Below are 144,179 nucleotides of genomic sequence, written 5' to 3' on the forward strand. Positions count from 1 at the left end.
GCACGAACAGTTATCAAACATAACCTCGAACAGCCGAATTTTTCTCAAATCGTTCGTGTTCGCCGAACGGCTCGAACACCGCCCAAAACAGCTCGAATTTGAGATTGGCGAACAGTTCGAGTCGAACAACGCTCATCTCTACCATTGAGGTATAGTGGGAGAATTCGCCTTTTATACCCACAGGTTCCCTGTCGTAACAGGTAGACCCTTTCTCTTGGTGCCGTTATGGTCTCCATCAAACGAAATTACCTTTTAGGCTTCCTTTAACCTCTTCACAACGTGGTCATTTTCCTTTTTTTCTTGTCTTCATTTTTTCCTCCCATTCTTCCCAGAGTTATAATTTTTTTATTTTTTTGCCCACATAGACAGATGAAGGCTTGTTTTTTGCTGAATGACTTGCACTTGTACTGTTGAATGATTCCATTCCCTTTACCACAATGTGTACTGAAAAAGAGGAAAAAATGCAATTCTGACATTGTTTTTTGAGAAGTTTTTTATTTCTGATGTACATTTATGGTACAAATGAATTCCCAGCATGATTCCGCTCATTGGTGCGATTACATCATGAGTTCACCTACGGTGAACACATATTTAATAGGGATCCACTTAGGATCCAAAAGAGCCGGCTCTTTTTCGTGAGCAGAGCCAGATCATCAAAAAGAGCTGAACTGCCCATCACTAATGCCGCGACCAGAAGTGGGGGCGTCATGTGACATTGCCGCGTCATGGTATCACATGACGTTTGTTGGGGGGGTGTCCATGGCGAGGGTTATGGGGCCGGAGCGGCTGATGTCTGCCTCCCTGTGTTATAGTGTAGGCGTTATTTGTGTGACGCCTGACGGAGGCGTGACTATGATGTCACTAAGTGGGAGGGGTAAACGCTGTATTGGGACAATGTGTGAAGTGGTGGGAGGCACAAAAACAAAAAGATATGAGATGGGTTGCTATAGTGATGGATGTGACGCATGTGGAGAGGGAGGTATCAAAACCTCCCATCTTCTGCTTATGTATGTATGTATATCATTACTAGGGAGAATGCCTGGGTGGGGATATGGGTTATCTTTATGGGTTTAAGGGGCTGGACTCACAACTGGGAAAACAAAGTATATATCAAGTGATAAACCATTGTGTACAATTGGGATGACACTACATCAGTGTTTGGGTATGGCCAGGGGGAGTGGGGAGGAGGAAGGAAGGTGGCACCCCTGGAGTAAGGGAATAGGATTGCATATTATATTCCTGTAGTAAAGGCTTATAGGGAAGGGAAATAGGAAAACCAGTAGAGCCCATACTTTACCATAAGAGCTAGTTTGAGGGTGCTGGAATGGTGAATTTTTAACGGTTCTATGGGAGAGAGAAACGTGTTAGTTATCTGAACAGTATCTTTGGAACAAGCAAACCCCCGTGGACCTCCTGAAGACAAAACATGGCACAGTAATAAAAATGACAAATGACAGAAACGAACATTACGGTTATAAGACCATTGGAATGTTTACGACATTAAAGGAAACTTGCCGTGTCATAGTCTCTGCTCATACCTTTTGGTTCAAGCTTCTGAAGTGAGAAGATCCAGAATGGCTCGACCTTCTTCAGCAGTTTGATCCTATTTTTCCCCTTCTAAGTGGTGGAATTTCCTCTTGTACCTGGGATCTCAATTGTGAGACATTGTGGCCCATTTGTTGATAATGGTAAGGGAGTGGCAAGTGGATCTTTTTACACCTAATGTTAGACTTGTGTTGTGATATCGCGTATTGGTTGTGTGGTCTCCCCCACATACACCAGGCCGCAGGGACACTTTATAGCATAAACCATGTGAAAAAGCCTTTGATGGGAATGCCCGTGCCTGTATGTGGATAGAAAATGAAGTGACCCTTCTGTACATTGTTGCATTGAATGTAGCCTAGACAGGGGAAGGTCCCTTGTTTCTGTGTACGCAGGAACATTTGGGTAGGAACCTTGGTTTTGGAACCTATATCCGCTCTGACGAGTTTATCCTTCAGATTGGGTTGGCGTCTGTAACAAGTTAGAAACGATTCTTGGAATTAAGCAATGTCAGGGTAACTATTGCGCAAGATGGACCAATGCTTGCAGATTGTTTTATTGATACGATAGGTGGAAGGGTGGTATGTATGGACAAAAGCAATCCTATTGCCTTTAGGAGTAGGTGGTACGGACTACTTGTGTTTAGCAGACGTTAGGATTTTCGTGGGGTAACCCCTGGCCAGAAATTTTTCCTCAATTTCATTTAGTCTAACCTTCTCAACCTGCTGCTGTCAGTCTATTTTCTCAACTCTATGGAATTGAGATGCTCGAATAGATTTTTTTGTTGCCAAAGGGTGGAAGCTGGAGAAATGTAATAGGCTGTTGCGGGCAGTGTCCTTAGTCTACAGGTCATTTGTCAGGTTGCCTGTGTCATCTTTGTGTACTAGCATGTCCAAGAAGTTTATCTTATTATTGTTGTGTAGTATGGTGAACCGTAGTTCAGGCCAGATACTATTGATAAAGATGTCAAAGTTGAGAAGTGTGTCGAGAGGTCCATCCCAAATACAAAATATGTCGTCGATGTATCGACATCATATGTGTGAATGCTGGCAAAAGAGTGAGTGAGTATAAATGTATTCTTTATCAAAAGAGGCCATATATGCTATGAGGTAGGGGGCTCTACGTTCGTGCCCATTGCGGTGCCCTGTGTTTGAACGTAAAAAGTGTCCAGGAACAGGAAGAATTTCTTTTAGGACCAATTGTAGACGGTCTAGACAGAAGTGTCTCGTGGCCCTGTCAATGTTCGCGTGACAGTGAAATGTACCCTGTCAGACAGATTTTTCCAAGGAACGGGTGATATTGTCTGCAACATGCTAGTGTAGTGCAGGCACATCTTTCTCGGAGAAGTAATGGCGACTGGGCAACTGGTACTGGGGGACTGCGACGGCCATCAGGTTTCGGAAAACGTCTGTATCCACCAGGTGGAAAGGCAGCGTTTCCGTGGCCTAAGGGCTCGGCCATATTCAAGCAACACACATGAAGAAGACCCAACTTGGAGACCAAACATTTCCAAGAATTATGGGTAGATGTCACTAAAGTGGCATAAATTTTATTTATTTATTTTACTCACTTATATAGCGCCATTAATTCCACAGCGCTTTACAGACATTATCAATTTCCCCAAAGTAGAAATAGTATAATTGGGCTCTGAAACTCCTTCCACTACAGGCAACCCATCAGATGGAGACCCAACTTGGAATCTCCACATTTCGAAAATTTTTTAGTAACATTAGCAGCACTAGCAACAACAGGCACAGAAGCCACGACAAGTCACAGACTGCAATAACGCAACATCAATGCAGCACACTAAAAACTACACCATCGTCTAGTCTGCCCAGTTTGCGACTGGGGTGCAAAAGTCATTGGAGATCCATGACTTGTTCATCTTCATGAAAGTTAGGCGGTCTACGCTACACTCTGCTGGTGCACGGGCTGGTATAAAAAATGTATGAAACGACTCACAGAAATTGCTTCTGCCATTTACACTGTTGCTGCTGATAATGTTTATGTGTTGACGAATCAACGTTCCCGGGGTTGGAAGTCTATAACTGTGATGCATACTGTGTGCCTCACTGTTGTCTTGGGGAAAACCACTCTCAAGATTGTTGTGAAGACCCAAGGTTTTTTGTGGGTGTAATACTACTCACACAACATAGAGTGAGGGTAAAACAGTGTGACAGTACTTTATTGAACCCCCAAACGGACAATAAACACATAGAACAGTCCCAGCAAATACCCAAAATGGTGAAAAAGTCTCACCCTTCTGCAGGTCTGCCTGGGAATAGAACAGCTGCGACTTTTGGACTTCCAAGGCCAACTGCCTCAACCAATGGCCCCACAGAGAAGAGGTAGCGCAAGCTTAGGAAGCTGACAGTCCATCGAGGTATGTGGAACCCCAGGGGTCTGGTTACCACAGTAATAGCAATATTACGTCTGTGAGCAGGTGGGAGGTCTCCTGGTCAGGAACCCTATGCATGCCACACCTCCTGCCCAGTCCTGGGAGGGGAAGAACTTCCCCTATATAAACTGGGGCTGAGGTAGGGTTAGTGAGTAGAAAAAGAAGGAGAAGAAGAGGAGTCCCAGACAGAGACACAGTCTGGTCTGGAGTGGAGCAGTTGCAGGGAGAGCAAGATCAGGAGCTCTGTGGGAGCAGTGATAAAAGAGGTCAGAGACTGGAAGCTGTAGAGCTCGTCCTGACTGAAGAGATCTCACCGGACACGGAGTCCGAAGCTGTGGGGACTGTTCCATACCCAGCAGCAGAAACCGACCGGCAGGGGATTTCAGGTCCTCTGGCCAAGAAACCCGAAGGCACGGTCACACGCAAGGGACCAGCACCGCCGTTGTGGAGCGGAGGCTACCAGAAGGCCCCGAGTCACCGGCCATACGGGTGAGCACCACACGGTACACTCAGGGACGTGGGCTACTTTTACCCGCTTCTAGCAAGGTAGCCAGGAAGAGTACAATTAGTTGGGGAGGCCTACAACTCCGCCTGGCCAGGGGAGATCCTATCTGCTCACGGACTGACCAGACCCCGACCGCTAGCCAGTACTCCCGGGAGGGTCTACCTTTGCCACCAGTAAAGACCCTGAACTACACCGCACCGTCTCTGAGTGGTTCCTGGTGCCTCCGTGCAATTCTACTATCCCCATCATCCACGTCCGCTGCCCTGAGGCCATACCCCTCCCGTTGGGGGTTATACTACCCACGCTGCACAACTGTACCACCGGCCTCAGCGGTCTGCCCTGCAGCGGCGGTTTCATAACCGCATTCAACGGGTGGCGTAGTCGAACACTATAACAACTTCTACTAATTCCGCCACTTAGTTTGGCACCCTGGGCACGGACCGGGTCACCGCCACGAGGACTACTACTCCCCAACAGATCCGGCTCCGGGTATTCCCCGCGTGCGCAACGCTACACAACACAGGCCCAGGGGGCGCGTCAACTTTTGGCGTAGTCGGCAGGATCCCGTGCCCGCAACCACCGGGTACTGCGTGCCTGAAAAAGACTGTTAAACTTACCTGTGGTGGAGTTTTCCCGCCATCTGACGCCATCTTTTGCCTTCTTCCCGCCATCCGTGGAGTTTTCCCGCCATTGGACGCCAACTCGAGGACGCCGCGCGGGAAGAAGAGGGGCGTGGACTCCGAAAGCGCACGAGAACTGAAGCCCCGCCTCACGTCTGGACGTTGCGTAAGGTCCTGGAAGGAGCCCAGCAGACGCCGACGTCACAGGAGCGCGACGGAAGGTCCTCAACCCTGACGATCCACTGCGGAGCCGCGGCCTACGGAAGAGGATCATCCCAAGGTAGGCCACGGTCCACTAGGGGGGAGGAGGATGTCGGATACGGAAGAGAGCTTCACTGCCACAGCCACCGCCACCGCTGCTGCGGTCATGCCTTTCACCATGCCCTACATCCCGGGGGCAGCCTGGCTACCCCAGTACTCAGGGGAGTCACATACCCTAAATGACTTCAGAGAAAGGCTGGATAGCCTCTTCCAGGTGTACCCCCTCACAGAAGAGCAAAAAGTGAGCATCCTGGTGGCTCAATTAACAGGGGCAGCCCAAAGGGAGGTAAAGTCCTGGCCACTTGGGAGGAGGAGGACTGTCGCAGAGATACTAGCCCGGCTGAAGGACACCTTTGATACCCGTACCTCAGCCGAGATCAAGCTTAGATTCTACGGGTGCAAGCAGCGAGCACATGAGAATATAAGGGACTATGCACTAAATCTACAAGAGGCCCTGAGAGCTATTAAGCAGGCTGACCCTGACGGTGTGGGAAACGAAGGCAAGCTGTTGACTGAACAATTTATAGAGGGTCTACATTGTAATGCCCACCGAACCCAGTTGCGAGCAATGGCCTTACAGGACCCTCATCTGGACTTTGCACAGTTCAAGGACAGAGCCATCCGGGTGCTCCGAGAACCGGCACCAGGTGGCGCTGTGACCCACAAACGCCCTGCTACCATTTACCACCAGGAGACGGCGCCCTTGTCGGCAGGGCCTGTGGGAGCTGATGCGCAGGCTTTAAACAATGACCCGGCTACAGACCTGCACTATCAGGTCCAAGAGCTAACTAAAAGCGTTGCCGCGCTAACCCGAACTGTGCAGTCTTTACAGGTTTCTACTCCAGGGAAGATCCAGCTGGCATCCGGACCGGAGGATATCCCGTGGCGCCGACCAAGGAGGACCCCACCGGCCAGAGGAAGACCCAGCGACCGATACAACGAGGACGGACAACCCATCTGCCGCCACTGCAATCAACCCGGACATATGGCAAGGTACTGTCCTTTAAACCGGCACAACCTGGGGTAGAGGGCCAACCCCTAGGAATAAGATCACCAGGCCCATCGAACTGGCGTGACAAATACGTGGGAGGACGTCCAGTCTTGCCTGTAGTACTGGATGGCATTCCTATGAGTGCCCTACTTGACACCGGGTCACAGGTCACCACCATCCCGTACGTGCTCTTCAAGCAGTACTGGAATGACTCGGATATAACCCGCTACCCGGACGACGACTTGAGTATCATCGCCAGCAATGGTCAGCCCGTGCCACAGATCGGATTTAAAGAGATGACCATTAAAATCGGTAAAGTCGAACTGGCGGCACAGGGACTGATCATTGTGGACATTGACAAGCGCGAGAGTCACCCAAAGATAACTCTAGGAACTAATGTGATTGAAAATTGTCTTGCAGAGGTGATTCTCATTTTACAGCAGGTTGCCAAGAACGCCAGCTCCGGCCAGCAGCGAGTGCTCCAAAAAGAGATCCGGGCACTGATGCGACGGCAACAGGTGGAACTCTCCGGTGGTGAGATTGGTAGCGTGAGAATGTGTGACCCTTTCCCTATTGCCATGCCCCTGAAAAGTGAAATGATGATTTGGTGCCGGGCAGCTATTGGTCTGAGAGGTAGAGATTACCAGGCAATGGTAGAACCAGTCTACTCAGATAGTAGGCCCACCATTTTGACGGCACGGGGGGTGGTTGATGTACGCCATGGGAGGGTGCCCGTTCGCATAATAAATATCGGGAAGAGGGAAGTGTACCTGCCCCGGTATGCTACGCTAGCCAAATTGTATACCATCAACCAAAATTCTGTACAGTCCGTGGAACCCTTGCCTCCATCTCATCCAGAGGAAGGTAACGGCTCTAAGCAACAAATGGAGGACTGGTGTCAGCAACTGCATTTGGGTACTGACTCCACACCCGCTCACCAAAAGCAGGGAGTCTACCGGGTGATCCAGGAATACGAGAGAGTGTTCAGTAAACACCCGCTAGACTTCGGACGAGTGAAGGGAGTGGAACATCACATCCCCACGGGAGATCATCCTCCTATAAAGGAAAGGTATCGTCCCGTACCCCCTGCACACTACCAACACGCCAAGGGGATGCTTAGAGACATGAAGGAGGCTGGGGTAATCAGGGATAGCTGTAGCCCCTGGGCAGCTTCACTAGTCTTGGTTAAAAAGAAAGACAACACCATGAGAATGTGTGTAGATTACCGGAAAATCAACCGTATCACACACAAAGATGCGTACCCCTTACCAAGGATAGAGGAGTCTTTGGCTGCTTTAAAATCTGCTAACTTCTTCTCCACTTTGGATCTCACTAGCGGGTACTGGCAGGTTCCTGTAGCAGAGGCGGACCGGGAGAAGACCGCATTCACCACCCCGATGGGACTTAGCGAGTTTACCTGCATGCCGTTCGGACTCTGCAACGCACCAGGAACCTTCCAACGATTGATGGAATGCTGTCTGGGACACCGGAACTTGGAGACGGTCCTGCTGTACCTGGACGATGTTATAGTTTATTCCAAAACCTACGAGGACCACCTGAAACACCTGGCGGAAGTGTTTGAAGCCCTGGCAAACTACGGTCTGAAGGTGAAACCGTCGAAGTGTCACCTGCTAAAACCAAAAGTGCAGTACCTGGGACACGTGGTGAGTGCTGACGGAGTGGCTCCCGACCCTGATAAGATCACCGCGATTAAGGAATGGCCAAGACCCTCCAGCGTAAAGGAAGTGCGGCAGTTCCTCGGGTTGGTAGGCTACTACCGAAGATTCATTCCCGGTTTCACCAAAAAGGCAGCTCCTATGCAGGACCTCCTGATAGGCCAGTCCAGGAAGGCCAAGAACCAGAAGCCGCCCTTCAGATGGGAGAAGCTGGAAGAAGAGTCCTTCCGCCAGCTGAAGATGGCCCTCACGGGGGATGAAATCCTGGCGTACCTGGATTACAGCCAGCCCTTTATCCTCTACACCGACGCAAGTAACATCGGGCTAGGAGCCGTACTGTCCCAGATCCAGCAGGGGAGAGAACGGGTAATTGCTTACGCCAGCCGAAAACTGCGACCCACCGAAAGAAACCCTGAGAATTACAGCTCATTCAAGCTAGAGTTCCTGGCAGTGGTGTGGGCAGTCACCGAACGCTTTAAGCACTACCTCGCCTCTTCCCGGTTCACCGTGTACACGGATAACAACCCGTTGACACACCTGGACACTGCAAGACTCGGTGCCCTGGAGCAGAGATGGATGGCCCGCCTGTCCAACTATGAGTTCACGATCAAATACCGGGCAGGACGCTCCAATACCAACGCGGATGCCTTATCCAGAATGCCAAACCTACCGGACGTAGGGGAAGATCCAGAGGAACTGGAAGAAGTTGAACTCCCCGCGTTTCACCGTCATGGGACTACCCAGTATTCCCACCGTGTAAGGGGTAAGCAATCCACTACGTTCAACCCCTTACCTCATTACAACTGGGCGGAAATGAAAGACAGTGACCCCGCCGTCCGACTAGTGAAGGAGATGCTGACTCAGCCAGATGCCCGCCTTGACCCAGACGCTCCGGAGGAGACCAAGCAACTGTGGGCTGAGAAGAGTCGACTGTTCCTTTACAAGGGGAAGTTGTGCCGCAGAATGGTTAACTCCCGGACGCATGAACTGATCTGGCAAGTAGTGGTGCCAAGAAGAGACGCGGCTATGGTACTGGAGGCATACCACGACGGAGCTGGGCACTTCGGATGGAAGAAGCTGGAGTTCCTGCTGCGCGGGTGGTTCCACTGGGTAGGCATGAGAGGAACCATCGAGAGGTGGTGCAGAGACTGTGGTCCATGCAATCTAAGAAGGAAAGACCGTGCCAGCCAGAAGACCCCCCTTCAGTCCATCGTCACCAGGCAGCCGTTGGAACTGGTAGCCTTGGACCATGTAAAACTGACCCCCAGCAGAAGTGGCTACGTCTATGCGTTAACCATCGTGGATCACTACTCCCGGTTCTTGGTTGTAGTCCCCGTCAAGGACTTAACGGCTCAAACAGCAGCTAGAGCCTTCCAGCAGCACTTCTGCCGTCCACACGGATACCCAGAGCAGGTGCTGACGGACCAAGGACCTGCCTTTGAAGCGGAAGTCTTCCAGGAGTTCTGCACTCTGTATGGCTGCCGGAAGATAAGAACAACACCCTATCATCCGCAAACCAATGGACTCTGCGAGAAGATGAACCAGGTGGTGATAGACCTTCTGAAAACATTGCCCCTGGAAGAACGCAGTCTGTGGCCTGAGAAACTGCCTGATCTGGTGGACCTATACAACCACATCCCTGTAGGTTCTACCAACTGTACCCCGGCTTACCTAATGAGAGCAAGACCTGGTAAGCTGCCTGTTGATCTGGATATGGGAGTCCTGATACCCGAGGACACTTCACCAGAAGCAGACTGGGACACAGAGAGGCAGCAGCAGTACCGGAAAGTACAGGAGAGCGTTGAGCGAAGTCTCCGTCAAGCAAGAGAAAGACAGGAGAAGACTTACAACCAGTATGCTCCCGCTGTTCCCCTGGTACCTGGAGAGCAGGTCTTGAAGAGGAAAAGATGGCTCCACAAGTTGGACGACCAGTGGGAGAAGGACCCGTACACCGTACTGCCATCAAGCCATGAAAACCCAAATATCTGCACAATCAGTAAGGATGGAGGAGAAACCACAGCCATTGTCTCCCGAGATCACCTGAAGAAGTGTCCCGAGCAGCTACGAAACCCTGAAGAAGATCAAGAAAACCCTCGACCCGCAGAGAAAAGGGAAGAGATGGTCAGTACTGTACTCGGAGACTTCCCTCGGTCTTGGACACAAGTAAATGGCGCTGTTGTGGTACCCGTCCTCACCTTCCTCCAGCCAGCATCCCAAGTGCCTACGGAAAAACAGGTAGAGCTGGAAGAGCAGCCGGTCCAGGAGGCAGAAGACCCCACACAAGCAGACCAGGAGAATCGACCCTCTGCTTATAGTGAGCCTGCCGTGCCCCTAGTGAGCCAAAGAGTCCGTAGACAGCTGCCCAGCTTACCATTGACACCTCCTACACCCTGTAGTGCAGGACCAGTTAGTGAGCTCCGTAGGTCCACTAGAGTCACTAGAGGCCAGTTGCCCGTACGTTGGAGGATTTAAAGTGATTCAGACTGTTTTATTGGTATTTACCTGTTTACTGTTGCTTGTAAATAATTATGTTTTTCCAGTTATTTTATAGGTGTCTTTTGTGGATTAACCAGAACTCTGTTGTATATATGTTTGGAGCGTAACCCAGGAACGGACTAAAGACTGTTAAAGACTCGGGGCAGGACAGACCCCTATCTGGTTACGGCTCCCTGTTCTTTGGTGAAATGGACACCCTTTTTGCTTCAAAAATTGCACCCGGTCGCGGACACGCCGTGACCACTTTAACGTGTTTTTCCTTATTGTATTGTTCCTGTTTATACCCTGTTATGTTTTCAAAAATATGTTTAGTCCCGGAGTACTAAATTTTACCCCAGGGGTCTGGTTACCACAGTAATAGCAATATTACGTCTGTGAGCAGGTGGGAGGTCTCCTGGTCAGGAACCCGATGCATGCCACACCTCCTGCCCAGTCCTGGGAGGGGAAGAACTTCCCCTATATAAACTGGGGCTGAGGTAGGGTTAGTGAGTAGAAAAAGAAGGAGAAGAAGAGGAGTCCCAGACAGAGACACAGTCTGGTCTGGAGTGGAGCAGTTGCAGGGAGAGCAAGATCAGGAGCTCTGTGGGAGCAGTGATAAAAGAGGTCAGAGACTGGAAGCTGTAGAGCTCGTCCTGACTGAAGAGATCTCACCGGACACGGAGTCCGAAGCTGTGGGGACTGTTCCATACCCAGCAGCAGAAACCGACCGGCAGGGGATTTCAGGTCCTCTGGCCAAGAAACCCGAAGGCACGGTCACATGCAAGGGACCAGCACCGCCGTCGTGGAGCGGAGGCTACCAGAAGGCCCCGAGTCACCGGCCATACGGGTGAGCACCACACGGTACACTCAGGGACGTGGGCTACTTTTACCCGCTTCTAGCAAGGTAGCCAGGAAGAGTACAATTAGTTGGGGAGGCCTACAACTCCGCCTGGCCAGGGGAGATCCTATCTGCTCACGGACTGACCAGACCCCGACCGCTAGCCAGTACTCCCGGGAGGGTCTACCTTTGCCACCAGTAAAGACCCTGAACTACACCGCACCGTCTCTGAGTGGTTCCTGGTGCCTGCGTGCAATTCTACTATCCCCATCATCCACGTCCGCTGCCCTGAGGCCATACCCCTCCCGTTGGGGGTTATACTACCCACGCTGCACAACTGTACCACCGGCCTCAGCGGTCTGCCCTGCAGCGGCGGTTTCATAACCGCATTCAACGGGTGGCGTAGTCGAACACTATAACAACTTCTACTAATTCCGCCACTTAGTTTGACACCCTGGGCACGGACCGGGTCACCGCCACGAGGACTACTACTCCCCAACAAATCCGGCTCCGGGTATTCCCCGCGTGCGCAACGCTACACAACACAGGCCCAGGGGGCGCGTCAGGTACATCCCAGGAGACCCGAGGATCCCACCCTGGCCTCTCCAAGAGTTTCCATCTGGAAAGATGACCGGCTGGTCCCAATCTGGCTTCTCTGAATATCTCCATGGGTTCTAGGCGACCAGAGGGTCCCACCTGGAAACCCCAAACAACATATCCATGTGGCCAGGTGACTTCATCATTCCAACCTGGTCTCCCCAAATGTATCCATGGGTTCTCTGGTGGTCAGGGCCATGTACCCTTAGGGCGGAATCCAATTCTGTGTCTCTCTGGATCGACCCTTGTTACCAAGCTGTTGTTCTAAAGAGTCTGACTGATCTTTGATTCTCTCTTACAATTCTCCCTGCTACAGAGGCATATGTCCCTTAAATAGTTACAATCGTCCTTTCAAGTACACATCCACAGATCAAGGATTAGGGATGATATTATTTCACAAGGCTCAGGTCTCATTGTTTGTGCATTTAATCAATTTACATAGTTGGTATAGCAGGGGAATCTTTAAATCATCAATTAGCTGGCTTTAGTATAATATGTAAATAACATATTAACAAACATTATTGTTTTTAAACCAAGATAAGTCAACATTCAGGTTTATACACATAATAGTATATCGTTCTTGACCAGCCAAAGAAAACACATACATTTACAAGTCAACACAAACACAATAGTGCATTTCTCTTGGCTTAACAAATCTAGACGTCTGGCTGATTAAGATTACAAGCTGTATTGTCACAATTGTCTTCAAGCATGTTTTGATACTCCAGGATGGGCGCATCCCTTTCCAGGGGGGAGGCATCTGGTAAAAATTTACTCTTGTAGAGTGGATCGAACAGAGTGGAAACCCAGTAGTCAGCACTATTTCTAATCCTAACAATACGGGCAACAATCATGTTGCAAATAGTGCAGCAAGAAGGCGCTCATGTGTCGGTCTCTTCCATGGGTCCAAGTCCATAGTGTATTGCTGGTGGGGTAAAACTCAAGCTTGCTTCCTCTATTCCCTCCCACCAACCACGGACAACAAAGAGGGGATCATTATCCTCTTCATCTCATAACAGTTGCATGTCCATCACCTCTTCCTCCTCAATTTTTTCCTCGGCTCCTACATCTTCACTAACAGTTTGTCTGGTACCATGAGCCCCACCTTGATCACTGCAATCTACTCTCCCATGGCAACCACCTGTGCGACATCAGTCCGGAACTTAGAGTCATTGTTATCCTTCTGCATCCTCCTCTGTTTCCTCCTCTTCCACTGGGAACAACACCTACTCCCGCAGACTATTCAAAGTGTGCTCCAGCATGTAGATTACTGGAATAGTGATGCTGATGACCGCATCGTCAGCGCTAACCATCTTAGTTGCCATTTCAAAAATGTGCAGAAGGATGCTGAGGTCCTTCATCTGTGTCCACTCCGCAAGTGTGATTTGCACCACGTCCGTACTGCATTGCCCCAGACTATGCAAAATGACATACTGCTGCCACAGTTGCTGCAACATGTGCAGAGTTGAATTACACCATTTTGGCACATCGCATATCAGCCGGTTAACCGGTAGCCCGAAAGATCTCTATAGCAATGCAAGTCGATGACCCGCAGGTTGCAAATGGCAGAAATGAGCACACAGCGACCATGGTTTCTGCAGCAGCGCATCCAGGCCGGGATAGTGGCGAAGAGATTGCTGTACCATCAGGTTGAGGATGTCAGCCATGCAAGGTACGCGTGTGAGGTTGCCCTGGTATAGGGTCACCACGAGGTTAGCATCGTTATCGCACACGGCCTTCACTGGCTCCAGGTTCAGTGTAGACAGCATTGCTCAAACTCGGACTGGCTAGCTGTCCACATCTCTTGGGCTGTATGACTGCGATCTTCAAGACATATTAATTTAAACACTGCCTGATTGCGGTGAGCCCTGGTTGTATAGTACAGATTTGGGGGAGATTGTCTCTGCACTGTTGGAACACATGTCTCATTAAGGCAGAGGTTGAGGATGGACACAGGTGGAGACCCTAGAGGAGGTGGAGGAGGCAGAAGCGGTGGAGGATTTGTTAGATACAGAGGTCTGTCCCGCAAGCCTTGGGGATTCCAAGACTTGGTGTCTAATGGTTTAGTTCTCTATCTTCTGGTGTGTAGTGATTTAGTTCTCCAACCCTAGGTGTTTAGTAGTTTAATTCACCAACTCCTGTTTTCTATTAGTTTAGTTCTCCATCTTTTTATTTGTAGTGGTTTAGTTTTCCAACCCTGAAGAAGGCCGTGCCGAAACGCACAATGGGGTGGACGTGCGTCCACTGTGGGTGCCCCATTACTGTATAACCCCGCTACTTCACCACTAGGTATGATTTAACTTTATTCCGATTCACTCTACCTATGCTATGGGTGGCGCACCGGATTGTCTGTGTACTACCTAGTACTGGGCCATGTGATTTTATTATTAGGATTGTACTAATGTTTTCTGGCTATTATGAGTCAGCATAGGGAGAGGGTCTAATTTATCACTCTATATTTACAAGCATGTGGGGAATTATTTATTATCACACCTGTTAATAGTTCTTGGGTATCCCATAATGTGACGCATTGTACTCTTTCATGTGCATGTGTTTCCCTGCCATCATGTGCCACTTACCTGTATATCATTTTTAATTTATTTGTCCAGTAAATAATCTATTTTCATACTACATTTTATGATATTGGGGTTTGTTTGATTGTGGTTGGTTCTTCTAGTTTAACCCCAGGCATTTGGTAGTTTAATTCTCCAACCCTGTTGTCTAGTAGTTTAGTTCTCCATCTTCTGGTGGGTAGTGGTTTAGTTCTCCATCCCCAAGCGCCCTGAAAGCCCTGGGGATTCCAAGACTTGTGGAACAGCACATTCCCCGCCTGCTCCCACAGCCACCAGAGTCACCCAGTGGCCAGTCAGCAAGATGTAATGCCCCTGGCCATGCTTGCTTGTCCAGGTGTCAGTGGTGAAATGCACCGTCAGACATAGATTTTTCAAGGAATGGGTGATGTTGTCTGCAACATGCTGGTGTAGCGCAGGCACATCAGAGAAGTAATGGAGACTGGGCAACTGGTACTGGACTGCGAAGGCCATCAGCTTTCGGAAAACGTCTGTATCCACCAGATGAACAGGCAGCAATTCCGTGACCAACAGATTGGAGATGGCGAAGTTCAAGTTCTTTGCTTTTGCATGTGTAGGAGGAAACAATCTTTTATGTGACCACAACTGCAGGACCGAGTGCTGGCTGCTGTGATGAGAGAGAGTGGAGTAGAGTGAACACGACAAACTGCATGACTGTGAGAGAGGTGCAGGCGGAGATGTTATGGTCGATTGAGAAAGATGTGGTGTGTGAAATTGGTCAAAAACAGCAGGCATGTCCACTTCCGTAACAGATGACGGGCTGTCACTCACTCCGACTGTAGCGGGTAAACAAGTGTAGGTTCTGTGGATGGAGACCTGTGTTAGAACACTTGCCACAGTGCCGGAGGAGAAAGAAACAGCAGTTGCAGTTGATGGAGCGGCCGGTGGTTGGCGAAGCCTGCTAGTCTGCATTTTAGAGCAGTGATATTCCCAGTCTAACGCATTTTGATTGCACATGTGCTAGTTCATGTATATAGTAGTCAAATTATTGCAATTTTTGCCTCTACTCAGTCGTCTTTTTACAAACTTGGCAGATAACGTGAGTTGTGTCATCCTTTGCGGTCTCCAAAAAGACCCAGGCTAGGCAACCCTTGCCGCCATTGCGAACTGCAAACCCGCAACTGCTGCTGGTCACAGCCACAGTTGTGGCTGTGGATGCCGTGCTTGTCGTGGCTGCATCACTCAGTGGCTGTGTGGGAAGTCACAACGTAACCTCCTCCTCCTCCTCCACTGAGCTACTCATCTGCGTGCCTCTGGGTTCACACCAAGTGGGATCTACAACCTCATCGTCATCCTATTTGTTCTCCCACTCCTTACGACGTGTGCAGTGGGAGCAGCTCGAGGCCAAAAACATGGAGGAGAAGACCAGGACCCGCAAAAGTCAGCAGAAACACCAGCGGTCCCCGAATCACAGGGACCATAGTAAAATTCAACCTTAATAAAGGATGGGGGTTCATCCAGGACTCGCTGTCAGGCACGGATCTTTTTGTAAATAGAAGGGACGTGGAGTCCCACCTGCCAGAGGGACACCCTGATCGGGACCTGTATCTCGGGGACACCGTGTCCTACACCCGTCACCGAGGAGTAAGGGGCTGGTATGCCCTCAATGTCCACTGGGTGGAGACAACACCCTACCGTGTTGAAGACCTGGCTGGGTCAGCCTGCTTTGGACCAGAGCCTCCCCGGAGGGAGCACCCTTACTGAGTATAGTAGGTGGAGCAAAACATTGAAAATGTAAATAAGTTACCCGTTAGGGTATGCAGAGGCACTACAAGTTTGCCAGGTTTTATGTGTTTATCCAGTTACCCGTAAGGGTGTAAAAAAAAAACATTAGGAAAGAGGACGGTGATCTTCCTGAGGACTGATATTGTAAATAGTTTGGCACTTCTTAAAGTGTCCCCTATTGGTTTTATAAGAACTACAACGAGTGACCTCAGAACAAAAACCCGTTGGAGGTGGCTGAAGACGAGGTCCAGCAACTGGATCGTCTAAGCCCTGCAGCCACCCCAGGGCCTCCGTTGAGGGTTTGGGACGGGTCCCTCATATTCGTGTTTGTAAGTTTGCACCTTATTGAAAAATGGACACCTGGTTGCAGACATCACTGTGATCAGTTAACAAAAGTTTTATATGCAAAAGATGTGTTGATAAAAGTGAAAAGAGTTTTATAATATTTTTTACATGTGAAGAAAGTGCTTATAATGTTTTTCGTAAAAGAAACGTAACCAGTAACATTGAAAGAAGTATGCCTCCCATAAAGGGAAGAAGTGTTGTTTACAATCTTATATGCGGATGCATCCTAAAAGTTTTTGCATGTCTTTGAATTGAATTGTCTTTTGCTCTGTTCCAGCCCGCGGATGTGCTGTGTTTTACCAGGGGGGTGTGTGGCGCCCCTGAGGGTTCGGTCGCCACAGAGGTATTGCATCTCACCCAGAGGTGTGGTATCTCACTCTCAGGTAAGGAAGGAGTACAGCTCAGGACCCTAACACTACATCCACTACACCACATTTCCGGGGGACAGGGCAAGATTGTTCCTACGGGAGACCACAGTCCCTGATCCCTGGCTGGAGTGGGGAGGAACCACTTAGAGAGGGGGAACTAAGTAGTGGATGGGTGGAGGACGTAGATCCTGGGAGCACTGAGTAGGAGTTATAAAAGGAAGGAACCATCTTGGTTCAGAGAGGAGTGGGGAGTTAGAGTTGTGAGGAGAAGCGACAGGAGCAGAGGCTCTGCACGAGCTCTGCTCCACAGGCGGGCCAAGTCAAGAGGCCTGAGCCTGAAGGAGAAGGGAGAGATAAGGGGAGCAGGAGAGGCTCAAGAACGAGAAGAGAAGGGACCCCAGGGGTACGGGCCGTGCAGCAAGCCACCCGTACCCCCGCCGCTGCCAGGAGGTAGGGGGGTCAGGCCGTAGAAAGGGAACCGGTCCCTTAACTAGCCAAGAGCTATAAAGCCTAACTAGAGAACCGGAGGCTGCAGCATTTCAAATACCGCAGACCATAAGTCCATACCAGTGTGCTAGGAAGGTAGCCGCATAGGACCACAGGGACGGAACACATGTCGCCCACCAAGGCCCGAGGACACCGGACAGGAGTGCTACTAGGTATGAGGTGCAGGAAGAAGGCCAGAAAGGACACACAGAAGGGGGTCCCGATAAGTACTCTGGCGGTATCTGGGAGTTGTCCGAGCCACTCACTGCGTGAGCACAGGACGCCGCGGGCTCTTACACTGGCCCTGTAACTGGAACTGCTTAAACCGTGAGTAAAGGATCTGGGACTGCATCATCCATACACGCTGCCCTGAAGCTCCACTATTCCTGTGGGGAGTCACATCACCTTGCTGCACACACCATCAGCTTCAGTGGACTGCTCCGCAGCGGCGGTTCCCAATGACCGCATCCCACAGGTGGCGTAGTCGGACTATACATAAACTACCCTGGTTTGACCGCCCTGGATCACGGACCAGGTCGCCGCCACGGTGACTACAACCCCCAGCATCTACAGGCCCGGCTCCGGGTACCCCCACGGCCCAGGGGGCGCGTCAACAGCATGATAGTTTGACTCCTCCCCCTCCACTGATAAGCAGCTCACTGTCAATAGACAATATACATACAGAGCCTGGTGTGGACGGGGTTAGCTTTCTGAGCTCTGCTTCATGCTAAATCTAAAAACTCTGTGTCAGAACGGCTGCACACATTAAACTAAGTGATACATTGTTGGATTCAGATTTGCTACATTATGCCACTCTGAGGTAGCAAAAATAAGTGTATTATATTAGCTGTGCTGTACAGTGTTAGTTCTGATCTCACTGCAGAGCTGTGTGTGATTATGAGAGAAAAATGTCATTTATTACTTGGTGCACACTGATTACTCCCCATTTCATTAAAAATAAGCTCTGGAGACAGATTATCAAGCAGATTAGTGTCCGGCCCATAGATCTTATTGACTCATTTAGATATGAGAAAAATGTGTATTTTTCTTGAATAAGACATTGGATTGCAGATATCTAAGTATCATTTTATTCAACTTTCTATGATCTACATTCCCAAACACCCTAGGAGGGTTGATCCTACTGACAGATTCCCTTTAAATCTGACTGCCCTTGGTGAATGAACTGCAGCACTAAGTGACGCGCCCCCTGGGGCCATGGGGTACTCGGTAGCCGGGCCGATCGGTGCTGAGAATGTCACGGTGGCAGTGACCTGGTCCGTGGCCCCGGGCGGTCAAATTAAAGGAAAAAGTAAAAGGGAAAGTAGTAGGGGAATAAAGTTTTTAGAGATAGTGTTCGTGATGTCACCTGTGATGCCACCTGTGGTATGCGGCTATATGGGGCCGCCTCTGCGGTGCAGATCTTCTGGTGCTGATGGTGATGTAGCAGAGTTGGTTCAGCTTTCCACAGGCAGAGCTTAGCTCCAGGTCAGTAGATGGTGATTTTATGAGGTAGATGTAGTTGGTGTAATGCAGGTGATGGCGCAGCAATTATTCAAGGCATAGTGGGGTGCAGTCTTCAGGTTTTACTCACAGTTGTTAAGTTCCTCAGGTTACAGTCACCAGTGTGCAACTGTCCACGTCGTCCTGTGTCCTTTCAGGTATTTCAGGAGCACTTGGACGGGACCCCGTTCTATGTACCTTTCCTGGTCGTCTCACTGCGCTGGCTCTCAAGCCAGTGGCCACGGGCCTTGTCGGGCGACTTGCAATCCCCTGGACCCTATGTGGCCACCTTTTCAGCGATATAATTGTGGGTTTTGGCTGCAACACCTTGAAAATGCTGCAGTCTCCGGGTTGGCTAGCTGAGCCTGGTTGTTCTCCACTAGTTTGGGGCCGGTCCCCATCTGCGGCCTGATCCCTCCACGTCAGTGTGAATTCAGGCTCACGGGTGGCTTCCTGTACTCGCTGTGCCCCTGGGATCCCTTCTGTCTCTGGAGCCTTTCCCTCTGCTCCCATTTTCTCTCACTCTCCTCCTGGGCCTCTCTCACTAGGCCAGACTCCTCTCTCTCCTTCCTTGCGCTCCTGAGCAGAGCTCCTTCTGAGCTCCCACTCCCAACTCAACCTGAGCTTGAACTCTTTCTAGATGTTTCTCTCTGCCTTTTATACCCTTTCTGTCTGTGCTCCACTGAACTACTTCCTCCACCCACCTCCTCTACCTAGTTCCACCCTCCAGCTAGGAACCAGGAACTGTGCTCTCCCTTAGGAGCAATCTCGCCCTTTCCTACTGAAGTGGAGTGTATTGGATGTGGGTGTGTGGGTCCCGGGTAGTACTCCTTCCTTACCTGAGAGTGGAGTACCACACCTCTGGGTGAGATGCAGTACCTATGTGGCAACTGGACCCGCAGGGGCGCCACATAAGCATATATCATTGTTTGCACACAAAGCACAGAGAGGGGATATAACAGAATAGGTGAAGGAAGGTTGTAAAGAGAGGAGGGGGCTATGTAAGCAACATATGGAACTTTATGCTTACACACTGGGAAACTTTGCAGCTTCCTGTTGGAGGTATGTATCAATAATCCAATATATATCGTCAATATCGGGAAAAAAACATGATATGAACAGTGCTTACCAACATGCGTCATATACATACTGCTTTGCGGGAGCTGCGTTCCTGCAAAGAGCAGTATATATACGGCGCCGTGATTGCGCGGGCTCATGCTGAGTGCCGTCGCTATCAAGAGCGGGTGTCAGCTCTATGTGAGAGCTAACACCCCACAGCAACGCCCACAATCGATCGCGGGCGTTTAACCCCTGTGATGCCGTTTTCAATAGTGACAGCGACATTGCATGGCATCGCAGAGGGAGTGGGGTTGCTCTGTGCTCCCATTAGCACAACGCGATGCGGTTGCATTGTGCTGGTGGTCTCCATGATTCCATAGTAACCTACTGTCCCAAGATGGCTGCGGGGTCCTTCAAGGTCCTTCAGAAAGGTGGCCTGTCAGAGTCTGCTCAGACAGCAAGAACTGAGACACCTCCTCCCTGCCTGTCAGATGCTGATCTGATGCTCTGCAGTGCAGATGCATTGCAGAGTATTAGATCAGTAATCAGGGAAGGGAAAGTTGATGTCCCACATACAATGTAAAAAAGTAAAAAAAAAGTTAATAAAAATTATAAAAATATTAAAAAAAAATCACAAAATAAAGAACAACAAACCAAATATATATTAATACAATTGTAGTATCGGTGTCTCTGCCCCCTGACAGGCAGAGACGCCGTCCCTCTTACCGCCGCGCTCCCCGCCGGGCGTCCTCCGGCGCTCCTGCTTCTGCTGCTGCTGGTGCGCGCAGTTTCCCGGGCACTGTGCTTAGGGCGCGCGCGCTCCCTCCCTTTTAAAGGGGCCGCACGCGCTGTCCTAAGGAGTCCCCGGCCAATGGTCGGAGGACCTCTCATATAAAAGGCCCCTCCTCCAAAATGGAGGTGCCTGTGCAAGGTTGTAGCTTTGTGTGTAAACTCTGCTTCAGCCCTCAGGTCCCGCTGCTAGCCTGACTACCAGTCCAGTCCGCCAGCCTTACTACCAGTCCAGTCCGCCAGCCTGACTACCAGTCTGCCAGCCTGACTACCAGTCCAGTCCGCCAGCCTGACTACCAGTCCAGTCCGCCAGCCTGACTGCCAGTCCTGTCCGCCAGCCTGACTACCAGTTCTGTCCACCAGCTTGTCTACTCTCCAACCCGACAGTCTGTCTACTGTCCAGTCTGCCAGTCTGTCTATGGGCCCTGCCAACCTGCTTACCTTACTGTTACCTGCCGTGCCTGTCAGCCCACTTACCTGGAAGCACCTTCCTGTTACCTGCCGTGCCTACCAGCCAGCCTACCTGGAGGCTCCTGCTTGTTACCTGTCGTGTCTGCCAGTCAGTCTACCCGGATCACCCATCAGCCTGCCTAAATGTGTTTATCTGTGTAAAGAATAAAAAATAATTAAAAAAGCAGAGGTGTATCTAGGGGTGGGCAGGGGGGTGCAATTGGGCCACCTAATGAGGCGGTCCGAAGTGTCTTTACCCTGGTGGCAGCTTTCTGCCGCCCCACAGGAAGAGTCAGTCGTTCTCTGAGCCGGCTGTCAAGCTGACAGCATGCTCACAGAATGTGCAGCGCACCAGCAGGGTCAGAGCAACGGCAGCAGCGTGATCAGGTCATTTGATCACGCTGCTGGCGTCACTCGTCGGCGCGGCAGATAGGGGCGTGCATTGATGGTAAGTGCTCCACACTGGAGCTGAAGACCCTGGATACTTAGGGACACGTGGGCGGAGGGGGAGATTTGTGATGGGGGTATTCAATGTGCATGGGTGTTTTTAAGATTGGGGTATTCAATGTGCATGGGGGTTTATATGACTGGGGTATTCAATGTGCATGGGGGTTTTTATGATTGGGGTATTCAATGTGTATGGTGGTTTTTATGATTGGGGTATTCAATGTCCTTGGGGGGTGATTTAGGATGTGGGCATTTAGTGTGGGGGGGATTTTGGATGGGGGTATTCTATGTGCGTGGGGGCTATTTAGTGTGTGTGTGGAGATTTGGGATGGGGGTATTTAGTGTGTGGGGGTGATTAGTTTAGAGGGATTGGGGAGATTTGGTGTAACGGGGGGACATTTGAGGAAAGGAAAGGTGTATGAGGAACAAAGGGAGGAGATGGGGGGCATGTATGAGGAAACAGTATGGGGGAATGGGTGTGGACACAGTATGGTAAGCGGTGAGATGTGTGTACACAGTATGAGGAGTGGGGGGAATGTATGAGGGGAGGATGGGTGTTGACACAGTATGGTGAGTGGGTGGATTGGTGCGGAAACAGAATGAGGAGGATGGGTGCGAACGCAGTATGGGGAGTAAAGTGGAAATGTGTGCAGACACAGTATTGGGAGCGAGTGGAGGCATGGGTGCAGTCACAGTATGGGGAGCGGCGAGGGTGATGGAATGTGTACGGACACAGTATGGGGAGCGAGAGTGGTATGATGTGCATGGGCACAGTATAGGGAGTCGGTGATGTGTGAGGAGGCAGTATGGAGAGGGGGGTAAATATGAGGAGAAAGTATGGTTAGCAGGGGGAATGTGATAGGAGACAGTATGAAGAGGGAGGGGGAATAGTGTGAGGAGACAGTATGGGGGAAAAAGTGAGAGTGGGCACAGAATAAAGACTGAGGGGGGTAGCATAGGGGGACAGGGTAAGGGCTCAGCCAGGAGGGGACATTATGCCAAGGACGTGGGAGTGTGGTGAGGGAGCAAAGTATAGAGACTGGGCCCTACAGGGGGGACACAGTGTGAGAGGACAGTGTGAAGAGAGAGCCCAGTATGAAAAGGAGAGGGCAGTGTGGAAAGCATGTACTATAAGAGGGACTATGTGGGGGTCATATTTTGTGCAGGAAATATAGTGAGGGGAAATTATTTATCCAGGGGCTCAGCGTAGTGCAGTATTTTTTATTCAGGAGCATTATAATGACACTGCTATCTTTAAGGGCATTGTGTGGGGATGAGCTGCAGAAGACCGAAGAAGAAGGAAGTCTGCAGAAACGAGGTGTGGATGGGAAAAATCATCATGGTTTCTGAACAAGATGAAAAAGAAAAGAAAGAGGATGACTCCAGACAACATCATTTATCAGGTACCTGGATGTAAATGTTATTTGTGATACTGACTAATTCTCATGTTTTTATTTGTTAGGAGGACTAAATGGGTTGTCCAATTTTGTGATCAGTCTGCAGTCATTCTATGTGACTGCAGACTTCGAAATTCTCACAGTGCGCACTGCTTGCTGTCAGGATTCTCTCGTGCTGGCGATTTACATACATGTGGTCACATGCCGACTAGACATGTCTGGTCTCACTCAATGACAATGAATTAAGCGAGGTCAGACACGTCTGTTCAGAATGTGGCCAGAAGTATACAAATCGCATACTTGTGCTGATATGACCATCCACTGTTGCCACGGCAAGGAAGAATTCTGAAAGTGTGCAGTGCATGTGCTGTGAGAATTCAGAAGCTTGTAGTCACCTAGAGTGACTGCAGACTTTCATCTCAAACTTGGAAGAGCCCTTTAATTATAAAATGAGGCCCTGTAGCATTACGATCCTAATGGTGTGTAATATATTCACTGTAAGGGCAGAGACACACTGCCGTATAACTGGTGCGATGAATCGACTGGCCTCCTCTCCTGACCTGAGCATGACAGCATGGTGTATTTCCATGCAGCTGTCACGCTCAGGTCAGAGAGCCAGTACGAGGTTTATGATGCGATCCTCGCACGAGTTATACGGACGTCTGCCTTTGCCCTTAAGATTCAACTCTGCTTGCAGGTTCCAGCAGTCATCACATGGCCCCCTTTCACATATGTGATTTTCATACTTACGGTCACATGATAACGAGCTTTTCTTTTTGCTTCTCTCAGTTTTTCACTGAACATTGAATTAGGGAGAGAAGCTTGTCGGCACGTGACTAAGTGTGCAAATCACATATGTGCTTGGGAGGGAAGGGGGGGCGGGTGCCAAATTGAATTCTTGCCCCGGATTTCAGAAAACCTAGATATGCCTCTGAAAAAAGTACACATATTTGGTATTGCTGCGTCTAGATTGAATGATCCGGCCTATAAAACTGTCCCACTAGTTAACCTCTTCAGTAAACACCGTAAAAAAATAAATAAAAAACGAGGCAAAAAACGATGCTGTATCATCACACCGCCTAACAAAAAGTGCAATAAAACACGATCAAAAAGACGAATGTAAATAAAAATGGTACCGCTGAAAATGTCATCTTGTCCCGTAAAAAAAACAAGCTGCCATACAGCTCCATCAGTGGAAAAAAGTTACAGCTCTCAGAATAAAGTGATGCAAAAATAATCATTTTTTCTATAAAATATTTTTTGCTGTGTAAAAGCGGCACAACATAAAAAAACTATATAAATGTGGTATTGCTGTAATCATACTGACCCAAAGAATGCACCTGCCTTATCAATTTTACCACACTCGGAACTGCTTAAAAAAAATCCCCCAAAAATAATTCCTGAATTGCTGGATTTTGTTCATTCCGCCTCCCAAAAGTCAGAATAGAAAGTGATCAAAAGATGTAATTTGCCCAAAATTATAGCCCTCAAAATGTGGTGAAGCAAAAACTTGTTTTTACAATAAAAAGCGTCTGTTAGTGTATGACAGCTGCCAAACATAAAAACCCGATAGAAATCTGGTATCACTGTAATCACACCGACCCCAGGAAAAAAGTCTGCTAATCACTTCTACCACACGAGGAATGGCGTAAAAAATAAATAAAACCAATTCTTCAACTGCTATTTATTTGTTCATTCTGCCTTCCAAAGATCTCAGTAAGGCTAGGCACACATTTATCCTGCGCTCTACGCTGAGCGCTTACACTGGGGTTTCCATGTAAATCTCTGAAATAGGTGATTCAGACAGAACCCTTGGCAGAAGATTCTCTGTAATGAGGCAGATGGAGGCACTATGGATGCCATAGGACCTGTGATCCCGCAGTGTCCATCTTTTTCAGCATGCCTAAAGCGCTGTTGGACACAGTTTTGTGCACTTCTGAAAACAAGGACACCACTGAACAGAGTCCAGATAGAGTCCAGAGTCACGCTGCTGCCTCGTTATAATGGATTGAACAGAGCACAGGATAAATGTGATCCCTAACGTTATGTAAAATATTTCCAATAAAAGCGTCAACTCCATTCACATAAAAAGCAAGTCCCTACTCAGGTCCGTCACCTGTTAATGGAAATATAGGGGCCTTCCACGTTACTGGTAGCACTAAGGCTCTGGAAAAGCGCTATGGCTTTTCATCCACCAAAAGAAATTAAGCCACTTCTGTGCTCCCAAATCCCAATGCCCCCTCCCCTCTGAGCCCCACATTGTGCCTAAACCACATTTAGTGTCCACATGTTTGGCATTTCTTGTAGCGATGAGAGCCCGCCTATTTTACAGGTGCGTGTCTCCAGAAGCATGAACTGGTCACTACAATGTACTGATCACTACAATGGCAGTTTGCAATTTTCACTCAGCAACATCCACTGCTGCTTGTTTCTGTAAAACTCCCCCATGGAGTAAAAATTGTCGCTACACCAGTAGATAAATTCCAAAAAGGGTATAATTTCCAAAATGGAGTCACTTGAGGGGAATTCTGTTCTTCTAGCACATAGAGGTTCCATATATGGAGTCTGAAAACTATTCTAGGAAAATCTGTGTTCCAGGAGGAAAAAAGCACTCTGTCCCTCCCGAGTCTCGCCATATGGCTAAGCAGTACTACACAGTGACATGTGGGGTATTTCTACATTCAGAAAAATTGACAAATTTTGGTGCCATTTTTACCCATTCCCCAGTGTGATAATGTAAAATCTGGGGCCAAAATAAAATTTTTGTGGTAAAAATTTTATTATTTTTTCTTCACTGCCCAATGGTATAAAATGCTGTGACATACCTCTGCTGTCAATATGATCACTGCACCCTTATATGAATTTATTGAGGTGTAGTTTGTAAAATGGTATCACTTATGGGGGGTTCAGCTGATCTGGCACCTCAGGGGCTCTACCAATGTGATATGGCACCCTCAAACCAGTCCAGCAAAATCTGAACTCCAATATGGCGCTTCTTCCCTTCTGAACTTTGCACTATGTCTCAAAAGTAGTTTTCAACCACATATGGGGTATCGACGTACTCAGGAGAAACTGCACAACAAATTTTGGGGTCAATTTTCTTCTGTTGCCCTACTGAAAATGCAAAATTTGGGGCAAATTTTTTTTTTCGTGGAAAAATATTATTTCCTTATTCTCACAGCTCAATGTTATCTATATGTGTGGTGAGCACATTGATCCTCCAGGTACGTCACAGAAGTTTATAAGTTCCCTGAGGGGTCTAGTTTCCAAAATGTTGTCACTTATGGGGGTTTCCACTGTTTAAGCATATCAGGGGCTCTCCAAATGTGACATGGCGTTCGCTAATTATTCCAGCAAATTTTGCATTCAAAAAGTCAAATGGCGCTCTTTCCCTTCCAAGCTCTGCCGTGTGCAAATACAGTAGTTTCCCTTCACATATTGGGTATCAGCGTACTCAGGAGAAATTGCACAACAAATTGTATCGTGAAATTTCTCCTTGTAAACAACCACTGACTGGATCCTTTCACATCAGGTATCATATTAATCAGCATCACAGCGCCATTATAGCCATGCCTTTAGTTTATAGGGCTAAATCTTGCTGACAGGTTTCCTTTAATAAATAACATTTCCAACATGGCTGCTGTACATTAGCACAATTTTTGAAACATGACTTTCTTTTGTTAGAGGGGTTAAAAGTTGATCAGCAATTTCTCATTTTTCCAACAAAATTTACAAAACCATTTTTTTTGTTAGGGACCACATCACATTTGATGTAAAAATTTACTTCAGCCCCCACCCTCAAGTTTTTTTTCACAAGGAAAATAGGAAAAAATGGACCCCAAAATTTGTTGTGAAATTTCTCCTGAGTACGCCAATACCTGATATGTGGGGGGGAAACTACTGTTTGGGCGCATGGCATGGCTCAGAAGTGAAGGAGCACTGTTTGACTTTGGGAATGCAAAATTGGCTAAAGTACATAGTGGACATCATGCTGTTTTGTCACTGCCCCTGATGTGGTGGGTTTCCACTGTTTAGGGACAAGTGTCCCCATTCGCTGGTCAATGTTTAACCCTTATAACTTTCTACCAAAAAAAATTATGTTTCCAAAATTGTAGTGATGTAAAGCAGACATGTGGGAAATGTTATTTATTAACTATCTTGTGTGACATGACTCTCTGATTTAAGGACATAAAAATTAAAAGTTTGAAAATTGCTAAATTTTTCCTTTTTTTGCCAAATTTCAGATTTTTTTCACAAATGTAAGTCATATCAAAGAAATATTACCACTATCATGAAGTACAATATGTCACAAAAATAACAGTCTCAGAATCACCGGGATCCATTGAAGCATTTAAGAGTGACACTGGTCAGAATTCAAAAAATTGACCTGATCAAGAAGGTGAAAACAGGCTTTGGGTGAAAGGGTTAAAAGAAATGTTCCTGAGCTGAGATAATCTTATAAATGTGCCCTTGCAATGTGTTGTGTAATGGCTGTGTCTGACTGTACAGGGACAAGGTCTGATCATACCACAGCTCCTGGGCAGGGGAGGAAGTTAAAGACAGTATACAGACATTACAGCACGGGATCGTAAATGATTCTTTCTTTCAGGTAAAACATTGCTTAAAACAGGCAGTGAAATACTTTATCTCGCAAAAAAATCAGTTGTGATCCCATACTGTAAAGTCTGTATTGTCTTTTACTTACTCCCCTACCCAGGAGATGTGGTATGATCAGACCATGTCCTGTACACGATCATACACAGCCATTACACAGTACACAGCAGGAGCACATATATAAGATTATCTCAGCACAGGTACATTTTATTTAAACACATCCAATTGTGAAACTTATTTTTATTTCAAGATCTATTAATTAAAATGTGCTTTTCTTGTGGGAAAACCCCTTTAAGTAAAACCGAAATCCAAACCCTTCTTTCAGAAAAAGACTTTGTTTACTTGATGAATATTTTAACTTGTTTTCCCAGTACTTTATTATAAAATGAATGAAAAACAGGCAAAACATTTGATGAAGACGCCACTGGTTTTGCAACACAAATTCTTTTTATTAGAGTGTTCCTAACATCTTTCATCTTATTTTTGGTAAATGTACATATAGTAACCCTCAGAAGGTAAGCAAAACTTAAAAAAAGAGTTTTCACATAGCAAATATTCCATTTAAAATTTAAGAAACAAAACCTTTTTTTAAAAAACTCCGTAGCATACATACTTCCTGCAATATTTTCATACACAAGATGCCTAATTTCCCTTGAGATGTATGAGTTTGGAAAAAACATGGCTTCCTTCTACCATTAACAGTGCCTCTCTTATCCATGGGTTGTGCCTGATTTACAGCTCGGCCACATCCAGGTAACTTAGGCTAACGTGATAGTAGACACAAGCTATAGACAAAAAGTGGTTTCTTAAAGAAAGCAGTTGTTTTTCTTATCTCATATCGTGCTTCAAAATGTCATCTGCATAAAGTGTATTTACAACTTTACCTATTATCTGACGTTGAATTCAGAGAAGGAACACTACCTTACCAGTTCTGCTCTGAGCTTTCCCGTTGAAATAAAGAGGCTTGTAATGAGCATACAGTCTTGTAACTGGTCAGAGTTGTCAGTTACAACCCCTGTACAAGTCTCTTCCCTTTGAAACAGTTGTCATTGATCTGGCCAAATTTACAAAATGAATCAGATCAATAAATTTATTAAGAAAACAGCATGTAAATCCTACCTTAGACTTAAAGCGCCGCTTGTTTAATCTCCCCGGTACTTTCCCAAATCCTGAAGCGGCTCTAAAACATAGAACAGGTGAGAATCTTTGAACTATAGTTTTCTCTCTGTATATTCCATTCTTGATTTTTGCTCACAAATACCAATGCAAAACACTGATCAACTACATCAGCGACATGTGAATAAGGCTTTACTTAGTCCCTATTCATGTAACCATTTCCTTTTTGTTCAAAAAAAGTTTTCTTTTGGGAAAGAAAAATCATATTTGATTTGTCCACTATAACTTTTTGTCAAAGGCTCATTTAAAAAGTACTTTAGGTTTTTCTCTTAATTTGCTCCGCTGATTGTTTTTTTTTAGTGACACGTGCATTAAAACTTCTGGATTGTGTTCTCTGATCTCCTTTCTCTTTTCTATTAAGGTCCTATTAACTTCAAAGAGATTTTTGGGTTATCATTTGGCTTCTGTTAGGTTTCCATTGCTTTTAATTAGTAGAATAGGGTAGCGTGCAACAGTATTTTACTCAGTAAAAAAATGAAAACCTGACAAATTATATAGAATCTATTAAAAATCTGTCATGGATAAGTCATAAATTGGAGCCAGACAGAACAGTTACCAAAATGTTAACATCATCATATCGTCCAGATGCTCCGTTTAGAAGGAACAGTACTCATTTACCAAAGAATGAAATGTGCGTGCCCAAAGCTCTGTCCAAGAAAGTCAGAAGGACTACCATCATTTAAATCTGTTCCTGAGTCGATCCAGTGTTATGTAATATTAGATGTATTAATATTTTCACACATTCGTATCTCTTTACTCATGTTTTGGCTGTGATCCTATAACTCTGGATGCTAAGTACACAAATATTTCTCTGACCTGATCTGACTGTCTTGTAACCGTCCATAAACAACACCCACAATCATGTTGTAAAAGTAATCTCTTTGCAAAGTTACTGCTTCACTTTTTAATTCTTTACATATTTAAAATATTTCTTACATAAAATATAATTGATATCTAACATTCATTTATTCCATTTTAACATAACCCGCTCACTTATTTCTGTTGACAATAACACTGGAATTCCTTAAAGAACCTTCAAAAAGAATATTGCCCTTTAGCAACCAAAAGTGCGCAAAACAGTGGCAAAACGACTTAGAAATAATTACTATTACTTATAATAACTAAATAGCTATTGATTATTCACTGCAAATATTGAAAAAGGACTATAAGTTTTAGTAGATTAGTGGCAATCAAATTTAATAAAAGCACCAAATCAAGTAATTAAAGGAGTTGTCCAGGCAAAACATAATTTTGCCCAGGGAACGCAATATAAAAAAAAAATCGGTCATGATGAATTACCAGCACCCACCTGGATTCAGCACAGGCTGTTTCGTGATCTGTACGAAAACAGGAAGAGGTGGTCGACTTTACACTAGCCACCTTGACCGCTGCAGTCTGTGATTGACTGTAGCAGCCAGGTGATTTTGAGCAGTATATTATCCTAAAATATCCAATGACACGCTATTCATGTCGCCTGACTGCTGCAATCAGTGACCATGACATCACCACTTCCTGTTTTTGCACAGAGTGGCCTGTGCTGAATCTAGGTGGGTGTTGGTTTATGCTTTACATATCCCGTCCCTTAGACAAAAATGTTATTTTGCCCAGACAACCCCTTTAAGGCTACAATATACATGATCAATAACCAAACATTTTGATAGAGGTTTTTCGAGCTCAACACAAATTTTTGCCATCACTCTTTTTTTTGCTGAAGATCGACAAAGTCTGACAATTACAGTGTGAATGCAGTCAGGATTCCCCTCTCTTTCCAGAACTATTTAAGACCATGTGACACATACCTGCATGCAGATTGCATACTTCTGGTCACATGACCGCCCAATCAAGCTAGAAATAATTGAGAATCCTAACAGTCATATGGAGTGACTGCCAAAATGTTGTTGAGCCCGGAAAACTCTTTTAGGAAGTGGTAGGAAGTAATTAAAAATGAACTAGCATTTTATTTTCCCAATCCAAACTACATTTTAATGTGTGTTTGTGTTATATAAGCTTGGGGGAGGAGATATTAAACTTGAAACTCTAAGCGTAATTGGTTGTGTAACGTTAGGTAAACGGTTAATAAGAGTGGTAATATCTTGCTTGTCAGTATACAGTCCATTTGTATGAGTCATTTTCTGTTTGGAGCGGAGATCTTCTGGAGACAGCTTATCTGGAGTGTGCAGTCTGCTTGGCACAAAGAGAGGGACAGGAAGGAGATTTCTGTAGGGCAATTTATAATCTTGCATATAACCTCCAAGAATACCTGCCCTGATACTTTGCAGAGGGGATCTTTGAACTAGAAGAACAGTTTGTCGTTTCTGATCGTATCCTTCTTTATTTACAGAATCAAATTCAGATAAGGTTTTCCTAGAAAAAAAAAATACATTTTTACAAAAACAAAATAGCCGATTGTACTCTGTATAATTCTACATTAGATCGTAATATGCAAATTATTCCTTCAATTAACTTTTCAATGCAATTACTGAGCTAAAAACTATATATATAGCTCTTACTGAGCTTGTTATATAAAAGTTTTTCTTATAACTATTCTTAAGACATTTTAGCAGCATTCTAAGAAAACTACATAAACTACAAGGCTAAAAGTATTATGCAGTATTGCACATCGTGGCTGATTTCTAAACTGTGTACTCCTTTTTTTGTTGTTATTTTTGCATGTGTGTCAAAGGGCTGTGACCTAGAATCGGAAACTGGAGATATAAAGGGGTATGGCCTAAACTACACTATACACAAAAATTCATCATATCTTTGTGGACCAATAAAAGCCAACTAACAAATGGTATAAACTTAGACTAGCCAGCCTAAAGGTGCACCAGACACTTTGATAAATTTGTCACATTTAAAGACTGTCTAGTCTAAGTTTGCTTTGACTAAAAGTTAGCTAGCTTTAGTAAAACAACCTTTGGGTTTGTGAACATGGTGTACCCACATCGTTTTTGAAGCAGTAGACACTTTAGGAAAATGCCGGCAGTGTTTTTTACAAAATGAGTTTTATCTTTTCTGACATCTTTCTGGATGACTTATGTGATGGCTTTGTCGCCTGCATTTTTTTAAAAAATATACAGTTGTGCTCAAAAGTTTACATACCCTGGCAGAATTTTTCCTTTCTTGGCCTTGTTTCAGAGAATATGAATGATAACAAAAAACTTTTTCTCCACTCATGGTTATTGGTTGGGTGAAGCCATTTATTGTGAAACTACTGTGTTTCTCTTTTCAAATCTTAATGTCAACCAAAAACATCCAAATGACCCTGATCAACAGCTCACATACCCCAATTCTTAATACCGTGTATTGCCCAGTCTAACATCAATGACAGCTTGAAGTCTTTTGTGGTAGTTGTGGATGATGTTCTTTATTTTCTCAGATGGTAAAGCTGTCCATTTTTCTTGGCAAAAGCCTCCAGTTACTGTAAATTCCTGGGCTGTCTAGCATGAACTGCACGCTTGAGATCTCCCCAGAGTGGCTCAATGATATTGAGGTCAGGAGACTGAGATGGCCACTCCAGAACCTTCACTTTGTTCTGCTGTAGCCAATGACCGGTCGACTTGGCCTTGTGTTTTGCATTGTTGTCATGTTGAAACTTCCAAGTATGTTCCACGCGCAGCTTCTGGGCAGATGAGTACAAATTTGCCTCCAGTATTTGCTGATAACGTGCTGCATTCATCTTTACTTCAACTTTTACCAAGTTTCCTGTGCTTTTGTAGCTCACACATCCCCAAAACATCAGCGATCCACCAGCTTTACTGTAGGAATGGTGTTCCTTTCATCATAGACCTTGTTGCCCTCTCTCCAAATGTAACATTTATGGTTGTGGCTAAAAAGTTCAATTTTGGTCTCATCACTCCAAATTACCTTGTTCCAGAAGTTTTGAGGCTTGTCTCTGTGCTGTTTAGCTTATTGTAGGCGAGATACTTTGTGGCATTTGTGCAGTAATGGCTTTCTTCTGGCGACTCGACCATGCAGCCCATTTTTCTTCAAGTGCCTCCTTATTGTGCATCTTGAAACAGCCACACCGCTAGTTTTCAGAGAGTCCTGAATTTCAGCTGATGCTATTTGTGGGTTTTTCTTTGCATCCCGAACAATTTTCCTGGCAGTTTTGGACAAAATTTTTGTTGGTCTACCTGACCGTGGTTTGGTTTTTACAGAGCCCCTGATTTTCCATTTGTTAATCACAGTTTGAACGCAGCTGACTGGCATTATCAATTCCTTGGATATTTTTTTTGTGTCCCTTTTTGTATCCCTTTCCTGTGTTATACAGTTCAACTACCTTTTCCCGTAGATCCATGACAATTCTTTTGCTTTCCCCATGACTCACAATCCAGAAATGTCAGTGGCTGGATGAAAGATGCAAGAGACTGTCTGGATCCCAGAAAAACACTCAGCTTTTATGCACATACACTGATTACAAGCAAACAGGTCACAGGAGAGGATGTTACCTTTAGTAGCCATTCAAACCCATTTGTGTCAAATTCTGTGCATGTTATCAGGCCAAAAGCACCAGGGTATGTAAACTTTTGATCAGGGTCATTTGGATATTTTTGGTTGTCATTAAGATTTAAAAAGAGAAAACACAGTAGTTTGACAATAAATGGCTTCACCCACACAATAACCATGAGTGGAGAAATTTTTTTTTTGTTATCATTTATATTCTCAGAAGCAAGGCCAAGAAAGGAAAAATTCTGCTGGGGTATTTAAACTTTTGAGCACAACTGTATAACACAGAAGTGACTTCCAAACGGAAGCTGCCAGAAGAATGTACCAGTCAATTCCTTTAACCAATTCACAGCTTTCAAAGCATAAAGTGGTCAAAAGAAGTGACAAAAGAGAGAACAAATGCATAGCGATTTGTATTCAGAGAGAGACAATTCCAAAACTTCAAAGATGTCATTGGTCGGCAATTGCAATTGATTCTTTTTGTCAGAATTGGCCTGATAAAGACAAAGTTCCTCAATCCGCCTTAAGTCTGTTCCCTCTCCACCCAGGGAAAAAGGGAGTTGTAGTGTATGGCAGTACAAAAATCAGACTAACAAGGTAATACAAACAGGGATAAAGGAAAATACCAATCATAAAAATATATGCACATAAACAACAGAGGATAACAATGGGTAGTGGTGGGTGGGGTAAAACCAAAGTAGGAGAAGGAGAAGATTAACACCCAAAACTATGCAACAATCTCAGATAAATCCACCAAACACCTTCTCAAACAACAACAAACCACCAAACTCCTGTCCATGCAGCAATGAACCTAGCTCTGGCAATGTCTCCTAGCCAGAGTCCAGTATATATAGGAGCAGGGAGTGGCTAACAGTGAACAGCTGAGAGCATCACCCTGTGAAGCTTCCAAAAGCTCTCAGCAGCAGATTAACCCCTGCACTGCTAAAAGAAACCTGCACTATTTAATATAAAGGTAAAAGGCTTCTAATGAGTACAGGAGTGGGAGGAATCAGACACTGTGGTCTCTCGGCTCCTCTCTGTCACGGTAAACTCGTGATACAACAATTGTTAACCTAAGTGATAGCATGCCAAGGTGTGTAAGTGCGTGTTTTTCTGAGCGTGATACTGAATAAATCGATGGTTTGAAAATTTGGTTCCCATTTTTTCACCATTGGCATATCATAAAAGGTGTCCGACTTTAGGTTACAATTCTGCAGTCATTCTATGTGACTGCAGACTTGTGAATCCTCACATGCTCGCACTGTGTACTGTCAGGATTCTCCAGCACCAGGACCGAGCAGTCAGGAGTCTGCAAGTATGAGATTTGCATACTTCTGGCCATATTCCGACTAGACGGGTCCTATGTAACGCAATACATTTGCATTGAGCGAGGCCTCGCACATCTAGTCGGCACGTGATTGCATGTATGCAAATCACATACTTGTGGTCACGTGCCCGGAGCTGGCATCGGAAAGTCCTCACAGTGTGCAGTGCGTGCAATGATTTTGAAGTCTGCAGTCACATAGACCATGTAACATGCTTATCAATCCAGTTATTTCCATAATTCCTCGACTTTTCCTTTTTGGTGTTGCAGTTTTGATGCTGAGGAATCTTATCTTTATTAATGAATAATAATTAGTAGTAGCAAATAAAAAAATAAAATAAAATTGGGAGAAATACATAAAGTAACACATTAATGGTTTTCATTGGCTAAATAATGTAAGTACAGAAGAATAAAGTACATGCAAACCACTCCTGACCTCACAGGTTATAAATTGTGTGTCACACTCATCGGTGGCGCATGTAGTTCATGGATGGACCCACTGTGCCATGGAGCCCGGCTTGCTTAGGATGGGCATACCTAAGCGGCTCCTGATGGTGGAGTCAGGCTTGAGCAACAGGTTGCCACCAGGTACCACCCCTAGGCAGTCCCCGATACCGCAGCTGCCGATCCCAGGGGTCGGGTTCGATGGACGGAGACATTGGAGCAGGGTCACAAACAGGAAGGATTCGGGGACTGATGGACAACGTGGACTTCGGAGATAGTTTCTCATTCAGAGACACAGGTCTTGGGAAAAGGTACAGGTGCCGCCAACAAGGCTACATGGTTCAAATACAGTCGGAGCGGCTTCAGGGTCATGAATAAACTACACAAGACTAAAGGGACGATACAGAACAAGGAAATAACTATATTAGACTTGAGACAGGAGACCTGGCAACATAGAGTTGCACACACACTACCACTAACAAACTATAGGGGTTGCTCGGGCACTACCTTGTTGGGGAGGGTGCCTTTTATTCATGATGACTCCTAGCTATTGGCTGGGAACATCTTTGCACTAGGCACGCCATTGTAAGTCAGTGCAACGCGCACAGGAGAAGGAGGGGGAGGAGCGGTGGTCAGTATATTGGCGTCCCCGTATGGAGAGAGCAGGAGAACCATGTGGGGTGGCCAGCAATGGATGTTACATTACACCCCCCCTTCCTTTATGCCCTCTCTTCTTCAATCCAGTGAGGACTCCCTGCAGAGAATGTGGAGATGGATTCTTCCTCTTGAACTCTCATGACCTCTCATTAGGACCACATTCTCTCCAAGCCACTGGAAGAAAGGTTACATCTCCTATGTTCTTCTTGGTCAGGATGCTTCTCACCAACTGGACATCCTTGGAGCAGAACGGAATGGGTTTGGAAACAGGAATCTTAAATTTCTGAGTCTCTCTCATCCCGGCAAGACTAGCTATCCCCTTGGAAGAAACAAAGATGAACTGGGATTCTTCCTCCTGGTTGGTAGATAGTAGAGACTCAGAAGATGCCTCCACCTTGACATTCTCATCCAGTAACCACTTGGAACCAGAAGATACCATCCCAGGGTCAGTCTTCAAATTGGTCTCACCAAGGATACGTTCATGAGGTGGGGAGGTTCTTTGGAACAGGTCATTGGAACATAGAAAAAGAACTTGGCACTCAAAGTAGAATAAAGTTCAGTTTTTTATTTAAGCATTCACCAAATAATCAGTTGAACGTTTTCGGTCTCATAATAGCACTTCATCAGAACTGAATGCTATTGTAATGGAACCTCCGGAAAAAATAGCGCTGGCGATTGCAACCTGCGTTGCTTGTGAAAGGCGCCTATGTAGATTGTGAGCCCTAATGGGGACACTGCCCATAATGTCTGTAAAGCGATGTGGAATTAATGGCGCTATAGAAGTGAGTAAAATAAATAAATAAATACAAATAAATTTTGAGTGCCAAGTTCTTTTTCTATATTACGGATGGGCTGGATGCCCTACTTGTGCACCATTAACTATAAGTAACAAGAGTGCCGTATATTACCTGAGGTCATTGGAACAATCACCTGGTGGAGGAGATGGCGACACTGCCGGCCGAGCTGAACGTATAGGGAACAGACACCTCTTGTGACATGACTGTGAAGACCTTCTAAAATGGGCTCATGAGTTCTCAGCCAAGAAAGATCTACAAGAAGCGGATAAAATATATCAGACAGCACATAGTGATCGCCTCTGAATGCAATGCTCCTATTTGGAGCGCTACTTGTTCCATGACTGCTTGTTCAACTTCGCATAGGTCTTTTCCTTTGACGGATGATACTCTCAGTGGATTCTGGAGGCGTCGGATGGAAATCTGATACCGATCAACCACGGCCTGCTGCAGGAAATTTCACGCCGAACTGAATGTCAAGGTAAGCTGTCTCTGCGAACTGGATACCTCCACAGGACACAGACACATTTAAAGTCAGTGGCAAAGAATTTCCATTCTCATCTAGGGAAGCTTCTCCTACTTTTCCTAGGTTTTGGAGTTTTTCAGACATCTCCATATAGCAACGAATGAAATGTTCTGCGCTACCGCAGCCGTAGCACACTCCCTTGGCACAACCACATTCTGATTGCTGCACCGCCAGCCTAGCATGATTGACCTGCATGGGTTCAGAGTAGATCGCAATCTCTGGAAACTGGGGAACAAGTTGTCTCTGGAAAGATGGAGCCAAACGCGACATTTTCCTCTCACCCGTCAACTCTCTGGTCCGCTCCTGGAACCTCAGGTCCATCCAGGATTGCCAGGGAAATCAATTTGTCAAGAGTAACAGGTATGTCACGACTAGCGAATTTGTCCTTGATCCTTCCAGATTATCCCTCCCAGAAGGTGGCTACCAACGCTTCATAGTTCCAACCTAGAAAAGAAGACAGGATGCGGTACCAGATGGCGTACTGGCTTACTGATAGATCACCATGACACAGTCTGAGAAGGGAAGACGCAGTAGAGGCTACATGACCAGGCTCACCGAAGACCTTTCGTAAGGCCACCAAGAAGGCCTGTAGATCTGTGGTCACAGGGTCACCTCTCTCCCACAAGGGGATGAGCCATGCTAGGGCCTCTCCTGCAAGGTGGGACATTAGGTGGGACTTTAGCCCGATCAGACAGAAACTGATAGGCCAAAAATTCATAGTGCAAGGTGCACTGGTTCAGGAATCCACGGCATAGCTAAACGGCTACCTGGTGTTCACTGGAGCTCCTGATGGTGGAGTCAGGCATGAGCTGCAGGTAGTCGCCAGGTACCATTCCTAGGCAGTCCCTGTTACAGCAGCTGCCGATTCCAGGGGTTGGGTTGGCTGGATGGGGACACGAGAGCGGGGTCACAGACAGGAAGGATACTGACAGACAGTCCAGACTACATGGACTTTGGAGATAAGTTTTTGTTCAAACACACAGGTCTCGGGAAACTGTTCAGGTACTGCTGACGTGGCGGCAGGGTTCAGGTACCGCCGAAGCAGCTTCAGGGTCATGAATAAACTAAACAAGACTACAGGGACGATACAGAATAAGGAAATAATTATATTAGACTAAGGATCGGGGACCTGGCAACATACAGTTGCTCACACACTACCACTAACAAACTATAGGGGTTGCTCAGATTCCTCCTATTGGGGAGGGTGCCTTTTATACAAGATGCCCCCCAGCTATTGGCTGGGGGCCTCTTTGCAGGTGCGCGTCGCCCCTTTAAGAGCAGGGGAGCACGCATGCACTAGGCGTGCAGCCGGAAGTCAGTGTGGCATCACAGGAGAAGGAGGGAGAGGAGCGCGTGGACGCTGCCACGGCAATGGATGTTACAATGTGCATACATCAGCACCAAGATAGACGTCTATGAAGATTAGTGAGGTAAGATTTACTGATATTCCTTCATCATCAAGCTTGGTGAAACATGCATCGATGTGTTTCACTACCACGAGTCTGTGTGGCTGTTCTGAGTATTATTTTGTGCTTTTGTTTGTTTTACAGGCATTACCCTTTACTATCTTCACAGCTAGGTAACTTATGTATACTTTTTATTATCTGATAAAGGGGACTTACCTCATGGAGCATTGAGCCGGTTATTTGTATTTTTAAGTTTTACCCCACTGATGATTTTCATAGTCACGTACCTTGATGCTAACGCATGCACATAATATATAACCTGTGAGGTAAGGAGTAGTTTACATTGTAAATTAATATTTTCTACATGCTTTATTAATCCTATACAAGCCTTTAGAGGTTTCATTTGTATAATACTCCGAATGTTATTTAATGTTTTATTATTATTACAAAATATGCTCGAGGCTACAGACAGCGTTATGTTTTTTTGCTTTTGTTTTTTTTTCATCTTTTCAGAATAAAGCATATTTTTAAAAAAAGTGGTTGAAATTCATTGCAATTTTACAAGCATTTAGAAACACTTATTAGGTTGTGTTGATACGTTACAGTCCACGGTACATTTTTTTGCCACAATCACTAGAAAACTGCAACATTTTATGTTTTCCTTAAAAGGAATCTGTCACCAGGATTGTGCCATCTATTTTGAGAGCAGCATTATGCAGGGACAGAGATCTTGATTCTTGCAATGTGTGACTTACTGGGCTGCTTAATGTAGGTTTCATAAAATCACAGTTTTATCAGCAGGAGATTATCATTAGAGGACTACTAAATCTGCTGCCAACTAGTCAAGCATATTCATGAGCTCTGTAAAACTCCACCACACCACTGAATTGGCTGCTTTTTGTGTTAACTGTAAATGGGCAGGAAGCTGCCAATCAGTGGTATGGACGGGGTTATACAGAGCTCAACATTCTGAGAACTTCTAGATCTGCAGCAGATATAACTGTGATTTTTTTCAGTGCCAGCAAGCAGCTCAGTGACACATCACTGGAATCAGAGTCAGGAACTTGGAGACAGATTCCCTTTAAAATAAAAACAATCTGTTATAAATTGCTTCACTAAAACTTCTTTATATGTATCCAGTGCCAGAATTATTTACTTTTGAAGCTTCTGGAGCACTTGAAATGTGCTCTATTCATGACCAATGGTGTGTTACCATCTGGCAAAGTAATCTCGATTAGTGAAATGAAGGGTTATGAAAGATCTTTAATATTCAACATGGCTGATTCCCTATTCCTCAGAAGATGAGCTGCTACCAGGGGTGTCATACAGTAATGAAATAATAACAAACACGCAGTCTCAGCTAGACATACAGAACATGTTTATTGAGGTGTTTATGAGAAACACTTTGACACTGAGTGCATGCAGAGCTGGGGATTAAATTTGGGCAGTACTCCAAAGCAAGTGGAGGTGCGGAGGATTGTGATTGAGTGGACAGAATGGTGCACTGAGCCCTTGGCCATGCCAGGGGTGCACAGAGGATCCCTTTTATATGTATTGATTTAATGAGTTTTTACATAAAACAAAATTAGTGAAATCTGTACTACAGGTATGATTTTTATAGGCGCTAAGTTCCCTATATGAATGAAAAAGTGGTTTAAGTTTTGGGAGTGACAGACTCCCTTTAAAGTGGGCCTGAAATTTGCCACAGGCAATGAAAAAATATCCTACGCTGCTGGAAAAATGACAAACTACGAAGGAGAATGGATTGTTGGTTTATTGTCAATGCGTTTCAGAGTCAGTCTGACTCCTTCTTCAGGACACCAACAAATGTTTTCATTTGTGGTTGTCCTGAAGAAGGAGTCGGAATGACTCTGAAATGCATTGACAATAAACCAACAATCCATTCTCCATTGTAGCTTGTCATTTTTCCAGCAGCGCAGGATATTTCTATCGCCCGTGACAAATTTAATTTACAACTCTCTGGAAGCTGCAGCAGTTGGAATCTATACTTGCGTAGTGGTTGTGTCTCACACAACCCTATAATGTGAGCATAATTACCCATCTCTTTTACTTGGATAAACCCTATTGCGCTTTTGCATCCTTTATCTAGTTTTAAAGTGGCGCTGACAGTAAAGTGAACTTGCAGCAGAAGGTCTGCATCTGCCTCTTGCTCATCTCTCCCCCTCTCCTCTCCACACTCCATAAACATTTTACTCAAAACAAATTTTACACCTGAATCAGGAGTGGGTGATCAGTTGAGGAGAAGAAAAAAAATATCTGATAAGATGTATGACAAAATATTTTTCTTTATCTTCACATGTTTTATTGATTTACTACAAAAAATAAACCGCTAAGTTTTTAATTTATCAAAAAAATGCATAGAATAGAAAAATATATTGTGAAATCCCGGGGTCTTCCGTGGGCGTAACTCTACTCAGACAACGCAGGGTGAAGGTAAAACAGTGTGGCAATACTTTATTGAACCACAAAGCAGACAATAAACACACTGAACAGTCCCAGCAAATCCCCAAGATGGTACATCATTACACAGTCTCACCCTTCCTTCTCCGCCCACCTGGGATAGAAGAGCTTCTGGCGGGCCCCCACAGAGAAAAGGTAGTGGCAAGCTTAGGAAGCTAGCAGTCCATCGAGGTACAAGGCCAGGAGACCCAAAGTTCCCACCCGGCCTCTCCGAGAGTATCCATGGGGCCAGGCGACCGGTGGGTCCGTCCTGGCAACTCCAAATGTCTCCATGGGTTCTAGGTGACCGGTGGTTCCCTCCTAGCAACCCCAAAACAACATATCCATGGGGCCAGGTGACTTCTTAGTTCTCTCCTGGACTCCCCAAAATGCATCCATGGTCTCTCTGAAGGTTAAATGGAGCAGATCCGAATCTTTCCAGTCACGGCCGGTACCCTTAGGCTAGAGTAATGTAGAATAAAAATCTGTGTCTCTTTTGATGCCATGCAATCCATCTGCTATCCTGAAGAATGTCTCTCATACTCCTTCTAAGGTCTTTCTGATGTTCCTTGATTCTCTGTCCTAAGTCTCATTCTGTCTCCAGCACTACATACATCCCTGTTTATATTTACATCTGTGTGAGGTCAACAGGCACAGGTAAGAAGTAAAGGTGCATGGCTCAGCTACTATTGTTTGAGCTAATCTATTTACATAGTTGGTATCTCAGGGGCTCTTGTAAATACACATCATTGTTTCAGAATCAAAGAGCAGATAACATTCCGGATTATACAAATAATAGTTTGTGTTAATCAACAAAAATCAAAATAAAGATATGCTGCTCTTGCCATCAGAAAGTATGTCTGGCATAATTAAGATTTTACTCTGTATCATCACATATATACATAATGGTTATTAATGTTTCTATAATGACATTAAATACAAGTGCATCTCACTAAATTAGAATATCATCAAAAAGTAAATTTATTTCAGTTCTTCAATACAAAAAGTGAAACCCATATATTATATAGAGTCATTACAAACAGAGTGATCTATTTCAAGTGTTTATTTCTGTTAATGTTGATGATTATGGCTTACAGCCAATGAAAACACAAAAGTCATAATTTCAGGAAATTAGAATGCTTTATAAGGCTATGTGCCCACGATGCAGAAATGCTCCCGATTTTTTCCTGAGCGTTTCTGCATCTCCCTGGCAGAAAAAACGCATGCGGATTGTACATGCGTTTTTCCTGTCAGGGACATGCGGATGTGAAGCGTTCTTCACATGCATTTCTGCATGCGGGTTGAAAAGCTCTTTCCAAGCGATTTTAGCATCACTTGGAAAGTGCTTGACAACTTGGTCACACTATATAAATCCATGCAAACGGCATGGAATTATATAGTGTGACCGTAAAGAATGTTAAAAAATAAAAAAATAAATCTATACTTACCTTCCAATGGCCCCCAAAGTCTTTATTCGATCCATCCTGGCTTGCCGGCAGCTCGCGGTACATTGAAGAACCTGCCGTCACATTACTAAATGACGTCAGCGCAGGTCCTTCAGTCCACCGCGATCTGCCAGCAAGTGAAGACAAGCACACCGCGGGCCATCAGAAGGTAAACATAATATTTATTTTTTATTTTATTCTTCTTTTTACAGGTTCTATGGTACCTGGATCCGGAGGAGAGTCTCCTGTCCTCCAGACCCCGGTACCATCCGCACATTGAAATGCTTGGATTCCGCATGTACATATCCAGTGATGCGGATTCCAATGAAAGTCAATGGCGGCGAAAACGCCGCGCTTCTGCAAAATAGTTGGTAGTGCTGCGTTTTTTTCCGCAATGATAACTCGCAGCGGAAATTTCCGCAGCATGTGCACAGCCCACGCAGATTATCATTGGGGAACATGGCAGGCCTTCTACCAAGCATTTTTTTAAGCGTTTTTGTAGCGGAATTGCCGCTGCGGAAACGCTTAAAAAACGCATCGTGGGCAGACAGCCTATCAACAACTTGAAAAATGTTTTAGAATCCAAAGTGTTGGCCTACTGAAATGTATGTTCAGTAAATGCACTCAATACTTGGTCGGGGCTCCTTTTGCATCAATTACTGCATCAATGCGGCGTGGCATGGAGGCGATCAGCCTGTGGCACTGCTGAGGTGTTATGGAAGCCCAGGTTGCTTTGATAGCAGCCTTCAGCTCGTCTGCATTGTTGGGTCTGGTGTCTCTCATCTTCCTCTTGACAATACCCCATAGAATGTCTGTGGGGTTAAGGTCAGGTGAGTTTGCTGGCCAATCAAGCACAGTGATACTGTTGTTTTTAAACCAGGTATTGGTACTTTTAGCAGTGTGGACAGGTGCCAAGTCCTGCTGGAGAATGAAATTTCCATTTCCAAAAAGCTTGTCAGCAGAGGGAAGCATGAAGTGCTCTAAAATTTCCTGGTAGACGGCTGCGCTGACTTTGGTCTTGATAAAACACAGTGGACCTACACCAACAGATGACATGGCTCCCCAAACCATCACTGATTGTGGAAACTTCACACTAGACCTCAATCAGCTTGGATTGTGTACCTCTCCACTCTTCCTCCAGATTCAGGGACCTTGATTTCCAAATGAAAATTGAAACTCTGGGACCTTGTGGAGTGTGTCAATGACTGCCTTCCGGACATCTGTCAAATCAGCAATCTTCCCCATGATTGTGGAGCCTACTGAAACAGACTAAGGGACCTTTTCAAACATTTAGGAATCCTTTGCAGGTGTTTTTTGTTAATTAATTTACTTTACTGAGATAATTACTTTTGTGTTTTCATTGGCTGTAAGCCATAATCATCAACATTAATAGAAATAAACACTTGAAATGGATCAATCTGTTTGTAATGACTCTATATAATATATGAGTTTCACTTTTTGTATCGAAGAACAATAAATAAATTAATTAATTAACTTTTTGATGATATTCTAATTTAGTGAGATGCACCTGTATAATTTCTATATTTTTCCTGAATTTTTTTTTTACTTGCATGCATTTGATACCACTTTGTTTTTGGACATAGACAAAGACTGACTAGTGACCAGTTCATGAAGCTTTAAAGGGTGTCTGATAACCCCAAAACACTATCTAAAGCACTTGTACTGGTATGTAAGGGACTTAGACTCTATGAAAAATCATACCTGTAATATAGTGGGTGTAGCGTCGGCGTCCCTGCCTCCTGCTAGGCAGGGACGCCGTTCCCCTCACCTCTCCGCTCCGTGCCCGGTGTCTTCCTCCCGCTCTGCTGGCAGCTCGCGCTGCTTCCCGGCCTCTGTGCTTAGGGCGCGCGCGTGCGCGCTCCCCCTCTCTTAAAGGGGTCGCGCGCGTCGTCCCAAGGAGTCCCCGGCAATGGCCGGAGGACCTCACCATATATAAGGCACCTCCTCCAAAATGGAGGTGCCCGAGCAATGTTGTTGCAAAGCCTTTCAACTCTGCTTCAGCCCTCAGGTCCCGTTACCAGTTACCTGCCAGTCACCTGCCAGATTCCTGCTTGATACCTGCCTGATACCTGCCTGATATCTGCTTACCTGCTTGCAATCCTGTGGTCCGACAGTCTGCCTACCAGTACCTGCCAGTCTGTCTATGGATCAGTCCACCTGCGGACCAGGAAGTACCTGCCAGATACCTGCCTGATACCTGCCTGCCTGTCCAGAGACTCTTACTCGCTCACCTGGGAGCGCTCACCTGCTACCTGCCTGCTAGCCTACCTGGAGGCTCTGCCGTCACTTGCTGTGACCACCAGCCAGTCCAGAGACTCTTGCCCGCTCACCTGGGAGCGCCCACCTGCTACCTGTCTGCTAGCCTACCTGGAGGCTCTGCCGTCACTTGCCGTGACCACCTGCCTGTCCAGAGACTCTTGCCCGCTCACCTGGGAGCGCTCACCTGCTACCTGTCTGCTAGCCTACCTGGAGGCTCTGCCGTCACTTGCCGTGACCACCTGCCTGTCCAGAGACTCTTGCCCGCTCACCTGGGAGCGCTCACCTGCTACCTGTCTGCTAGCCTACCTGGAGGCTCTGCCGTCACTTGCCGTGACCATCTGCCTGTCCAGAGACTTTTGCCCACTCACCTGGGAGCGCTCACCTGCTATCTGTCTGCCAGCCTACCTGGAGGCTCTGCCGTCTCTTGCCGTGACCACCTGCCTGTCCAGAGACTCTTGCCCGCTCACCTGGGAGCGCCTACCTGCTACCTGCCTCAAGAGACTGTCCCCGTCACTTGCCATGACCTCCTGCCCTTCTACCCAGAGACTGTCCCCGTCACTTGCCGTGACCTCCTGCCCTTCTACCCAGAGACTGTCCCTGTCACTTGCCGTGACTACCTGTCCGCCTTCCCAGGGAGCCACCCGCTTCCTTACAAGGACTGCCCCTTTGTATAGTTGCTCTGAGGTTCCACCTCCCAGACCCGTTACAGTTTGCTCGGGCCATGGAACCCGGTGGCACCCAAGCTCCCTCGCTCTCGGACCTATGTCATGAACTTTCCCGTCAGAGGTCCCAACAGGAGTCCATCCTGAGTCACCTGCGTAGTGTTAACTCCCGCCTGGACACACTAACTACCTCTTCGGGACCTGCTTCCAGTCGCACGACTCCTACCCCGGCAGCGCCGCTGCCCATCAATTCCATGGCAACTCTTCCCGGTCCTCGCCTCACCGCCCCGCCTCGTTTTGGCGGAGATCCCGGACAGGCATGGGGCTTCATTAACCTGTGCACTCTGCACTTCGAACTGTTGGCACACCAGTTTTCCACCGACCGAGCCAAAGTAGCCTTCATCATGTCCCATCTCACGGGAGAGGCGCTGGCTTGGTTAAATCCTCTATGGGAGAGAGGAGACCCCCTGGTGTCCAACCTGCCATCCTTTCTCACGACTTTCCGGAAGGTCTTCGACGAACCAGGATGGAGGACCTCATCCGCCTCATCTCTGCTACGCCTCCGCCAAGGAAGTCTCACCGTGGGTCAATATGCCATACGGTTCCATACCCTTGCTTCGGAGCTTGCCTGGGATAACGACGCTCTGGTGTCCATCTTCTGGGAGGGTCTGTCCGGCCGTATTAAAGATGAACTCGCCGGTCGGGACATTCCTACCACTCTCGACGACTTAATTACACTTGCCACCCGGATTGACATCCGGTTCCAGGAGCGCACCAGAGAGGCCACCCATGAGAGGAGGTTTCCATGCCTTGCCCCTACCTTCCAGAGACCCGTCACTTCCTCCGTTACTTCCCCGGCGCACTCACCTGAGCCTATGCAGGTTGACCAGACCAAGATGGTCAAGACCCGTCAAGAATTACGCCGTGCCGAGGGGAGCTGCTTCTACTGTGGCAGTAAGGAGCACCGGATCCGTTCCTGCCCGGAGAGGTCGGGAAACGCCTGTGTCTAGGGTCGCTCAGAGAGGTCGCCCTAGATAGAAATAAACCCTCTCCATCTCTAATGCTGTCGGTCTCTATCATCTGCGGGGAGAACCGTTATTTTGAACTGGCTCAACTTGACTCTGGAGCTGCCGGAAATCTCATTTCTCAGTCCCTGGTAGAGAAATACCACATTCCCACCAAACCTCTGGCTGTACCCTTATCTGTCGCCGCCGTGGATGGAGGCCTCTTACCTCATCCCATCCAACTCATCACCGAATCCATAACTTTGCAGGTGGGAATGCTGCACTCTGAGAGCATCTTCTTTCATGTTCTGCCTGGACTCTCTCACGCCCTCTTGCTAGGCCTACCTTGGCTCCAGAAACACGCACCCGTGCTTGATTGGCAGACCGGAGAAGTTCTTCGCTGGGGTCAGGACTGCCATAAGACTTGTTTAGTTCCCGTTCATCCTGCCCGTCCTTCTCCTACCCCAGCCAATCTACCCAGCCTAACGGTTCCCTATTGGTCTTTTGCGGACGTTTTTAATAAAAGAGAGGCAGAGACATTACCCCCTCATAGACCATACGACTGCCCAATTGACCTGATGCCCGGCGCTACTCCTCCCCATGGGCGTATTTATCCTTTGTCCACTGCTGAGACCCGGTCCATGTCTGAATGTATTGAGGAGAATCTGGCCCGGGGATTTATCCGGAAATCTACCTCCCCGGCGGGAGCAGGCTTCTTCTTCGTCAAAAAGAAGGACGGCTCACTCCGTCCCTGTATAGACTATAGAGGCCTTAACCAGATCACAGTGAAGAATAAATACCCCCTTCCGCTCATTCGTGAATTATTTGACCGTCTGAGGGGGGCTAGAATCTTCACCAAGTTGGACCTCCGTGGGGCGTATAATCTGGTCCGTAACCATCAGGGGGATGAATGGAAGACGGCATTCAACACCCGGGACGGCCACTATGAATACCTTGTAATGCCCTTCGGTCTCTGTAATGCTCCCGCCGTCTTTCAAGAGTTGGTCAACGACATCTTCCGTGACCTTCTCTACTCCTGCGTGGTGGTGTACCTGGACGACATCTTGGTCTTCTCTCCGGATCTTCTCACTCACCGGAGGGACGTTCGTCAGGTCCTGCTCAGGCTCAGGCAGAACCACCTCTACGCTAAATATGAGAAGTGCCTCTTTGAGCAGACCTCGCTTCCGTTTATGGGCTACATAATCTCTCAGACCGGCCTACAAATGGACCCTGAGAAACTGTCTGCCATCCAGAAGTGGCCCCGACCAGAGGGGTTGAAGGCTATTCAGCGGTTCCTGGGCTTCGCCAACTACTACCGCCTCTTCATTCCGCACTTCTCTTCCCGAACTGCCCCTATCTCGGCGCTCACCCGTAAGGGCGCTAATCCCAGAGAATGGCCGCCCGAAGCAGAGGAGGCCTTCCTTTCCTTAAAACAAGCTTTTTCCTCCGCCCCTGTGCTGCATCGTCCGGACGGCAACAAACAATTCTTTCTAGAAGTCGACGCTTCCTCCTCCGGAGCCGGAGCAGTACTTACCCAAAAGTCATCTTCCGGAAGAATGGTAACCTGCGGCTTCTTCTCCAAACTCTTCTCCTCTTCTGAGCGCAATTATTCTATAGGAGACCGAGAATTGTTGGCCATTAAGCTGGCACTGGAGGAGTGGCGTTACCTGCTCGAGGGGGCTCTTCACCCGGTAATAATTTACACGGACCACAAGAACTTGGCTTACCTCCAAAGTGCCCAGAGACTTAACCCGCGCCAAGCCCGGTGGTCCTTGTTCTTCGCCCGCTTTAATTTCATTCTTCATTTTCGCCCAGCTGCCAAAAACATCAAAGCTGATGCCTTATCCCGATCCTTTTTGGTCTCTGATCTTGAGGAGGAGCCTAAACACATCATCGACCCCGCCAAAGTAATGCAGGTGGCCCCCGTGAATCTAAATCGTCTTCCACCCGGTAAGACGTTCGTATCTGTTCCTGATCGTGAGAAGGTTCTACACTGGGGACACTCGTCCAAGCTAGCTGGTCACGCTGGTCAGAAAAAGACCCTCCAGCTTATTTCCCTGGCATTACTGGTGGCCTACCCTGCACAAGGACGTAATAGACTTTGTTTCAGCCTGTGTGTCCTGCGCCCGCAACAAGGTTCCGAGACATCTGCCAGCCGGCCGTCTCCTTCCTCTTCCTGTACCTGCTGCCCCATGGCAGCATATAGCTATGGACTTTATTACGGACCTCCCTGTCTCTGCCGGTTGTACGGTCATATGGGTGGTCGCTGACCGCTTTTCCAAAATGGCTCACTTTATTCCCCTGCCGGGTCTCCCGTCTGCATCTGAGTTAGCTAAAGACTTTATTCATCATGTCTTCCGTCTTCATGGTCTTCCTCTCCACATCGTATCCGACCGAGGGGTTCAGTTCACCTCTCGTTTTTGGCGAACCATGTGTAAACTGCTGGGGGTCACCTTGGACTTTTCTTCTGCTTATCACCCACAGTCCAATGGCCAAGTAGAACGAATCAACCAGATTTTAACCAGTTACCTCCGGCACTTTGTTAATGCTCACCATTCCGACTGGGTGGATCTTTTACCGTGGGCCGAATTTTCTTACAACAATCACGAGAGTGAATCTTCCTCCAAATCCCCGTTTTTTGTAGTCTTCGGTCAGCATCCTCGGATCCCGTTTCCCGTCTCCGCCTCGGTGGACAATCCGGCTGCGGAATCTCTCGTTAACGAATTCTCCTCCATTTGGGAAAGTACCAGATCCGCACTTCTTCAGTCATCCGAGCGGATGAAAAAACAGGCTGACAAAAGACGTCTGGATCCACCACAATTCCATCCTGGTGATAAGGTCTGGCTCTCGTCCAAATATGTCCGGCTCAAGATTCCTTCCTACAAGTTAGGGCCTCAGTTCATCGGTCCACTGGAAGTTATCAAACAGATCAATCCGGTGGCCTATAAATTGAAACTCCCGGCCAATTTGCGGATTCCTAACTCCTTCCAAGTATCTCTACTCAAACCCATGGTACTTAACTCTTTTTCCAAGTCTACAGGTACGCCTCCTGCTCCGGTTTCTGCTGAAAACGAGTTTGAGGTAGAGAACATTCTGGCCACCAAAAGGGTAAGAGGAAAGACCTTTTTTCTAGTGGATTGGAAGGGGTTTGGTCCTGAGGAGAGAGCATGGGAGCCCCGGGAGAACATCCATGCCCCTCTCATCCTTGATAAATTTCTCTCCGGCCTAAAAAAGGGGGGGCCTAAAGGGGTGGGGTACTGTAGCGTCGGCGTCCCTGCCTCCTGCTAGGCAGGGACGCCGTTCCCCTCACCTCTCCGCTCCGTGCCCGGCGTCTTCCTCCCGCTCTGCTGGCAGCGCGCGCTGCTTCCCAGCCTCTGTGCTTAGGGCGCGCGCGCTCCCCCTCTCTTAAAGGGGCCGCGCGCGTCGTCCTAAGGAGTCCCCGGCCAATGGCCGGAGGACCTCACCATATATAAGGCACCTCCTCCAAAATGGAGGTGCCCGATTAATGTTGTTACAAAGCCTTTCAACTCTGCTTCAGCCCTCAGGTCCCGTTACCAGTTACCTGCCAGTCACCTGCCAGATTCCTGCTTGATACCTGCCTGATACCTGCCTGATATCTGCTTACCTGCTTGCAATCCTGTGGTCCGACAGTCTGCCTACCAGTACCTGCCAGTCTGTCTATGGATCAGTCCGCCTGCGGACCAGGAAGTACCTGCCAGATATCTGCCTGATACCTGCCTGCCTGTCCAGAGACTCTTACTCGCTCACCTGGGAGCGCTCACCTGCTACCTGCCTGCTAGCCTACCTGGAGGCTCTGCCGTCACTTGCTGTGACCACCTGCCAGTCCAGAGACTCTTGCCCGCTCACCTGGGAGCGTCCACCTGTTACCTGTCTGCTAGCCTACCTGGAGGCTCTGCCGTCTCTTGCCGTGACCACCTGCCTGTCCAGAGACTCTTGCCCGCTCACCTGGGAGCGCCTACCTGCTACCTGCCTCAAGAGACTGTCCCCGTCACTTGCCGTGAGATCCTGCCCTTCTACCCAGAGACTGTCCCCGTCACTTTCCGTGACCTCCTGCCCTTCTACCCAGAGACTGTCCCTGTCACTTGCCGTGACTACCTGCCCGCCTTCCCTGGGAGCCACCCGCTTCCTTACAAGGACTGCCCCTTTGTATAGTTGCTCTGAGGTTCCACCTCCCAGACCCGTTACAGTGTTAAGTTGACATTAAAAAAAACATTTATTTTGTATGCTTCTGAGGGGGATTTGGTGCACCCTTGACTGGCCAAAAGTCCTCAATTTGAATACAGAGCACTGTCATACCTTGATTGGCCGCTGTCTAAACTCTGCTGTCGTGCTCACATGGTGTTATTGCTGGCTCTCTGGCTTTTGTCTGCAGTACAGTACCAAGCGGCGGCCGCAGACAGGAGTCAGAAATGAAACTATGGGAAGACTGCTGCAGTTTCCGTTAGCAGGTACAAAGTTGCTGATTGAGTTCAACACTTTCAATTAAGATATGACAATCTGAAGTTCTGCACCATTGCACATTACAGCCAAGCACACATACAACCCCTGGCAAAAATTATGGAATCACCGGGCTCGGAGGATGTTCATTCAGTTGTTTAATGTTGTTGAAAAAAAGCAGATCCCAGACATGGCACAAAACTAAAGTCATTTCAGATGACAACTTTAGGGCTTTAAGAAACACTAAAAGAAATCAAGATTAAAAATGTGGTACTCGGTAAGGGTAATTTTTTTCAGACAAAGCAGAGGGAAAAAATTATGAAATCACTCAATTCTGAGGAAAAAATTATGGAATCATGAAAAACAAACGCACAAAAGAACACTTCAATACATCACTAGTATTTTGTTGCACCACCTCTGGCTTTAATAACTGCTTTCAGTCTCTGAGGCATGGACTTAATGAGTGACAAACAGTACTCTTCATCAATCTGTCTCCAACTTTCTCTGATTGCTGTTGCCAGATCAGCTTTGCAGGTTGGAGCCTTGTCATGGACCATTTTCTTCAACTTCCACCAAAGATTTTCAATTGGATTGAGATCCGGACTATTTGCAGGCCATGACAATGACCTTATGTGTCTTCTTTCAAGGAATGTTTTCACAGTTTTTGCTCTATGGCAGGATGCATTATCATCTTGAAAAATGATGTCATCATCCCCAAACATCCTTTCAATTGATGGGATAAGAAAACTGTCCAAAATATCAATGTAAACTTGGGCATTTATTGAAGATGTAATGACAGCCATCTCCCCAGTGCCTTTACCTGACATGCAGCCCATATCATCAATGACTGTGGAAATTTGCATGTTCTCTTCATGCAGTCATCTTTATAAATCTCACTGGAACGGCACCAAACAAAAGTTCCAGCATCATCACCTTGCCCAATGCAGATTCGCGATTCATCACTGAATATGACTTTCATCCAGTCATCCACAGTCCACTATTACTTTTCCTTAGCCCATTGTAACCTTGTTTTTTTCCGTTTAGGTGTTAATGATGGCTTATATTTAGCTTTTCTCTATGTAAATCCCATTTCCTTTAGGCAGTTTCTTACAATTCGGTCACAGACATTGACTCCAGTTTCCTCCCATTCGTTCCTCATTTGTTTTGTTGTGCATTTCCTGTTTTGGAGACATATTGCTTTACGTTTCCGGTCTTGACGTTTTGATGTCTTCCTTGGTCTACCAGTATGTTTGCCTTTAACAACCTTCCCATGTTGTTTGTATTTGGTGCAGATTTTAGACACAGCTGACTGTGAACAACCAACATCTTTTGCAACATTGCGTGATGATTTACCTTCTTTTAAGAGTTTGATAATCCTCTCCTTTGTTTCAATTGACATCTCTTGTGTTGGAGCCATGATTCATGTTAGTCCACTTGGTGCAACAGCTCTCCAAGGTGTGATCACTCCTTTTTAGATGCAGATTAACGAGCAGATCTAATTTGATGCAGGTGTTAGTTTTGGAAATGAAAATTTATAGGGTGATTCCATAATTTTTTCCTCAGAATTGAGTGATTCCATAACGTTTTCCCTCTGCTTGGTCTGAAAAAAAATACCCTCACTGAGTACCACATTTTTAATCTTGATTTCTTTTAGTGTTTCTTAGAGCCCTGTAGTTGCCATTTGAAATGACTTTAGTTTTGTGCCATGTCTGTGATCTGCATTTTTTCAACAACATTAAACAGCTGAATGAACATCCTCCGAGCCTGGTGATTCCATAATTTTGGCCAGGGGTTTTAGTGTCATTGCTGTTTCCCATTGCTGACTCCGGTCTGCAGCCGCTGCTGAAGACTGTGTTGCAGATAGGAGCCAACAATAAGAGCTGGTAATTTGCATTCAAAATAAATATTTTTTTATGTCAATTAAACCACTAAAACCAATGCTGCAGGTATAATTTTTATACATGCTAAGTTCCATACATACCTGTATAAGTGTTTTAGTTAGTGTATTGGGAGAGATGGACTCCCCTTAAAGGGAATCTGTGCTAGAAATGTGAATCTATACTTACCTGTATGGCCCATATTAGCGGTCTGGTTAATGTGTAATAGCTTTTTTATTAAATTATTTCTGCTAAGGGGGTGAGTATGGAAATAGGGTTAGTAGGCGGGCATTTCTTGGCTTCCGGGGGATGCGAAGCTTAGCAGAAATAATTTAATAAAAAAGCTATTACACAGTAACCAGACCGCTAATATGGGCCATACAGGTAAGTATAGATTCACATTTCTATCACCTGTATGCCCATATTAGCGGTCTGAAAAGTCCCAGGGGGTGACAGATTCCCTTTAAATGAATAACTTTATTCATTTATAAAGATGGCTTGACCATAAAATACAAGTACTTTTTACCTTTTTTTTGTCATCCCTACTATATTATATATTGTAAGTGAGACCCTCACTTATCTTGTGTTTGAATTCTTGAAATATCTGTTACTTTGTAATGCTTGGTATGGTTTGTACATGTACCTTCTGACGTAAAAATTGTTGGCACTATATAAATAATTTTTTTATTATTTGCATGTGATATATACAGCTCTGGCAAAAATTAAGAGACCACTGCAAAATTTTCATTTTCTCAGATTTTTCTCTTTATAGGTATATTTTTTAGTAAAATGTACATTGTTGTTTTATTCTATAAACTACTGACAACATGTCTCCAAAATTCAAAGCTAAAAATTTTGCATTTATTTGCAGCAAATGAGAAATCGGCAAAATAATAAAAAAAGAAACAGTGCTTTCAGACCTCAAATAATGCAAAGAAAACAAGTTCTTATTCATTTAGAAACAACAATACTCATGTTTTAACTCAGGAAGAGTCCAGAAATCAATATTTGGTGGCATAACCATGATTTTTAATCACAGCTTTCATGCGTCTTGGCATGCTTTCCACCAGTCTTTCACACTGCTTTTGAGTGACCTTATGCCACTCCTGGCACAAAAATTTAAGCCGCTCTTCTTTGTTTGAAGGCTTGTGACTATCCATCTTCCTCTTGATTACATTCCAGAGATTTTCAATGGGGTTCAGGTCTGGAGATTGGGCTGGCCATGACAGGGTCTTGATGTGGTGCTTCTTCATCCACGCATTGATTGACCTAGCTGTATGGCATGGGGCATTGTCCTGCTGGAAAAACCAGTCCTCAGAACATTGGGGAACATTGCCTGAGCAGAAGGAAACAAGTGTTTTTCAAGGATAACCTTGAATGCGGCTTGATTCATACGTCCTTCGCAAAGATTAACCTGCCCAATTCCAGCCTTGCTGAAGCAAGGGACTCATCAGGGAAGATTACCTTACTCCGGTCCTCTATGGTCCAATCCTTATGGTCTTTGGCAAGCTTCAGCCTGGCTCTCCTTTGCTTCTCATTGATGAAAGGCTTTTTTTCTAGCTTTACATGACTTAAGGCCTGCCTCTAGGAGCCTGTTACGAACTGTTCTTGCTGTGCACTTCACCCCAGCTGCCATTTGCCATTCCTTTTGTAGGTCACTTGATGTCATCCTGTGGTTGCTGAGTGAAATTTGAATAAGAGGACGGTCATCCCGGTCCGTGGAGAGTCGCTTTCGTCCTCTGCCGGTCTGCAGCTTTGTTGTCCCCAATGTCTGCTGCTTGACCTTGTTGTAATGGACTGCCGTCTTCGAAATTTTAAGGATGGAGGCAACATGACGCTCACTGTATTCCTCTGCTAGTAAAGCCAGAATTGAGCCCTTCTTTTCCTCACACAAGACTTTTCTTTTTAACTCCTTTGGCATGGTTAAAAGTTATTTTTTCATTCAAATTACTTTTGGGCTATTCCTAGCACTTGTTTTGTCATCCAGCTTGTCCCATTCCAAGAGGATTGTGAAGACCACAGCAGTGTTTTTTATACTTTTCCTCGTTACATAAGATTTGGTTCAGGTGATCACCTAATCAGAAGCACATTAAGTACACTCTACTTTGGTTGGAATTCAACTGACACTGGAATGGAATGGCTGTCAGACATGAAGAGATGGTGATTTTTAGAAAACTGTGCAGTGGTCTCTTAATTTTTGCCAGAGCTGTATATATTGTAGGGTTTTACTCACTCAGCTGCGTTTGAGGTAGGCACAGGAAACCGGTTTCTTTATAATGTTCAAGACAGGATTATTATAACTGCATAAACAGCACCTTAGTAGTAAACAAAATGACATCCTTTTCTGGCACAAAGTGAAAAAACAGAAAATAAATAGTCCATACAGTAAGGCGAATTCGCTCGCTCAGGTCAGTGTCTTTTAACAAAACACCCTGGAGGTGTACACACCTCCAATCACAGACACTGAATGAGACACTTAGTCTTCATTTTATTTACCAAACCATGCCCCTAGGGTGGGGATATGTGAGCGGCCATTCCCACCCATCTCTTATGACTGCTCGTAAACCCAGCCCTGATGATACGCCCTATTAACCCTCTCAGCACTATACGTGCTGGAGCATGCTCTCACGGGTTTACATCACAGAAGCTACCAACCTCGATGATACATATCTCCCCTCAAGGACCTGTCTGGCAGCCATATTACATACCTCCCCTCTGCCCAAAGCCGGGGGGTTAGCACATTCCGCTATCAAGCAGTGGACCCTCGACAGTGCGTAAGCATTGCCATGCAGTTTCCCAGGCCTATGCTCTACATGGAAGCTAAAATCCTGAAGTGCTAGGAACCACCTGGTCACTCGGGCATTGTTCCCCTTCTTCTCCCTCATACACCTTAGTGGGGCATGGTTTGACACCAGTCTGAACTTCCTGCTTAAGAGGTAGTATTTTAGAGTGTTCAACGCCCACTTGATGGCCAAACATTCCTTCTCCACTATGGAGTAATTCTTCTCACAAGATGTCAGCTTCCGATTTAAATACATTATGGGGTTGGGAGCTCAGCGTATGTTGCAACAGCATTATTTCCAATCAGATAAACTCTATGAGGTATTGGAGACGCATAAGTTTGGGACACTTGGAGGCAAAATACCGACTATGCTGTTATGTCAAAAACTTTGGGGGACGGTGAAAAAATTACAAGGAATAGAAGGTGTTTCACAATTTACTTAATTATGGAACACTCCATGACTTCCAAACCTATACCAACTGGTGGGATTTGGCTCCTGGAGCTCCAAGGGTTTAAACCGACTTAATCAAGTACTGATAGATGATGTGATTAAGGAAATCTCACAGCTGCAAAACGAATATGGGTTACCTCACTCTGAATTCTACAAATATTTGCCTTCCACCCGATATACGTGCCTAAATTCTATTGTTCTGGAAGGAGGGGTACCCCCAAACTCAATAATACAGAGAATAGCTAATCTATACAGTTCTCGTGGACTGATCTCATTACTTTATAACATTCTCTTAGACATTATATTAACAAACCAGCCTATATGAGCAAAAGAGAGATGGGAGAGTGTAATGGGACCCATAGAGAAAAATCACTGGTCAGATATACTGGAAAGAGTTCCACAACAGTTTTTAAGTGAATCCCATAGACTGTCCCATATATATGTGATACACAAGGTATACTGGACACCTCAATTCTTATTTAACATTGGATTTCGTTCAAGTCCCAACTGTCCTACATGCAAAGATAACGTAGCAGATATACTTCATATGATGTGGAACTGTCCTAACTTGGTGTCTTTTTGGAAGAGTGTTATAGCAATGATTAACAGGGTTTATTCAATTGACATAGAGCTTTCACCATTGGTATGTATACTGGGATATGTTGAAGATCTGACTATTGATGAGTACGGCAAAATTGCGGCGGCACGTATGTTATATATGGCAAGAAAATTGATAGCCCAAAAATGGATAGCAGATCAGGAACCTATGATATCAGAATTTATTGATAAAGTTAACAGGCTACTAAATTTGGAAATGGCATATACCTAAAAAGAGATGCTATCTCTAAATTTGACAAGATATGGGGTCTATGGATTGATGGCTCTGGTTTGACATCTAGGGAACTGAGGAGATTTTGGCTCGGCTTGCTTTGAGTTACGTTTATATGATGCCTCAAATTAAATGTATTTGAAAATTAATGAAAATGTTATTAGTACTTCCACAAGCTATATGTAATTAGATTGACTATTGTTACCATATTCAAATATGTGTTCATCTAATTATGCTGGATGTATAAATAACTCATGTTTAATGCTTCTTAATGTTGGGAGGGTGGAGAACTGTTTCTCCAATGTTTGTCTGGTTGTTGTTGTTTCTTATATTTTTACCTTGTGAAAATCTTTATAAAAAATCAATTAAAAACATTTGATTTAAAAAAAAAAAAAAATACATTATGGGGTGCTCTTCCCCATTCACCTTTTCTGATAGGACAGAACCCAGCCCGACATCTGACGTGTTCGTGTAGACCACAAACTCCTTTGAGAAACCCGGTGCATTGGCTGTTTACACAGAGCTAGCTTCAGTTCCTGGAAGGGGCTTAGCTTCTGGAAACCACTTAGCCATAGCCCACTTTGTCCCTTTAATGAGGGCTGTCAAAGGGACTGCTATCATGGCGAAGTTAGGGATAAATTGGCAGTAATAGCCCACCATGCCCAGGAACGCTCTGACCTGTTTCTTTGAGAGGGGTTGTGGCCAACTCTGGATTGCATCAATTTTATTTATTTGGGGCTTCTGCCTCTGCCTAAGACATAGCTCAAGTATTTGCCCATGGCACATTTCTTTGGGTTTATGGAAAACTCCGCCTTCCGTGCAGCATCAAGTATCACCTGGACTTTGCTCAGATGGCTTCCCCAATCTTGGCTGTAGATCATGATGTCATCCAGGTAAGCCGCTGGGTACTTCTAGTGGAGAGCTAGGATCTGGGCCAAGGCTGTCTGGAAGGTGGCTGGTGCTCCTTGTAACCCAAGCGACATCCTTGTGTACTGGAAGCATCCGTCAGGGGTTGAGAAGGTAGTCTTTTCCTTGGTGTCTTGAGACATGGGAATTTGCCAATATCCTTTCATGAGGTCAAGGGTGGTAATGTACCTGGCCGGCCCCTGACCTTTCAATCAGTTAATCTACTCTGGGCATTGAGTAGGTGGCGAACTTTTAGACCTCATTGAGCTTCCTATAATCATTGCAAAACTGCCATTCTCCATCTGGTTTCAGCACTAAGACTAGGGACTGGACCAGCCACTCTTGGACTCTTCAATAACTCCCAGACTCAGCATCCGCTTCACCTCTTTCAAGATCACCTCTCGGCAGGCTTCGCGAATCCGATATGGCTTCATGGTTACTCGAACATAAGGCTCCGTAAGAACTTCATGCTCTATGATCCAAGTACACCCCGGTAGTTCTGAGAACAGGTCTCTGTTCCGATGTAGCAACTCTTGGCACTGTTGCTTTTGGGTATGTGACAGCGACTCTGCCACCCTGACCTCTTCAACATCAGCTTCAGCCTTCACCACCAAACACGGAGCTTCTATGGCCTCCCTATATTGCCATGGCTTAATCAGGCTGACAAGGTACACCTGGTAGGGCTTCCTTTTCCCTGGTTGGTGGACTTTATAGTTGACATCGCCAACCTTTTCAACTACTTCATAGGGGCCCTGCCACTTGGCCAGGAATTTGCACTCCACCTTAGGTACCAGAAACAGTACCCGATTACCAGGGTTGAAGTATCTCACCCTCACCGATCTATTGTAGACCTTCAACTGTGCCTTTTATGCTTTGAGGAGGTATTCTTTCACAATGGGCATCACCTCGGCAATCCTCTCTTGCATCTGGGCCACATGTTCAATTACACTCCTGTAGGGTGTAGACTCCACCTCACAGGTCTCCTTTGCTATGTCTAGGAGTCCACAAGGGTGTATGCCATATAACAGCTTAAAAGGGGAGAATCCAGTAGAGTCCTGTGGGACTTCTCTGATGGAGAACAGAAGGTATGGCAGTAGACAGTCCTAGTGTCGGCTGTCCTTCTCTATGACCTTCTTCAACATGGCCTTCAAGGTTTTATTAAACTAAGCTGTCTCTCTGGGGGTGGTAGACTGAGGTCCGGAGATGTGTGATTTTCAGAGTTTTGCACAACTCCCTCATCACCCTTGACATAAATGGGATCCCTTGGTCCTTTAGGATCTCCTTAGGCAACCCCGTTCTAGAAAAGATGTGGACCAATTCCTGGGCTATGCACTTGGCAGAGGAGTTTCGTAATGGTACGGCCTCTGGATACCATGTAGCATAGTCCAGTACCACCAGGATCGAATGGGACCTCAATGATAGGCAGTGGCACTAAGGGGCTACAGAAGTGAGCCACAAGTGAGGTCAGCTGGCAGGTGGGACAGGACCTTCAATAATTCACTCTCAATGACAACCGGGCCAGTAGAACCTCTGGAGGATCCTTTCCTTGTTTTTTTTCTACCCCAAGATGACCACCGAAAACATGTGCATGGGCCATATCTAACACCCTGCGTCTGTACGGCCCTGGCACTAGTAACTGCTTGATTACCTCCCCTCTGAGCTTGGTGACCCGATATAGTAACTCCCCATTTACTGCGAAGTACGGATTTTGGGTGTCAGCCCCCAGGTCTTGAGCAAAGTAGAAAGATCCCGGCACTCACGTGTATACGATCAATTCATTTATTCACGAACAAAACGTTTCAGCCCCTTGCAGGCTTTTGTCAATTGTCAATTGACAAAAGCCTGAAAGGGGCTGAAACGTTTTGTTGTAGTTTTCCTACATGTGGAATAAATGAATTGATCGTATACACGTGAGTGCCGGGATCTTTCTACTTTGCTTGCAATCTATCTCTCCACGTGCACCACCAATTACTAACAAGTACTACGGAGTGCCGACTATTTCTTTATATCTATATTACCCAGCTCTTGAGCAACACCCTTAAGAACAGTGACATTATCAAACACCCCTTTTAGAGTTAAGTCCCTGAGTTGGGCGGTTCCAAAGTTTCCCCCGGACACCTCCATTTCAGGGATGTTGGCCTCTGGGGATGCTGCCTTATCCTCAACCCCCACAGGCACACAAAAGGGAAACCCGTCAGCTGTGGCCTGCGACAAGGTTTCTTTAGGAGCGACCTGGCCGTTGTTTGGACAACCCGGCTTCCTCCCTTTCCTCCACAAGTCCCAAAACAAGGCAAAGTCCCACCCTATTATAACAGGGTGCAATAGGTCCTTGACTACGCCCACCTCATGGAACTCAGCGCCACATTTTTTGTCTATGACCACTCGGGCCACAGGGTAGTCCTTAGTGTCCCCATGGATATAGCGGTCGCCCACCTTTTTCCTCAGCATCAGCCAAGGAGGAATTGTGGCCTTCACTAGGGTTACCAAACTCCCCGAGTCCAACAGACCAGTCATTTGCACTTTATTCACTGACACGGGGCATTCCTGCTTTCCCTCGCCTGGTTGAGAGACAGCACTGCAGGCACGATATGCAAAGTATGAGCAGCGCCATCCTATGCTTCAGTCCACTGTCTCATTGGTTATGGGGCAAAGGGCGCCTATGTGACCTCGGGTGTTACATCTCCAACAAATTACGTTATTGGCTGGGACCTTTTGCAGCAACCCAGACCCATCCTGGGCTTTAGGACGCCCCCCAGATGTGGCTCTAGTTCTCCTCTTTTGGGTGTCTGTCCCCTTTGAGAACCCCAGTATGGAGATGCTGCGGCCCCTTGCTTCCCCAAAGCACTCTCGACCACCTAGTACCTTTCCACTATCCCCACCAGGTCATCAGCATTATAAGGATCTCCCTGGGCAACCCAGAATTGCACCGGCCTCTAAAGGGAGTGTATAAGCCTTCCCATGACGATCCTCTCCACCATCTGTGCTGGGGAGGAATATTCAGGTTGCAACCACTTTTGGACCAGGTGTAGGAGGTCAAACATTTGGGATTGGGTAGGTTTTTCACTGCAATAGGCCCAGTGGTGCACCCGTTGCGCCCTGAAAGTCAGCGTCACTCCTAAGCGTGCCCAAATTTCAGTCTTCAACTTGGCATACTCTTTTGAGTCCTGCAAGGTCAGGTCATAATAGGCCTTCTGCGGTTCCCCTATTAAATATGGCGGCACTGCTTCGGAGGCAATTTCTCCCACTCCCCCATTCTCTCAAGAACCATCAGGAACGCCTCAACGTCATCACCTGGGGTCATCTTTTGTAAGGCTCTTCTTACTGTCATCCTCACGTGTGAGTCATCACCTGGAGTTGAGGGTGGGGCGGTTGCCCTGCCATAGATTGCCTCGGCTAGGAGTTCCATCTGCTGTTTGTGCTGCTGCTGCTGTTGACAATGCTGGTGCTGTTGATGCTGTTGCAGCCATATCTGCTGCTGTTGGCGATTAGCCTGCACCAGTTGCTTTATCAGCTCCTCCATGTTGTTGGCTTTTGCTCATTGATGATTTTTGTGTGATTTTGTTGTCAGCACATTCAACTTTGTACAGAACAAAGTATTCAATGAGAATATTTCATTCATTCAGATCTAGGATGTGTTATTTGAGTGTTCCCTTTATTTTTTTGAACAGTGTACATATATACAGTACAGACCAAAAGTTTGGACACACCTTCTCATTTAAAGATTTTTCTGTATTTTCTTGACTATGGAAATTGTACATTCACACTGAAGGCATCAAAACTATGAATTAACACATGTGAAATTATATACTTAACAAAAATTGTGCAACAACTGAAAATATGTCTTATATTCTAGGTTCTTCAAAGTAGCCACCTTTTGCTTTGATGACTGCTTTGCACACTCTTGGCATTCTCTTGATGAGCTTCAAGGGGTAGTCACCGGAAATGGTCTTCCAACAATCTTGAAGGAGTTCCCAGAGATGCTTAGCACTTGTTGGCCCTTTTGCCTTCACTCTGCGGTCCAGCTCACCCCAAACCATCTCGATTGGGTTCAGGTCTGGTGACTGTGGAGGCCAGGTCATCTGGCGTAGCACCCAATTACTCTCATTCTTGGTCAAATAGCCCCTACACAGCCTGGAGGTATATTTGGGGTCATTGTCCTGTTGAAAAATAAATGATGGTCCAACTAAACGCAAACCGGATTGAATAGCATGCCGCTGCAAGATGCTGTGGTAGCCATGCTGGTTCAGTATGCCTTCAATTTTGAATAAATCCCCAACAGTGTCACCAGCAAAGCACCCCCACACCATCACACCTCCTCCTCCATGCTTCACGGTGGGAACCAGGCATGTAGAGTCCATCCGTTCACCTTTTCTGCGTCGCACAAAGACACGGTGGTTGGAACCAAAGATCTCAAATTTGGACTCATCAGACCAAAGCACAGATTTCCACTGGTCTAATGTCCATTCCTTGTGTTCTTTAGCCCAAACAAGTCTCTTCTGCTTGTTGCCTGTCTTTAGCAGTGGTTTCCTAGCAGCTATTTTAACATGAAGGCCTGCTGCACAAAGTCTCCTCTTAACAGCTGTTGAAGAGATGTGTCTGCTGCTAGAACTCTGTGTGGCATTGACCTGGTCTCTAATCTGAGCAGCTGTTAACCTGCGATTTCTGAGGCTGGTGACTCGGATAAACTTATCCTCAGAAGCAGAGGTGACTCTTGGTCTTCCTTTCCTGGGGCGGTCCTCATGTGAGCCAGTTTCTTCGTAGCGCTTGATGGTTTTTGCAACTGCACTTGGGGACACTTTCAAAGTTTGGCCAATTTTTCGGACTGACTGACCTTCATTTCTTAAAGTAATGATGGCCACTCCTTTTTCTTTACTTAGCTGCTTTTTTCTTGCCATAATACAAATTTCAACAGTCTATTCAGTAGGACTATCAGCTGTGTATCCACCTGACTTCTGCACAACACAACTGATGGTCCCAACCCCATTTATAAGGCAAGAAATCCCACTTATTAAACCTGACAGAGCACACCTGTGAAGTGAAAGCTATTTCCGGTGACTACCTCTTGAAGCTCATCAAGAGAATGTCAAGAGTGTGCAAAGCAGTCATCAAAGCAAAAGGTGGCTACTTTGAAGAACCTAGAATATAAGACATATTTTCAGTTGTTTCATACTTTTTTGTTAAGTATATAATTCCAGATGTGTTAATTCATAGTTTTGATGCCTTCAGTGTTAATGTACAATTTTCATAGTCAAGAAAATACAGAAAAATCTTTAAATGAGAAGGTGTGTCCAAACTTTTGGTCTGTACTGTATATATATGCTGCGGAATATGTTGGCACTATAGAAATAAAAATTACATATACAGTCATGGCCAAAAGTATTGCCACCCTTGAAATTGTCCCAGAAAATGAAATATTTCTCCCAGAAAATTATTGCAATTACATGTGTTTTGTTATACACATGTTTATTTCCTTTGTGTGTATTGAAACAACACAAGAAAAGAGAGAAAAAAGACAAATTGGACATCATTTCACACAAAACCCCAAAAATGGTTAGGACAAAATTGTTAGCACCTTTCCAAAATTATGGGTAAACAACTTTGTTTCAAGCATGTGATGCTTATTCAAATTCACCTGTGGCAAGTAACAGGTGTGGGCAATTTCAAAATGAAACCTGATACCAGATAAAAAGGGAAAAAGTTGACTCAATCTTTGCATTGTGTGTTTGTATGTGTCACACTAAGCGTAGAGAACAGAAAGAGAAGAAGAGAACTGTGAGGACTTGAGAACCATAATTCTTAAACAGTATCAACAATCTCAAGGTTACAAGTCCATCTCTAGAGATCTTGATGTTCCTTTGCCCATGGTGGGCAACATAATCAAGAAATTTACAACCCATGGCACTGTAGCTAATCTCTCTGGACGTGGTCAGCAGAGAAAAATTGATGAAAGATTGCAAGGCAGGATAGTCTGGATGTTGGATAAGCATCCCCAATCAAGTTCCAAAGAAATTCAAGATGTCCTGCAGGCTTAGGGTGCATCAGTGTCAGCACAAACAATCCGTCGACATTTGAATGAAATGAATCACTATGAAAGGAGACCCAGGAGGACCCCACTGCTGACACAGAGACATAAAAGCTAGACTGCAGTTTACCAAAATTTACATAAGTAATCCTTCTGGTAAAGCATTCAGTGTACAGAGGAGACCAAAATAGAGCTTTTTGTAAAGCACATGTAAAGACCAGGGTCTTCCATGGGCGTAACGCTACTCAGACAACACTGGGTGAGGGTAAAACAGCGTGGCAATACTTTATTGAACCACAAAGCGGACAATAAACACACAGAACAGTCCCAGCAAATACCCAAGATGGTACAACATTACACAGTCTCACCCTTCCTTCTCTGCCTGCCTGGGATAGAACAGCTGCGACTTTGGAGACTTCCAGGACTGACTACCTTAACCAGTGGCCCCACGTTTCTGGCGGGCCCCCACAGAGAGAAGGTAGTGGCAAGCTTAGGAAGCTAGCAGTCCATCGAGGTACAAGGCCAGGAGACCCAAGGGTCCCACCCTGGCCTCTCCGAGAGTTTCCATGGGGCCAGGTGACCGGTGGGTCCGTCCTGGCTACTCCAAATGTCTCCATGGGTTCTAGGTGACCGGTGGGTCCCTCCTAGCAACCCCAAAACAACATATCCATGGAGCCAAGTGACTTCTTCGTCTTCTCCTGGACTCCCCAAAATGTATCCATGGTCTCTCTGAAGGTTAAATGGAGCAGATCTGAATCTTTCCAGTCAGGGCCGGTACACTTAGGCTAGAATAATGTAGAATAAAAATCTGTGTCTCTTTGGATGCCATGGAATCCATCTACTCTCCTGAAGGATGTCTCTCATACTCCTTCTAAGGTCTTTCTCATGTTTCTTGATTCTCTGTCCCAAGTCTCATTCTGTCTCTCTCCAGCACTACATACATCCCTGTTTATATTTACATCTGTGTGAGGTCATCAGGCACAGGTAAGAGGTAAAAGTGCAGGGCTCAGCTATTATTGTTTGAGCTAATCTATTTACGTAGTTGGTATCACAGGGGCTCTTGTAAATACACATCATTGTTTCAGAATCAAAGAGCAGATAACCTTCAGGGTTCTAAAAATAATAGTCTGTGTTAATCAACTAAAGAAGAATACAGATTAAAGAGTCAACATAAAAATAAAGGTATATTGCTCTTGCCATCAGAAAGTATGTCTGGCATAATTAAGATTTTACTTTGTATCGTCACAGCATGATTCTACTCTTTACCAAAAATGGGATGAGACCTACAAAGAAAAGAACACAGTACCTACAGTCAAATATGGTGGAGGTTCAAAGATGTTTTGGGGTTGTTTTGCTGCCTCTGGCACTGGGTGCCTTGACTGTGTGCAATGTGTCATGAAATCTGAATATTACCAACGGATTTTGGGTCGCAATGTAGTGCCCAGTGTCAGAAAGCTGGGTTTACAGCCTAGCAGCAAATTGACCCCCAAAATACTTCAAGAAGCACCTAGAAGTTGATGGAAACAGTGCTGGAGAGTTCTGAAGTGGCCAGTAATGAGTCCAGATCTAAATCCCATTGAACACCTGTGGATAGATCTTTAAATTGCTGTAGGGAGAAGGCATCCTTCAAATATGAGAGACCAGGAGACATTGCAATCATTTTCTCTGAGAAATACTTCATTTTCTGGAACAATTTCATGGGTGCCAATAGCTTCTGCCATAACTGTATGTAACCAAGGGAAAAGTATGTGATGGTGTGTACATTTCACCTAGGTTCCTGTCGTATACTGTGTATATAAACCAAACAGGCAGTTTGATTGCAGGTACTGTGTGTTTTCCTACTCCATTTGAGCCACTCCAGGTGTTGGTGATGACTGGCTAATCACCTGCAATGCTTAGGTATGGTATAAAACAGCAGAAAGGCCAGAAGCGGAGGGCTCTTTCTCTCTGCTCCTGAGAAAAGTGCTGTGAGTAAAGCAATCATTTGATTAGGAGGTGTGCCTAGACCAGGATTCAGCACCTGCACCACCAGGCAGATTCCCGCTGGACCGCTTGCCTTTTAATTTATCTTCCTAGTTACAGTGTACGTGTGTGCACGCATGTAGCATACAGTACACTGCAGAGGCATACACACTGCTGAATTTAGTGCTTCAGGAATACGTTCTTTATGGGTGGAGTTGGTCGCTCTACTCTCCCGATCCAAGTTACTTGAAACGGCTCCTGCAGGTGCCGGGCAGTCTAATTCCTGCAGTGTTCCATCTCCAGGCTCTGGGTGAATAAAAAAGATGCGGGCCATATAATGTATACACATTAGCCTCAGTATATCCTATGTGATGTACGTATAAAAATCAGCCTCAGTGCCTCCATTGTGACGTTTGTACATACATCAGCCTCAGTGTCTCCTTTGTGACATTTTTGTATATACATCAGCGGCTCCTCAGTGATGTTTGTATGTACATCAGTCTCATTGCCTCCTCTGTGATGTATATGTGGCACCCCAGGGGTCTGGTTTCCACAGTAACAGCAATGTTATGTCTGAGAGCAGGTGGGAGGTCTCTTGGTCAGGAATCCTATGCATGCCGCACCTCCTGCCCAGTCCTGGGAGGGGAAGAACTTCCCCTATATAAACCTGGGGCTGAGGCAGGGTTAGTGAGTGGAGAAGAAGTAGAGACAGAGAAGCAGATATAGGAAAAGAACATCAGGAGCTCTGTGGGAGCAGTGCTACAAGGAGTCAGGGGCTGGCAGCTGCAGAGCTCGCCCTGACTGAGAAGTTATCACCGGACCCGGAGTCCGAGGCTGTGGGGACTAACTCCTATCCAGCAGCAGAAACCGACCGGCAGGGGATTGCAGGTCCTCTGGCCCAGAAACCCGAAGGCACGGTCACACGCGTGGGACCAGCACCGCCGCCGTGGAGCGGAAGCTACTAGAAGGCCCCGAGTCACCGGCCATACGGGTGAGCACCACACGGTACACTCAGGGACGTGGGCTACTTTTACCCGCCTCTAGCAAGGTAGCCAGAAGAGTATCGTTAGTTTGGGAGGCCTACAACTCCGCCTGGCCAGGGGAGATCCCATCTGCTCAAGGACTGACCAGGCCCCAATCGCTAGCCAGTACTCCGGGAGGGTCTATCTTTGTCACCAGTAAAGACCCTGAACTACACCGTACCGTCTCCGAGTGGTTCCTGCTACCCCCATCATCCACGTCGGCTGCCCTGAGGCCATACCCCTCCCATTGGGGGTTATACTATCACGCTGCACAATCCTACCACCGGCCTCAGCGGTCTGCCCTGCAGCAGCAGCTCCTTAGCTGTACTCAACGGGTGGCGTAGTCGTCCAACATCTACCGCTAATACAGCGCCACTTAGTCTGACTCCCTGGGCACGGACCGGATCACCGCCACGAGACTACAACCCTCAACAGATCCGGCTCCGGGTAAGCTCCCGCGTGCGCAACGCTGCGCGACACAGGCCCAGGGGCGCGTCAACTTTTGGCGTAGTCGGCAGGATTTCGTGCCCGCAACCACCGGGTACTGCGTGCCTGAAAAAGACTGTTCAAACTTACCTGTGGTGAAGATTCCCGCCATCCGGCGCCATCTTCCGCTTCCTTCCCGCCATCGGTGGAGTTTTCCCGCCATCCGGCGCCATCTTTAGCCTTCTTCCCGCCATACGTGGAGTTTTCCCGCCATTGGACGCCATCTTGAGGGCGCCGCGCGGGAGGAGGAGGGGCGTGGACTCCGAAAGCGCGCGAGAACTGAAGCCCCGCCTCACGTCCGGACGTTGCGTAAGGTCCTGGAAGGAGCCCAGCAGACGCCGACGTCACAGGAGCGCGACGGAAGGTCCTCAACCCTGACGATCCACTGCGGAGCCGCGGCCTACGGAAGAGGATCATCGCAAGGTAGGCCACGGTCCACTAGGGGGGAGAAGGATGTCGGATACGGAGGAGAGCTTCACCGCTTCAACCCCCGCCAGCGCCACCGCTGTTGCGGTCATGCCTTTCACCATGCCCTATATCCCGGGGGCAGCCTGGCTACCCCAGTACTCAGGGGAGTCACATACCCTGCATGACTTTAGAGAAAAGCTGGATAGCCTCTTCCAGGTGTACCCCCTCACAGAGGAGCAAAAAGTGAGCATCCTGGTGGCCCAATTAACCGGGGCAGCCCAAAGGGAGGTAAAGTCTTGGCCACCTGGGGGGAGGACTGTCGCAGGGATACTAACCCGGCTGAGGGACACCTTTGATACCCACACCTCAGCCGAGATCAAGCTTAGATTCTACGGGTGCAAACAGCGGGCACATGAGAGTATAAGGGACTATGCCCTGAACCTACAAGAGGCCCTGAGAGCCATTAAGCAGACCGACCCTGACGGCGTGGGAGACGAGGACAGGCTGTTGACTGAACAATTTATAGAGGGTTTATATTGCAATGCCCACCGAACCCAGTTGCGGGCAATGGCCTTACAGGACCCTCATCTGGGATTTGCACAGTTCAAGGACAGAGCCATCCGGGTGCTTCGAGAACCGGCACCAGGTGGCGTTGTGACCCCCAGACGCCCCACTACCACTTACCACCAGGAGGCGGCGCCCTTGTCGGCAGGGCCTGTGGGAGCTGATGCGCAGGCTTTGAACAATGACCCGGCTCCAGACCTGCACCATCAGGTCCAAGAGCTAGCTAAAAGCGTTGCTGCGCTAACCCGAACTGTGCAGTCTTTACAGGTTTCCACTCCAGGGAAGATCCAGCTGGCATCCGGACTGGAGGACATCCCGTGGCGTCGACCAAGGAGGACCCCACCGGCCAGAGGAAGACCCAGCGACCGATACAACGAGGACGGACGACCTATCTGCCGCCGCTGCAATCAACCCGGACATATGGCAAGGTACTGTCCTTTAAACTGGCACAACCTGGGGTAGAGGGCCAACCCCCAGGAAAAAGATCACCAGGCCCATCGAACTGGCGCGACAAATATGTGGGAGGACGTCCAGTCTTACCCGTGGTACTGGATGGCATTCCTATGAGTGCCCTACTGGACACCGGGTCACAGGTCACCACCATCCCGTACGTGCTCTTCAAGCAGTACTGGAATGACTCGGATATCACCCGCTACCCTGACGACGACTTGAGTATCATCGCCAGCAATGGTCAGCCCGTGCCACAGATTGGATTTAAAGAGGTGACCATTAAAATCGGTAGAGTCGAACTGGCAGCACAGGGACTGATCATTGTAGACATTGACAAACACGAGAGTCACCCAAAGATAACTCTAGGAACTAATGTCATTGAAAATTGTCTTGCAGAGGTGATTTTCCTTTTACAGCAGGTTGCCAAGAACGCCAGCTCCGGCCAGCAGCGAGTGCTCCAGAAAGAGATCCGGGCACTGATGCGACGGCAACAGCTAGAACTCTCCGGTGGTGAGATTGGTAGCGTGCGAATGTGTGACCCTTTCCCTATTGCCATGCCCCCGAAAAGTGAAATGATGATTTGGTGCCGGGCAGCTATTGGTCTGAGAGGTAGAGATTACCAGGCAATGGTAGAACCAGTTTACTCAGACAGTAGGCCCACCATTTTGACAGCACGGGGGGTGGTCAATGTATGCCATGGGAGGGTGCCCGTTCGCATAATAAATATCGGGAAGAGGGAAGTGTACCTGCCCCGGTATGCCACGCTAGCCAAATTGTATACCATCAATCAAGATTCCATACAGTCTGTAGAACCCTTGCCTCCATCTTCCCCGGAGGAAGGTAACGGCTCTAAGAAAACAATGGAGGACTGGTGTCAGCAACTACATTTGGGTACTGACTCCACTCCCTCACACCAGAAACAGGGAGTCTATCGGGTGGTTCAAGAGTACGAGAGAGTGTTTAGTAAACACCCGTTAGACTTCGGGCGAGTCAAGGGGGTAGAACACCACATCCCCACGGGAGACCATCCTCCCATAAAAGAGAGGTATCGACCCGTACCCCCTGCACACTACCAACACGCCAAGGGGATGCTTAGAGACATGAAGGAGGCTGGGGTGATCAGGGATAGCTGTAGCCCCTGGGCAGCTCCACTAGTCTTAGTCAAAAAGAAAGACAACACCATGAGGATGTGTGTAGATTACCGGAAAATCAACCGTATCACACACAAGGATGCGTACCCCTTACCAAGGATAGAGGAGTCTTTGGCTGCTTTAAGATCTGCTAACTTCTTCTCTACCTTGGATCTCACTAGTGGGTACTGGCAGGTTCCTGTAGCAGAGGCGGACCGGGAGAAGACCGCATTCACCACCCCGATGGGACTTAGCGAGTTTACCTGCATGCCGTTCGGACTCTGCAACGCACCAGGAACCTTCCAACGATTAATGGAGTGCTGTCTGGGCCACAGAAACTTCGAGACGGTCCTGTTGTACCTGGACGATGTCATCGTATATTCCAAGACGTATGAGGACCACCTGAAACACCTGGCGGAAGTGTTCGAAGCTCTGGCAAGCTACGGCCTAAAGGTGAAACCCTCCAAGTGTCACCTCCTGAAACCAAAGGTGCAGTACCTGGGACACGTGGTGAGCGCTGATGGAGTGGCTCCCGACCCTGATAAGATCACCGCAATTAAGGAATGGCCAAGTCCCTCCAGTGTAAAGGAAGTGCGGCAGTTCCTCGGGTTGGTAGGCTATTACCGCAGATTCATCCCCGGTTTCACCAAAAAGGCAGCTCCTATGCAGGACCTCCTGATAGGCCAGTCCCGGAAGGCCAAGAACCAGAAGCCACCCTTCAGATGGGAGAAGTTAGAAGAAGAGTCCTTCCGCCAGCTGAAGATGGCCCTCACGGGGGATGAAATCCTGGCGTACCCTGATTACAGCCAGCCCTTTATCCTCTACACCGACGCAAGTAACATCGGGCTAGGAGCCGTGCTGTCCCAGATCCAGCAGGGGAAAGAACGAGTAATCGCTTACGCCAGCCGAAAACTGCGACCCACCGAGAGAAACCCTGAGAATTACAGCTCATTTAAGCTAGAGTTCCTGGCAGTGGTGTGGGCAGTCACCGAACGCTTTAAGCACTACCTCGCTTCCTCCCGGTTCACCGTGTACACGGATAACAACCCGTTGACACACCTGGACACAGCAAGACTCGGTGCCCTAGAGCAGAGATGGATGGCCCGTCTGTCCAACTACGAGTTCACAATCAAATACCGGGCAGGACGCTCCAATACCAACGCGGACGCCCTGTCCAGGATGCCAAACCTACCGGACGTAGGAGAAGATCCAGAGGGACTGGAAGAAGTCGAACTCCCCGCGTTCCACCGTCATGGGACTATCCAGTATTCTCACCGGGTAAGGAGTAAGCAAGCTGCTACGTTTAATCCCTTGCCTCACTACAAGTGGGCGGAAACGCAAGACAGTGACCCTGCCGTCCGACTGGTGAAGGAGATGCTGGCTCGGCCAGAGGCTCGCCTTGACCCAGACGCTCCGGAGGAAGCCAAGCAACTGTGGGCTGAGAAGAGTCGACTGTTCCTTTATAAGGGGAAGTTGTGCCGCCGAATGGTTAACTCCCGGACGCATGAACTAATCTGGCAAGTAGTGGTGCCACGAAGAGACGCAGCCATGGTGATGGAGGCATACCACGACGGGGCTGGACACTTCGGATGGAAGAAGCTGGAGTTCCTGCTGCGCGGGCGGTTCCACTGGGTAGGCATGAGGGGAACCATCGAGAGGTGGTGCAGAGACTGTGGCCCGTGCAACCTAAGAAGGAAGGACCGTGCCAGCCAGAAGACTCCCCTGCAGTCCATCGTCACCCGGCAGCCATTGGAACTGGTAGCCTTGGATCATGTAAAACTGACCCCAAGCAGAAGTGGCTACGTCTACGCACTAACCATCGTGGATCACTACTCCCGGTTCTTGGTTGTCGTCCCCATCAAGGCCTTAACAGCTCGAACAGCAGCTAGAGCCTTCCAGCAGCATTTCTGCCGTCCACACGGGTACCCGGACCAAGTGTTGACAGACCAGGGACCTGCCTTTGAAGCGGAGGTCTTCCAAGAATTCTGCACTCTGTATGGCTGCCGGAAGATAAGGACGACACCCTATCATCCGCAAACTAATGGACTTTGTGAGAAAATGAACCAGGTGGTGATAGATCTTCTAAAAACATTGCCCCTGGAAGAACGCAGTCTGTGGCCTGAGAAGCTGCCCGACCTGGTGGACCTATACAACTACATCCCTGTAGGTTCCACCAACTGTACCCCGGCTTACCTAAGGAGGGCAAGACCCGGTAAGCTACCTGTTGACCTGGAGATGGGAGTCCTAACACCCGAGGACACTTCACCGGAAGCAGACTGGGACACAGAGAGGCAGCAGCAGTACCGGAAAGTACAGGAGAGCGTGGAGCGAAGTCTCTGTCTAGCTAGGGAAAGACAAGAGAAAACTTACAACCAGTATGCTCCCGCTGTTCCCTTGGTACCCGGAGAGCAGGTCTTGAAGAGGAAAAGACGGCTCCACAAGTTGGACGACCAGTGGGAAAAGGACCCGTACATCGCACTGCCCTCAAGCCACGACAACCCAAAGGTCTGTACCATCAGTAAAGACGGAGGGGAAACCACAACCATTGTATCCCGGGATCACCTGAAGAAGTGTCCCGAACAGCTACGGAACCCTGAAGAGGAACAAGAAGACCCTCGACCCGTAGAGGAAAGGGAAGATATGGTTAGTACTGTGCTCGGAGACTTCCCTCAGTCCTGGACTCAAGTCAATGGTGCAGTTGTGGTACCCGTCCTCACGTTCCTCCAACTAGCATCCCAAGTACTTACGGAGCAACCGGTAGAGCTGGAAGAACAGCCGGTCCAGGAGGCAGAAGACTCCACACAAGCAGATCAGGAGGATCAACCCTCTGCTTATAGTGAGCCTGCCATACCCCTAGTGAGCCAAAGAGCCCGTGGACAGCTGCCCAGTTTACCCTTGACAGCTCCTACACCCTGTAGTTCAGGGCTAGACAGTCAGCTCCGTAGGTCCACTAGGGCCACTAGAGGCCAGTTGCCCGTACGGTGGAGGATCTAAGTGTTTAAGTTGTTTTATTAATGTTTATCTGTTATTGTTGCTTGTGTATAATTTTGTGTTTCTAGTTATTTACAGGAGTCTTTGGTGGATTTACCGGGAATCCTTTGTGTATAGTTGGAGCGTAACCCAGGACGGACTAAAGACTGTTAAGGACTCGGGGCAGGACAGACCCCTACCTTGTTACGTCTCCCTGTTTTGGTGAAATGGACACCTTTGTTTTCTTCAAAGACTGCACCCGGTTGCGGACACACCGTGACCATCTTTATGTGTTTCCTTATTGTATTTTATTGTTGTTGTTATACCCTGTTATGTTTTTATAAAATATGTTTAGTCCCGGAGTACTAAATTTCACTAGGGGGGAATGTGGCACCCCAGGGGTCTGGTTTCCACAGTAACAGCAATGTTATGTCTGAGAGCAGGTGGGAGGTCTCTTGGTCAGGAATCCTATGCATGCCGCACCTCCTGCCCAGTCCTGGGAGGGGAAGAACTTCCCCTATATAAACCTGGGGCTGAGGCAGGGTTAGTGAGTAGAGAAGAAGTAGAGACAGAGAAGCAGATATAGGAAAAGAACATCAGGAGCTCTGTGGGAGCAGTGCTACAAGGAGTCAGGGGCTGGCAGCTGCAGAGCTCGCCCTGACTGAGAAGTTATCACCGGACCCGGAGTCCGAGGCTGTGGGGACTAACTCCTATCCAGCAGCAGAAACCGACCGGCAGGGGATTGCAGGTCCTCTGGCCCAGAAACCCGAAGGCACGGTCACACGCGTGGGACCAGCACCGCCGCCGTGGAGCGGAAGCTACTAGAAGGCCCCGAGTCACCGGCCATACGGGTGAGCACCACACGGTACACTCAGGGACGTGGGCTACTTATACCCGCCTCTAGCAAGGTAGCCAGAAGAGTATCGTTAGTTTGGGAGGCCTACAACTCCGCCTGGCCAGGGGAGATCCCATCTGCTCAAGGACTGACCAGGCCCCAATCGCTAGCCAGTACTCCGGGAGGGTCTATCTTTGTCACCAGTAAAGACCCTGAACTACACCGTACCGTCTCCGAGTGGTTCCTGCTACCCCCATCATCCACGTCGGCTGCCCTGAGGCCATACCCCTCCCGTTGGGGGTTATACTATCACGCTGCACAATCCTACCACCGGCCTCAGCGGTCTGCCCTGCAGCAGCAGCTCCTTAGCTGTACTCAACGGGTGGCTTAGTCGTCCAACATCTACCGCTAATACAGCGCCACTTAGTCTGACTCCCTGGGCACGGACCGGATCACCGCCACGAGATTACAACCCTCAACAGATCCGGCTCCGGCTAAGCTCCCGCGTGCGCAACGCTGCGCGACACAGGCCCAGGGGCGCGTCATATACAGCATAATTAAGTATATAGCGTGAACCTGTGTATATAGGATATAGAGTGGGGAATTGAAGTGTCACGGGTGTGTCAGGTGTGACAGACAGTCGTTCTGGATCCAGCTGTAGAAGGTCATTGCGCTTGACTCTGCAGGGACCTTCTTGATCTTTCCATCTCTGTAGCGTAGTGATATCCTTCTTTTTCTTGGACTTAGCAGTTACCTTGACCTCCTGCTGCTAATTGACACACCCTTGCTGGATGTTTAAATACTCTCTCCATAGAGTCGCCGGTGATGGTTCTATTTTCCTCTGTCCAGGCCTGGAGTACTAGTAGTCGGCTAGTGTCTTCTTGGACTTCCCTTGGAGGATAGTTGGCGTGATCTCTCTGGTGTCTTCTCAAGCTAAGTGTATTCCCTTGTTTGTCTTTAGTTGTAGTGGGGGCTGACTAGTGCTCACCCCTTTCCCTCCCTACCTAGGGCCTGTTGCTAGGGGCAGTCAGGGATTAGGTTTCCTCCTCGGAGATGGGTGTAGAACCTATTTAGGGACGTTAGGGGGCCAGGGTGATTGTCAGATCTGCCTAGGGGTCTCAACTCCCCCTTTCCCTAGTGTTGGGCTTCTTCCCTCTCTTCCCATTGTTGTCCACTTAGTCTCTCCCTCACCTTGAGTTACATTTTTACTGGCCATTTAAAGTAAAATAAAAAAAAACTGACACATGTTTTTTTTTGGTGTGTTTTTTTTTCTCTCTCCCCTAGGTCATGGATCTTGTTTCAGTGCTGGCAGAGGAGCTGAGGAAGTTGTCACAAGAGGTGGGAAAGACTAAGTGCAACATGAAGGGATGAGGGGAAGGTAGCCCAAACGCTAGGGAAAGGGGGGAGTGGAGAATCCTAGGCAGATCTAATATAATCCTATCTATCCTACCGTCCCTATATAGGTTCCGCACCTATAGCCAAACAGGAAACCTAATCCCTGTATATCCCTAGAGCTAGGCCCTAGACAGGGAGGAGGGGGGGTGAGCACTGGTCAGTCCCCACTATAAACTAAAGACAACACAGGAGACAAACAAAGGGGGAAAACTTAGCTTGGGCAGACACCAGAGAGATAACACCAAATGTCCTCCAAAGGCACCAGAGAGGAAGCTAGCCAACTACTATAGCTCCAAGCCTGCACAAGGGAAAATGAGAATATCACCGGCGACTCCCTGAAGCATACTGAGAGTTTATAAACACCCAAACCAGGGTGTGTCAATCAGAGCGGGAGGGAGGTTGCCGCTGGGTCCCAAAGTAAGAAGGATTAGGAAGGCATCTGCTATGCCAAACGCAGCGACCTTCTACAGCCAGATTCAGAGCGACTATCTGTTACACCTGACACACCCATTACACTGACCTTCGATCTGAAGCTCAGCAGCAACGGCAATGGCTGCAGACTCCCAATGTTGGGGACACTGCGGGTAGACTGGTCCAGCTTGAACCCAAAATTGTGTTGGTATATGCAACAGTTGTGGACTTCTATGTTTGTGTAAAGGAGGACTTTATGCTGATCTGACAGTAGATGGCAATGTTGTGTAAATTTTCCTTGTTTACTGTATAGTAAAAGAAAAAAGTCTCTTGTATTTTTCTGTTTTGTTCTTACTTCCTGGTGCAGTAGTGTGTGACTATGCGTTTTTTCCTTTACCTCATGTTCTGTTATCCTATCACCCATGACAGCACCTACAACGAGAGAGGAGTTCCGCCCTTCCAGGACAGGAAACCTACAGAATAAAAGGGCGGCGCCTCTCCACCACCTCAGTTGGTTTCCTGTCCTTGAGGGGGAACCTTGTTAAAACGGCGGCAGAAGAAAGAAGAGAAGATTATTCCCAATGGGAGATCCTTAGACAGGCTTACCTGTTGAAGATCCGGATATGACTGAGCGGAAAAGCTGCTGTGGAACTGCGCCCCTTTCTGGGTTCGGCAGATCCAGCTCTGCATGTCAGTGAGAGAGCAGCTGTGGACCTGCGCCCCTGTCTGGGGTCGGCAGCTCCAGTTCCGTGCATCAGTGGGGAAGCTGCTGTGGAACTGCGCCCCTGTCTGGGGTCGGCAGATCCAGCTCTGCACGTCAGCGAGAGAACAGTTTTGGACCTGCGCCCCTGTCTGGGGTCGGCAGCTCCAGTTCCGTGCACCAGTGTAGAAGCTGCTGTGGAACTGCGCCTCTGTCTGGGGTCGGCATATCCAGCTCTGCACGTCAGTGAGAGAGCAGCTGTGTAACTGCGCCCCTGTCTGGGGTCGGCAGCTCCAGTTCCGTGCATCAGTGGAGAAGCTGCTGTGGAACTGCGCCCCTGTCTGGGATCAGCAGCTCCAGCTCTGCACATCAATGGGAGCACCTGTTGAACTGCGCCCCTGCATGGGGGTAGCAGCTCCAGCTTTGAACGGCGCAATATTGGAGGTGCCCCTGCCTGGGATTGACCACCCCAGTATTGCTCATGCATGAACGGATGAAGAGGAACAGGCCTGTGACTCGTTCCAGCCTCCGAATCCGTACAGCTGGTGGTGAGTGATCTTCGTGAATGTTTTCCTTGTTTATGGGGCCCTTTCCTTGTTATGGTTACTAGGAAAGGCTGAAGGATGTTAGTGACGCACCCCCTGGGCCATATTCTTTTAGGGGAATACCCGGAGCCGGATCAGATGGGGGTTGTAGTCTTCCGAGTGGCTGTGACCCGGTCCGTGCCCAGGGTGTCAAGCTCAGAGTATGTGGCAGTCCTACAGATGTTATAAAGTTCTTTATGTCGACTACGCCACCCGTTGTATTGCGGTCACTACGGCCGCCGCTGCAGCAGGGTCCGCTGAGGCTGATGGTGTTGGTGCAGCTTTTGATAGTATAACCCCCAACGGGTAGGGTATAGCCTCAGGGGGTCAGGTGCAGAGGATGGGGGTTGTGGTGGTGCAGCATAGATGGTAATTAAAGACAGAGTCGGGTTGTGCAGTTTAGGGTATTTACTTACTGCTGATGTTCCGGTCACTCCAGCTTCAAGTGACCACCCGAGCCGTGCTGCGTCCACCAGGTCCTGGATTCAGCCAACCCCCAAGCAAGTCCGGAGCGTGACCTTGAGCCCTCCTTCCTGTCCTGTCTTCTGGCCGTCCCCACCAGGGATCCACCTAGGTCCAGCTCCCTCGGGCCTTCTGTTGGGAAACCCTTGGCCTTGGGTTCCCTGACCCTACATGTGGTTTGCCTTCAGGGTGGATGTGGTGGGTGGCCGTGGCAGATCCTGCCCACGGCCTCCGGTCTCTGGCTGAGGTGTGCTTTAGCCCCCACCAGTTTGGGATCCGGTACCCTTTTGCCAACTCTTCACCCTAGGTTCGTATATGGGTTCTCAGAGTTCCTGCTTGTTCTCTCTGGGTCCTTCTGACTCTCCTCTCTCACTCTCTCTGGGCCTGGGGCTGCTCTGCTCCTCTTCCTCTGACTTCTCTGCAAAGACTCGCTGACTGCCTCCACTCTGACAGACTGACCCTGATCTTTGATGGTGCCCACCTTAAATACTCCCTCTATGTGTGAGCTCAGGTGACCAGCACCCAATGAGCTCCTATCTTTACCCAGGCTGCTCCCCCTATCTGCCCCTACACTACTTGGGATGTACCACCCCCCTCCCACTCCAGCCAGGAACAGACTCGGTCGTACCTGCACATTTCTAAGTGGGAGTACCGTTGGTCTGTTCCTCGGAAATGGGATGTGTGTAGTGCATGCAGCTTTCTGGACTCAGTCCCACACTCCATCCTTACCCGGGAGTGGAATATCACACCTCTGGGTTGAGGTGCAATACCCCTGTAGCAGCCGAATCCTCAGGGTGCTACATTCCCCCCTGGTAAATCACAGCACGTCCTCGGGCTGTAAGATATAAAACATCCACAAACATACATTTTTTTTTTTTTCATATAAACAACATAATAAAACATATAAAATATCATATATATATCAGCATCATCATAAAACTTTTCATATTAATAACATTTTCGTCGCCTCTGGCTCCTCCTCCGGTCACTGTGCAACGTGTGACCGGGTAAAGTGCGACAGTCTTTGGAACTCGTGGCTTTCCTATAAAACCGGTAGGGGGCGCTTTAGGAAGCGCAACTATTTACAAGGTATATGGCCGCTCTCAGTCCTCGGCCAGGTATTAGGGAGGAATGACCGCTCTCAGTCCTCGGTCAGTGGGATTTAAGGGATAAACGGGTAAACAGTTCACACTTGCTGGTCCCAACGGGGACTATATTAGCAACAACAGTTCACTGTGCCCCGACGGGCAACTATATACAGCTTGTACTCTGCTGTACTCAACGACGACGTCCTCCTGCTCTTTCCTTGTGGTTACCTTTAACTTCAGACCCGTCCGGGTCCTCTTGTTCTTCCTCCTCACACCGCAGCTCTTCCTCCGTCAGGCGATGCACATGGAGGGCGTAGGGTCCTTTGGCACACTTGTGCCGGGTGAAGGTGACCTCGTCCCCGATGTAAAGGTCACGACCTCTGTGTCCCTCCGGTAGGTGGGACTCAACGTCTCTCCTGGTCACGAAGACGTCGCCTGGGGTGCAGTGGTCTCGGATGAAGCCCCACCCGTGCTGCATATTGAACTTGATCACAGTCCCGGTGGAAGGGGGACCATGGGCTGCACGGGGACTCCTCCTGGCCCGGCTCTTCTGCTCCGCGCTCCTTATCTGGGCTTGTTGTTCCCGGACCCGCCTCTCTCTCCGCTCCCTCTCAAAGACCTCGAGCTGCTGGCGGCAGCACTCTGCACGCTCCGCTGCGGCTGCCCGAGTCTCCTGAGTAAACCCCATGAGGTCTTCTCCGGTGGAGTCCCACTCAAACTGCGCTTCTGCTAGCGGGGGCGAGATCCTCTTTACGGGCTTTGGAGCCGGGATCAGGGGTTCATCTAGGGGTCTCTCTTTCCGGAGTCGGGGATGGTGAAACTCCGGTGGCCAAATAAAGGGCTGCCCATCCGGGCATGTATGTTGGGCGAACAGATCTTCTCCCAGATGTGGCACTCTTGGTTTTATGGGCGCGGTGGTGGTGGCGCCCGGGTTGCCCAGGCCTTGCGGCCAGGCCTGGGGCACCTGGAAAGTGAAGGGCACCGTAAGGACGGCGGCGCCCTGGGCTACTTGGCCCTGCGACCAGGCCGGGGGCTCCGCGGAGGTAGGGGGCGCTGTTGGTATTGCGGCGCCCGGGGGTACTAGGCCTTGCGACCAGGCTGGTGGTACTTCCTGCTTGGTCACGCTCGGGGTCGAGGCGTGTGACGTCACAGGGGTCGCGGCTCCCGTTTGAGGCCTAGTCTGCGGCGGTGACGTTGCGGCTACGGGCACGGCAGGGGGTACTTCGGGCTCTGCGACGGGGAGCTGGGGCAGGTACGCGGTTTCCCGGTTTGGGGTAGAGACGTCCCCTTTACCTGCCTCCTTTCGTTCGGCTCCCTTCTCGGCGCCGTCTCCGGCCTTCAGTCCTCCTGCGCCATCCTCAGAGGCGGTCTGTCTCCTCGTCTCGGGTGGCGTGCTCCGCTGACGGGTCTCGGTCTGCTGGGCCATCTCACGGCTCCACTCCGCCAACGTCTCTCGTTGCACCCGGGCCATCCTCCGTGCGAGACCCTCCAGCGCAGTCTGTGCACACTCCCGGTCTCGGGAGAGCTGTGCCAGGACCTCCACTAGGCCTAGTGGGGTCGTTGCTTCTAGCAGGCTCCTGACCAACGGGTCGGTGCTGCTCTGCTCTCCTTCTGTTGTCTCCAGCAGGCTCCTGGCCAGCGGGCCGGTGCTGCTCTGCTCTTCTCCCATCTCCGGGTAAGCTTCTTCTGGACTCAGCTCTAGGCTTCTTGTCTCCGGGTGCGCTCTCTCCAGACTGCTCCAGGCGACACCCATCTTTGTTCTCCTCTTCTCAGTCCTCCCACTTCGAGGGCGGTCCCGGGGCCACTTGGTGATTGTCAGCTCCAGGGGCAGTTCTTTCACGCTGACAGACACCTCTAGCATCACAGTCTCTGTTGGTGGGGGCGGTTTCCACTTTTGGCGCCATTTTCGGTCCTGGCCCACGATGGGAGGCGGCCTCTCACCACCCTCTGACACGCCCATAATGGCGTCCGCTCTTCCAAGGCGGGAAATCTTCGGAAATGGCGGGAATCGTCTCCCAGTGGCGGGAAACTCTGCAGATGGCGGGAAAAAACTGTTAATGGCGGACAACCGGCGGGAATCGATCTGTGATGAGGTCCGATGGCGGGGACCCTCCGGAACCGGCAGGAGACTTCTTTTTGAGGTAAACTTGTTCTTTTCTTCAGGCACGCAGTACCCGGGTGTTGCGGGCACGTAATCCTGCCGACTACGCCAAAGTTGACGCACCCCCTGGGCCATATTCTTTTAGGGGAATACCCGGAGCCGGATCAGATGGGGGTTGTAGTCTTCCGAGTGGCTGTGACCCGGTCCGTGCCCAGGGTGTCAAGCTCAGAGTATGTGGCAGTCCTACAGATGTTATAAAGTTCTTTATGTCGACTACGCCACCCGTTGTATTGCGGTCACTACGGCCGCCGCTGCAGCAGGGTCCGCTGAGGCTGATGGTGTTGGTGCAGCTTTTGATAGTATAACCCCCAACGGGTAGGGTATAGCCTCAGGGGGTCAGGTGCAGAGGATGGGGGTTGTGGTGGTGCAGCATAGATGGTAATTAAAGACAGAGTCGGGTTGTGCAGTTTAGGGTATTTACTTACTGCTGATGTTCCGGTCACTCCAGCTTCAAGTGACCACCCGAGCCGTGCTGCGTCCACCAGGTCCTGGATTCAGCCAACCCCCAAGCAAGTCCGGAGCGTGACCCTGAGCCCTCCTTCCTGTCCTGTCTTCTGGCCGTCCCCACCAGGGATCCACCTAGGTCCAGCTCCCTCGGGCCTTCTGTTGGGAAACCCTTGGCCTTGGGTTCCCTGACCCTACATGTGGTTTGCCTTCAGGGTGGATGTGGTGGGTGGCCGTGGCAGATCCTGCCCACGGCCTCCGGTCTCTGGCTGAGGTGTGCTTTAGCCCCCACCAGTTTGGGATCCGGTACCCTTTTGCCAACTCTTCACCCTAGGTTCGTATATGGGTTCTCAGAGTTCCTGCTTGTTCTCTCTGGGTCCTTCTGACTCTCCTCTCTCACTCTCTCTGGGCCTGGGGCTGCTCTGCTCCTCTTCCTCTGACTTCTCTGCAAAGACTCGCTGACTGCCTCCACTCTGACAGACTGACCCTGATCTTTGATGGTGCCCACCTTAAATACTCCCTCTATGTGTGAGCTCAGGTGACCAGCACCCAATGAGCTCCTATCTTTACCCAGGCTGCTCCCCCTATCTGCCCCTACACTACTTGGGATGTACCACCCCCCTCCCACTCCAGCCAGGAACAGACTCGGTCGTACCTGCACATTTCTAAGTGGGAGTACCGTTGGTCTGTTCCTCGGAAATGGGATGTGTGTAGTGCATGCAGCTTTCTGGACTCAGTCCCACACTCCATCCTTACCCGGGAGTGGAATATCACACCTCTGGGTTGAGGTGCAATACCCCTGTAGCAGCCGAATCCTCAGGGTGCTACATTAGCGCAAAACTCAAAAATGGGTGTGTGTACGCTCTGTAAGACCCCATCTGGGCCAAGGGCATCGTGCTTTAAATTTGGCTTCAGGACGGAAGCTGGACCTTAGACCTCTAGGCTAAAGTTAGCCACATGACTGGGCTGCACAGAGCCTCATGATTGGCCTTCAGAATTTACCACAAAAATGAGCCTCAATCTGCTCAGTAAATGTTAAACTAACACTGAGAGTTTACTGTTGTCCTCCAGTCTGTTTACTCCATCCATAGGACGGCACATGGTGTTAATACAGCACATGGTCTCTGTGAAGGTCTGCTGTCCAGCTGCGTCTCATCAGTTGGCTCCTTCAGGTGGGGCTAGTCTGACAATTGAGATTTACCACCCAAAGGAAAGGTTTATCCTTCATTCAGAGGGATTTCTCTTTTAAATAAAAATCTGAGCGCAGTGCCTCACAGCGCCTTATAAAGCCTCTTCGCGCTTCACAAAGAGCACATCATAGTGCTTTATATCACATCATAGTGCCTCACAGCACCTCTGGGCACATCATAGCGCTTTATAGCACATCATAGTGCCTCACAGCACCTCATGGCACATCATAGTGCGTCATAGCATAGCGCTTCATAGCACATCATAGTGCCTCATAGCGCCTCATGGCACATCATAGCATAGTGCTTCATAGCATAGCGCTTCATAGCACATCATGGTGCCTCATGGCACATCATAGCATAGTGCCTCATAGCATAGCGCTTTATAGCACATCATAATGTCTCACAGCGCCTCATGGCACATCATAGTGCGTCATAGCATAGCGCTTCATAGCACATCATAGTACCTCGCCTCATGGCACATCATAGTGCCTCGCCTCATGGAGCATCATAGTGCCTCGCTTCATAGCACATCTTAGTACATCATAGCATAGTGCCTCGTGGCACATCATAGCGTGGTGCCTCATGGCACATCATAGCGTGGTGCCTCATGGCACAGCGCTTCATGTCACTTAATAGTGCCTCATAGCGCCTCGTGGCACATAGCATAATGCCTCATAGCACATCACAGTGCCTCTTAGCATAATGCCTCATGGCACATTATAGTGCCTCATATCGCATCATAGTGCCTCATAGCACCTCATAGCGCTTCACAGTGCCTCATAGCACATTGTAGTGTCTCAAAGCACATTGTAGTGTCTCAAAGCACATTATAGTGTCTCAAAGCACATCATAGTGCCATATAGCGTCTCATAGTGCTTTATAGTGCCTCATGGCATAGTGCCTCACAGCACTTCATAGCATAACATATCATAGTGACTCATAGCATATCATAGTGCCGTATGGTACATTCATAGTGCCGTATAGCGCCTGTTAGTACCTCATAGCGCTTCACAGTGCCTTTTAGTACCTAATGGGGCTTCATAGTGTCTCTCAGTGCTTCAGGGTGCCCCTGTGCCTTGCAGTGCTTTTATAGCGTGTCTGTGCCTCATAGTCCCTCTTTGTAAAGGTACTGGTTCCACAACTAAGTTTATGTCTGACAAAACCAAGTTCAGCAACTGTAAACTGTGCATGGCAAGCTTACCGAATTCAGGGGGAAAAAATATCCTAGCCTCTATTTTGAGACAGAGGATAGCAGTATTCCTGGCTGATGCTCAGCTGGCTCGGTGGAATGCCGATTGGAGGCCGGTGACAATAAGAGCGCTTCCTTAGTTTTGCAGATTAATAATAAACCTTGTAGGTTTTCACTCTTAAAAGGTAGGAGGCATCATGTAGTGCTCATACAGCCATTGTGGGTTTGGTCCAATTGAGCGCAGTTTTCTTGCTTTTTACAGGTTGCACAGAAGTAGTAAACATTAATATTTCTGGTCTTGTCCAAGCTCTGACTAAATAGGACAGACCCTGACTACTCATATACAGCTCAGCTAAAACAGCCTGATCAAACAAAACAATATTTATCCAGGGTAACCACTGATACTTGTGGAGTCTGCCCTGTGTCTCTGATTAGCTCCAAGACACATACCATCTGCTCTGCTCTCCAGCAGTCTGACTAAGGTGAATGCCTAGCCTGCTCTGGTGCTTAGCTCTCCAGTGGCCCTAATCAATACCTGTAATACTATTATTTAACCCAGTCCTACCTGGGTTAGCTACAACCCGAAGGGGCTGTTGAGATTCCTGAGAGTTAGATCATTGGAAATGGACTCTAGAAGAACTGCTAGTAAATCGGAAGTTCCAGATTGCGATATAGTAGTATAGGTGTTTAAGGAGGTATACAATCAGGTTCCAATTCACATGAAACATCACATTTCCTGAGAATAGTTCTTGGCATAAAATGAGGATTTAGGCTTTCAGTTTGTGTCCTTCCATTCAGATGTTAATGAGCCTTAAGGCTTTATGGAGGATTATAGTACGAGGGTCAGTCAATAAATAATGCCTCCTATTTTTTTTCTCCATTTAATTGGCAAGAAATTCAAATGCAATTGCATAGGTTGAAAACCACAACATTAACGATTAATTTGTCACTTTTCAATATAATCTCCATCCATTTCCACAGTCTTGGTCCACCGTTTAACAATGGCATGTATTCCAGCATGGTAAAAAGCATTCTTGGGACCCACCGTGCACAAACTTTTCTGTATCCCAGTTGTCCAATAATTTTCATCACACTGCCTTTACTGAGGCAGATAATGCCACACAATTCATCTGCAGTCACGTGGCGGTCACCACGAATGATGTCATCGACTCGCTGAATGCTGCTTGGAGTCACTGCGGTTACTGGCCTGCCACTCCGCATTTTGTCAGCCAACGGTGATGGCCCTTCAGCTGTGTTACAGCGACGAACCCATCATCTAACAGTTTTAGTCCAAAAAGTGAAAAGCCTATTTGGTACAATACTTCTATTCAACAAACATCCAATCAGGTCAAAGAAGTATAGATACACAAGTTTGATAAAAAGATTTGGAACTTTTATTGAATTATTTAAAAGAAATTTATAAAAACATACATAAAGGGGAAGTGAACCAATGAAGGTGCCTGCAGTGCTAATAACAAGGGTAATCAATCATTTATTCTGTTTAACAAGACTAACAAAAGGAGATCATATCAATGAACCCAGTGATAAATATATGAAGAATTAAATAAATAAATAAGTAAAAGGATTAGTATCCAAAATTCATTCATCTAGTAAGCATTAGTGGATAACAAGTACCCACCTTAAAGTATTCAGCATAGAAAAATGTAGTCAAAATGCCGTGAAAGTATATATCTATAAATATGTCAATAGGTCATATAGAGAGAAGCCATAAAACCCACAAGTGGTAGACAAGTGTCAATATAGGGCAAAGTCAATCATGGCCCACAAAATACAGATGGTATCACCAAGCATGGAAATAAACAGATGGTATCATCAGGCATAGAGATAAACAGATGTAAATAAAGACAATACAACCTTTCAGCTGCAGGTAAGGACAGCCCCAATGCGCATTTCGCAATCAGCTTCTTCGGGTAACAGTGCTGACATCCACTGTTGCATCACCGTACACATTTTTCAGTCTGTCATGAATTCGAATGGGCTTTTCACCTTCTGCATGCAAGAATTCAATCACAGAACGTTGTCTAATACAAACATCGATGTCAGCCATTTTGCAAACGGATACAGTCCTGCCACCTGTTGGTGCAGGAAGTTGCAGTTGCTGTGGATTATAGAAGAAGGTTTGAGGAATTGTGCCAAATTTGAATATTTAACATAACTACCTTATTTAAGGAGAAAAAAAATAGGAGGCATTACTTATTGGGCAGATCCATCGAGTGCTGCAGAACTCACTTGGCAGTAAGAGTTGTGGTCTCCCAAGGTAGAATAAGGAGTCCTGCTATATGTCAAAATTAATAAGCAGTCTGGCCACAACTCTGAACAAGGCAATATTGCTGTTAATAATGAATGAAAACCTACAAGCCGACCATGTAATATATGGTCCGTGATCCCTATGAAACTAGGAAAAACTGACATGTAGTCTATTTTGGGAGAGAGAGATTAACTAAGGGGAGAACCTCCCCTGGTTGTAAGTTATATCTCGATCCGCTTATTGGTAGACCCAAAATAGCATAAAAGGGATATTGTATCATAAAATGTAAATTTTATTAAATATTGTTTAAGTTACACAAAGACAATGAATAAAAGAGAGGGAGGGTAAAACAGGGAGAGGACAGCTATAAAGGCAGGATAAGGGGAAAAAATCCTGCAAGGAGACTAACATCCTTTATAGAGGATTATAGTAGTTAGGACAACTCTCATATCGAAGGAAGAGGCATTGACAAGAGTTTACCTCAACTATTTCGGGATTATGGGCAGATCCATCGAGCGCTGCAGAACTCACTGGGCATTGAGTAAGAGTTGTGGTCTCCCAAGGTAGAATAAGGAGTCCTGCTATATGTCAAAATTAATAAGCAGTCTGGCCACAACTCTGAACAAGGCAATATTGCTGTTAATAACTAATCTGCTACATTCCAGTAGTAGCATGGTCACGGGTACACACCCATGGGCAGCCTCTAAAGACCCGGTTCCTCTAACCTAAAGAAGCTTTGGCAGTATATAAGAAAGCTCCATTGATCTATACATGGTCACCATGTAAAGGTCTTGTCAGACAATAGAGTAGCTTTATCCTACGTAAACCATTATGGAGGAACTCTGCCAAGATCCCTAATGACACTTATTTCTAATCAGTTCAGATGGCGAAGTCTCACCTTTTATCTTTAACAGCACCACATATAAAGAGGAAGAGAATTGCAAGTGGACCTTTTTAGCCGTAGACTACTGGAACAGTGTCCAAACTTCATTGAATAAGCAAGGAATGTGAAGGTGAACTTTGGATCTAGGCCCATTTTCAGTCCAAAGATGGCACCCTGGGATGTGAATCCAGTGCTTACGGCTGTAACAAGCCTTTGCTTGAACCCACGGATTCAGGGTCTTCACAATAAAGACTATTATCCCGGTGGCCCTGACTTCAGCATGGTAAGTTAGTGACATTCAAGCTTTTTCGGTTAATCCTTTGTTTATACAGATCCTAGAAGATGGGTCGGTTCCGGAGCTACTTTATCTTCCGAAGATAGCTTCCAATTTCCATAGAAGTCAGGAAATTGTGCACCCTACTTTCTGTGCTAATCCGGGGAATCCATGGCAGAACAATAAGAAAGCGGATGTCCCCATCAAGCATTATGTAAGGTTGCGATTCAGTCTTCACCTTGCACCTTCTATAGACACTATAGGCTTGATCTGGGATCTTCTGCTGTCCTTTCCTTTAGGAAAACTGTTCTACAGGCTGTGGTCCCACCCTAACTTTAAAGTTTTTTCTCTGTAAATCTCTCGTTGTAGGTGCTGTCATGGGTGATAGGATAACACTAAATTACTTACCGGTAATGTGTTTTTCCTGAACCCATGACAGAACCCTTATATTCCTTCCCATCACTGGTAGAAGTTGATCACTTCATTTCCTTCATGGTGTTTGATTCACGTGGTGTGTAGAAGGAAAAATCATGGGATATATAACTATTAAGTAGTGTCCTCTCATGCTCTGTAAACAACTGAGGTGGTGGAGAGGCGCCGCCCTTTTATTCTGTAAGTTTCCTGTCCTGGAAGGGCGGATCCCCTCTCTCATTGTAGGTGCTGTCATGGGTTCAGGAAAAACACATTACCGGTAAGTAATTTAGTGTTTTGTTCTTACTTCCTGGTGCTGTACTGTGTGACTGTGCGTTTTTTCCTTTACCTCATGTTCTGAGAAGTAAAAGCTTGTTATCCCATGTAATCTACTCTGTGAAGTTTTTACCACAACTGTGGGTATCCAGAAGCTGTGCAACAAATTTCCCTCCCAGACAGGTTTTCAGGAGGTAGGGACAAGTTTTTTGTATTCAAAGAAGCTTGTAAATTGTATTTCAAACTTCGACCTTACTCCTCTGGAGATGAGGAGCAGCGTGTGGGGATTGTGATCTCACTGTTGCAAGGAGATAATCAATCCTGGGCTTTTTCTTTGCCAAAATGCGCTGTTTGTCTTTAGTCAGTAGAAGGGTTTTTCAGGGCTTTAGCCTTCATCTAGGATGATCCTGACCGAATATCCTTGGATGAATCCAGGCTGCGTCGCCTTCAGCAGGGAAATCGGTCAGTGGAGACTTATAGCTCTAAATTCCATAGGTGGGCAACCGATACCAAATGGAATGACCCAGCTCTTAGAAGCCAGTTCTGTCAGTGCCTTACAGAAAGGTTGAAATATGCCTTGGCAGTCCTTGGAGGCTGCCATGGCATTGGCTATACGTGTGGATAGATGCCTGCAGGATAGGTGGGTAAGACCACCTTCTCCTGAGTTCTCTTTACGGGGCAATGCCTCTTTGTCGGGGGGGGGATGGGGGTCAACCAGTCCTTGTGGAGTTAGAGAAACCTATGCAGTTAGGGGGTGCTTCTGCCATGTATGTCTTCCCTGAGACACGCAAGAAAAAGGGCGTGTTTTTTGTGGAAAAAAGGGACATTTTATCGGGGCCTGTCCCTCGATTCCTAAGCAAAAAGAGACTCAATTAACCCTTGGGAGTCTGGAGTTGGATAATCAAGGGGTATATCTGTCTTCAACATGCAGTTCTCTGTTTGTCCTGATGGCAGAGGTGGTGCCAGAGAGCAGGACTGAGAAAATTTCTGTGTTTGTAGACAGTGGAGCTGGAGTCAGCATGGTTGATGCTGAGTTTGTGAGAACTTACTCACTGTACTTAAGCTAAGCCCATTCCTATTTATGCCATCGACTCAGCACCACTTTTACACAAAGCTTTGATTCAGATTGTACATAACGGATTCATAGAGAAAGCAAAACTTGCACTGCTCCCAGAGCACACTTTACCCAGGTTAGAGCTTTGTGCTGCAGTATTAGCTGTCGACTTAGCCAAATTCATTACATCTGAAATAGACATTGACCAAGAAAAGACAGAGTTATATACAGACAGTAAAGTAGTCCTAGGTTATATCCACAACGAAACTAGGCAGTTCTAGGTCTATGTTAACAACAGGGTGCTTCGAATTAGAAGATCCGTCCATCCACGGCAGTGACACTACATATCTATAGACCACAATCCTGCAGATCATGCGACGAGAGCAGTTGATGCAAGGTGGCTAGAAAGCACAACATGTCTCTCATGACCAAAACTGTTGTATAGTGAAGAACAATTCCTGGAAATCTTTGAACTAGTAGAAGGTGACTCAGATGCTGAAATCTGCTCTCTGGTTTCTACACTTCATACAACAACCTCTGATATCCAATTGGGATCCCACAGATATGACAAGTTCTCAAGTTGGAAGTCATTTATCCATGCTATCACCTGCTTGTCCCACATAGCTCCCTCATTTAGAGACACTAGAACTCATGACCAAGACAGATGTAAAGGCTGGCATCATTGTAAAAATACCTATACTACCTCAGACTTGGATTCTTCTAGAAAACACATTATTCTTACTGGTCAAAAAGAAGCTTACTTCAGAGAAATCTAATGCCTTATGAACAAAACCTCAATACCATTAAACAGCATGTTGCCTCACTTATTTCTGTATTACTGGTATACATGTATTGATACCTTGTTATTTCATTGCTCTTAGTTTCACTGAATGTACGTAAAGTTGTGCTCAAAAGTTTACATACCCCGGCAGAATTTTTCTTTTCTTGGCCTTGTTTCAGAGAATAAGAATGATAGCAAAAAAACGTTTTCTCCATTTCGCCATTTATTGTCAAACTACTGTGTTTTCTCTTTTTAAATCTTAATGTCAAACAAAAACATCCAAATGACCCTGATCAAAAGTTCACATACCCTGGTGATTTTGGCCTGATAACATGCACATAATTTGACACAGATGGGTTTAATGGCTGCTAAAGGTAACATCCTCACCTGTGACCTGTTTGCTTGTAATCAGTGTGTGTGCATAAAAGCTGAGTGAGTTTCTGGGATCCAGACAGACTCTTGCATCTTTCATCCAGCCACTGACATTTCAGGATTGTGAGTCATTGGGAAAGCAAAAGAATTGTCAACGGATCTTTGGGAAAAGGTAGTTGAACTGTATTAAACACAAAAGGGATACAAAAAAATATCCAAGGAATTGATAATGCCAGTCAGCAGCGTTCAAACTGTGATTAACAAATGGAAAATCAGGGTCTCTGTAAAAACCAAACCACGGTCAGGTAGACCAACAGAAATTTCGGCCACAACTGCCAGGAAAATTGTTCAGGATGCAAAGAAAAACCCACAAATAACATCAGCTGAAATTCAGGACTCTCTGAAAACTAGCGGTATGGCTGTTTCAAGATGCACAATAAGGAGGCACTTGAAGAAAATGGGCTGCATGGTCGAGTCGCCAGAAGAAAGCCATTACTGCACAAATGCCACAAAGTATCTCGCCTACAATACACCAAACAGCAGACACAAGCCTCAAAATTTCTGCAACAAGGAAATTTGGAGTGATGAGACCAAAATTTAACTTTTTGGCCACAACCATAAATGTTACATTTGGAGAGAGGTCAACAAGGCCTATGATGAAAGGAGCACCATTCCTACACTAAAGAAAGGAGGTGGATCCCTGATGTTTTGGGGATGTGTGAGCTACAAAGGCACAGAAAACTTGGTGAAAGTTGAAGGAAAGAGGATTACAGCACGTTATCAGCAAATACTGGAGGCAAATTTGCACTCATCAGCCAGGAAGCTGTGCATGGAACGTACTTGGATGTTCCAACATGACAACGATCCAAAACACAAGGCCAAGTCGACCTGTCATTAGCTACAGCAGAACAAAGTGAAAGTTCTGGAGTGGCCATCTCAGTCTCCTGACCTCAATATCATTGAGCCATTGTGGGGAGATCTCAAGCGCTCAGTTCATGCTAGACAGCCCAGGAATTTACAGGAACTGGAGGCTTTTTGCCAAGAAGACTGGTCAGCTTTACCATCTGAGAAAATAAAGAACCTCATCCACAACTACCACAAAAGACTTGAAGTTATCATTGATGTTAGAGGGGCAATACACAGTGAACTTTTGATCAGGGTCATTTGGATGTTTTTGGTTGACATTAAGATTTAAAAAGAGAAAACACGGTAGTTTGATAATAATTGGCTTCACCCAACCAATAACCATGAGTGGAGAAAAAGTTTTTTTGTTATCATTCATATTCTCTGAAACAAGGCCAAGAAAGGAAAAATTCTGCCTGGGTATGTAACTTTTGAGCACAACTGCATTTACTAATGTTGTAATGTAATGTTGTGGCTGTAAATCACTACAATGACACTCTTAGAAGCACCTTGGGCCAAGTAGCGCCCTTCACCCTCAGAACCTCTAAACACAGAGTAAAACAGCCCTGGCTCACACTGCAAACCCGATTTCTCCAGCGATGCTCTAGGAGTGCCAAACGCCTATGGACGAAAACTCGCACACTAGAAAACTTTATCCACTATAAATTTATGTTAAAAACCTATAACTCTGCCCTTCACCTCACCAAACAGTCCTACTTCACCACCCTGATCTCCTCACTATCCAACAACCCAAAAAAACTCTTTGACACCTTTCACACCCTCCTCAGTCCTAAAGCACAGGCCCCTATCATGGACATTTGTGCTGAGGACCTGGCCTCCTACTTCACAGAGAAAATAGAGAACATTCATCAGGAAATCAGTTCCCAGCCACCAAGTGCCGTGATTCCTATCCCTCCCCACATCTCCTCTGAATCACTCTCCACATTTGACCCAGTCACAGAAGAAGAAGTCTCCAGGCTCCTCTCTTCTTCTCATCCCACAACATGCACCACTGACCCCATTCCCTCACACCTACTCCAGTCTCTCTCTCCAGTCGTCACTACTCACCTAACTAAAATCTTCAACCTCTCCGACTCTTCTGGTATCTTCCCCTCCTCCTTCAAACACTCCATCATTACTCCATTATTAAAAAAGCCCTCACTTGACCCTTCCTGCACAAACAACTACAGACCAGTCTCCAGTCTCCCCTTTAGGTCTAAACTCTTGGAGCGCCTGGTCTACTCCCGCCTTACCTGTTACCTCTCCATTCACTCTCTTCTAGACCTATCACAGTACGGCTTCTGCCCCCTACATTTTACAGAAACTGCACTCAAAGTAACCAATGACCTTCTGACAGCAAAACATAATTGTGACTACTCTCTGCTCATTCTTCTTGACCTCTCTGTAGCTTTTGACATTGTTGACCACCATCTCCTACTCTCTATGCTCCACTGAATTGGCATAAAGGACATTGCTCTCACCTGGTTGTCCGCCTACCTATCTTTCAGTGTATGGTTCGCTGGCTCCACTTCTTCTCCCATTCCTCAGGGTTCAGTCCTTGACCCTCTTCTCTCTCCACATGGCCCCAATTGGACAGACCATCAGCAAGTTTTGCTTTCAGTACCATCTTTATGCTGATGACACACAACTATACACTTCATCCCCTGACCTTACCCCCACTGTACTACAGAACACCAGTGACTGTCTGGCCACAGTTTCCAACATCATGTCCACTCTTTATCTGATACTCAACCTGTCCAAAACTGAACTTCTTCTGCTCCCGCCGTCTACTCACCTCCCTAAATCCGACATCTCCCTCTCCGTGTGTGGTACCACAATAACACCAAGCCAGCAGGCGTGCTGTCTAGGTGCTGCGCTTGACACCAATCTTTCCTTCACCTTCCATATACAATCTCTTGCCCGCTCTTGTCACTTGCACCTGAAGAACATCTCTAGAATCCACCCCTTTCTCACCTTGGAAACAACAAAAACTCTCACTTTTGCCCTGATCCACTCATGCCTTGACTACTGTAATTCTCTATTAATTGGCCTCCCCTTCACTCAACTTTCCCCTCTCCAGTCCATCCTTAATGTAGCAGCCAGGGTCATCTATTGTGACCCCAGGTGTGAGTGCAACACAGAGAATCACGCCAGGTGTGAGTGCAACACAGAGGGGAAAGGGAAAGGGAGGCCATACACTAGGGAAAGGGGGAAGAGGTGACCTCCTAATCTGGACTAGCGTCACCCTGTCTCCCCCTAACGTCCCTATACAGCCTCCGCAGATGTTGCCGATCACATGCCTTGCCCTACTATCCCTGGCATAAGGCTATAGATGGGGGTGGAAGGAGATGAGCACTAGTCAACCTCTGCTAGCACTCTAAAGACAAAAAGGGGAAGACAACACAGGGGAAAAATAACAGCTTTAGAAATACTCCAACAGGGCAAAAGGCCTCAAGACTCCAGAGAGGACGTGATGCTGCGTCAGCCAAGTTCCAAGTAGACATGAGTATAACCGGTAACGCCCACCTGGAGAGATCAGGTATATATATACCCCGGCCAGAGGGAGGTAGTTGCTGGGTCCTAAACACAGCCTCCTATCTAGGCAGCTGTCTGCATTGCCAAACATGGAGACCTCCTTCAAACCACTGCAGGGCGACTGTCTGTCACGTCTGACACACCCGTGACATCTATCTGGTTAATTGTTACTCGGACACTCTGTGCCAGTCATTGCACTGACTGACTGTACCAGACGGATGGGTGTGCGAAACCTTAGAACGTGCGCAAATACTACAAGCAGCTACGTGTTCAATTACATCCTGATGTAACCCCGGCCACCAAAAACGACGAGAGAGGTGGTCAGCAATTGCCTTACCACCTGGATGCCCAGCAAGCACAAAGTTATGATGTTCCTTGATTAATTTACAGCGCAGATCAGGTGGTACAAATAACTTTCCTGAAGGACAGGAGGCAGGGGCATCCCCCTGAGCCTCCAGCACCTCATCCTCCAGTTCAGGAAAAAGAGCCGAAATAACTACCCCTTTCTGTAATATCGGGGCAGAGTTCTCATGGTCACCACCACCAGGGAAGCTCCGGGACAAAGCATCAGCCTGAACAAAGCGTGAACCTAGTACATTGAACAGGGACCATATGGCTTGCCTAGGGTTGAGATGTTTAGCTGACTGGAGATATGACAGGTTCTTATGGTCAGTAATAACAGTAATAGGATGGACAGCCCCTCCAACCAGTGTCGCCATTCCTCGAACGCCAATTTGATCGCCAAAAGTTCCCTATTACCCACGTCATAATTTCTCTCAGCCAGAGACAATTTTTTAGAAAAGAATGCGCATGGACGCCATTTATCAGGGGACGAACCCTTAGACAACACAGCCCCAAACCGACATCCGAAGCATTGACCTCCACAATAAAGGGTTGAGAAACATCGGGTTGACTGAGAATAGGTGCAGTGGAAAAATGATTCTTTAAGGAAGAAAAAGCCTGGTGGGAAGCCACCGACCAGTTGGAAAAATCAGACTCCTTCTTAGTCATGTCAGCAAGGGGTTTCACTACCACCGAGTAATTTTGGATGAATTTCCTGTAAAAATTAGTAAAGCCCAGAAAACGTTGTAGAGCCTTCAGGTTCTCAGGATGTTCCCAGTCAAGGACTGCACGGATCTTCTCCGGATCTATCCAAAAACCCGAAGATGACAACAAGCACCCCAAAAACTGCACCTCCTGAACAGCGAAAACACATTAGTCTAGTTTACTGATTGTTATCCCTTAATATCTGGAGCTCCTGCTTAACATGCCCCCGATGGGTCTCAAAATCAGGTGAATAAACCAAAATATCGTCTAGATAGACCACCACAAACCTCTCCACCAAATGATGAAAAATATCATTTATGAAATGCTGGAATACGGAATACCGCAGGTGCATTGGGCAAGCCAAAAGGCATAACCAGACTCTCGAAATGACCTTCCTGGGTATTGAACGCTGTCTTCCATTCATCCCCTTCTCTGATTCTAACCGGATTGTAGGCTCCTCTTAAATCCAACTTGGAGAATACCTTAGCTCCCACAACCTGGCTAAACAAATCAGGAAGAGGGTATGGATCACGGATGGTAATTTGATTTAATTCCCGGAAATCTAAACAGGAACATAGACCGCCATATTTTTTCTTCACAAAGAAGAACCCTGCGAAGATGAGGGTCTGATATGTCCCTTCTCCAGACTTTCCCCAATGAAATCCTTCATGGCTTGTCTCTTAGAGGCAGAAAGATTATACAGTCTGGACTTCAGTAGTTTAGCTCCGGGGGTCAGGTTAATAGGACAGTCATAAGCATGATGAGGAAGCAAATCCTGACAACCCTTCTCAGAAAAAACGTCCTTAAAACCAGACAGAAAAGCAGGCAGTATCTCCGGAGAGAAAGCAGCAATGGAAACATTCAGACAGTTCTCATGGCAGTAATCTCCCAATTCAATAATCCATAATCCAATGGATTATGTTTAACAAGACAGGGGATACCTAAAACAATCGGAGTAGGGAGATTCTCCAAAACATAGCAAGGAATGATTTCACAATGAACTGACCCCACCCTCAGTTTCACATTATGTACAATCTGAGTAAATGCTTTCTGTGCAAGTAGCGCCGAGTCAATGGCAAAGATGGAAATAGGCTCAGCATCAACCAGCACCACCCACTGCGTATATTCAATACCAACCTGCACAGCTTCAGCCGGATTGTATACAGTGAGAAGAACGCTCGTGTTCTTTCTATGGTTAATTTTTTTTTTAACCATGAGAGGATGCAGCTATAATACAAAAACGTATTACCGTACAGAACGAAAAAGACTCCTACGCTGTGCCCTTAATATTTCAGTTGATTACAGACAATGTTGACAATGTTTGTTGACTGTCAATAGTGATGAGCGAGCATACTCGCAAGTACTCGGTACTCGCCTGAGAATCTCAGTACTCGAGATGTTCGGAGCTCGCCGAGTACTTGCTAGATGCTCGGGCGGATGCTCGGGTCCCCTCCCTGCATGTTTGCCGCTCTTTAGAGCGCCAATCAACATGCAGGGATTACCTGCCACTAACTGTAATGCCGCAGCCATGTGGGTTGCGGCATTACAGTGATTGGCTGGTCGCACCGCGTCATCAGGTCTATATCAGACCTGGCGCCGCTGTGCTCGTCAGTCTACTCCGCAATCAGGCAGTGTAGGGAGAGGTGCTGCTGAGCTATGGAGAGATTTGGTTGTGTATTAGGTAGTGTAGGGAGAAAACAAGTACATTACACATATCCATCTCAACAAACAGTTCTTCTGAGGACTAATCCATCTGCAGAGATATTAGGCAGGCAGTGTATATAGGCAGGCAGGCAGGGTATGCAGCAGACTGCAGTGCATATAGCACAAGAAGCTCCATTCCAGTTCTGCCTTCTGCTGCTGTTAGACATTTCTAGACAAAGGCCCAGGTCTCAGGGGCCAGGAATATTTTTTGGGGGATCTTAATCCTTATTATTTTCTTAAAAAGCAATCCAGAGAACACCGTTTTTCTGCACCATTTGCTTGTTGGCACTGCAGAATACAGCCAGGTTCTTTCCATATTGCAGCGCTAAAAATCCAGCTATTTAAAACTGTGGTTTGTCCGTCTCACGGATCACATATAATTCCCCTGAAAATACTGCCATTTTTGGTCTCCATTGAAATTTTTTTTCAGTGTGTCAGCAAAGTTTTTGACAACGGTTTACTGTTCAAAATAGTTACCTACAGCCCAGATATTTAAAACTGTGGTTTCTCCGTCACACGGATTACATATAACTTCGCTCCAAATTCAGCCATTTGTAGTGAGCGTGGAAGATATTGTCCTCCATTTAAAATGGGCAAGGCGCGTGGCAAGGGACGGGGAACCGGACGTGATGTCGATGGTGATAGTGCATGCAGAGGCCGAGGCCGTGGGCAAGCTGAAATTGTGCCACAATAAACACCCACTTCTTCTCGCCTGACCTTCCTGTCCCAATTCCTAGGGGACCGCAGTACACCATTATTGAACCCAGAGCAGTGTCAAAAGGTTGTTGGTTGGATAGCGGATAATGCTTCTTTGCCACCACCACCCTGTCTTCCACATGGTCAAGTCTTAGTAGCTGTGAGTCTGGACTGCATATTCTTCACCCTGATCCTCCTTCCTCCCACCATGCCGAGTGCCCGGAGACAACTGATCCCACACTTGGACACTCCGAAGAGCTGTTCACTTTTCTATTTATAGAATAGGGCCTCTCAACTGGTCCACTTGAAGCGGGGCAAGAGGAGATCGCATGTAGTGATGCCCAAATATTTGAGCAGCCACGGTCACACGAAGACGACGGTGGGAAAGTGTCACAAGAGGTGGACGATGATGAGACACAATTGCCAGAAAGTCAGGAGGAGGGCCAGGGTGCGGAAGTGGAAGATGAGGTGGTGGATGATATAGTAACTGACCCAACCTGGCAGGAGGACATGCAGAGCCAGGACAGCAGCACACAGGGGGAGGGAGGCAGAGCATCCCAGCCGGCAGGAAGAAGCAGTGTGGTGGCCGCAGACAGAAAGCGGGCAACTGCTCCCTGTAACACCAACACGACGGAAGTTGCCAGTACAACTGTTAGGTCTTCCCGAGTCTGGTTGTTTTTTAAAGACTCTGCCGATAACCCCAAAAATGCCATTTGCACCACCGGCCAGGCCAGCATCAGCAGGCACATGGCAGCAAAGCACCCGACTTTGTGGGCAGAACCCCAGGATCCAGGAACAGTGTCTGCGGGTGGCACCACTGCTTCTTCTGCTGTTGTGCATGCAAGCCAATCCTCTGTCCATGGTGCATGCGAAGATGCCTCCTTCTCTGCACTTGTCGTTGCACACTCTCAAGTAGCAGCATCAGGAAGCACGTCCATGTCCTTGTCCCAGCGCAGCGTACAGTTGTCCATATCCCAGTCCTTGGAACGCAAGTGCAAATACGCAGCCAATGCCCCACAGGTCTACAAAAATGGGGCAATACAAGAAGGCCCTTGTTGCTGAACTATTAAAAAAATTCCCATCTGAAAACGCTGGCGGCAGAGGTCACAGTTCGTTGGACAACCAAGGAGTACAGGCGAGAAAGACACAACTTCAATCCAGCTGAGGCAGGGGAACACTGTCAAAGTTCTGGGAGAATTTTCTCAGCCCCTCCCATTGCACAGGTTCTGAGGTGCGGGGTACTCTCACAAGGAGTGCAAAGTTTGGGAAGATGCTGAGGGAGTACCTTGCCGACCATACCAACGTCCTCGGTGATTCCTCTGTGCTTTGTAATTATTGGGTATCCAAGCTGGATACGTGGAATGAACTGGTTCTCTATGTGTTGGAGGTCCTGGCCTGCCCTGCCGCTAGCGTTTTATCAGAGCGGGTTTTTAGTGCCGCTGGTAGAATTATAACTGATAAGCGCATCCGCCTGTCAACTGAAAATGCTGACAGGCTGACTATTATAAAAATGAACAAGGGCTGGATTTGGCCAGACTTCTCAACACCACCGAATGATAGCAGCGTAACATAAACTCAAATCCAGTGTCTTTTTTTGGGAGGTGTATTCCCATGCACCTTTTCACACCCACACATGGGTATACGCTTCCTGATTTTGGCTATTTGATCTTGTCCTCCTCCTTCTCCTCATCCTCATTCTCCACCACCATATCAACAGGGTGACCGTGGTCCGTGATGCAACACCCACATAATTTTTTTAAAGGGTGTTTATGATGCCCGTAAAAAAAAAAATGTATACAGTATGTTCATGTATACCCCCCAGGGGTAACTGTTTGTCAGCCCATACACTTAGTGCATGGATATTACAAGTATAGGAGATCCGCTCCTTTCTAATGGGAACATTTTTTATGAGGCCCTCCTCGACATCTCTTCCAAGGGGCATTGGAGTGCCTCCCAATTTTTGGCAGCCCTTGCATTCACTGCATAGGCCAACACTATGGGAGACCCACTTCCTAATAATGGGAACATTTTTTCATGAGGCCCTCTACGTCACTTTCAAGGGGCATTGGAGTGCTTCCCAATTTTTGCCAGCCCTTGCATTCACTGCATAGGCAAACACAATGGGAGACCCACTTCCTAATAATGGAAAGATTGTTTTCAGGAGGCCCTCTGACCTCCACGTCTCTTCCAAGGGGCATTGGAGTGTCTCCAAATGTTTGGCAACCCTTGCATTCACTGCATAGGCAAACACAATGGGAGACCCACTTCCTAATAATGGGAACATTGTTTTCAGGAGGCCCTACTCTAAGTCTCTTCAAAGGGGTATTGGGGTGCGTCCAAATTTTCAAAGTGGTATTGGGGTGTGTCCAAATTTTGGGCAACTCTGCTACTCACTGCATACACAATAGCAGTATAGAAGACTCTCTCTTTAGTAATGGGAACAATAAAACATAGCCGACTGATGGATTTCTCAGAATAGTGAGGGCCGACTGCTGGCCCTTTAAGAATAGTAAAGGCCGCCTGATGGCCCTATAAAAATAGGCTTTGTGACTTTCAGAGTCCCTCCTTCATAAATGAAACACGATGTGTCTGATGATATCTCATACACCACATGGCCAGATAAGGTTGTAAAATGTTAAAATGACAATTCCTGGTGAATGCATTTGTCACGGTTGAAAGCAATGCAAAAGTGCAAAAACGCATCAAAAACTCTAAGTGTGAACGTAGCCCAAGGCGTGGAGGAGTATTTTTGTTTTTGGTTGTTTATTTTCCTTTATTTACAAGTCATTACCCTGGAAAGGATGTTCCTTAACATATTTCCCAGGAAAATCCATTTTGGTTTAGTTTTTGTATGTTTTATTGTGAGTCCATAAAAGTGGCGTAATACCTCTGACAACATTGTGGAAAGAAGTGACCTGGGAGTCAGAAATGCTTCCATGGGTCTTCTCCATGCTGTTCCCATGTCATTTTAGCACTGTTCCCATCGATTTGGGCAATTTTTAGGCCCGCTGCAGACCGCCGGGGGGAGCCGTCTGAAAAATGCTTGAGTTTACCATAGATTTACATTGGGCTCGTTGCTCGGGTCGAGCACACGAGTATTCCAATGTGCTCGACCCGAGCACCCGAGCATTTTAGTGCTCGCCCATCACTGTTAACAAACACAGAAATTTTTTCGATTTTGCTCTCTAGTACCACCTCTGCAGTAAGGACAAAGCGGGAACTGCAGTTTGGCCACAAATGCATCCCTTGTTTATCCAACTCCAGACTACCTATACAGCCTCTGCAGCTGTCGCTGATCACGTGTCTCGCCCTACTATCCCTGGTATAAGGCTATAGCTGGAGGTGGAAGGAGATGAGCACTAGTCAACCTCCGCTAGCACTCTAAAGCCAAGTAGACATGAGTATAACTGGCGACGCCCACCTGGAGAGCTCAGGTATATATACACCCAGGCCAGAGGGAGGTAGTCGCTGGGTCCTAAACACAGCCTCCTATCTAGGCAGCTGTCTGCATTGCCAAACATGGAGACCTCCTGCAAACCATTGCAGGGCGACTGTCTGTCACCTCTGACACACCTGTGACATCTATCTGGTTAATCATTACTCGGATGCCTCCACTCTGTGCCAGTCATTGCACTGGCTGCCCATACATCATAGGATCCAATTTAAATAGCTTGTTCTCACCCACAAAGCTCTCCACAGCGCGGAACCCCCCCTACATCTCCTCCCTCATTTTTGTTTATCGGCCTACCTGTTCTCTACGCTGCGCAAGTGACTTTCAACTAACATCCGCATTAATCCGTACCTCCCACTCCCAGCTCCAAGACTTCTCCCGAGCTGCAACTATTCTTTGGAAAGCTCTACCCCAAGAAATTAGGATGAATCACAACTTACACAGTTGTAGGCGCTCCCTAAAAACACATCTGTTTAGGGTGGCCTTTCACGTTCCCTAATCAAAATCCTATTATATTTTTAGAGCCCATTCATTATTTCTCGAAGCATAAGTCTCCACCAAACTCCACCGTACCCAAAAGCACTACAGATACTGGCTGGTGATGACCTCATGCAGCCTTTATCTATCCCTCATCCCCTCAAGATGGCTGGACCATCATTGTAAATAAGCCCTTGTACTTTGGGTCACCCCCACCTCATTGTAAGCTCTTACGAGCAGAGTCGTCATTATTTTTGGCTTAATTATTGTATTATCTTTAGCTATGTTACTTATGACAGTCGTATGTGAACCTCTGAATTGTAAAGCGCTGCAGAATATGTTGGCGCTATATAAAGATTATTATTATTAATAAACTGCACAGACTTCAAGATACAGTCTTCTTATTGGACTACAGTAGATCGGTTTAGCTGCCTGTCAGACTACACACAAGGTTCACATTGTTGTATGTTGATGCAGACACATAACACAAGTATGACCCATTGGTCATTATTACTTTTTGATATTCAATACAATTTGTTAAAAGAAATAAGAATTTGAAAAGAAAGAGAAGATAAATTTATATGTCTGTGTATGTGTCAGTGACAAGGAGGTTAAATAAAATGAATGGAATCAAAACTATCGGGTCTTGTAATGTGTCATGTCCATTTTGTATCTCTCTATTGCAGGGGTGGGAAACCTCAGGTCCGAGGGTGGTTTACGGCCCTCAATGATCTTTTATCTGGCTCCCGGGCCATAAGTAAGACGCTGGGTGAGAAGGAGACAACTTTTGGTGCAATAGTAAGAAAATTGAAGAAATACAAAATGGCTGTCAATCGACATTGATCTGGGGCACCATGCAAGATCTCTTCTCGTAGGGTATCCTTGATCATGAGGAAGGTCAAAGATCAGCCTAAAACTACACAGGGGAACTTGTTAATGATCTCAAGGCAGCTGGGACCACAGTCACCAAGAAAACCATTGGTAACACATTACACTTTAAAGGTTTAAAATCCTGCAGTGCCCGCAAGGTCCCCCTGCTCAAGAAGGCACGTGTGCAGGCCCGTCTGAAGTTTGCCAATGAACACCTGGATGATTCTGTGAGTTACTGGGAGAAGGTGCTGTGGTCAGATGAGACAAAAATTGAGCTCTTTGGCATTAACTCAACTCGCCGTGTTTGGAGGAGTGCTGCCTATGACCCAAAGAACTCCGTCACCACTGTCAAGCATGGAGGTGGAATCATTATGTTTTGGGGGTGTTTCTCTGCTAGAGGCACAGGACTACTTCACCACATCAATGGGAGAATGGATGGAGCCATGTATCATAAAATCCTGAGCGACAACCTCCTTCCCTGCGCCAGGACATTAAAAATAGGTCGTGGCTGGGTCTTCCAGCAAGACAATGACCCAAAACATAGAGCTAAGGCAACAAAAGAGTGTTTCAAAAAGAAGCACAGTAAGGTCATGGAGTGGCCTAGCCAGTCTCCAGACCTTAATCCCATAGAAAACTTATGGAGGGAGTTGAAGCTCCGAGTTGCCAAGTGACAGCCTCAAAATCTGAATAATTTAAAGATGATCTGCAAAGGGGAGTGGACCAAAATTCCTCCTGACATGTGCGCAACCCTCATCATCAACTACAAAAAATGTCTGACTGCTGTGCTTGCCAACAAGGATTTTACCACCAAGTATTAAGAGTTGTTTGCAGAGGAATCAAATACTGTATTTTTCGGACTACAAGAAGCACTTTTTTCTTCCAAAATTTTGGAGGAAAGTGGGGTGTACGTCTTATAGTCTGAACATATGTTCTGTGGCTGTGGGTAGTGGTGGGGTTGGGGGGGAGCAGTAGCGGCGGAGGAGCAGGGCACAGGAGGCAGCAGCCGCCTGCTGCAGCCTACGCTGTGCCCGCTGCATGGGCGTGGGGAGCAGGGAATATTCATTTTCCTTAATAGCACGCACACTGTAGAAGCAGCGCGGCTCCTGCTGCGACTGGCGGTCTGTGTGCCCGCAATTAAAGCTCATGAATATTCGCAACAACCCACTCCCATGGGTTGTAGTGAATATTCATGGTCTTTAATAGCGGGCACACTGATCGCCGAGCTCAGCAGGAGCCGCGCTGCGGCTACTGTGTGCGCGCTTTTGAAGAGAGTGAATGGTCATTGCTCCCCACGCACACAGTCCTGGCGTGGGGAGCATTGACTATTCCAGCACAGCACTTCACTGTGTGAAGGCGAATGGCAGGGACGCCATGCGCGCCCTGCCATGCGCGACTCACACAGTGAGAGTGTCGGCAGCAGAGCGGGACGCAGCGCTGGAGGAGAGAGGAGGTGAGTATGATTGTTTATTTTTTTGTGGGCAGCGTGATGAGGATCAGGGGGTGCCAAGCATACCAGGATGGAGGGGTGCCATAAATACCAGGATCAAGGGGTGCCATAAATACCAGGATGGGAGATCAATGGGTACCATGCATACCAGGATGGAGGATCAAGGGGTGCCATGCATACCCGGATGGGGGATCAAGGGGTGCCATGCATACCAGGATGTGGGATCAAGGGGTGCCATGCATACCAGGATCAAGGGGTGCCAAGCATACCAGGTGCAAGGGGTGCCATGCATACCAGAATCAAGGGGTGTAATGCATACCAGGATCGGGGATCAAGGGGTGCCATGCATACCAGGATGGGGATCAAGGGGTGTCATGCATACCAGGATGGGGGATGAAAGGGTGTCATGCATACCAGGATGGGGATGAGGGCCATGTATACCAGGATGGGGATGAGGGCCACGTATACCAGGAAGCAGGGGCCATACATACCAGGAAGGAGGATATTAAGAGAATTGGGGGACATTATCCCAATACCAGTGTCAGCAGCAGACCCCCTCCCCCATAATGACCACATTTTTTGCAGATTTTTTTTTTCTATTTTCCTCCTCTAAAACCTAGGATGCGTCTTATGGTCCGGTGTGTCTTATAGTCCAAAAAATACGGTACTTATTTCTCACTTCAAAATGCAAATAAATGTATCTAATTTATACAATGTGATTTTCTTGATTTTTTTGGGGGGATATTCTATCAATGTTAAAATTGACCTACCCTTAAAATTATAGACTGTTCATGTCTTTGTCAGTGGGCTAACTTACAAAAACAGCAAGGGATCAAATAATTATTTCCTTCACTGTATATGCTCACCACATCTTTGTCTTTCTGGAATTGAACAGCACTTTTCTTACATTCGTCTTCTTTTACCTCGTCTCTATACGCTAGGCTATTTTACAGCACTGAAAGCACTTATATGTACTAACTCTGCATATCCCCAGCAGTCGCAAAGAGGGGATTTCCATTCTCATAGGTTGACCTAGTTTTTACCTGATGACCTGCTCTTAGAGAAAGTATCACTTCAGCCTTTTTTCTCACGCTATACAACCTTGTTCTTTCATGTAAATGATCACTTTTTCGCTCTCTGCACCAATTTTTCGTGCCAAGTTCCACTTGCCCTCCATATATGTGCCAATACACATATCACTTATACCGATACATACTTTTTATACATATATTTTAAGTAATTATATTTAATAAAGTTAAGACAACACAATTCTGCATCAAATATTTTATTTTTTACTTATTTTTATCTGTGTAAAAATCTTTTTTATCAATAAGAATCATGAACACACTCATATTAATTATTCACATATTCTTTCTCTAAATTTATCTTGCTCAAAGATAAAGGAAGATTGTTTTTATTTTTTTCTGTCTTCACATTAGCGTTCACAGCTGGTTATTTATGCATGGTACTATACAAGTTCAGACACACAGATATAAAATGGACATGACACATCACAAGACACGATAGGTTCAAATCCATTCATTTTATTTAACCTCCTTCTCCTTGTCACTGACACATACACGGACATATAAATTTATCTTCTCTCTTTTTTCAAGTTCTTATTTCTTTTAACTAATTGTATTGAATAACAAAAAGTAATAATGACCAGTGGAATTTTTTTTAATATACTGGTGTTATATGTCTGCATCAACAAAAAAACAATGTGATCCTTTTCCCCACCCCTTTTGTTTTTGGCACCCTTATTTGAATTTTTTATGTATTTAACCACATATATGTAACTGCCACTTTACTTGTGGCTGTCCTGAAGAAGGAGTCGTTTTTTACTTTGATTCGCGTTGATAATAACCCACTATTTTATCTTGTCTTCGGATCCTTTTTGGAATCAGCAGCGCATTTGAAGTCCACAATTCTCCACTAATTTCCTTCCCATAAGGCCCAATACCTTTGTGTAAATCTGTTTGCAACCTTCTTTGGCATTATCAACAAAGGCCTTCTAAGGCCAACTCAGAAATCTATGTGCTGTCTGAGTAGTCAGTAAGTATAACATTCTGTTTTCCTCACCATTCACTTCACTCAACTGGCTAATCATCTCTTCAGTGAACACCTGCTTGTTTAACAACTATCTGCATTTACTTCCTAGCTCAGACCTGCGGCTTACCATTCATCTACTGTAGGCATAATAAACTCTTCTCTGTAAATACAGGTGCTGCTCACATAACTCTGCTGCAACATTGTAATCTTCACGGCATGCAAAAATTCAGTTTGCTGTCTTGCGGTTAAATATTTGTCTGCTGATTGCATACATCTCTGCCATTGATCATCTACCTGCTGATAGCATATAACTCTGTCATTAATAATTTGCTTGCTGCAAGTCCTGGATTGACTATACATCTACAATTCATGAGTATATCCACAATCCTGGCTCTGTGTCTTCTAGCGTTTCCTGATCCACTTGCCTGCCTGCTGTGCTGCATACCCTACAGTCATGGTTCATGTCAATCCATGTGCCTTCTGGAATGTCCTTTTCCACTGCACCATTGCCAGTTGCATCTCAGGTTTTACATGAAAAAACAGAAGGATTTGCGAAAAACTTATGTACAGACGATCTGAGGTTAGTTCTCAAAGATGTTTTAAACAACTTCCCTGCTGACATGCATCAAAAACTGTGTGCAAGTGTACCTGGAAGAATTGATGCTTTTAGGCTATGTGCCCACGTTGCGGACCTGAAGCATATTTTTTACGCTTCTCCCTGGCGGGAAAATCGCATGCGGATATTACATGCGGTTTTCCCGCCAGGTAGAAGCGTTTGTGAGGCGTCTTTGCATGCATTTCCGCATGCGGGTTATCAAGCACTTCTCCAAGCATCACTTGGAAAAGTGCTTGACAACTTGTTCAGAATGGTAAAAAATAAAAAAATAAACTTTATACTCACCTTCTGATGCATTCTCTGCCCCGTCCGGAGGCTTGAGCGGCTCACGCTGTTGTGTGCAGGACCTGCGGTGACGTCATTGAGTCATGTGGTGGGTCACATGACTCAATGACGTGGCAGGTCCTTCAGACAACAGCGCGACGGAGGGAAAACATCAGAAGATAAGTATAAACTTTATTTTATTCTTTTTTTTACAGGTTCTTTGGTACCCAGGTCTGGATGAGAGTCTCCTCTCATCCAGACTTGGGTACCATCCGCACATTGATTCCGCTGCGCTTCCGCAAAATTAATGAACATGCTGCGGATTTTTGACCGTAGCATATACGCTGCGGAAAAATCCGCAGCATGGGCATTGACATTGCGGAATGCCATTGGGGACCATGGGGTGCGGATATACATGCGTTTTTCAAGCGTTTACGCTGCGGAAATTCCGCAGCATATACGCTTGAAAAATGCTACGTGGGCACACAGCCTTATGATCTTTTGAAGGCAATGAGTAATCACATCAAATATAGATTTGATTTAGATTTCTTGTTTGTTCATTGATCAAAATAAACTATTTCCATTTTTTAAAGCATTCTTACTTTGCAAAAGATTTAGGTGGGTGAAGAAAAATGCTGCACAGTACTGCATGAATACTTAAAAACCTGTTGTCTGCCACGAACTGTAATTTTAGTTTGTACTGTTGAACTGAGACATGACCTTTAAAAGTATGACTGACTTATCAAAGTTAAAGAAAAATTGGGAGCAGACAATCCTGGTATAACCTGCCATTTATTTTTGTCTTAAAACACATCCATGTTTCTGATCCATGATACTCAGAGCATGTCCTCCTCTGATGCATTTTGCAGATCACGGGGATCCATTAAAACAGGAGACATCCTTTTTACTTCAGTTTCAACTGTTTTTAAACTGATCCATTGGCAAGAGTTAATGGATAAAAAAAATTCTGAAAGTTTATCTCATTAATCCTTAAAGAGATCAGTAAAAAAACAGATGCCATACAGAGGCAAAACAGATGACACATGAGAGAAAAATGGTCCATTTTGATGGAAGTAAAACGTAAACCAGATGTATGAGTGTAAAGTGGCTTATAACTGTATATTAAAAATTAGTTATAGCACAGTGGTATTTAACTTATTTTTTTTTGTCATCTTGTTAGCCACAGAAAACCGCATTTTTTCACAATTTTATATATTTTTTTGTGTTTCCAAATTCAACATTATTGTAAAAATAAATTTTTTTTGCAAGTGCTGTTTTCCTAAAGAACCACTTCATATAATAATTTTAAAATTGCTGATGTCTTTTTATATAGTTATAAATTAGATCACAAACTACAATTAAGAATTAAGTGAACTGTATAATTTTTGCTATTTTACATTAACTAAAGATATCAGAATATAAGCTACATTAATTCTGGAAATATGTTTCAAAATCTTCCAACACAACAGATAATCTACATTTCTCACCTTTCTTCTGGTCTTCTTTCTACTGTTAAGTCATCCCACTGCCAAGTGCAGGTTTCCTTCTTGTCCAAATCTTCCTCTTGCACCTTGCAGCTGAGCACAGTAAAAGTAATGGATGACTTGTCTTCCATGTCGATGCTTAGTATTGTGAAACCTATGGGTGCATGGTATATCTGAATGAAGACATTCACAATGCAATGGATCAGTTACATGTTTAGTAACAGTTCTCTCATGGAGTTTCAATTACAGCAGTTTAAATAGCATGGCCTATCTATTTTTGCTCACAAGGATCACATTTTATGCATGATCATGATGACTGAAATGTCTGGCCAAATGAATCGTTCATGGTATTCATTTTTTCAAATGACGTACAAGAGACAGTCACCGTTTAAATGTCAGGTAACATGAGGTCACTTTTGAAAAAAGTAAAGAAGCTATATAAGTATCTTCTTTTTTAACCCTTTAAGAATTGAGAAAAATCTGACATGCCTCACTTTATGTGTTAATAACTCTGGAAGGATTTAACATATTCCAGTGATTCTGAGATTGTTTTTTTCTGTGACACATGGCACTTCATGTTAGTGGTAAATTTTCGTCGATATGACTTGCGTTTATTTATGAATATGTCAAAAATGTGAAAGTTTAGCAATTTTCAAACTTTTAATTTTTATTCCCTTAAATCAAATAGTTATACCATACAAAATAATTAATAAATAACATTCCCCACAGGTCTACTTAACATCAGCATAATTTTTAAAATATATTTTTTTTGTTAGGAAGTTAGAAGCATTAAACCTTTATCAGCAATTTTTAATTTTGCCAACAAAATTTATAAATCTTTTTTTTTAAGGACCACAGAACATTTGCAGGCACTTGAGGGGCTTATATGACAGAGAATACCAAAAAGTAACACCATTTTAAAAACTGTACCCCTCAAAGCGCTCAAAACCACACTCAAGAAGTTTATTAACCCTTTAGGTGCATCACAGTAATTAAAAGAATGGGGAAGGAAAAAAATGACAATTTAAACTTTTCCCACAAAAATGTTGCTTTAGTTCCAAATTTTTCATTTTCATAAGGGTAACAGGAGAAAATGGACCTTACAATTTGTTGTGCAATTTCTCCTGAGTACACTGATAACCCATATGTCATGTAAAACTGCTATTTGTGAGCACCACAGAGCTCAGAAGGGAAGCAGCATCATTTGACTTGTGGAGTTGAAAATTGGCGGTAATAAATGGCAGACCCCATGCTGCATTTGCAGAGCCCCTGATGGGTCTAAACACCGGAAATGCCCCACAAGTGTCCCCATTTTAGAAACTACACACTTTAAGGAATTTATGTTTTCAACATCTTGAACCCACAGGTGCTTCACAGAATTTTAAAACATTGGACCTTGAAAATTAAAAATTATGTTTTTTTTCCACAAAAATGTTTTAAAATTTTTCATTTTCACCAGGGTAACAGGATAAAATGAACCACATAATTTGGTTTGCAATTTCTGTTGAGTACAGGGATACCCCATATGTGTTCCGAAACACTTGTTTGGGCACATGGCAGGATTGGGCACGTGGCAGATTTTACATTTCCACAAGGGAAAATAGGTAAAAATGACCACATAATTTGTAACACAATTTCTCATGACAATACTCCATATTTGGCTGTACAGTTTTGTTTGGCCATCAGCGAGACTTGGGAGGGAAGGAATGCTAATTGACTTTTGGAGAGCAGCTTTTCCTAGAATACTTTGCGGACTCCATTAGCAAAGCACCTAAGTGCCAGAAAAGCAGAAACTTCCATCCATTGACCCCAATTTGGAAATGACATTCCTCTTTGAATTTATCTACAGGTGTAGTGCTGATTTTGACTCCATGGATGCTGCATAGTGAAAATGCAAATCTGCCATTGTAGTGCCCAATAGATTGTAGTGCTCGTAAATTGTGGTCAGGTCGTTTTCCTGGAGAAACGCACCTTCAAAATTAAGTGGGCTCTCCTCGCTACAGTAATGCCAAACATGTTGACACTTACTGTGGTTTTTTAGAAACACTGTGGGGCTTAGGGCGAGGGGATATTTGGATTTGAGAATGCAGATTTCACTGGTTTTTCTATTTGTGGAAGCCATGTCATTTTTCCAGAGCTACCAATAACCTGGTAACAGATGATGGACCTATATTTTTTGTGGGTTGAGTAGAAGCTTTTATTGATGGCATTTTGGGATACAGAACATTTTGGATTAGTTCACATTTATCATGTGCTCTATACTAAGCACTTACATCGGAGTTTCCATCTGAATCCATAAAATATGTGATTTGGATCCATTCACTAATGAGATGGACTTTGTGTGGCTTCTTTTCGGTGGTATCTTGCTTTTAAGAGGTGGACAAAACTGTGGTTGATTTTGCTTTTATGCATTCTTAAAAATATGGGCACGGCTGTATCATAGGCCAGACATAGTCCAAAGTGTCCCCATCTGCTGCATTATTATTCTTCCGTCAGGGGTTCCATCTGAATCACATATTTCAGAGATGTACAGCGGCGAAAATATTTGATACACTGCCGATTTTGCAAGTTTTCCCAACTACAAAGAATCGGGAGGTCTGTAATTTTTATCGTAGGTACACTTCAACTATGAGAAACAGAATGTAGCAATAAGAAACAGAAAATCACATTCTATGATTTTTAAGTAATTAAATTGCATTTTAATGAATGAAATAAGTATTTGATCACATACCAACCAGCAATATTTCTGGCTCTCACAGAACTTTAATAAGCCTTCCTGCTTTGCACTCGTTACCTGTATTAATTGCACCTCTTTGAACTTGTAACCTGTATAAAAAATACATGTCCACATACTCAATCACACTCCAACCTCTCTACCATGGCTAAGACCAAAGAGCTGTCTGAGGACACCAGGGATAAAATTGTAGACCTGCATAAGGCTGGGATGGGCTACAGGACAATAGGCAAGCAGCTTGTTGAGAAGGCAACAACTGTTGGTGCAATTATTAGAAAATGGAAGAAACACAAGATGACTGTAAATATTCCTCCAGGGCTCAATGGAAGATCTCACCTCGTGGGGTAGATTAGTCTGAGAAAGGTCAGGAATCAGCCCAGAACTACACAAGAGGACCTGGTCAATGATCTTAAAGAGAGCTGGGACCACAATCTCAAACATTACCGTTAGTAACTACGCCATCATGGATTAAAATCCTGCAGGGCTCGCAAAGACCTTCTACTCATGCCAGCACGTGTCCATTCCCATTTGAAGTTAACCACTGACCATCTGGATGATCCAGAGGAGGCATGGGAGAAGGTCATGTGGTCAGATGAGACCAAAATAGAACTTTTTGGTATCAACACCACTCGCCGTATTTGGAGGAAGAAGGATGAGTACCACCCCAAGAACACTGTCCCCACTGTGAAGCATGGTGGGGGTACTTTTCTGCAAATGGGACAGGACAATTGCACTGTTTTGAGAGGAGGATGGATAGGGTCATGTATCGCAAGATTTTGGTCAACAACCTCCTTCCCTCAGTAAGTGCATTGAAGATGGGTCATGGCTGGGTCTTCCAGCATGACAATTACCCGAAAACACAGCCAGGTCAACTAAGTAGTGGCTCCGTAAGAAGCATTTCAAGGTAATGCTTGGCCTAGCCAGTTTCTAGACCAGAACCCAATAGAAAATCTTTGGAGGGAGCTGAAACTCAATGTTGCCCTGTGACAGCCCCGAAACCTGAAAGATCTGGAGAAGATCTGTATTGAGGAGTGAGCCAAAATCCCTGCTGCATTGTGTGCAAACTTGGTCAAGAATTACAGGAAACGTCTGACCTCTGTATTTGGAAACAAAGGTTTCTGTACTAAATATTAAGTTCTGTTATTTTATTGTATCAAATACTTATTTCATGCAATAAAATGCAATTTAATTATTTTATAAATCATATAATGTGATTTTCTGGGGGTTTTTTTTGGATTCTGTCTTTCACAATTGAAGTGTACCTACGTTAAAAAGTACAGACCTCACCATTCTTTGTAGGTGGTAAAACTTGCAAAATCAGCAGAGTATCAAATACTTATTTTCACCACTGTACATGGAAACCCTAGTGAAAGCGCTAAGCGCAGAGCACAGGATAAATGTGAGCCAAGCCATACTGCGTTCTTTGGGAGGCAGAATGAACAAATCAACACCAGGTCAAGAATTGGTTTTATTTACTTTTTACGCCGTTCCTCATGCAATATAAGTGATTTTACTGCTTTATTCTTTGGGACAGTGTGATTACCAGATTTCTCTATTTTTTTTAGGTTTTGCTAATATCACACACTAAAAAAAAAACCTTTTATCGCATCACTTTATTCTTAGACCTATAGCTTTTTTATTTTTCCACTGATGGAGATGTATGGGGGCTTCTTTTTTAGGGACAAAATTACGTTTTCAGCCATACCACTTTTATTTACTTTCATCTTTCATCTTTTTGATCGCATTTTATTCCACTTTTTTCAACAACATAATGAAAAAGCCGGTACAGAGCTGTCTCTGTGTGCTTTCACACAGTGACAGTTTTAATTCATGACAGGTATGATGTCTTGACTAGACATGAGCGAACATGTTCAAAAAAGTTTGGTTTTTAAAATTTGGCAGGAACATTGTACATTCGGATTTGTGATCTGACACCCGAGCGTTTTTACTGAAAATCGGCCCAATTTGGCAAAAGTGCGGGAAATGATCGCGTTTCCATTACTGTATTTATTAGGACTTTAGCTAGGGTAGTGGTGCAGTATGATGAGTGGGGGGTGACGTATTTGATGAGGGGAGGTAGTGGGAGCGTTCAGACTCGCGGTGGGCTGTTAATCTTTTCTTTTTTTTCCTTAACTTAGTGTGCAGATTCCGGCAAGTCAGTCAGGGCGCTGGAACCATCCACAACGTCCAGACACAAGGGCTTCTGTCATTGGCTGCTGCAGTCACATGTCCCTCTCCATATAAAAAGTGGACATATTGTTTTAGCGCCATTTTGTCAGTATAACAGCGCAAAGAGGATGCTCCTGATGCTGGTCCTGGATAATGAGAAATTTGAGATAGTTAGCTAGGCGGTTGCTTCTAAGTTCGATAGTTTAGATAGATAGGATCATGTATGGCTGTGAAATCGACCTTCCAGCAGATCAATAGTTTTTGCTATTAGTATGGTCCAGACAGAGACAGCAGGCCACATTTCAACATAGAACTCTGTTGTCCAATGTTGGTATTGTGCTGCATGCAGGAGTACACCTTTGAAACTCAATTTTTTTCTGCTACTACCATACTACATATAGCAGGCCACATCTCAGCTTGAAATTTTTTGCTGCATATATTCTGCTGTATACAGTCCTCATTAACAGTAAAAAATCTAATTTCTTCTGTTACTAATGTGATACAGCAGGCCACATCTCAGCTTGAATTCTTTTGTCTTAAAGATTCTGCTATATACACACCTCGTCCACAGAAAAAAATATAATTCCTCTGTTACTAACGTAATACAGCAGGCCACATCTCAGCTTGAAATTTTTGGTGCATGTATTCTGCTATATACAGGCGTCGACCACAGTAAAACATCAAATTTCTTTTGTTACTAATGTGATACAGCAGGCCACATCTCTGCTTCTAATTTTCTGGTGGTGACATTCAGCTATATCCAAAGCACGTCCACTGTAAAAAAAAATCTAAATCTAATTTCTTCTATTACTAACGTTATAAAGCAGGCCACATCTCAGCTTGTAATTTTTTGGGGCATATATTCTGCTGCATACAGGCTTTGTCCACAGTAAAAAAAAATCTAATTTCTTCTGTTACTAACGTGATACAGCAGGACACATCCCAGCTTCAAATTTTTTGCCAAATATATTCTGCTGTATGCAGGCCTCATCTACAGTAAAAAATTTAATTTCTTCTGCTACTACCATAATACATAAAGCACGCCACACCTCAGCTTGTAATTTTCTGGCGGTGAAATTCAGCTGTATCCAGAGCTCGTCCACAGTAAAAAAAATTGAATTACTTCTGTTACTAATGTGATACAGCAGGCCACATCTCAGCCTGAAATTTTTTGGTGCATATATTCTGCTGTATACAGACCTCGACCACAGTAAAACATCAAATTTCTTCTGTTACTAATGTGATACAGCAGCACACATCTCAGCTTGTAATTTTTTGGCGCATATATTCTGCTGTATACAGGCGTCGTCCACAGAAAAATATCTAATTTCTTCTGTTACTAATGTGAACATGAAATATATGAAATATGAATAGCATTACTGCTGTAGAAAATAGAAATAAATGAGAAATCGAAGCGCATAAATTGGCCAATACATGTGTACCTGGTAGCTGTGATAAGGCGTTTCTCAAAATACCAGGACTCTATCAATGTGAATACCTCTCCAAGAGAGATCCGTCTGCTTATGTGTGGGATAATAAGATCCTGCTGTAATTAAAATCACCTGTAGCATAGAGGCGGAGTACTCAGTCAAAGCTTATACATAGAAACAGAAAAAACTGACTGGCACTTCCAAAACAAGAAATAGGTGTGAACAGGTGCTTACTAGGAGCAGCCATCTCCATTTACAACTAACAAACAAAGTAGCACTCTGTAACGCTAAGTATGCGAACATGAAATATATGAAATATGAATAGCATTACTGCTGTAGAAAATAGAAATAAATGAGAAATCTTTGTGCATAAATTGGCCAATTTATGTGCACCTGGTAGCCGTGATAAGGCATTTCTCAAAATACAAGGACCCTATCAATGTGAATACCTCTCCAAGAGACATCCATCTGCTTATGTGTGGGATAATAAGATCCTTCTGTAATTAAAATCGCCTGTGGCATAGAGGCGGAGTGCCCAGTCAAAGCTTATACATAGAAGCAGAGAAAACTAACTGGCACTTCCAAAACAAGAAATAGGTGTGAACAGGTGCTTACTAGGAGCAGCCATCTCCATATACAACTAACAAACAAAGTAACACTCTGTAACAATAAGTATGTGAACATGAAATATATGAAATATGAATAGCATTACTATGCCACAAGCGATTTTAATTTATAGCTTTAGGATCGGGGCCTCAGTCTGCCCTTATTCACACAGAGGTCAACTTTGACATATGGTAAGGTTTTTAATATTAGACAGAGTAGGTCCTATCCCGAACGGGTTCACCTTGTCGCTGGTGGGATAACTTTCAGACTATTTTTGATCAAAAACAGTGCTATTAAGAACCCTATTTTATTTAAATGCACTTGCTTTTTATTTATTTACAGCAGGGTTTATTTTCATTTTGCTTCTTGTAGGTTTTTCTGATTCATGGCCATTGTGAAACATGCATTCATGTGCTGCATATATACCATTTAAACCAAGCTCAAATTTTGTGTTTTTTACATACAGGCCTTGTCCACAGTAAAAAATCTAATTTCTTCTGTTATTACCATGATACATAAAGCACATCACATCTCAGCTTGTAATTTTCTGGCTGTGTAATTCAGCTCTAACCAGAGCTCGTCTGCAGTAAAAAAAATCAAATTTCTTCTGTTACTAACGTGATACAACAGGCCACATCTCAGATTGTAATTTTTTGGCGCGTATATTCTGCTGTTTACAGGCCCCATCCACAGTAAAAATTCTAATTTCTTCTGTTACTAATGTGATACAGCAGGACACACTTCAGCTTCTAATTTTCTGGCGGTGAAATTCAGCTGTATCCAGAGCTTGTCCACAGTAAAATAAAATCTAATTTCTTCTGTTACTGACGTGATACAGCAGGACACATCTCAGCTTGAAATTTTTTGCCCATATATTCTGCTGTATGCAGGCCTCATCCACAGTAAAAAATCAAATTTCTTCTGTTACTATCGTGATACATAAAGCACATCACATCTCAGCTTGTAATTTTCTGGCTGTGAAATCCAGCTCTATCCAGAGCTCATCTGAAGTACAAAAAAAATCTAATTTCTTCTGTTACTAATGTAATACAGCAGGCCACATCTCAGCTTAAATTTTTTTGGCTCATATATTCTGCTGTATGCAGGCCACATCCACAGTAAAAATTCTAATTTCTTCTGTTACTAATGTGATACAGGAGCTTATAATTTTCTGGCAGTGAAATTCAACTGTATCCAGAGCTCGTCCTCAGTAGTGATGAGAGAGCGTGCTCATCACTGCTCTGTACTCACTGCATCTCACTGCTGGACATGCTCAGCGCTTGACGAGTCTTTCTGGGATGCTTGAGCGGGCGCTCAGGTCCCTGCCCTGCATGCTTGGCGCTCTTTAAAGAGCCAATGAACATGCAGGGATTGCTTGCCACGCACTGTGATGCCATATTGGTTGTGGCATTACAGTGATTGCCTGGCCACATAGCGTCATTGGATCTATATAAGACCTGGTGGTCCTATGCTTGTCACAGTCTAACCCGGAAACAGGCAGAGTAGGGAGAGATGCTACTGAGCTAGGGAGAGAATTGATGGTGTAATAGTTAGATATAGGTATTCCACACCAAGATACATATTCATCTGAACTAGCAGTCCTTCTGAGGACTAATCCAGTTGCATTTATTCAGTGGTGATAGCAGGAGTTAGGCAGGCAGGCAGGGTTTGTGGCAGTGTATACAGCACAAGAGGGTCCATTGCACGTTCTGTCTGCTGCTGTTACAGATATCCATATAGCCCTACATATCCAGGCTAATTTTTTTTTCTGCTCTTAATCCTGATTATTTGCTTAAAAAGCAATCCAGAGTACACCATTTTACTGCTCCATTTGCTTGTTAGCAGAATACAGCCAGATTTTTTTTATTTTATTTGCATTACTGGGGAAGCAGAGAAACTTTTTTCAATGATCCAACGTGATCCCATATGATTGCCGTAATAATACAGAAATTTTGGGGAACTTGTCAAATTTCACACTACATTTAAAGTATGGCAGTTGTGTGTTCAAACCTATTCACAGTTGGTCGCTGACAAATACTATACTAATAGGTGACTGCGTGAAACCATGGCCATCAGACATCATCCCATATGACTGCCGTAATAATACAGAAATTTTGTGGAGCGTGCCAAATATTACACCCCATTTAAAGTCAGCCAGCTGTGTTTTGTTGAACCAATTGACACTTGGTCGCTGACAAATTCCATACTATTAGGCGACTGCATGAAACCGTGGCCATCAGACGTGATCCCATATGACTGCCATAATAATACAGAAATTTTTGGGAACGTGTCAGATATCACACTACATTTACATAGTTACATATTTGCATAGTTTATAAGGCTGAAAAAAGACAAGCGTCCATCCAGTTCAGCCTATTTCTTGTGCACTGCAGCTATTCTGCAGCGTTGATCCAGGGGAAGGCAAAAAAAACCCATGCGGTATAGGCCAATTTACATCATTGAGGAAAAATTCACTTCCAGACTCCAATCTGGCAGTCAGAGTTAATTAATCCAGGGATTTAATATCACTAAGCATAAGATGTAATTTTATTGTTCTCAAGAAAGGCGTCCAGGCCTCTCTTGAACTCATTAAGTGAGTTGGACATCACCACTTCCTCTCCCAGAGAGTTCCAGAGTCTCACGGCTCTGACCGTAAAGAATCCCCTTCTATGCTGGTGCAGGAACCTCCTTTCCTCCAGACGCATAGTGTGCCCCCTCGTCTTTGTCACCATCCTTGGTATAAACAGGTCATGGGAGAGATCTCTGTACTGCCCCCTGATGTATTTATACATGTTTATGAGGTCTCCCCTAAGCCTTCTCTTTTCCAACGTAAATAGGCCTAATTTTGACAACCTCTCTGGGTATTCTAGTGCCTCCATTCCCTTTATTACCTTAGTCGCCCTCCTTTGTACCCTCTCTAGCTCCAATATGTCTTTCCTGAGCATCGGAGCCCAGAACTGTGCACAATATTCTAAGTGCAGCCTTACCAGCGCTTTATACAGAGGAAGAACAATGTTCTCATCATATGCCCCTATTCCTCTTCTGATGCATGCCATGACTCTATTTGCCTTCGCAGCTGCTGCCTGACACTGGGCACTCCAATTTAATTTGCTGTTAACCAAGACGCCCAGGTCCTTCTCCATGTCAGATTTCCCCAACGGTTTCCCATTTAATATGTATGGGTGACTGCTGTTTTTCTTTCCCATGTGCATGACCTTACATTTATCAGCATTGAACCCCATTTGCCATTTCCCCAATTTATCTAAATCCTCCTGTAGCTGTGCCCTATCCTCATCTGTATTAACTACTTTACAAAGTTTAGTATCATCTGCAAATATTGCTATTTTACTATGCAACCCTTCCACTAGATCATTAATAAATATATTAAATAATATAGGGCCCAAGACAGACCCTTGAGGCACCCCGCTAGTAACCCTGACACACCCTGAGCTTACTCCATTGATAACCACCCTCAGCTTTCTATCACTCAGCCAGCTATTTACCCACTTGCACACATTATCCCCCAGACCAAGCATTCTCATTTTATATACCAACCTTTTGTGTGGCACGGTATCAAACGCTTTGGAGAAGTCAAGGTATACAACATCCACTGACTCTCCCCGGTCCAGCTGTGAGCTCACCTCCTCGTAGAAGGCGATCAGGTTTGTTTGGCAGGAGCGATCCCTCATGAATCCATGTTGATATGGAGTTAGACAGTTATTATCATTAAGATATTCTACAATAGTTCTCTAAGAAATCCTTCAAACAATTTACCCACAACAGACGTTAAGCTTACTGGTCTATAGTTCCCAGGGTCACTTTTAGACCCCTTTTTGAATATTGGTACCACATTTGCTTGGCGCCAGTCTAGTGGGACAGTCCCTGTCCATAAAGAGTGCTTGAATATAAGATACAGCGGTCTGTCTATCACATTACTTAATTCTTTTAGTACCCGGGGGTGTATGTCATCTGGGCCTGGTGACTTGTCTATTTTGATATTATTTAGGCATTTCTGAACTTCCTCCTGGGTTAGGTGGGTGATATTTAGCGGAGGGTTTACTTTATCACTCTGCATTTCCTCCGATAAATTGTTTTCTTTTGTGAAAACAGTGGAGAAGAAGCTATTGAGTAGGTTTGCTTTACCCTCATCGCCCTCTATGATTTTACCTAGGTTATTTTTCAATGGGCCAACTCCATCAGTTTTAATCCTTTTACTGTTTATATAGTTAAAGAACAGTTTGGGATTCGTTTTACTTTCCTTGGCAATTAGTCTCTCTGTCTCCTCTTTTGCTATTCTTATTTGTTTCTTACAGATTTTGTTTTTTTCCCTATAAGATATTAGCGCTTCCTCGCTGCCTTCTTGTTTAAGTTTACTGAAAGCCTTTTTTTGTTTTTCATTGCCCTCTTGACTTCCCTATTTAGCCACATTGGCTTCCTCCTATTCCTAGCCCTTTAATTCCCATAAGGTATGTACCTTCTAAAGTGACTATGTAGGACTGTTTTGAAAATTTCCCATTTTCTATCCGTGCTCCTATTACTGAAGATACTATCCCAGTCTATAAGGTGAAGGGCATCTCTTAGCTGATCAAACTTTGCCCTCCTGAAGTTCAGTGTTTTGGTGACTCCCTTGCTGGGCACCCTACTGAAGCACATGTGGAATTGTATAATGTTGTGGTCACTATTTCCCAGGTGCCCCCCGACCTGCACCTCAGTTATTCTGTCTGGCCTGTTAGTTAATATTAAGTCTAAAAGGGCCGTCCCTCTAGTTGGTTCCTGCACAAGTTGTGACAAATAATTGTCTTTGATAATTGACAGAAACCTGTTTCCTTTCTGAGATCTACAGCTTTCGGTTTCCCAGTCTATATCGGGGTAGTTGAAGTCCCCCATAATAATCACCTCGTTATTTTTTGCTACTTCGTCTATTTGTCTCATTAAGAGACTTTCCGTGACTTCTGCTCTATTTGGTGGTTTATAACAGACTCCTATGATAATTTTATTATTGTTTTTTGCCCCATGTATCTCCACTAGTGTTGAGCGAACATGCTCGACACTGCTCGGTACTCGCCCGAGCATCACGCTACTCGGGATGTTCGGCGAACACCGAGCATTTCCGGGTTACTCGGGCAGGAGCTCGGGTCTCTGCCCTGCATGTTTGGCGCTCTTTACAGAGCCAATGAACATGCAGGGATTGCCAGCCAGTCACTGTAATGCCGCAGCCATGTTGTTTGTGGGCATTACAGTGATTGGCTGGCCGCACAGCGTCACCTCGAGTATTTAAAACCGGGCGCCGCCATCTTGGACACAGTCGCTCCGGATCAGACAGTGTAGGGACAGCGCTGCTGATTTAGGGAGAGATATATCCTGCAAAATAGTTAGTGTAGGGTCTGTAAAGGCTGCCAGATCAAGCAAACAGTCCTTCTCAGGACTAATATCTATCCCAGGTATATCAGGCAGGCAGGCTGTATAGGAGACGCAGTGGTTATACCAGAAAACGCTGCATTACAGTCCTGTGTGCTGCTCCTGTTGCTGAAATTGCTGGACTTAGCTCCAGGTCCCGGGGGCCAGGAAAAATCCTTTTTTTTAATCTAAATCCTCTTTTTTTTTTCCTCCTTCACAATGTACAAATACCCATCTTATTAACCTTTTGGTGTCGTCCCCCCCCCCCCAAAAAAAAAGTGTGCCTCTGATTTTTCAGACACAAATATATCTGTTGAAAATAGTCTGGTGTAGGCCAGAGAAATAGAAGTGTGGTTTTGCAGTTCTATGGGCCATTTGTATCTAAAAAAAACAGTTTGAGTGTGTCGCTCACTGTTCAGCCGCAAATATATATATTTAAAAAAGTCTGGTATACACCAGTAAATTATTACTGTGGTTTTGATGTTCCACGGTAAAACATCTCTATTATCCTGTTTTTGGCATTTTTTGCTGTATAAAAATAATAATAGTGTCTCCCTGATTTTTCAGACACAAATATATCTGTTGAAAATAGTCTGGTGTAGGCCAGAGAGACAGAAGTGTGCTTTTGCTGTTCCACGGTAAAAAATCTCTATTATCCTGCTTTTGGCATTTTTTGCCGTAAAAAATAAATAGTGTCTCCTGATTGTTCAGACACAAATATATCTGTTGAAAATAGTCTGGTGTAGGCCCGAGAAATACAAGTGTGGTTTTGCAGTTCCACGGTTCAAACCTCTGTATTATCCACTTTTGGGCCATTTGTATCTAAAAAAAACAGTTTGAGTTCACTGTTCAGCCGCAAATATATATATATTCAAAAAAGTCTGGTATACACCAGTAAATTATAACTGTGGTTTTGCTGTTCCACGGTAAAACATCTCTATTATCCTGCTTTTGGCATTTTTTGCCGTAAAAAATAAATAGTGTCTCCTGATTGTTCAGACACAAATATATCTGTTGAAAATAGTCTGGCGTAGGCCCGAGAAATACAAGTGTGGCTTTGCAGTTTCACGGTTTCAAACCTCTGTATTATCCACTTTTGGGCCATTTGTATCTAAAAAAAACAGTTTGAGTGTGTCGCTCACTGTTCAGCCGCAAATATATATATATTTTAAAAAGCCTGGTATACACCAGTAAATTATAACTGTGGTTTTGCTGTTCCACAGTAAAAAATCTCTATTATCCTGCTTTTGGCATTTTTTGCCATAAAAAATAAATAGTGTCTCCTGATTGTTCAGACACAAATATATCTGTTGAAAATAGTCTGGTGTAGGCCCGAGAAATACAAGTGTGGTTTTGCAGTTCCACGGTTCAAACCTCTGTATTATCCACTTTTGGGCCATTTGTATCTAAAAAAAACAGTTTGAGTGTGTCGCTCACTGTTCAGCCGCAAATATATATATATTCAAAAAAGTCTGGTATACACCAGTAAATTATAACTGTGGTTTTGCTGTTCCACGGTAAAACATCTCTATTATCCTGCTTTTGGCATTTTTTGCCGTAAAAAATAAATAGTGTCTCCTGATTCTTCAGACACAAATATATCTGTTGAAAATAGTCTGGTGTAGGCCCGAGAAATACAAGTGTGGCTTTGCAGTTTCACGGTTCAAACCTCTGTATTATCCACTTTTGGGCCATTTGTATCTTAAAAAAACAGTTTGAGTGTGTCGCTCACTGTTCAGCCGCAAATATCTCTATTTAAAAAAGTGTGGTATACCCCAGTAAACAATAACTGTGGTTTTGCCATCCCACGGTAAAAAATCTCTATTATTCAGCTTTTGGTAGTTTTTTCCGTAAAGAAAAACAGTAGTGTCTCCTGACTGTTGTGACACAAAAATATATCTGTTGAAAATAGTCTTGTGTAGGCCCGACATCCCAGTGTGGTTTCGCAGTTCCACGGGTCAAATCGCTGTACTCTCCAGTTTTGGGCCTTTGGTATCTAAAAAAAAAGCAGTTTGAGTGTGTCGCTCACTGTTCAGCCGCAAATATCTCTATTTAAAAAAGTGTGGTATACCCCAGTAAGCAATAACTGTGGTTTTCCTCTTCCACGGTTCTAATCTACTCTTTATTACCCTTTTTCCATTGACAGTGCAAGTGTAAGCTATTTTACTTCATTTACAATGGGCAAGGCGCGTGGCAAGGGACGTGGAAGTGGACGTTCTGGTGATGGTTCGTGCAGAGGACGGGGCCGTGGCCAAGGTGAAAATGTGCCACAACCAACAGCCACATCTTCTCGCTCCCACTTCTTGACCGAATTACTAGGGAAGCACAGAACACCAGTATTGAGAACTGATCAGTGTGAACAGGTTATTAATTGGATAGCAGACAATACTTCCAGTTACCTGGGCACCACCACCTCCGGTCTGTCTTCCACATGGTCAACTCTTAGTAGCCGTGAGTCTCGACCGCATACTCCTCCTCACCCTGATGCTCCTTCCTCCCACCATGCCGAGTGTCGTCAGACAGCAAGTGATCCCACACTTGGACGCTCTGAAGAGCTGTTCACTGGTCCATTTCCATATTTGGGCCCCTCGCCTGATACGCTTGAAGTGGTGGAAGAGGAGATCCCATGTTGCGATGCCCAAATATTTGAACAGCCACGGCCACAGGAAGTCGACGTTGGCAATCTGTCACAAGAGGTGGACGATGACGAGACACAATTGCCAGGAAGTGAGGAGGAGGATCGTGGTGCGCAAGTGGAAGAGGAAGAGGTGGTGGATGATCTAGTAACTGACCCAACGTGGAAGGAGGACATGCAGAGTGAGGCCAGCAGCACACAGGGGGAGGGAGGCAGAGTACCCCAACAGGCAGGAAGAAGCAGTGTGGTGGCCGCAGACAGAAGGCAGGCAACCGTTCCCCGTAACACCAACACGAGGGACGTTGCCAGTACAAGCGGTAGGTCTTCCAGAGTCTGGAATTTTTTTAAAGACTCTGCTGATAACCCCAAAAAGGCCATATGTTCCACCTGCCATGCCAGCATCAGCAGGGGTGACAAAACTACCAGCCTGACCACCACCAGCATGATCAGGCACATGGCAGCAAAGCACCCGACTTTGTGGGGCGAAACCCAAGTTCCACGACCAGTGTCAGCGGGTGTCACCACTGCTTCTTCCACTGTTGTGCGTGCAATAGAACCCCCTGTTGTGTGTGCAAGGCAATCCCCTGTCCATACTGCATGTAAAGATGCCCCCTCCTCTCAGTCTTCACTTGCTATGGCAGTTCCTCAAGAAACAGCATCAACGTCCACGTCCACGTCCCACCGCAGCGTTCAATTGTCCATATCCCAGACCTTTGAACGAAAGTGGAAATTCGCAGCTAACGCCCCACATGCCACAGTCCTAAATTCGCAAATTTCACGACTGCTTGCATTGGAAATGCTGCCTTTTAGGCTGGTGGAGACGGAATCCTTCTGCAATCTTATGGCGGTGGCCGTCCCTCGGTACTCGGTCCCCAGCCAACACTATTTTGCCCGGTGTGCCATCCCCGCACTACACAAGCACGTGTCCCAAAGCATCTGCCGTGCCCTCAACAACGCAGTTACTGGGAGAGTCCACCTGACAACGGACACGTGGACAAGTGCTTGTGGCCAAGGATGGTACATCTCTCTGACGGAACACTGGGTAAACAGAGTGGAAGCCGGGACCCAGTCGGACCTTGGGACGAAACACATCCTCCCCACACCGAGGATTGCGGGCCCTATGTCAGTCAGAGTTGCCCCCACAGTGTACAGCTCCTGCGCATCCTCCTCCTCCTCCTCATGTTCAGCCTCCATCTCAGATATCACCACATCAGTTACAAGCTGGAAGCATTGCAGTACTGCCTCCGCCAAGCGGCAACAGGCTGTGCTGAAACTCATAAGCTTAGGTGATAAACCTCACACTGCTTGTGAGTTGTGGACAGCTGTGAAAGAGCAGGCAGATCTGTGGCTGAGACCGCTGAACCTACATCCCGGCATGGTCGTGTGTGACAATAGCCGTAACCTGGTGGCGGCTCTGAAGCGAGGTGAGATCACACACGTACCATGCCTGGCTCATGAGCTTAACCTCGTGGTTCAGCGGTTTCTTAAATCGTACCCCGAGTTGACAGATCTGCTCGTGAAAGTACGCCGCCTGTCAGCTCATTTTCGCAAGTCGGCTACAGCTTCCGCCGCCCTTGCTGTGTTGCAGCAGCGTTTGCAGCTTCCGGCACACCGACTGGTGTGTGATGTCCCCACACTTTGGAACTCTACCCTCCACATGTTGCAAAGGATTTGTGAGCAGAAGAGAGCAGTTGTGGAGTACCAGCTGCAACAAGGCCGTCGATATTCAGGTCAGACTCCACACATAAGACCTCAGGAGTGGACCTGGATGTCTGACATATGTACCATCCTGACCAACTTTGAGGAGGCCACCAAGATGGTGAGTGGCGATGACGCCATCATTAGTGTCAGCATCCCACTTGTCTGTCTTTTGCAACGCTCTCTGCAGAGAATTAAAGAGGAGGCATTGCAGCCAGAGTATGATGAGATGGATCAAGAAGCCGTAGCGGGCGATTACACACAGCCCAGCCTCATCTCATCCCAACGTGCATTGGGGGACAATGAGGGAGAGGAGGAGGAGGAAGAACAGGAGCTGCTATCATGCGTTGCAGACGGTAGTACCTGTACAAGTGTCATACCGTCGGTTCAGCGTGGGTGGCCTGAGGACAGGGGGGAGGAGGAAGAGGAGGAGGAGGAGGAGAGCATGGTCAGTCGTCATCTTGGTGAGGACACGGAAATCTTGCCCGTTACCAGTCTGGCACGCATGGCTGACTTTATGTTACGCTGCCTTAACCGTGACCCTCGCGTTGTCAAAATGTTGGGTGACAGTCATTACTGGTTGGTGACACTTGTAGACCCCCGCTACAAGGAGAACTTTCACTCTTATTCCTGAGGTGGAGAGGTCTACAAAAATGGGGCAATAAACCAGACAATGTGAACTGAGGTCTAAGATGGCAGACATACAAGAAACAGAGGCATGTTCACACTAGCAAAAAAGAAGCAAGACAAAAATATATCTCATACCCTACCATAATTATATATAAATGTAAAGCAAAGTTGCATAATAAATATAGGGTACTTAGTGAACTATTTTTGATCAAAAAAAGTATACAAGCCGTCCCACCAGCGGCAAGGTGACCCTAAATTGGGACGGTACCTATACTGCCTATATTAAAAACCTTACTGTATATCAAAGTTGAAGTAATGCATATAAAAGGGTAGACAAATAGGACCGGGTCCCAACTCCAGACCACCGAGGCCCGTGGTAAGCTACATATATACCAATCAGCTCAACAAAGGGCATGCCACTTAAGGGTGTTATATTAAAAACAGTAAGGTTTTTAATATAGGCAGTATAGGTACCGTCCCAATTTAGGGTCACCTTGCCGCTGGTGGGACGGCTTGTATACTTTTTTTGATCAAAAATAGTTCACTAAGTACCCTATATTTATTATGCAACTTTGCTTTACATTTATATATAATTATGGTAGGGTATGAGATATATTTTTGTCTTGCTTCTTTTTTGCTAGTGTGAACATGCCTCTGTTTCTTGTATGTCTGCCATCTTAGACCTCAGTTCACATTGTCTGGTTTTTTGACTTGTTTGCATTCTGTGCAATTTAAGGGTGTGGCATGCCCTTTGTTGAGCTGATTGGTATATATGTAGCTTACCACGGGCCTAGGTGGTCTGGAGTTGGGACCCGGTCCTATTTGTCTACCCTTTTATATGCATTACTTCAACTTTGATATACAGTAAGGTTTTTAATATAGGCAGTATAGGTACCGTCCCAATTTAGGGTCACCTTGCCGCTGGTGGGACGGCTTGTATACTTTTTTTGATCAAAAATAGTTCACTAAGTACCCTATATTTATTATGCAACTTTGCTTTACATTTATATATAATTATGGTAGGGTATGAGATATATTTTTGTCTTGCTTCTTTTTTAAAAATGGGGCAATACCAGAAGGCCCTTGCTGCAGAACTATTAAAAAAATTCCCATCTGAACACGCTAGCGGCAGAGGTCACAGTTCGTTGCCCAACCAAGGCGTACAGGCGAGAGAGATGCAACTCCAATCCAGCAGAGGCAGGGGAACACTGTCAACGTTCTGGGACAGTTTTCTGACACCCGCCCAGCTTACAGGCCCTGAGGCGCGGGGTACTCTCACAAGAAGTGGAAAGTTTCAAAAGATGGTGAGGGAGTACCTTGCCGATCGTACCAGCGTCCTCCGTGATTCCTCTGTGCCTTTTAATTATTGGGTATCCAAGCTGGACACTTGGAATGAACTCGCTCTATACGCCTTGGAGGTCCTGGCCTGCCCTGCCGCTAGCGTGTTATCGGAGCGTGTTTTTAGTGCCGCTGGGGGAATTATAACTGATAAGCGCACACGCCTGTCAACTGACAATGCTGACAAGCTGACCCTTTTCAAAATGAACTAGGGCTGGATTGGGCCAGACTTCTCATCACCACCAAATGACAGCAGAGTAACATAATGTCAAATCCACTGTGTTATTTTGGGAGGTGTATTCACATGCACCGCTTCACACCCACACATGGGTATACGCTTCCTCGTTTCGGCTGTTTAATCTTCTTCTCCTTATCCTCAGCCTCCACCACCACTATACCACCAGGGTGCCAGCATTGCAAGTTCCTCCGTCCTAATTTTTGGCAGCTTTTGCTGGGAAAGCATAAACAAATACCATGGGACACCCACTCCCCAATAATGGGACTTATGTTTGTAATATGCTGTACTGCATGGCTCTTGTAAGGGGCATTGCAAGTTGCTCCGTCCTAATTTTTGGCAGCTTTTGCTGGGAAAGCATAAGCAAATACTATGGGAGACCCACTCCCCAATAATGGGACTTATGTTTGTAATATGCTGTACTGCATGGCTCTTGTAAGGGGCATTGCAAGTTGCTCCGTCCTAATTTTTCGCAGCTTTTGCTTGCAAGGCATAAGCAAATACTATGGGACACCCACTCCCCAATAATGGGACTTATGTTTGTAATATGCTGTACTGCATGGCTCTTGTAAGGGGCATTGCAAGTTGCTCCGTCCTAATTTTTGGCAGCTTTTGCTGGGAAAGCATAAGCAAATACTATGGGAGACCCACTCCCCAATAATGGGACTTATGTTTGTAATATGCTGTACTGCATGGCTCTTGTAAGGGGCATTGCAAGTTGCTCCGTCCTAATTTTTGGCAGCTTTTGCTTGCAAGGCATAAGCATATACTATGGGAGACCCACTCCCCAATAATGGGACTTATGTTTGTAATATGCTGTACTGCATGGCTCTTGTAAGGGGCATTGCAAGTTGCTCCGTCCTAATTTTTGGCAGCTTTTGCTTGCAAGGTATAAGCAAATACTATGGGACACCCACTCCCCAATAATGGGACTTATGTTTGTAATATGCTGTACTGCATGTGACGCGCCCCCTGGGCCATGTGTACACGTGTGTGGGATACCCGGTGCCGGGTCTCTGGGGTCTGTAGTCTCCGTGGCGGCGACCCGGTCCCGTGGCTCAGGCTGGTCAAACCAGTGGCAGTCTTTCTTATGTTGAGGTTAATTGTCCGACTGCGCCACCCGTGGATTGCGGTCAGGGAGTACCACCGCTGCGAGGCAGACCGCTGAGGCTGGTGTTGTGTGCGCAGCATAGAATGGGATAACTCCCCTCGGGAGGAGTATAGCCTCAGGGCAGTGAGTGTGGATGATGGGGGTGATGGTGTACGAGCGCAGCAGGAACGACTCAGAGTCTTTGCAGTGCAGTTCAGGGTCTTTACTGATGATTATAAGGTAGACCCTCCGGGGAGTACTGGCTAGCATAAGAGGCCTGGTCAGTCTGTGAGCAAGCAGGAGTTCCCCTGGCCAGGTGGAGTTGTAGGCCTCCCCGTCTGTCTGCACTCTTCCTGGCTACCTTGCTGTAAGCGGGTAGAAGTAGCCCACGTCCCTGAGTGTACCGTGTAGTGCTCACCCGTATGGCTGGTGACTTGGGGCCTTCTGTTAGCCTCCACTCCACGACGGCGGTGCTGGTCCCTTGCTAGTGACTGAGCCTCCGGGCTTCTATGGCCAGAGGACCTGAAATCCCCTGCCGGCTGTTTTCTGCTGCTGGATATATAAGTCCTCACAGCTTCGGACTCCTGTGTCCGGTTCCTATTGTCTTCTGCCAGGGCGAGCTCTGCTCAGCTTCCAGCCCCTGGTCTTTAGCTCCTAGCTCCAACAGAGCTCCTTGCTGTTACTTTCCCTTGCTCTCACTCTGACTCTGACTGTTCTATGACTCACTCAACCCAGCCCCAGATCCAGTTTATAAGGGCAGAATTCTCCCCTCCAAGGACTGGGGCAGGAGGATGTTGCATGTTTAAGGGATCCTGACCAGGAAACCTCCCACTTGCTCTCCGACGTAATATCTCTATTACTGTGGTGACCAGACCCCTGGGGTGCCACACATGGCTCTTGTAAGGGGCATTGCAGTTCCTCATAATTTTTGGAAAGCCTTCCATTCACTGCTTAGGCCAACAGTGCACGGGAGACACAGTTGCTATAAATCGAAAAAAAGGTTTAGTTAACGCCCTCTGACCTCCATGTCATTTCCAAGGGGCATTGGAGTGGCTCGAAATTTTTGGTAGGCATTGCACTCACTGTATGCCCTATAACTGTGTAGCCGAACCGCTCCTTTTGTTACAGAAACATATCCTACAAGACATATCTGGTTGACTGGCCTGATATTGATGTGAATGGTCCCTGTTCCTCCTGCTCTTTCTCCTTTGCCACCACCTCATCCATCATTTATCACCTGAAACTTTGTTTTAACGGGAGTCATAGAACTGGGATAGTAGCAGGAAAACATCCAGCAATCCTCGGAGGAGGTAGGATATGCGCCAAAACGCGGACCACCTCAGGCCTAGCCGCTACTACATACATGCGCTTGCATTCCAAGAAAACAAAGCAGATGCTAACTTCTATCATCATCATCATGCTCCTCACCTAGGCACTCTCAACTCCCCTGATGGAGAAGCCAGGGCCCACTGGAGGAGTCTGGTTCTCTGGTGGGCTCGTCCAATGCTGCCCTAAAGCAGGCCAGGCTAAGAAAAGTGTGGGGGAAGGTGACAGGAGAAATCAGGGCGGCTGGGGACCGAGTATGGACACCTGGCCGCCACCTGGCGGCTGGGGACCGAGCGTGGACACCCGGCCGCCGGGCGGCTGGGGACAGAGTATGGATACCTCGCTGCCGAAGCGGCCATGAGGTAGTGGCCAGCTTCGGCCTCCTCCAAACTAAAAGGCCCCATTTCAAGTGAAAGCTAGCAGTATGGTATTGCAGCCTGCGGGTGGGTGGGTGGTTGGCTGCATATTTTCGCTTGCATTGCAAGGAATGGGGGAGGTACAATTGAACACTGGATAGTTGCAAGTCTGCATCTTCTGATGCGGCAAGGATCACTTCTGATGGGCACACTTTTAGACAGTGACCGGGGGGTCAGAGATGCTTCCAGGGGTCTTCCCCATTCTGATCCCTTGTCTTTTCAGCACTGTATGCATGTGTCACACAGCACATGGCCAGATAAGGTTGTAAAATGTTAAAATGACATTTCTCGGTGAACGCATTTGTCACGGTTGAAAGCAATACAAAAGTGCAAAAACACATGAAAAATGCTACTTGTGAACATAGCCCAAGGTGTGGAGGAGTATTTTTGTTTATGGTTATTTATTTTACCTTATACACAAGTTTTTACCCTGGAAAGGAAATTCCTTAACATATTTCACAGGAAAACCGTTTCAGTTTCATTTTTGAACGTTTTATTGTGAGCCCGCAAAAGTGGCTTAATACCTCTGACCACGTTGTTGACAGCAGTGACCTGGGGGTCAGAAATGCTTCCAGGGGCGATCCCCATGCTGCCCCCATGTCTTTTGAGCACTGTCACTATCGTTTTGGGCACTTTTTAGGCTTTCTACAGACTGCCGGGGGTGCTGCCGCAAAAATGCTCGGGTCTCTCATAGACTAACATTGGGCTCGTTGCTCGGGTCGAGCACCCAAGTATCACGGTAAGCTCGGCCCGAGCTTCGAGCACCTGAGCATTTTAGTGATCGCTCAACACTATCCGTCGTCATCTTGGTGAGGACACGGAAGTCTTGCCCGTTACCAGTCTGGCACCCATGGCTGACTTTATGTTACGCTGCCTTAACCGTGACCCTCGCATTGTCAAAATGTTGGGTCACAGTCATTACTGGTTGATGACACTTTTAGACCCCCTCTACAAGGAGAACTTTCACTCTCTTATTCCTGAGTTGGAGAGGTCTACAAAAATGGGGCAGTACCAGAAGGCCCTTGCTGCAGAACTATTAAAAAAATTCCCATCTGAACACGGTAGCGGCAGAGGTCACAGTTCGCTGCCCAACTAAGGCATACAGGCGAGAGAGACGCAACTCCAATCCAGCAGAGGCAGGGGAACACTGTCAATGTTCTAGGACAGTTTTCTGAGACCTGCCCAGCTTACAGGCCCTGAGGCGCAGGGTACTCTCACAAGGAGTGGAAAGTTTCAAAAGATGGTGAGGGAGTACCAGCGTCCTCCGTGATTCCTCTGTGCCTTTTAATTATTGGGTATCCAAGCTGGACACTTGGAATGAACTCACTCTGTATGCCTTGGAGGTCCTGGCCTGCCCTGCCGCTAGCGTGTTATCGGAGCGTGTTTTTAGTGCCGCTGGGGGAATTATAACTGATAAGCGCACTCGCCTGTCAACTGACAATGCTGACAAGCTGACCCTTATCAAAATGAACAAGGGCTGGATTGGGCCAGACTTCTCATCACCACCAAATGACAGCAGAGTAACATAAAGTCAAATCCACTGTGTTATTTCGGGAGGTGTATTCCCATGCATCGCTTCACACCCACACATGGGTATACGCTTCCTCATTTCGGCTGTTTTTTGCTCTTCTCCTTATCCTCAGCCTCTACGACCACTATACCACCAGGGTGACCGTGGTCCATGTTGCCAGCATTGCAAGTTCCTCTGTCCTAATTTTTGGTAGCTTTTGCTTGGAAGGCATAGGCAAAGACTATGGGAGACCCACTCCCCAATAATGGGAATAATGTTTTTAATATGCTGTACTGCATGGCTCTTGTAAGGGACATTGCAAGTTCCCTCTTCCTAATTTTTGGCAGCTTTTGCTTGGAAGGCATAGGCAAAGACTATGGGAGACCCACTCCCCAATAATGGGAATAATGTTTTTAATATGCTGTACTGCATGGCTCTTGTAAGGGGCATTAAAATCGTCTTGTTAAGCTACTGTGACCTCCACGTCTCTTCCAAGGGTCGTTAATATTGTCTTTTTATTCCACTGCGACCTCCACCACTCTTCCAAGGGGCATTAAAAGTGTCTTGTTAAGCTACTGTGACCTCCACGTCTCTTCCACAGGGCGTTGATATTGTCTTTTTATTCCACTGTAACCTCCACCACTCTTCCAAGGGGCATTGATATTGTCTTTTTATTCCACTGCGACCTCCACCACTCTTCCAAGGGGCATTAAAACCGTCTTGTTAAGCTACTGCGACCTCCACATCTCTTCCAAGGGGCATTAAAACTGTCTTGTTAAACCACTCTGAACTCCACAGCTCCTCCAAGGGGCATTGACATGTTGTTTTTAATTACCTCTAACCTCCACGACTCTTGCAACGGGCATTGCATTTCCTCCTAATTTTTGTCAGCTTTTGCTTTTCAATGCATAGGCGAACACTAAGGGAGACCCACTCCCCAATAATGGGTAGAAGGTTTTTAATACGCTGTAATCCACGTCTGTTTCAAGGGGCATTGCAGTGCCTAATAATTTTTGGAAAGCCTTCCATTCCCTGCTTAGGCCAACAGTGTACAGGAGACCCAGTTGCTATAAATGGAAAAAAACGGTTTAGTTAAGGCCCTCTGATCTCCATGTCACTTCCAAGGGGCATTGGAGTGCCTCGAAATTTTTGGTAGGCATTGCATTCACTGTATGCCTTATAACTGTGTAGCTGAACCGCTCCTTTTGGTACAGAAACATATCATACAAGACTTGTGTGGTTGGCTGGCCTGATATTGATGTGAATGGTCCCTGTTCCTCCTGCTCTTTCTCCTTTGCCACCACCTCATCCATCATTCATCACCTGAAGCTTTGTTTTAACGGGAGTCATAGAACTGGGATAGTAGCAGGAAAACATCCAGCAATCCTCGAAGGAGGTAGAATATGCGCCAAAACGCTGGCCACCTCAGGCCTAGCTGCTACTACATACATGCGCTTGCATTCCAAGGAACAGAAAGCTAAGGAGGTGGATGGCCTCATGATCATGAATAATTTACTCGTTGTGTAGGAGGCCGACCACTGCTGCTGTCTACCTTCTGAACTTTGTGTTGAAGCCTGATTGACCCACGACCCGCAATCCTCTATGTCTGGAGGACGTGTTGCATCCCAGTGTCCAACTGTGTCCCGGTTTCCACAATATTAACCCAGTGTGAAGGCATCAGTGAGATGGATCATTCCTGGCCACATTCACTTGTCCACGTGTTTGTGGTTAGGCTGTCCTTCCCACTAAATGCACTGGGGAGGGCACAGGTAATGTTTTGGTATGCGCGCTTGTGTATAAGGCGCACCGGGACAAATAGGGGCGGCTGGGGACCGTTTATGGACACCCGGCCACCCCCACGCGGCTGGGGACTGTGTGTGGGCATCCGGCCGCGGGGCGGCTGGGGACTGAGTATGGACACCCGGCCGCCCCCTGGCGGCTGGGGACCAAGCGTGGACACCCGGCCACCGGGCGGCTGGGGACTGAGTATGAATACCAGGCTACCGACGCAGCCATGACGTGGTGGCCAGATTCTACCTCCACATGCCTAAAAGGCCCAATTTCAAGTGCAAGCAAGCTAGCAGTATGGTATTGCAGCCTGGGGGTGGGTGGGTGGCAGGATGCATACTTGCGCTTGTATTGCAAGTTATGGGGGAGGTACAATTGAACACTGCCCTGGGACAAGGACTTGCACGGGGATAGTTGCAAGTCTGCATCTTCTGATGCGGCAAGGATCACTTCTGATGGGCACACTTTTAGGCAGTGACCTGGGTGTAAGAGATGCTTCCAGGGGTCTTCCCCATGCTGTTCCCATGTCTTTTTAGCACTGTATGCATGTGTCACACAGCACATGGCCAGATAAGGTTGTAAAATGTTAAAATGACATTTCCCGGTGAATGCATTTGTCACGGTTGAAAGCAATACAAACGTGCAAAAACGCATAAAAAATGCTACTTGTGAACATAGCCCAAGGTGTGGAGGAGTATTTTTGTTTTTGGTTATTTATTTTACCTTATACACAAGTCTTTACCCTGGAAAGGATGTTCCTTAACCCCTTTCCGACCTGGTCAGTAATAGTACGCACCAGGTCGGGAAGGCCGGTTCAGCGGGGGCTCCGGCGGTGAGCCCGCACTGAAGCGAGCACATGTCAGCTGATTATTGGAATCGCAATCCACCCGCGGCTGTTAACATGTTAAATCTCTGACAGTGGCATTTAACTCGCGCTTCCGGGAGTCCTAAGCCCCGCCCATCAGTGACCCCGTCACGTGATCGCGGGTCACCAATGGGTGGGCATGACAACTCAGGGTCTGCAGCAGACGCCTGTGGCTGTCATGTCTCAATTGCTATGAGCGCCACCTAGTGGTCAGCGCTCATAGCAAGTGAGCATTTCTCCTGCATACAAGCGATCTGCCCATCGCTTGTATGCAGTAGAAGCAATCAGACAACTGCTGCTTCTAGTCTCCTCTGGAGACTATAGAAGCAAGCAGAAAGTGTATAAAAAAAGTTTTTTAAAAAATAAAAAATATATAAAAGTTTAAGTCACCCCCCTTTCGCCCCATTCAAAATAAAATATATATATATAAAAAAAAAAAACACATACACATATTTGGTATCGCCGCGTTCAGAATCGCCCGATCTATCAATATAAAAGAAGAATTAATACAATAAGTAAACGGCGTAACGAGAAAAAAATTTTAAACGCCAGAATTAAGTTTTTTTGGTCGCTACAACTTTGCAATAAAATGCAATAACGGGCGATCAAAACATCGGATCTACCCCAAAATGGTATCAATAAAAACGTCAGCCTGGCACGCAAAAAATAAGCCCTCACCTGGCCCCAGATCCCGAAAAATGGAGAAGCTAAGGGTCTCGGAAAATGGCGTCATTTTTTTTGTTTTTTTTAGCAAGCTTTGGATTTTTTTTTCACCACTTAAATAAAAAAGAACCTATACATGTTTGGTGTCTATGAACTCATAACGACCTGGAAAATAATGATGGCAGGTCAGTTTTAGCAATCTGTGAACGTGGTAAAAAAAGGACCCAAAAAACAACTGTGGAATTGCATTTTTTTTGCAGTTTCACTGCACTTGGAATTTTTTTCCCATTTTTCAGCACACGATATGGTAAAACCAGTGATGGTGTTTAAAAGTACAACTCGTCCCGCAAAAAATAAGCCTTCACATGGTCATATTGAAGGAAAATTAAAAAAGTTCTGGCTCTGGGAAGAAGGGGAGCAAAAAAGGAAAACACAAAAACAGAAAGACCCATGGTTGTTAAGGGGTTAACATATTTCACAGGAAAGCACTTTCACTTTCATTTTTGAACGTTTTATTGTGAGCCTGTAAAAGTGGCTTAATACCTCTGACCACGTTGTTAACAGCAGTGACCTGGGGGTCAGAAATGCTTCCAGGGACGATCCCCATGCTGTCCCCATGTCATTTGAGCACTGTCACTATCGTTTTGGGCACTTTTTAGGCTTTCTACAGACTGCCGGGGGAGCCGCCGCAAAAATGTTCGGGTCTCCCATAGACTAACATTGGGCTCGTTGCTCGGGTCGAGCACCCGAGTATCACAGTGAGCTCGGCCCGAGCTTCGAGCACCCGAGCATTTTAGTGCTCGCTCAACACTAATCTCCACCCATAAGGACTCGACCTCCTCATTTCCCTCCCATACATCCTCTCGTATTGTAGGCTTTAGACACGTCTTTACATATAGACAGACTCCACCCCCTTTCCGATTTCTTCGATCCCTTCTAAGCAGACTGTAACCCTGTAAGTTAACTGCCCAGTCATAGCTTTCATCTAACCATGTCTCGGTTATTCCCACTATGTCATAGTTACCTGTAGATATTTCTGCTTCCAGTTCATCCATCTTGTTTGTCAGGCTTCTGGCATTTGCTAGCACGCAGTTTACACGATTTTGTTTTGTTCCAATCTTCTCCCTGTGGATTGTATTAGAAATTGTCTTACCTCCCGTCCAAATATCTTGTCTTGGACCTTCTTTGTCGCACTTCATATCTTTCATTAGTATGTTCTCTGGTTTCATGTTCGTGTCCGGCGTTTTTCTTCCCATCCCCTCTTCTTCTAGTTTTTAAAGTATGACAGTTGTGTTTTCAAACCAATTCACAGTTGGTCGCAGACAAATAGCATATCTGTGAACAATGTTGTCAGAGTATCACGCCACTTTTACGGACTGACAATAAAAAAAATACAAAAAACAAGCTAAAATTGAATAAAATGTTAATAAATATTCTTTCCCGGGTAATGACTTGTATATAAGGCCAAAGAAATAGTAAAAAAAAGTTACCATCTAGCACCTGTCTCTATTGTAAATCCATCTAACAGCGTTATCGATAGGGAATAGAATAGATTTACATTTTTTGGGGGCGGGACTAGCAGCACGCAGTATAAGGCAATAATACCTGGCTGGATCAGTGTAATACGCTATCCATAATTCGATACCTCACCCGTAAATGAATTTCAGATAAGACAGGTAATATTCTAGAATATAGAATCTATTTGAATTGTCCTTATCATTATTAAAGAGTAGGTCTCCTACACTGTTATTGCGTATATGCAGCAATTAAAAGGGCTGGCAAAAATTAGGACGCACTCCAATACGTATTTGAAGAGATGTAAAAACAAAAATATATATAAAACACAGCAGGATCTTTAGTATAAAAACCAGACTCACCAAAGTAACCGCAATATGATCACATTGTACACCTTCTCCTCCTCCTCCTCCTGTTTGACATCCATCTCCGAAATGACCACATCAGTCACAAGCTGAAAGCACTGCAGCACTGCCTTGGCCAAGCGGCAACAGGCTGTGCTGAAGATAATATGCTTAATGCTTAGGTGACAAACTGCCCACCGCTGTTGAGTTGTTGAAAGCTGTAACACAGCAGCCTGATCTGTGGCTCTCACCACTGAATATACAGCCAGGTATGGTCGTATGCGACAATGGCCGGAATCTGGTGGCGGAGAAATGACAGACAGAGTAGATACGGTTTCCCTCTATGCCAGTCCTTTCACAGAGCTGAAGAATATGGCTATGGTGAAATACAACTCTCACCGAGAAGCACTGTCAGACTGAAGAACATTGGGCCCACCAGAGGATTTGATTCTGAGGGCCCATCTTTCTCCCCCACTCAAGAGCCCCATAGCAGCTGCAAGGTTTGCGCTATGAACTCTCCTGAAGGAGAAGCCAGGGCCCACCGAAGGAGTCTCCGGTTCTCTGGTGGGCCCGTCCAACCCTGCCTCTATAGCTGCTTTTTTTTACAGTGGACTGTCTCCAGCAATCTATATGATTGCAATTGATAAGATCACTTCACTGGCTCCCAATTGCCCAGCGTATCCAGTTCAAACTACTAACACTGACCTAGAAAACCATCCATAACTTTTCTTCTCCGTACATTTGTGAACTAATCTCCCGTATATTACCTTATGTAATCTCCGGTCTAACATGCTGTAGAAACTTGAACTTACTGCCACTTCAGTTCCTTTGTGAGAAACTAATGTATTTGGGCAGCCACTCAGTCTAACAAATAAAATTCTTGAGAAGGAAATTATGGATTGCTTCGCATCTGGTACTGGGGGCACTGTTATTACCATGATGTCATTCCATAATTCACTGGAAATATTACTGACTGGTTGGAGACAAGCTCATTCCCACAGAAAAGTACCAGAACGCTAAGGAGATTGTGGCCTCTATCATCATTGCTCAGAGACTCAAGTTCAAAACCCTAACCATGGCATACAAAGCCATCCACAACCTATCTTCTCCATATATCTGTGACCTAGTCTCCCGGTACATACCTGCATGCACAGGGCCGCCATCAGGGCATTACTGCCCTCACTGGCGCATGGGGGCCGGTGAGTAGAGGGACCTGCACCAGGGCCCCTATGTTCTGCTTCTGCTCTATGGGGCACAGGGAACTGAAGTTGTGTTTTTTTTAAAGTCAGCATCTGCGCTGATTGCTGTCTCTCAGGGGGAGGCACAATCCTCCTGCACAGTTATCCTTCTACAGCAGGAGCACTGTGCCGCCTTGAGAGATAGCACTCAGTGCTGCAGTGCAGGCTGCTCAGGAGCAGTCCTGACATAGGGTATAACCACTCACCTCAGCCTGCAGTCAGCAGCGGAGCCAGGAGCAGAGCAACCGATCCCCCCCGTCTAGCAGTGTCACAGCAATGAGACTGTGGAGCAACATGGATGGGCGGGACTAAATGGAGGGGGTGGAGCCACAGGCAGCCAGGGATAACAGAAGACAGAAGGAAAGAAAGAAAAGATCGGGAGACTGAAAAGATGGAAAAAGTGACGAGAGAGAGAGGCATGAGACAAAGGAGAGAGACATGAGACACAAGAGAGACAGGTTGTCTCTTATTTGACTTGCCCCCTTTTTTCTTCCCTCTTGTCTAGCGGCAATATATTGGCAATGCATGCCAGCACTGCTTGTCATTTATGATAAATTGAATGTATAATTGTGTGTCCTTTTCTATTGGCTGCAGCCTGTGATGTTTTAGGCTGTCAGAAAAGGACGTAACCAGGGGTGGGACTCAGCCGGGTCTGTCCGGTCCAGGGGAACCGATTGTTCAAATTGCAGTACTTTCCCCAAACCGGCAAGAAGAGGCTCCGTGATCCTGTTCTGTATGCCACCTCTTTTAACTGGATGTACGTTCTCGGACGCACATTCAGTTGAAATGTATTGTGGTACAGAAAGCCACCGGCTTCCTGCACCGCAATAGTTAACTGCCACCAGCCAATCAGAGGCCGGCAGCTAAGGATAAGAGAGGAGTGGAGTAACATTGCTGAAGAGAGGGGAGAAACCCTCCAGAACTTTCCCCTGTATGGCTCCTATTCACACACAGCTCAAAGCAGCTCAGCAGTCAGGATGGGTGAGATGTGCAGGCACAGGAGGGCTCCCTCCGCTTCTGATTCCTAACTACATGACCCCCCCCTTTTATTGTCCTCAATGATAAATAAAAGAGTGATTATTAGTGATGAGCGAGCATGCTCGCTACTGCTCGGTGCTCACCTAAGCATCTCACTGCTCGAGATGCTTGGCACTCTCCGAGTATTTCCGGGGTTGCTCGGCGGAAGAGACCTGGCAGATGGGATGGGAGGGCTGAAGGCAGGGGAAGCTATGGATTTATGAACCATGTCCCAAGAGGTGGCAGTGACCCCAATGGAGCAGCCTGCCAGCACTGCCCAGGAAGAAATAACATACTCTGGTCTGCATCCTGAGCAGGTGGCGCTGCCTGCCTCAAGTACATCGGATCAGGAAGACATGGAGGCATCCTCGGGGTCCAGGGGGCTCATGGTGGCCATCAGGTTGCAGGAGTCCCCTGTTGACCTCCAGCATTTCTGCTTCAGAGATGAGGATCCGGGACCCGGGAATGAGAGGAAGAGGCACAAGAAGAAGGCACAGGTGGCGGTAAGTATGCATTATGTATTTAATAATGATGCTGATGCGGCTGCCTGGATCATGAAGTTGGTCTGCGGTGCAGATCCAGTGGGGAGAGTAAAGGCAAACAAGTGAGAGGCGATGGTGTGGCGATCCCTACGGAGAACAGTAGGGATGGCAAAGGGTCGATGCAGGCGGTGGTGCCAAACATATCCAGTGTGACGGAATTCCCGTTCCTGTCTCCCATGGTCTCCGGGTCGCGGGCCGACAGGGGTGGGGGTCTTGGAAGTGGCATAGGTGGTGCGGCATTTGCGGAAGTCAGGAAGATGGTGAGGGAAGAAAGAGCCACTACTTCCATACCTAGTAATGCTGCTGGTGGTGAAAAGAATACGGTAAGCAAAAGGTTGAGGGGCGGTATGCTGGGGATAAGGGTGTCGGGGGTGAGCAGGCTGGTGGGCCTGTGTCCAAGGATTCTGCGAAGCCTGGCACCCAGAATCCCGGCCCCAGTGACACCCAGGTCAAAAAAATGTTGGAGGGTCCAAAGTGGCGGAGGGGAAAGAGGGGAGTAGGGACAATACTGCTGCTTCTGTAGTGACAGTCCTAAAGCCCGCCCCCCTCCAGTGATGCCGGGACCGTAGGTAAAACTGTTGGTAGTACCCCACCTGCTTTGACTGACAAGGATGGGGTGCATGAGGAGGGAATGTATGGGGTGCATGAGGGGTGTGAGGATGTGGGTATGGAAGTGGCAAATGGTGCGGCTGGTGGTAGCGGCGATGGTAGTGGTTGTTTAGGGGCGTTAGGTGAGGCTGTGAGTATGAATGAGGGGCCAAGTGTGTGCCCAAAAAATACTGGTTCTGCTGCGCCCATGGCGGAGGACAGCTCGCACGTCCGCACTGACCGCGGGCAGTGGAGGGCCCTTGTCGGAGGGCACTGGGAATGGATACTTGCAACGGCGCCTCCTGGAGGCCCTGAAGAGGGGAGAGAAGTCCATCACAGGGAGTGAAGGGAGGTAGATCTGTCATTCTGTATAGACCGACATGGACTGTCCGCATTCCGAGAGTCAGGGGCAGAGAACATCAGGTGGTCTCTGCCGACAACAGGGCAAGGTGGTGGCCGTAGAAATGTGATCTGTCTACAGTGGGGAGGCAATGAAGCATGCCCCTCTAGGGACAAGTTGGTGGAGCTTTTCCTGGGGATGGGCTTCAGGGCTGATGACATCTATGCCCTGATTCATCCCTATGGTACCACCTTTTTCAATGTCAGCTTTGTGAGGCCGGAGGGCTTAGAGCTCTTCTGATCTCAGTATGAGCTGTCTCAGATTTGCCCTGAATGGCGAGGGTTTATGGTCCAGGGTATCTCTCGCCAAAATTCAGTGAAGAAAGTGACCGTGCTCATCATTAACGAGTTACTTTCTGAAACGGACATCATGACCTGGCTGAGCAGGTATGGGGAGGTGGTCCAGATTCCCAAAAAAGAATCTGGACAAGCATGGCATTTGGTCAGGAGCTTGGACCTTCATGGTAAAATTAAAGGTTTCAGGACACTCGGTTACTCACATTCCCACTTCGACATTTTAGGGAAGGGACCGAATCTTGATCTTTTACCAGGGGCTGCTGAAGTTGTGCCACAGGGGTGGCAGCCCCTCACACTTCAGCGCCGGGTGTAAGGTGGAGAATTGTGCAATGTGTGGAGGGGTAGGTCATCTAACTGCATCCTGTAGGGACATTCGGTGTAACCTGTGTGGTGTCTTAGGACACCCGTTTAGTTGTTGTCCGCGCTCCTATGCCAATGTTTGCCTGAATCAGGGGAGGTGCTGGTCAGGAGGAGGAAAGGACCAGCCCAGCCAGTGAAGGGACCAGCAGCAGCAGGGGAAGCAAGGGAATAGTGAGGAGCAGACCTCCCCCTGAGGCGAGAGGGCAGGAACAGCGCCCGAGGAGAGTGGTGGAGAAGGTTCAGGGGGTAATGTGTTATGCACACGCCCGGGCTAAGCGGCGTGTGCGTGTGATTGGTAGTGATTCCACTGGACCGTGCCGGAGAGTGAATGCCTGGAGGGGCGTGACTAAGTATTCACCCTATCCGACCAGGGTCGCACGACGGCATACGACGCCAGTGCACCAAGGAGGAACCGAGCAGAGGGACCAGGTGCTACTCCAGGACAGACCCCGGACACGGCTGTTGACCCACACAGGGAAATACAGGAACAGGCTGGTAGGCTGGCACACAGACTGGAGGGTATAGGCAGGCACGACTGGTATGCAGGCAGGCGGGTATGCAGGCAGGGGGGTAAAGGCAAGCACAGCTAGAGTGCAGACAGGGAGGCACTAGCAGGTAGGAACACAGGCGGGATAGGACCCAGTACACACCGGGACTCAGGAACAATACAGGCAGAGGGTTACAGGCAAGCACAGCTAGAGTGCAGACAAGGCTGAGCAGGGAGGACAGGGCTCTGTTCACACGGAACAGACAGGAAGGGAAAGACAGAGCCAGATACTCACACAGTACTTGCAGAGACAACAAGCAGGAGTTAGGTACGAGTTCAGACTCTGCAGAAAAAGGAAGGGAACGGACATAGAGGCAAAACAGGTAAAGGACAGGAGAGAGTTCAGACTGGAACTGAGTGTACGGAGGAGACCGACACTGCAGAGGGATACAGGAGCGGGTCTGGGAATACGGCCCCCAGAGAGGCGGAACGAACAGGCAAGGAGCGTGTTCAGACAGGACAGACCAGACGCAGGAGCGGGTCTAGGAAATCGGCCACTAGAAGGCGGAACGAACAGGCAAGGAGCGTGTTCAGACAGGACAGACCAGACACAGGAGTGGGTCTAGGAAATCGGCCACTAGAAGGCGAGAGGAACAGGCTAGGAGCGTGTTCAGACAGGACAGACAAGAGAACACAGAAAGGAGTCAGTTCAGACACGGGAGCTGAAACCGCAAAGCAGGAGACATACAGGACTCAGTTCAGACACGGGAGCTGATACCGCAAAGCAGGAGACATACAGGACACAGTTCAGACACGGGAGCTGATACCGCAAAGCAGGAGACATACAGGACTCAGTTCAGACACGGGAACTGATACAAAAAGCAGGAGACAAGAGACGGGACCTGGCACCTTCAGAGTGCAAGCACACACTGAAGGAAACACTATGCTCAGGCAGGGATAGAAGGGAGCTGCTGAGCTATATACCAAGTGACAGACAGCAATAGGCTGAGGACGCACAAGGGGTGTGACCCACAGCAGGTACAAAAGGCAGGAAGTGATCGGGCGCCGCCCTTAAGCAGCAGAAACAGACACAAACAGACAGCATGGAGGGAAGCCAGAGAGACATTCTGGACAGGAGATCAAGTGCGCCCTCTTGCACAGTGGGAGATGGACCACCATGCAAGGACGCCGCCAGGTATGTTACAGTACCTCCCCGCTTACGCCCCCTCTTCTTCAGGCCTGCCAGAATCTTCCGCAGGGAATTCGAGGACCAGTCGTTCACTGGGTTGGAGGGGGACAGAGACTTAAGGGTAATCTCTGCTTCGAGGTACATCTTGTCAAGCTCACAGGAAGAAATAGACGGGTTATCAGGTACATAATGAGGAAAAGTCACTGTCTCTTTGTTATCTGGTGGTATCCCGGAGGATTCAGGAAACAACTGGAGGTCCTCCGCCGGGTCAGAAGAGTGCAGAGGCTCAGAGAAAACAACTGCTTCAGAGTACACTAGGTCGGACTCACTGGAGGAAGCAGGCGAGGTATCGGGTACCGAGTATAGGAAAGTCTCTGTCCATTCACCACCAGGTGGCACCCCGAAGGGTTCTGGAGACAGCTGGCGGTCCTCCGCCTGGTCAGAGGGGTGTAGAGACTCACGGGTAACCTCTGCTTCAGAGTACACTAGGTCGGACTCACTGGACGAAGCAAGCGAGGTATCAGATCCAGGATATAGGAAAGTCTCTGTCCATTCACCACCAGGTGGCACCCCGAAGGATTCTGAACACAACTGGAGGTCCTCCGCCTGGTCGGAGGGGTGTAGAGACTCAGGAGTAACCTCTGCTTCAGAGTACACTAGGTCGGACTCACTGGAGGAAGCAGGCGAGGTATCGGGTACCGAGTATAGGAAAGTCTCTGTCCATTCACCACCAGGTGGCACCCCGAAGGGTTCTGGAGACAGCTGGCGGTCCTCCGCCTGGTCAGAGGGGTGTAGAGACTCACGGGTAACCTCTGCTTCAGAGTACACTAGGTCGGACTCACTGGACGAAGCAAGCTAGGTATCAGATCCAGGATATAGGAAAGTCTCTGTCCATTCACCACCAGGTGGCACCCCGAAGGATTCTGAACACAACTGGAGGTCCTCCGCCTGGTCGGAGGGGTGTAGAGACTCGGAGGTAACTACCACTTTGGGGTACCCATTGTCAGGCTCACAGGACGAAGCGGACAAAGTATTGAGTACCGGGTGTAGAGAAGTCTCTCTCCATTTGTCATCGAGTGGTATCCCGGAGGGTTCAGGAGGCAACAGGGGATCCTCCGCCAGGTAGTAGAGGTGCACAGACTCTGAGGTAACCACAGCTTTGGAGCATCCTTGGACATGCACACCGGTTAAAGAGAAAGAAGCATCTGATGCCGGGTGCAGGAAGTTCTCCTGTGTGGAGTCTGGATGGGCAGAAGTCTCTTCGGCCAGGAGAACTGGTGCACTACCCACGCACATTACCCATTGGGGTTTCTCCGGGATACAGGGAGATGAAGCTTCAGTAGGGACTTCAAGGTTGGGGTCAGGAGGTCTCAGGGAGGACAGACCCTGGCGTGACGGCTTGCCTCTAAGTCTAGCACGTCTGGACTGCCTCTTGAGGTTGAGAGAAGTATTCCGGAAAGCGTAGTCACCCTGTGAGGATTCTGGGTGGGCAGTAGTCTCATTGGGCTGGAGGACTATTGCGCTACCCACACACATTACCCGTCGGGGCTGCTCCGGGATATTGGGAAGTGAAGCTTCAGCAGGGGCTTCAGAGTTAGGGTCCTCGAAGACCATACGAAAGGCCACCAGGAAGGCCTGCAGGTCAAGGATGACAGGATCCCATGCTTCCCATAGGGGGGTGACCCATTTCAAGGCATCACCCGCTAGGTAGTCAATCATAAAGGCCACTTTAGCCCAATCGGAAGGAAAATAGAGAGGGTAGGCCTTAAAGTGTAGCATGCATTGCTCCACAAATGCACGACACTGTCTTGGATCCCCATAGTAACGTGGCGGATCCGCAGGAACGAGGGCTGATAGATCCATCTGGACGGGTGCGTAACTCGCCTGGAACTCAGCTAAAGGGGGAAAAAAATTTATTTATTTTATTTTAATGCATGTATTCGCTGGAAAAACTTCTCAAAGAGCGAAGGCCGTGGGGCTCAACGGGAACCATGGCCTGAGCATGCTGTTATGCACACGCCCGGGCTAAGCGGCGTGTGCGTGTGATTGGTAGTGATTCCACTGGACCGTGCCGGAGAGTGAATGCCTGGAGGGGCGTGACTAAGTATTCACCCGATCCGACCAGGGTCGCACGACGGCATACGACGCCAGTGCACCAAGGAGGAACCGAGCAGAGGGACCAGGTGCTACTCCAGGACAGACCCCGGACACGGCTGTTGACCCACACAGGGAAATACAGGAACAGGCTGGTAGGCTGGCACACAGACTGGAGGGTATAGGCAGGCACGACTGGTATGCAGGCAGGCGGGTATGCAGGCAGGGGGGTAAAGGCAAGCACAGCTAGAGTGCAGACAGGGAGGCACTAGCAGGTAGGAACACAGGCGGGATAGGACCCAGTACACACCGGGACTCAGGAACAATACAGGCAGAGGGTTACAGGCAAGCACAGCTAGAGTGCAGACAAGGCTGAGCAGGGAGGACAGGGCTCTGTTCACACGGAACAGACAGGAAGGGAAAGACAGAGCCAGATACTCACACAGTACTTGCAGAGACAACAAGCAGGAGTTAGGTACGAGTTCAGACTCTGCAGAAAAAGGAAGGGAACGGACATAGAGGCAAAACAGGTAAAGGACAGGAGAGAGTTCAGACTGGAACTGAGTGTACGGAGGAGACCGACACTGCAGAGGGATACAGGAGCGGGTCTGGGAATACGGCCCCCAGAGAGGCGGA

At 46.6% G+C, this 144,179-nt stretch overlaps 1 protein-coding gene across 1 annotated transcript; it reads right to left on the bottom strand.

Annotated features, from left to right (window-relative positions):
* Positions 1 to 28,151: 28,151 nt before the first annotated feature.
* On the bottom strand, positions 28,152 to 107,168 carry LOC141264338 (telethonin-like). Its single transcript, XM_073676629.1, has 2 exons — positions 106,947 to 107,168; positions 28,152 to 31,214 (listed from the first exon to the last, which is right to left on the bottom strand). The coding sequence occupies exons 1-2, from the start codon at positions 107,072 to 107,074 to the stop codon at positions 30,833 to 30,835; spliced, it is 510 nt and encodes a 169-aa protein (XP_073532730.1). The 5' UTR covers positions 107,075 to 107,168; the 3' UTR covers positions 28,152 to 30,832.
* Positions 107,169 to 144,179: the final 37,011 nt, after the last annotated feature.

Source organism: Phyllobates terribilis, unplaced genomic scaffold (assembly GCF_046119375.1).
Source record: "Phyllobates terribilis strain yellow unplaced genomic scaffold, ASM4611937v1 Scaffold_4__5_contigs__length_816908805, whole genome shotgun sequence".
Taxonomy (NCBI): Eukaryota; Metazoa; Chordata; class Amphibia; order Anura; family Dendrobatidae; genus Phyllobates; species Phyllobates terribilis.

Bases quoted from the DNA above. Each gene is read 5' to 3' on its own strand.
- LOC141264338 (XM_073676629.1), bottom strand. From the start codon at position 107,074: ATGGAAGACAAGTCATCCATTACTTTTACTGTGCTCAGCTGCAAGGTG. The intron at 31,215-106,946 runs GTGAGAAATGTA...TTTTTTTTCTAG, and splicing joins GAAAGAAGACCAGAAGAAAG to GAAAACCTTATCTGAATTTG.